At 35.9% G+C, this 144,179-nt stretch overlaps 1 pseudogene across 1 annotated transcript; it reads left to right on the top strand.

Moving 5' to 3' along the window:
• The first annotated feature begins 18,507 nt into the window (after nt 1-18,507).
• On the top strand, nt 18,508-19,050 carry LOC309852427 (succinate dehydrogenase cytochrome b560 subunit, mitochondrial pseudogene; annotated as a pseudogene). Its single transcript has one exon. The product of its transcript is annotated as a succinate dehydrogenase cytochrome b560 subunit, mitochondrial pseudogene (transcript).
• The last annotated feature ends 125,129 nt before the right edge of the window (nt 19,051-144,179 follow it).

Genomic DNA, 144,179 nt, shown 5'->3' with positions numbered 1-144,179 from the left:
AGGTAGAGTTGTTTGTTTCTCATCATGTCAGGTTAGATTTCTTGGTCAACATGAAAGAGTCTAAATGTGACTTGAGGCAATAAACCAATTGAAACTTCTAACCTATGATTGAACTCCACAAGGTAAAGAGAAAAGATACAGCAGATAATGTGGTGGCAGAAGGAGAACACAGGGCAAATCAATTAGAGAGATTCAGAATTCATTTGTAATGCACAGCACACAGGAAAATTTTAAACACATTTTAAAGGCCAAGTAGCATTACTGTTCAGCACACTCCAACTGTTTATGCTAAGAAAACAAATATATTATTTACTAGGCCCAAGTCCTTTCATCTCCCAACATAATTATAACCATTTTTGCGTGGATAAAAGAAATTGGAAGGAGGCATAGCCACATGTCTAGTCCTCAGTAAATCTCTTAAATCCCCTTTACACCTTGTGTAATACAATGTTTCTCAAAGCCCTAATCTGGGCCGAGAAAAGGTAATCCTTACAAAACCTTGTAATGGGAGTGCATTAGTTTTCTATTGCTGCTGTAACATATTACCATAAATCTTGTATTTTATAAATTTATCACTTAGAGTTCTGGAGAACACAAGTATGAAATGGGTCTTACTGGCTAATTAAGATGTTGGCAGGTCTGCATTCCTTCTAGTGACTCTAGGGGAGAATCAGTTTCTTCCCTTTATTTCAGCTTTTAGAGGCCACCCACATTTTTTGGCACATGGTCTTTTCCAATTTTTAAACCATGAAAAGAAGGACCAAATCACTTTGACTTATGCTTCTGTTGTCACTTCTTCTTTGCCTCTGCCTCTCCTGCCTCCCTCTTTCTAAAGACTCTTGTGATTACATTGTGCCCAACAGATAATCCAGGATAATCTCTTCATTTCAAAATTTTTAACAATCATGTCCCTTTTGCCATGTAAGGTAACATAATCCTATATTCTCAAGGTTAGGACATGAACATCTGTTGGGGGGGGTCTATTATTTTGCTTTCACAAGGTGGTCTTTATTCTATGTATGAGAAACTGAGCCTCAGAGAATTGAAGTAACTTATCACTCAGTCTTTCATTCTTGAAGCCAGAAGTCTGTGTGACTAAGTCACCCATGTTCTTTCCATTATTTAATACTTGTTGTACTAGGTGCTCTGGTCCAATCCTCTGTAAATTCTCTGTCTCTAGATTTTCCACATCATCCTTGGGCAAACATTAGAAGCTGTAGTGTCCCTGAAAGTTCATAATATAAGGAATAGCCAGGAAATGTAGAGTCCAGGCATAAGGCTACCTATGACCGGCCATATTTTCTGTTAATTTTGCTGACCACGGCTATATTAAAGAGTATTCAGAATATTTGATAGAATTATGGTAACTCTCAAATATACTGGCCCTTTTCCTATGGAATTCTCACAGGCAAGAGGGAGATGATATCAACATAAACATAATGTGTGGTAAATTGAGATTTGGCTTTAATCTGTTGAAACAGGTAATGATTCACTTTTATCCCTATACATAAATAATGAAAATTTAGCGTGAAAGACATTAGATTACATAAACACAAAACAATAATTATATTTCTCATTTCTTGGTTTCCTATATGAGGATAACATTAATATTGAATTTCTAATAAAGAAGCTGATTTGGTCAAATTATGGAATCATAAAATTCCTCTGTTTATGTCAAGAACATAAAATACAATTATGGTACCATTTAATACTTATCTTGAACTATATGAATTACCAACAGTACAATACGATCAAGAAAAGAAAAGATGTATTTCTCCTAGCTAAACTGTGGGTTTCCATGATACATAGTAAATTTTCAAAAATATCACTATGAATCCTAAACTTGACCTATTGATAATATTAAAATAAAGCACAATTGCAAAATGTAAGGGCACTTACTTTTCAGGGAAGTACTTTCTTTATATGTGTCTTTTGCTCAAGCTATTACCAGGGGTGAATGAATCTGAAGAAATAAAAAAAAAAAATTGGGGGAAAATATTTTGCTTTAACTGAAATATGTGTATTTTTGTAATTTATAAAGCCTGAAAATGGTGTTTTAAAGAATGAATTATAGGGGTATCTTTTTTTTTCTTTTTTTTTTAATTTATTTTTAAATATAATTTTTTATTTTTTATAAACATATATTTTTATCCCCAGGGGTACAGGTCTGTGAATCACCAGGTTTACATACTTCACAGCACTCACCAAAGCACGTACCCTCCCCAATGTCCATAATCCCACCCCCTTCTCCCAAACCCCCTCCCCCCAGCAACCCTCAGTTAGTTTTGTGAGATTAAGAGTCACTTATGGTTTGTATCCCTCCCAATCCCATCTTGTTTCATTTATTCTTCTCCTACCCACTTAAGCCTCCATGTTGCATCACCACTTCCTCATATCAGGGAGATCATATGATAGTTGTCTTTCTCTGCTTGACTTATTTCGCTAAGCATGATACACTCTAGTTCCATCCATGTTGTCGCAAATGGCAAGATTTCATTTCTTTTGATGGCTGCATAGTATTCCATAGTGTATATATACCACCTCTTCTTGATCCATTCATCTGTTGATGGACATATAGGTTCTTTCCATAGTTTGGCTATTGTGGACATTGCTGCTATAAACATTCGGGTGCACGTGCCCCTTTGGATCACTCCGTTTGTATCTTTAGGGTAAATACCAAATAGTGCAATTGCTGGGTCATAGGGCAGTTCTATTTTCAACATTTTGAGGAACCTCCATGCTGTTTTCCAGAGTGGCTGCACCAGCTTGCATTCCCACCAACAGTGTAGGAGGGTTCCCCTTTCTCCACATCCTCGCCAGCATCTGTCATTTCCTGACTTGTTGATTTTAGCCATTCTGACTGGTGTGAGGTGATATCTCATTGTGGTTTTGATTTGTATTTCCCTGATGCTTAGTGATATGGAGCACTTTTTCATGTGTCTGTTGGCCATCTGGATGTCTTCTTTGCAGAAATGTCTGTTCATGTCCTCTGCCCATTTCTTGATTGGATTATTTGTTCTTTGGGTGTTGAGTTTGCTAAGTTCTTTATAGATTCTGGACACTAGTCCTTTATCTGATATGTCGTTTGCAAATATCTTCTCCCATTCTGTCAGTTGTCTTTTGATTTTGTTAACTGTTTCCTTTGCTGTGCAAAAGCTTTTGATCTTGATGAAATCCCAATAGTTCATTTTTGCCCTTGTTTCCCTTGCCTTTGGCGTTGTTCCTAGGAAGATGTTGTTGCGGCTGAGGTCGAAGAGGTTGCTGCCTGTGGTCTCCTCAAGGATTTTGATGGATTCCTTTCTTATATTGAGGTCCTTCATCCATTTTGAGTCTATTTTTGTGTGTGGTGTAAGGAAATGGTCCAATTTCATTTTTCTGCATGTGGCTGTCCAATTTTCCCAGCACCATTTATTGAAGAGGCTGTCTTTTTTCCATTGGACATTCTTTCCTGCTTTGTCAAAGATTAGTTGACCATAGAGTTGAGGGTCTATTTCTGGGCTCTCTATTCTGTTCCATGGATCTATGTGTCTGTTTTTGTGCCAGTATCATGCTGTCTTGATGATGACAGCTTTGTAATAGAGCTTGAAGTCCGGAATTGTGATGCCACCAACGTTGGCTTTCTTTTTCAATATCCCTTTGGCTATTCGAGGTCTTTTCTGGTTCCATATAAATTTTAGCATTATTTGTTCCATTTCTTTGAAAAAGATGGATGGTACTTTGATAGGAATTGCATTAAATGTGTAGATTGCTTTAGGTAGCATAGACATTTTCACAATATTTATTCTTCCAATCCAGGAGCATGGAACATTTTTCCATTTCTTTGTGTCTTCCTCAATTTCTTTCATGAGTACTTTATAGTTTTCTGAGTATAGATACTGTGTCTCTTTGGTTAGGTTTATTCCTAGGTATCTTATGGTTTTGGGTGCAATTGGAAATGGGATTGACTCCTTAATTTCCGTTTCTTATGTCTTGCTGTTGGTGTAGAGAAATGCAACTGATTTCTGTGCATTGATTTTATATCCTGACACTTTACTGAATTCCTGTATAAGTTCTAGCAGTTTTGGAGTGGAGTCTTTTGGGTTTTCCACATATAGTATCATATCATCTGCGAAGAGTGATAATTTGACTTCTTCTTTGCCAATTTGGATGCCTTTAATTTCCTTTTGTTGTCTGATTGCTGAGGCTAGGACCTCTAGTACTATGTTGAATAGCAGTGGTGATAATGGACATCCCTGCCATGTTCCTGACCTTAGCGGAAAAGCTTTCAGTTTTTCTCCATTGAGAATGATATTTGCGGTGGGTTTTTCATAGATGGCTTTGATGATATTGAGGTATGTGCCCTCTATCCCTACACTTTGAAGAGTTTTGATCAGGAAGGGATGCTGTACTTTGTCAAATGCTTTTTCAGCATCTATTGAGAGTATCATATGGTTCTTGTTCTTTCTTTTATTGATGTGTTGTATCACATTGACTGATTTGCGGATGTTGAACCAACCTTGCAGCCCTGGAATAAATCCCACTTGGTCGTGCTGAATAATCTTTTTAATGTACTGTTGAATCCTATTGGCTAGTATTTTGTTGAGTATTTTCGCATCTGTGTTCATCAAGGATATTGGTCTATAGCTCTCTTTTTTGGTGGGATCCTTGTCTGGTTATGGGATCAAGGTGATGCTGGCCTCATAAAATGAGTTTGGAAGTTTTCCTTCCATTTCTATTTTTTGGAACAGTTTCAGGAGAATAGGAATTAGTTCTTCTTTAAATGTTTGGTAGAATTCCCCCGGGAAGCCGTCTGGCCCTGGGCTTTTGTTTGTTTGGAGATTTTTAATGACTGTTTCAATCTCCTTACTGGTTATGGGTCTGTTCAGGCTTTCTATTTCTTCCTGGTTCAGTTGTGGTAGTTTATATGTTTCTAGGAATGCATCCATTTCTTCCAGATTGTCAAATTTATTGCCGTAGAGTTGCTCATAGTATGTTCTTATAATAGTTTGTATTTCTTTGGTGTTAGTTGTGATCTCTCCTCTTTCATTCATGATTTTATTTATTTGGGTCCTTTCCCTTTTCTTTTTGATAAGTCGGGCCAGGGGTTTATCAATTTTATTAATTCTTTCAAAGAACCAGCTCCCAGTTTCGTTGATTTGTTCTATTGTTTTTTTGGTTTCTATTTCATTGATTTCTGCTCTGATCTTTATGATTTCTCTTCTCCTGCTGGGCTTAGGGTTTCTTTCTTGTTCTTTCTCCAGCTCCTTTAGGTGTAGGGTTAGGTTGTGTACCTGAGACCTTTCTTGTTTCTTGAGAAAGGCTTGTACCGCTATATATTTTCCTCTCAGAACTGCCTTTGTTGTGTCCCACAGATTTTGAACCGTTGTATTTTCATTATCATTTGTTTCCATGATTTTTTTCAATTCTTCTTTAATTTCCCGGTTGACCCATTCATTCTTTAGAAGGATGCTGTTTAGTCTCCATGTATTTGGGTTCTTTCCAAACTTCCTTTTGTGGTTGAGTTCTAGCTTTAGAGCATTGTGGTCTGAAAATATGCAGGGAATGATCCCAATCTTTTGATACCGGTTGAGTCCTGATTTAGGACCGAGGATATGATCTATTCTGGAGAATGTTCCATGTGCACTAGAGAAGAATGTGTATTCTGTTGCTTTGGGATGAAATGTTCTGAATATATCTGTGATGTCCATCTGGTCCAGTGTGTCATTTAAGGCCTTTATTTCCTTTCTAATCTTTTGCTTGGATGATCTGTCCATTTCAGTGAGGGGAGTGTTAAAGTCCCCTACTATTATTGTATTATTGTTGATTTGTTTCTTTGATTTTTTTATTAATTGGTTTATATAGTTGACTGCTCCCTCGTTGGGGGCATAGATATTTAAAATTGTTAAATCTTCTTGTTGGACAGACCCTTTGAGTATGATATAGTGTCCTTCCTCATCTCTTATTATAGTCTTTGGCTTAAAATCTAATTGATCTGATATAAGGATTGCCCCTCCTGCTTTCTTCTGATGTCCATTAGCATGGTAAATTCTTTTCCACCCCCTCACTTTAAATCTGGAGGTGTCTTCAGGCTTAAAATGAGTTTCTTGGAGGCAACATATAGATGGGTTTTGTTTTTTTATCCATTCTGATACCCTGTGTCTTTTGACAGGGGCATTTAGCCCATTAACATTCAGGGTAACTATTGAGAGATATGAATTTAGTGCCATTGTATTGCCTGTAAGGTGACTGTTACTGTATATGGTCTCTGTTCCTTTCTGATCTACCACTTGTAGGCTCTCTCTTTGCTTAGACGACCCCTTTCAAGATTTCCTGTAGAGCTGGTTTGGTGTTTGCAAATTCTTTCAGTTGTTGTTTGTCCTGGAAGCTTTTAATCTCTCCTTCTATTTTCAATGATAGCCTAGCTGGATATAGTATTCTGGGCTGCATGTTTTTCTCATTTAGTGCTCTGAAAATATCATGCCAGCTCTTTCTGGCCTGCCAGGTCTCTGTGGATAAGTCAGCTGCCAATCTAATATTTTTACCATTGTATGTTATAGACTTCTTTTCCCGGGCTGCTTTCAGGATTTTCTCTTTGTCACTGAGACTTGTAAATTTTACTATTAGGTGACGGGGTGTGGGCCTATTCTTATTGATTTTGAGGGGCATTCTCTGAACCTCCTGAATTTTGATGCTCGTTCCCTGTGCCATATTGGGGAAATTCTTCCCAATAATTCTCTCTAGTATACCTTCTGCTCCTCTGTCTCTTTCTTCTTCTTCTGGAATCCCAATTATTCTAATGTTGTTTCGTCTATGGTGTCACTTATCTCTCGAATTCTCCCCTCGTGGTCCAGTAGCTGTTTGTCCCTCTTTTGCTCAGCTTCTTTATTCTCTGTCATTTGGTCATCTATATCACTAATTCTTTCTTCTGCCTCATTTATCCTAGCAGTGAGAGCCTCCATTTTTTATTGCACCTCATTAATAGCTTTTTTGATTTCAACTTGGTTAGATTTTAGTTCTTTTATTTCTCCAGAAAGGGCTTTTATATCTCTTGAGAGGGTTTCTCTAATATATTGCATGCCTTTTTCGAGCCCGGCTAGAACCTTGAGAATTTTCATTCTGAACTCTAGATCTGACATATTACCGATGTCTGTATTGATTGGGTCCCTAGCCTTCAGTACTGCCTCTTGTTCTTTTTTTTGTGTTGAATTTTTCCGTCTTTTCATTTTGTCCAGATAAGAGTATATGAAGGGGCAAGTAAAATACTAAAAGGGTGGCAACAACCCCAGGAAAATATGCTTTAACCAAATTAGAAGAGATCCAAAATCGTGAAGGGGGGAGAAAGGGGATAAAAAGCGGTTCAAAAAGGAAGAAAGAAAAAAAAAGAAAAAAAGAAAATAAAAGAATTTATAAAAAGAAAACAAATAAGAAAAATATAAAAAATAAAAAATATATATATTAGATAAACTAGTAAAAAATCGTTTAAAAAGAAAAGGTAACAGTTAATAAAAAAAAAAAAATTACCCAAAGGCGAAAAAGAAAAAAAAAAAATGAAAAAGAAAAAAATTAAATTAACTGCAAGACTAAAAAAAAAAAAAAAAAAAAAAAAAAAATCACAGGGAAAAAGCCATGAGTTCCGTGCTTGGCTTTCTCCTCCTCTGGAATTCTGCTCCTCTCCTTGGTATTGAAACCGCACTCCTTGGTAGGTGAACTTGGTCTCGGCTGGATTTCTTGTTGATCTTCTGGGGGAGGGGCCTGTTGTAGTGATTCTCAAGTGTCTTTGCCCCAGGCGGAATTGCACCGCCCTTATCAGGGGCCCGGGTGAGTAATCCGCTCGGGTTTGCTTTCAGGAGCTTTTGTTCCCTGAGCGCTTTCCGTAGAGTTCCGGAGGACAGGGAATACAAATGGCGGCCTCCTGGTCTCAGGCCCGGAGGAGCCGAGAGCCCAGGGCCCCACTCCTCAGTGCGCCCTCAGAGAACAGCGCCCAGTTACTCCCGTCTGCCTGACCTCCGGCCGCGCTCCGAGCTCACCGAGCCTGCGACCGGTTCAAGGTCACCCCGAGCTGCGAGCTTACTGTCGGCTCTGTCTCTGTAGCCGGCTTTCCCGTTCCAATACCCGCAAGCTCTGTGACACTCAGACACCCCCGATCCTTCTGTGATTCTGCGGGACATGAGGCCACGCTGACCCCGCGTGGGCTTCGCCCTGGTTTAGCCTCTGGAGCAATGTCCCTCAGCGGAACAGACTTTTAAAAGTCCTGATTTTGTGCGCGGTTGCTCCGCCGCTTGCCGGGAGCCGGCCCCTCCCCCCGGGGTCTATCTTCCCGTCGCTTTGGATTCACTTCTCCGCCGGTCCTACCTTTCAGAAAGTGGTTGTTTTTCTGTTTCCAGAATTGCTGTTCGTCTTCTGTTCGATCTGCCGATGGATTTTCAGGTGTTTGCAATCTTTAGATAAGCTATCTAGCTGATCTCTGGCTGGCTGAAGTAGTCTCAGCCTGCTACTTCTCCGCCATCTTGACTCCTCCTCGAATTATAGGGGTATCTTGGTGGCTCAGTCGGTTAAGTGTCTATCTTTCGCTCAGGTCATGATCTCAGGGTCCTGGCATCAAGCTCTGCATCAAGCTTCCCGTTGAACGGGGAGCCTGCTTCTTCTTCTCCCTCTGCCTGCTGCTCTGCCTAGTTGTGCTTTCTATCTCTCTGTCAAATAAATAAATAAAATCTTTAAAAATTGTTTTAGAAGAATGAGTTATAGCTTTTATATATCATTTTGTACATCATCTTTATTGTAGTGGGATAGAAGGAACATTTTCAAATTCAGGAGGAATATGACACCAGTAATTGTGAAATGCATAATATGGCCATGTTAAGTAATATGATAGCCAGAGTTTCAATTTTTTTTTGTTGTTATGTTTTTTGGAATGGCTAGCGTTTTAAAAGGTGGTGATGTTTTAGAATATATTCAGAGAATCTAATTAAGGTCTACCTGTACCTAATCAGTATGAACTGCTTTGGTTTCATTCAATCTTAGTTTTATCTTATGCTGATGAATCATTTCAGGGGAAAAAAAATGGCATGGTACAAGAATCCTCATCTCATAATAGGATGTACATTAGCTAGAGGATTAACAAGTACATATTTTCCTCCTGTCAACTGATTCGAAGCACTGAACTCCTACCTTCCCCTGGAGGTAGTCTTGAGAATGAGCTATTCAAGGAAGTAAGTAGTTCACACAAAAGATTTAGAAATTGATTACCAATAGTAAATAAAAGGAAAAAAATAAGGCATGATTTGACCATTTATTTCTGTTACTTAACTCTGAAATTTCTCCTTTCCCAATACCACTGTCCAACTTTCAATAAATATGTTGATTATGTTTACCTGGAAATAATATTTATAATAACAATAAAATAGGACCTTTTTCTCATGATAGGACCATCAAACACAAAGTCCAAATTATTACTGTTTCTCTTCTTTGATCATTCTAAGGAATGTCTATTGCATACATTTAAAAAAATCTTTTTTATACCAAAATATCATACATACACTAGACTCTATCACCTGTTTCAGCTCAGCTCATGCCCTACCATTTGTCACCTGCCTCATTATCTAGTCATATCAGCTTGCTTTCTCAAACTCAGTAATAGCAACTCCCAGTACACTCAGTGCCTTTACTTTTCTCATTGCTTTGTCTGAAATGCTTTGCTCACAAGATACCTTCTCCTTGTTGAGGCCTGAATTCAAATACCAGTCCTTCACAGAGTTTTCCCCCAATTTTACTATCTTGCATGGCCCTATTTTGCCCCAGAATATCACTCCTTGCTACTCTGGTTTTCTTCATAACACCAAGTCTGGTTACATAAGTTGCATAGTCCAGTGAAAAATAAAAACCCCTTGTTCAAAAACTACTAAAAATTTTAAGACAGTGCAGCAGAGCATTAAATGAAGTACATTGCCCTTCTAAGGGCAGGTTCCTGCATGACGGCACGGGTTGCAAAGCCATGATGCTAGCCCTCTATAACAGTTACTACCATGTAAAAGTAACCTCTTAAATGTTGTGTTTGTTTAATCTGGCACCCCCTGAGAATATTTACTCTGTAGAGCTCAGATCAGAACTGTCATGTTGATTGTTATGTTTCACATGTTTAGAACTGCCCCTGAGACATAGAAAACAAAAATTAATATTTCTTGAACAAGCAAATGAAAAGAGTCAGGCAGAGCAAGAAACTTCTAACTCACTCACCTTTTAGTCTATTCAGGCCTTCATCAGATTGGTTGAGGCTCACACATATTTGGGAAGGCAATCAGCTTTACTCAGGCTACTGATTCAAATGTTAATCTTATCCAGAAACCCCCTCACAGACTAATCCAGAATCATGTTTAACCAAGGATCTAGGCCCCCTGTGATCCAGTTAAGTTGACACATAAAATTAACGATCATAAATCCACCCCTTGTCAGTCTGGCCCCCATACACATCTCCTTAAACTACACTTAATCTTCAAATAAAGGTAACAAGGTCAGAGCAGTGGCTGTAGACAGGCGAGCCATGGTGAGTAGAAGTCAATATTGTTAAATCCATGCATAACTTCTATCCCTGCCACTACAGCCACTTTGTTCATGAGCCCACTGAATAATAACAGAAGTGACTGGGGGGAAAATGTTGATCTATACCCACAGAACTGGTCATACTATCTCCACTGGAGTGGAATTTTGCCTCAAGATGAATCACACCTCAATCTTACTCACATTTTCTTTAGATGATGTTTAGATGAGATTTGGGACTTCAGACTTTAGAGCTGATACTGATATGATTTAGAGTTTTGAGATGTTGGGATAGAATAAATGTGTTTTACCTGTAAGAAAGAGATGAGTTCTGGAGGACCATGGGCAGAATTTTATGGACTGAATTGTGTCCCCTCCAAAATTTATATGGTCAAGTCCAAACCCCAAATGTGTTAGTATTTGGAGATGGGAAATAATGGAGATGGAGATTGGGAAATAATTAAGTTTAGATGAAGTAATGAAGGTGGGGCCCTTATAGGGATTAATGCCTTTATAAAAAGAAGAGAAACCAGAGCTTTCTCTCTGTCAGGTGAGGACACAGGTAGAAGTTAGTTATCTGCAAGCCAGGAAAAGAGCTCTTACCAGTATCTTACTGTGCTGGCAACCTGATCTGTATCAGTCTCCAGAACTAGAGAAAACACATTTTTGCTGTTTAAGCCACAAAGCCAACTATGATAGTCATCGGTATGCTACTATGTGACTATGGCAAACTTCGAACTATAAGCTTTTTCTTATCAGATCAAATAGATTATTATTTGAACCAATCAGAGTGTTCATTTGTAGAATGTTTAAGAACCCTATACTTTTTATTTAATTTAATCTTAAGATAGTGAGATGGGAAAATAAAACATCATTTTATATATTAAATAAATCATAGACCTAATTACAGGAGAGATCCTTAAAAGGCAGAGAAACAAGTTTCAGGAACCCCTGGAAATTCACTTCTGACTAATTTACCCTCCCCACTCATATCAAGGCATAGTTATCATACAGCTTTCATCTCAATGGGCATCTGGTTTAATCCTAAACTTCAATTACCCCTCTTTCACAAAAAGATTTCAATCAAGTTTTTGCAACTGAATAAATATTGTTAGAATTGGGGAAATCAAAATTTCTTAGAGAAGTCCTTATTTTCAGAAACTACAAACTACTAAAAAGTTTTTTTATTTCTTCCTTTTTTCTCAAACTATAGCCCTCCAGTGTAATAGCTGTGCTCTATTCCTCTCCTTATGACAAAGGAAGCATTCTATGTGAAATACTTTGAAAGTAACCAGATAATAAAAATACATATTCTTAAAATATCTTATCTAGATGTTAACCTCAATTATATAAATAACCAGTTCAAATTTACTAACAATAATGTTGATAAAGTGCATCGCAATTTAGAGTTGAAAACATAGTGACTTGAAGGAAACCAGAGCTAAGGGTTAAACATTATAAGAGGAAAGTTAATCTGAATGTCCTGAATTAGTGTTACCTGCTTATTTGCTTCAGCGGGTGCCAAGTTAAGAATGATTAAAAAAAAGGGGGGGTCATGAAATTTGATTTATTAGACGTATGGTAAATCCATGCTTTGAAAATTTAGTGTTTGAAACCAAAACCTCTAAAAAAAAGTATCAGAAATCTAACACCCTCTTCCAATGTACAAATGTGCTTATTCACTCATTTGAGATTTTTAGAAATCTCTGTTCATTTCTAATATCTGCATCAGCTTTTTATTCAGTCTCTTGGACCAAATCTACTTCTTTTTCTTGTTTTTCTCTCCGTTACACATCTGCCACACCAATCTGCTGAAACGTAACCAGCATCACGGCACTAACCTCGAAAACTTTCAGTAACACCCTATTGCTTCCTGAGGCAGGTATAAATGTTTCTTGAATTTCGATATATTCTGAAAACTACCCTTTCTTTACCTATCCAAACTCTACCTCCTCTTTTTAGGCCAATTTTACCTCTAAACCTATTATACATATTCTACTCATCACTTACCCTGTGTTACTCTGTCACACAGAATGACTTCCGGTTTTTATTCTTAAACTCATTTTCATTTTCTTTCAAAATCTGACCTTCATCTTTAAGTCTGCTTTAGGATTTTCCTTTTATAAGCTTCTATTTTACTTGTTACTTATGACATATTATTTAGAACTTGTTGTTTTCTAATTTTAAATTTTTAAATTCAAATATTTTTAATTTTAAATATATTTCTCTTTTAAGTAATTTACAAGCTATTTGAAAGCAGTTGTAGATCTTTAACAAATAATCCCCTTTCATCCTATAGAGGTCTTCATGCACAAAACTTGACAAACTTTTGCTTCATAGAAAATATTTCATCTTCGTTTAGGAGCTAGATAGGATAGAAAGACAAATAACAAAGGAAGTTTCTTCACTGGGCTGATAACTTAGGTAGAAGAAAGAATATGTATATAATAAGTTGTGTGAATGTACTTGTGACAATTCTTAGACCAAATCCTTAGGCAAGATTAGTTGCAGATAACAAAGACAAATATGCATAATGAAAAAAAATTAAAAGAGCCGTTCATGTTTTCTCTTTTTTTGTATAGTCACTGGATTAATAATAATAATAATAATAACAATAATAATAATGAGATAATATTAATAAAAATAATCATCCTAGTTTCCAGCAGAAAATATAGCTCCATTCTCTTTGAAATAAAAGTTACATAAAATACACAATCCTTGGGCAACTAATTATTAGTAGGAATATTAAACAAAGAAAATTCTAATTTTTTATATTAAATTTTACCTATTGCATTTTTTGTAGTATTTAAAGATTAAGCTTATTTTAGTATGTTTACTGGGAACAAACCTGGCATTTTTTGAAACTACATAAACTTTTCTAAACCTGCTGGTCATTATTGCTGTGTGACCCCAAACACATTGGTAAAAGAGATGAGAGTGTTTAACATGAAAAGGAAAAAAAGAAGATGATACTCATTTACAGGAATGTTTTATAAAAAATGAATTAGAGTTGTTAAATTTAGTTCCAAAATATATAAAGTTGAAATTAAAATAAAAACTCAATTTTTTAACTACAAAAAATGAATTTCTAATCACTGGAAGTATCTAAAAAATAGAATAGTCTGCTATCTAATATGATTAGTGACTGAAAACATTTAAACAATGGTACTTTGACTTATAAATTAAAGCCTCAGACAACCTATAGTTTTGTGTTCAATGATTGGTGCAGATAATAAATGGTCACTTTCACTGAGGAGGTCAGAACTGAGGAAACAATTTACAAGACTTGGTGTTTTTAGAAACAGATGATAAATCTGCCACATTTGTTGACACTCACAATAATCTTTAGAAATAAAAGAAAGTAAAGGTGAAAGAGAAACAAAAAGAGAAAGACAGAAAGACAAGAGAGACAGAAAGAGAAATTTTGCAGCTTTCCCAAAGGTACATAATTAAAAAGATGGAACTGAGATTTGGATACTGGTGGTCCAATACCTGAGGCCCAATCCTTAACCTCTACTCTACATATAAGGATATATGTATAAGATATGATAGGTAGAATGGAGACAAAACCAAAGATGATGAAGAGAAAGGTAATGAAGAATTCAGTATAAAAGAAGACCTCTCCTATTGGAAAGAATTGAGAAAAAAAAATAATTGTAAATTATACTGGAGCCAGTATACCTGTGTAGAGCAAAATGTCCTAGCACTGCAAATGTCAAAGTTGCTTATTATGATTAGGAGTTAAGTTGCTGTATTTTGCACAGTGTGAAACATATAGAAATTTTTCAGGAAAAGTGTCATGTATTAGTTATTCAACCGGGAGTTAACAAAGACCAACATTCTACTGGGAAAACTGTACCTTAAATAAAAAAAGACTGCATACCAGTGAGCTTTAAATGAAAGAAGGCACAAGTCCTGCCAATTCCTCAGGTATGAGAATAATAAGAAACCAGTATGAACCAAAAGTAAAAGCAAAATAAAAATGCTGACTTCCTGAATACTAACTGCCCTTGTCCATTGACACTTTGCTACTTTTACTTTTGTCAGAATTGATTTTCAACTGGTTTCTCTTTCAAGAAGTAACAATGCCCTTGGATAGTCCTTGGGTTCTACATTAAAAGAGATTGTAAAATTAGACTGTAGATTTAAGTTCTAGTTCTAAGACTTGCTAACTATGTGACTTTGGACAGGTTGAGGAACGAACCTCTCTTGACCAACTTCTTATGTTAAGTTCTTATCTCCTAGATGAGAAGTTTACATAAATTATTTATATGAAGTGCTCAGCACACACTGAACATAATAACAATAATTATTATTTTCTTTTGACTTTTCTTAGTAAATGAATATTAATAAATGAAATTAATTAATTAATTAATAATTAATTAAATAAAATGAAAACTGATCCATGGATAAATTTGATATTAAGGGAAAGATATTGACAAAAAAATTCTAAAACTAGGATTTCAGCCTCAAAATTTAAATATACAGGCTACAATACTAGTTTTCTCCAGGTAGTAGGGTCTACTTTAATCATACTCTTTAAAGACCAATAAATTTGCCCGAAACTGTCTTTCTCTAAACCCTTAGCATAAATAATTTCACTTTGCAACCTCTCTGTGAAGTAGATATGAAATAGAAGATATTACATTTATTTTACAATTTATCATGTTTAAAGATTTATATCCAAGCTTCTAGAAAAATGAATGAAAGGAAAGAATTAGAATTCAATCTCATATTTTTAGTCCAGTATCTTTCTACCTGCCTGAAACCTTGTGAGTTTTGTCATGTCCAGTATGGACAAGACCAGTGGAAAATCCAGATAAACTCTGGAATTTTTACACAATTGGAAAAATTCCAGCAAAAATAGATCCATAATTTTCTCCTCAAAAGATAATTTAGGAATATATGTAATAATTATTATATTTATATTATTTTAAAATGTACTACCTCAGAAATATCAGCCCAAAATGGGGAGATGGCACTGCTTCAGATTTAATACTACAGACTCAGGAAACAGACTGTCTATATTTAAATACTAAACTCTGTTGCTTTAGGCAAGTTACTTAATCTATCTAAATCTTAGTGGCCATGTTCAAAACATGGGACTATCTAATTTATAGAAGTGTTTTGAGGATATAAGTAAATGGTGACTATAAAGACCTTGACATTGAATAAGTTTTTAATACATATTAACCATTAATGATTAAATATTAACATAGTTATTATTGAACACACTTCTTCCAAAAAAAAAACAACTAAAGTATTATTTTAAGACTTTTATTAGTCTTTGCAATAAAGTTTGAAAAATGAAATTTGCAGGTCACCTGGATAGTGCAGTTGGTTGAGAACCAACTCTTGGTTTGAACTTAGGTCATGATCTCAGAACCACAATGAGCTCCATGCTCAGATCAGTTTGCTTGAGATTCTCTTTCCCTCTACCCTACCTTTGTGCTCTCTCCCTCTCTCTCTCAAATAAATAAATCTTTCAAAAATTGAAAATAAAAATGAAATTTGCTTTTCAAAAAATGATATCTCACACCAGGATTCATGTTTCTCTTATTGTATATTTCTTTCAGTGGATAAACTTTTAAGACAAAGAATTAACACTGTCACACAATTTAGAAAACACATTCAAAAGGGGTTTTTGGTCTTTATAGAGACATTGATGTATGTCAAAGGATGGTCAGTGTTCTGCTGATAATATCTTTTGTTTAGAAACTTGGTATATTTCTCTAAGTACTTAAAATAAAAAATCAACACAAGCAATAGAAAGATGTTCCGAGGCTTTATAGGTATGATACTCAAAAGGAAAATCTCCCAGAAAGAATGATTTGTTCAATATGGAAGGAGGGGGAAAGTATAAACTTCTCATGGAATTAAGGAAAGCTATTAAGATATAATAGCAATGAAATCCTTCAACAATCGCTTCAGTAGCAATTTTACTTCATTTACTTATTAAGTTAAAAAAAATACAATTCAACCAATGGAGAGAATTATATTTCTGATCTCTTAAGCAAAACTGCCTTTACCACATACAGTCAAAAGCAAATACTATGCAAATGACTTTATGGCTGCTTCATAGAGGAGAAATAATTGAAGTTCAGTTTGTCTCATGAAGAGGTTCAATAAGAAGCCAATAATCTTTTAAGAGATGTATCATTCAGGGGTCTTATAAGAGACTAACTAAACTAAAATGATCCCCAAGGAATTGGAGATAATGTAATAATATTTTAACAATTCTCTAGGTGATTCCTAAGTGAAAGAAACATGGTAGTGTTTCCTTAATCTCCTTATTATAGGAACTTTTTGAATGTGAATAGCCATGGACTAATGAAGAAGTGTTAGTCCTTGATGTCAAGCGATACCTAGAAAAATGACTGGGGAGAGGTAAACCAGAAAGTTACTAATGGCTGTACCACCCTGATAAAAATTTTGTGTAATCCATGCACATAATTTAGTAAACTTGCATTCTAAATGGAATCAGCACATTCATATGCTTGTTCATAATAATGTGTCAATTGGGGGGATAGCATTTTTTTCTTAGAAATCTGACAACTGCTTTATTTAAATAATTTAATTAGATCTCATTTATAACCTAACATTCAGAGTTTGTAAATCACTGACATCAGCAAAAGTAAACAGGAGCCAGGAGACTACATTAAGTAAGCTTGTCTGCCAAGCTTCAAATTTAGCTCTTTCAGAATCAAGGCACAGACTATTCCAATCTCATTATGTCTTCCCCCACCCCAAATGTCCTTAAAGTTGGAAAGTAAAATGAGACTGTTACTGACCTAAAAACTCAAATATGAGTTTGGTTTTTCAATAATATCAAAACATCTGTTAAAAGTTACATAACTCTGTTTTCCATATTTTCAGTCTCAGTAAGTGGCACATGGTAAAGCATAAATCCCACGTCCTGAATGGTAAAAACAAGACAAAACAAAACAAAACTTTAAAGGGGCCATAGTAAAGGTAAAGAAGCACTGAGGAAGTTCTACATATATCTCTCAATAATTTGGGAACCTTGCACACGAAGAGGGAAAACAACACAGAAAAAAGTAAAAGCTTCAGGCAGACTTGAAAATTAACCGATCACAGGAACACTCTCCAATCCACAAAAATCATCTGTCAGAAAAGAAGCCTTACAATCTCAGATATTTGAGGGGAAAAAATACTAAGCTCTCTGACAACTAATCAATTTAGACACTAGGGTAACTTCTAACTAACCAGTGTAAAAATAATAATAACAAAAAATGGGGGCGCCTCGGTGGCTCAGTGGGTTAAGCCTCTGCCTTTCGCCCAGGTCATGATCTCAGGGTGCTGGGATTGAGCCCCACATCAGGCTCTCTGCTCAGTGGGGAGCCTGCTTTCCCCTCTCTCTCTCTGCCTGCCTCTGCCTACTTCTGATCTCTCTCTCTGTCAAATAAATAAATAAATAAAATCTTTAAAAAAAAGGTTTAAAAAAACAAAAAATTTTCAGTGACATTAATACCTGTATACCAAGGGGGGAAAGATTCAATAAACTTGTTACAAAAATAAAATAAAAAATAAAGCTTTGGGTAAGTAAAAAAAAAAAAAAAGAATCTGAAGTTACATTATATTGTTCAACATGTCCAATTTTCAGTAGCGACAATAAAAAATTACAAGGCATAAAAGACACAGAAAAGTTGACCCACACTCAAGAAAAAAGCAGTCAGTAGAAAATGTCTTTAAATGGATCTGTATGTTAGAGTCAGCAGACTTCATAGATGCTTTTATAAATATGTTAAAGGAATTAAAGAAAACTATCTCAGGAGTTAAAGAAAAATATGATTGTAGTGGTTTGTCAAAAGCACTTCTAGTAGAGAAACATAAACTGTATATAATAAAAGAAAATTTTAGAATTTAAATATGTAATAACCAAAATAATGGAAAAACATTGGCTAGATGGATTTAAAAGCAGAACAGAAATGTAAAGCACAAATCATTTAATTTAAAAGTAGATCAGTAGAGAAGATGGCTGTGCTCTTGTTGAGACATGTTGGCTCTCATTGCCTTTGTGCCCATCTAAGTCCTAGGCTCTGTATCAGAAATGCTGTTCCTTTGGGAACTATAACCAGAGAAAAGATGGAGAAGTTCTGGAAAAAGAACACTACTTTAAACTGTATTCTGTCTCTGCATATCACTATCTACAGTGGATCTCTTCCCATGGCGATATCCCTTTGGCACTCTGGTACTGGTATGACCTTGAGTACAGAGGTCTTTCTCTTTGGCTTGTTGGCCCTCTTGGCTCTTGGCAACTTTCAATCTTATTTGAAATTTGTAAAGACCATGTGTCTGGGGACATCACTGATCTACACAGCTGAATTTGCACTTGTCTTCCCTCTCATGTATCATACCTAGAATGGGATCTAACACTTCATGTGGAAACTAAAGAAAGGCCTGAAGATTCCCCAGCTATACCAATCTGGAGTGGTTGTCTTGGTTCTTACTGGATTGTCCTCTGCAGGGCTGACAGCCATGTTAAGAGCTGAAGATCCCATCAATGTCTTTCTATAAATGATTAATTGACCTAACTTCTTCTGCTACTCCCTTCTCCACCCAGGGCAAAGTTCTCCTGATTTATTCAGTCCCTTTTGTGCTTGCCCATCACCTGGGAACTCAGTAGCAGTAGAGTAGCTGATAGAGCCATAGCAGTGGAAAAGAAATCAGTTTCCCCTTGTTTCTAAAAATGGAATGACTCAAAAATTCTCTTTTCCTGCCCCAGCTTGCAATTTACTCTGGTGTTAGGAGCTCTCATTTTTCTCCATATTTAGCCTTGATTTGTTCTTATAGTCAGCTTTTGGCTCCTTGTCATGAGACCATGAAAACAATGTCAGCTTTGTGACCTCTCCATGGGGACTGGGCGTGGGGCTTTGGGTGCCACTGCCTGTGGGTTGCTAGCTTATTCATTGTCAGACGCCAGGGTCTTCAGCACCCACTCAGTATGGCAAAAGAGAGGGGTGAAGGGGAATTAGCTTGTTCTAGCTAGAGGGAGATAAACAAGGTCAGGTGATTCTTGAAGTAGATGCTTTGGGGAAAAGATACAGCTTTCAAGGCAAAGACAAGATCCAGGAAATTATCATTGAACCCAATAAGAGTTATTTTTTTCCCCTGCATTTTTGGAAAAACAAAACTTTTTTCTAATCCACATTCATGTGTCATCTTTTTATAAAACTAAATTAAAATACTCATTTTGACATTAAAAACAAAACAAAATACAAACAAAAAACAGATCAATAGAAATGATCCAATATAAAGAACACATTGCAAAAAAAATTTAAATAAAAATTTAAGAGATATGTGGGACAATATCAAGCATACCAAAGAATGTGTAATGAATTTCCCAAGGAGAAAGAAGAAAAAAAATACAAAAAAAAACTAGGAAGAATTCATGGTTAAACATTTTTCAAATTTGATTCTATTTAAGTTTGTGTAAGAGAAACAAAAATATATCAATAGCCAGACCAACAATAACAAACTGCTGGAAGACAAAGAGATTATTAAAACTGTAAGGGAAAGATGATTCAGCCACCTATAGAATAATAGCAATTATATGACTTACCATTGACTTCCCATCAAAAAGAAGAAAGGACAGATAGCAATAGAATGACAAAATGCTGAAAGGAAAAGTCAATCAAAAATTCTCTATCCAGTAAAACTGTCCTTCAAAATGAAGACAATATATATGTTCTGATAAACAAAAAAGGAGAGCATTTCTTAGTAATTCTGATCCATAAGATAAAACTATAGAGATTTTGAGTATATGAGCAAAGCTGTGCTTTTTATATCTGCCTTAACACAAATAGTACAAAAAAGTGTACAGTTTAGTGTACAATTTGATGAAAGGGTTTGTGACAGAAATAAAATCATCTATATTATTAAGCTCACAATGATGTTTTATTTTGTTTTGTTTTGTTTTTCATCATGGCACAGTAATAATTAGCCTATGTTCTGGCAGCTGATCTACTGACCCCACATTGAGTAGCACTGCATACAATTCCATTCATGAAACAAATGTAGTTCTTTAAACGTTAGAATTTCTTATTAGAAAAACAGTAATATAATAAAATAGATAAAATCTGAATTTCACTTCTTTAAAATGTTTAAAATTTTTGTTATACTAGTCTCTGAATTGCATCACAAGATAATAGTGAAATATTTGTTAGTCTATTTTTTACTCAGAAAAATATATTTTCTTTCCAGTTATTTACATTCTAATTGATTTCCCAAATTATATAAGTTATCATAAAAATACTCTCCTCTCATATCTTTTCCTTAAGTTATTTTCTTTGTAACTCAATCAGATCTTGTGAGATCTCTGGTTAGTGCATTTCCTTTTGAAAACCAGATGGTGAAGCACTTAACCTCAGGTTAGTATATATTTTGCATGTCTGAAATTAAGATGATTCTACCCAAGTAAGTAAAATTTAAGGTTGAATATTCAGTTAGAAGTTTGCTTTTCATCCATCATCAATTTATTTTTATGAGTGAGCCCTTAATAAATCATAGGTGCTTTTGCTTCTACTCTTTCACACGTTTTATTGACAAAGTTATGGAAGTAAATACTCTGAAACAATTTTGGGACGTGTATTTGTAGTACCTTCCTATAATTTGATCACAAATTTTTATTGAACCACAGCTATAGTTTCAGCCTAAACTCCCTCTGGAATTTTGAAGAATAGTGTTTGACCTCTGGTCACAGGAGCCTAGCACCAGGCTCTAATTCCAGAATTTTATAATGTGACTATGGTTTTTGAGAAATAAGTATGAGAAACATTACAACTTCAAGAATTCTACAATTGTGTAGGTGTGACCAGGTACACACATGAATATATGGTAAGTAGTAAATATATGTGACACAATTAGAATATTGAATGGCATATTAAAATGCTAATTATGTATCACAAACATACTAAAACATTTGGTAGATTCACTAGAGAAACTTCCAGAAAGAGATATAAAACAAAGAAAGAATTGCATGAAAACAGAATTAAATGTTGAATATTGGGTCAACTGTGAGAAAAGAAATATGTCTGACAGCAATGAATAAGAGCTTGTTTATAAAAGTAAATGAAAAAGTGTTTTTACTTTCTACTAACAAAGTTTAACTTTCATAAATCTATCCCATTAATCTGCTCATATCTTACCAAACTTCAGTACTTTATTATATTGTTATTATTTCCTCATTGTTGACTTCCACTTAAAAATATGCATGGTCTAAAAGAGCAATGTGAAAACTATTATCTTGGTTCTCCAAACTGGACCAGTGAGAGTCTATTTTCTAGGAGTTCTTAATTTAGGTAAAGAGAAACTAATTAACCAAGAAAGCTTGCAGTTGATGAAGAATCAAGTGCAAAGGCTACCATTTGATGTGGGGAGTGGGCAGGAGGTACAAATTAAACCATGAGCAAGAAGAACCAACAGAGTTTATCTGTAGAAGAAAAAAAAATGAGACAGATGCACAGAGGACTGAAGAGGAGAAATCAGCAGACATTAGAGATCTTGAAACCATAAAGAGAAAGAAACCAAGTTTTCAATTCTTCAAGGTCTCCTTGTACATTTTGACTCTATTTCAATTGATCTGTCTCTTCTCCAAACTGAAATATAACTTATTAAAATTAATTTTTTATATTAAACCATCTACTGCCTTATCCTCTTATTTGTGAATTTTATTTGAAATTTAAAGTTCTTGTAGTTATTTATATAACTTGCATTTTTAGACATTTTTATGTGTCTCGAAATGAAAAAAATGTGTTGTATTTCTTTTAATTTTCTATTGTTTTTACATTTTTGGAAATCTAAAGTCATTACTCGGTTTATTTTAATGCTGTGAAAACTTCATAGAAATTATGGACCTGTTTGCTATACAGTGTCAATTTTTACTCCTGTGGATAATAAATTGAGGATTTACTGTTGCACTGACCTAAAATACAGTAGAAGTAGACCAAAAAATCACATTATTTACATTTATAAGATATAATGAGCAACATAAAATATGCATAAATGTAATTTTTAATTTTCAGAGTTCAGAATCTCCTTAAAACATAAAAGTCATCTCCTTAAAACATAAAAGCCATAAAAGCATGGGTGGGATCTTTCAAAAATTCAATTTGAGATTAGTATGTTGAGACTATATGTTCTCAGGACCCTGAGATCATGACCTGAGCTGAGGGCAGATGCTTAAATGACTGAGCCAGCCGAGAGTTCCAAGATTATATGTTTATAAAATACTACAAATTCTACCCCTTGAACAACTTGCTGTTTTGAGAATCAGTTTTCAAAGATCAACTCCTGTTCTAGGCAAAATACAGGGCTTATGAGAAGGAACACTTAGAACAAATTTTCTTCAGGGGCACCTGGGTGGCTCAGTGGGTTAAAGCCTCTGCCTTTGGCTCAGGTCGTGATTCCAGGGTCCTGGGATCCAGCCCCGCATCGGGCTCTCTGCTCGGCGGGGAGCCTGCTTCCTCCTCTCTCTCTCTCTGCCTGCCTCTCTACTTGTGATCTCTCTGTCTAATAAATAAAATTAAAAAAAAAAAAAAGAACAAATTTTCTTCAGTCTATAAATACAAAGTTATTTTGAACAGGTGCATTTATATCATAAGAAACTAAGAAAATCAATCTTAAATGGAAAACTCCCATTTTCATCTCTGGGGAACATAGGGCTAGAATATAAAACAGGAATTTTGGCAGGAAGAGGTCTTGTTAAAGTATCTTATGACCTCCTGTGGACATTATCTCCCTATGATACTCCAGTCCCCTTATTTTGTTATTGTTTTAAGGCACATTATAAAGACAACAAAATAGGCATTTCCAGGGCTACAGAGTCTCTTGTGTGGCAGAAAAGTACATAATCAAGCAGCCACAGGTATACACCACATGAAGTGGTAAAGTGTGATTTGTGGAGATTTAATGACAAATATGTCTCCATAAGGCTCCATTCCAGGTTGTGCCCTCCATTTGTTCCACAGGCTTCATCTGGTTGCATCTAAAGGAATTAAAATATCTTTATCTTTAGATCTAAAGAGTAATCTAAAATATAATCAGTTTGATAATGGGAAAAGAGGGATTTGTCACATTTATTGTAGTTAATATATTAATAAAGTTTACTTGTCACATTGATTTAAAAATGCTTCCTACTTACTGTTTCATAATATATAGCCTGACTACCATTCCAAATCAAAAAGCAGCTTCATTGGTTAAATCAATATTATTAATGTCCTCTCCACTTGAAATATCAATGTATTTTTGCTTAATTCTTTATCTTACCCCTTGGATGGAAACAACAATGAAAGTAAAATTCATTTTCTCATATTTAGGAGGTTCTTTCCTAAAATATAGCATACATTTCTGCTTTGATCATTCCATTGTGAAATATTGGCATTTTTAGATAGAATAAACATTTTGGGGGCACCTGGGTGGCTTAGTCATTAAACATATGACTTTGGCTTAGGTCATGATCCGAAGTTCCTGGGATGGAGCCCTACAGCCGACTCCTTATTCATCAGGAAGCCTGCTTCTCCCTCTCCCACTCCCTCTGCTTGTATTCCCTCTCGCTGTGTCTCTGTCAAATAAATAAATAAAATCTTTAAAAAAAGGAAAAATTCTTAATAACAACAAAAACAAAGAATAAACATTTTGGCTGATTGCAGTAATACTGAGAAAAGAAGTATGAACAAAACTGAATTTTATATCTAGAAAATGAACATGAAGAAACTAGTTATTACAAAATGACAGTTTTGTCCTTCTGGCTTTAGATTCTGACTACACTTATGGATTAGGGTAGTTATTTGGATCCCTTCTATGGGCTGAACATGATGTCAATAATAAGATTCACATTACCAGGTAATGTCCTCCTCCTTTGCCTCCTATTCTAAATTGTATTTATAGCTTAGTATTTATTTTTTCCTCAGCTTTTACCCATAAACAATTTATCACACTTAGCTAACTTTATTTTATAATGACATATGAATAGTTTCATACTCCAGTGGTCGTTGATTTATATGTCTTATCTGTATGGGAGATACCTGATAAAACTCATCTAGAGTTAGAGAGATAGTGGTTAGATATGAATGGCATGTTAGTACTTTGAATTTGGACTTTGATACCAGATCAAGATCTTAATAGTCTAAGGTTTCCTTAGCATAAGACAATGGATATAGCTAACATTTTTTAAAATGCCATTTTTCCTAAGAGAAAAAAAATGCCACAGTTTCTCTTGCCTTAAAAGTTAAAGAATGCAATCCTCAATAAATATTATTACTGTTCACGTTTTAAATTTCAGCTTAAGGATAATAATTGGAATGGGATAATAGAAATGGAATGAAGAAAAGCAACAAAAGTGTCAGGAGAAATAGAAAATAGAGATACAACAAGAACTATGATTGTATTAGTCTGGGTCACATCAGAAGACAGAAACTATATCAATAATTTGAATGTGGGGTATTTAACACTGAGAACTGTTAATTAGTAAAAGGTGATTACCAAATAGGATGTGCAGAAATAGAAGATGCAGGAGTACAGTAATAAAAAATGTATAAAGTTCTTCCTCGCTCTAGGGCTGAGGAAAAGGAAATAAGACCTTTCTTAGAAACTTATAATGGGGGCAGACTATAGTCTGGGATTAAGACCTCTTTAGAGAAAGTAGAGGAAAGGAACACTCAGACTGTGATAAGTAAACTAAAGCCTGTGGATCAGCTCCTCAGGTGATGGAGAAACTTGCAAGGTGTATGAGCTGTGGTTGGTCTACCATAGCAGCCCACTGAATGACAGAGAAACCCACTAAAGTGTTTGAACTTCACCTGGTTCACGGTGGCTTCTGAGGTTAACATGACATTTCGCATTCCACATTCCAATGTACCACTTTTTAAGACAAAAGAGCTCAACCCCTTCAGGCTGACCTAGTTTTGCAATCTTTTTCTAGACAAAGGTTAATATCAACATCACCTGGCTAAAGACTAGTATTTAGGTCTAATGTAACACACAAGGAAAGAAAAGGTTGATCTGCAGCTAATAGTACATTGATTACTGATTACGTTCTAAATTGACAGCTGTTCACATTCACATAATTGAGACCTATTCACCTTTGTACATGTGCTTTAATTTCCATAAAACAATAAAAATGATTTCATGTTTTCACTTAACAAGATGTAATTTTTCTTTGCACATAGGATGAGGTTCTCATCTTCCCCCAAAATGAGGGGACACAAAGTCCAATTGTCATTGTATCCCATCATGAGCTGTACTGGTTACTACTCAAATCCAGTGACCATTTCATTGAATATTTGTTACCTAAAGAAAAAAATGTAAGGCTAGCCTCCAGTAACTTGTTTATAAAGTAATAAGAGGGGAGGAAGAGATGAAAATAGATGTATAGAAATAAATATATACCTATAATAAGAAAAAAATATACATACACAAAACTACCACAGCCCTCACTTCTGTAATTACTCATGATGCTACATTTGGTATCTGCAAATTTGTTCTTCTCCTACCGCTTCTGTACTTTATGTGTTTTCAGCCAGAATATATTTGGTGTTCTTTAATCAGGTGTGATGATTCAAGCTCTTCATTTCTGGAGGATTTGAGTTCTCAATAGTTTTCCTTTCTTTGGCTTCTCTAGTTTTCCTTAATTATCTTTACTACTGCACAGAGAAGTATTAAGTCTATTCTCTTAAATGTATTGATTCCTCTGTGTTCCTACTGTGCAGAAATAAAATAGTTACCTATTGACAATCAGTGTCAATCACGTCAGCCATTAGCATAAACTTTCTGCCTGTTCATTCAGTGGATATGGAGCCCAAAATTGCCAGTTGGCAAGACTGTTTTCCAATTCAACAGTACTAATGTTGTCCACCCATAGAGGAAGCATACACTTCTCGAGGACTAAGCCTCTTTCAAAAGTGGAGCTCAAAGTTGCCAGATAAAAAGAAAAAGTTCTTTTGAGTAATTTACTAAGGATAATAGTGAGAGAAGCCGCTCCCATGACCACTCCTTGATTTCCTGGTTCCCGTATTCTGACTATGAAAGTATATAATGGTTTCTAATTTGAACAATAAACCTATCCTAAGGAAGATCTCTGTTCTTTCAATATATTATCTCCCACCTAATGTCAAACTTGAATCTTTAATAAGCCATTGCGCTAGGCCAGCCAATTCTTCATCATGAGGTACTTGGTAAGTCCATTAATTACATGAGCATGTGCTGAAATTCTCTTGATAAAATTGGTTTAGGATCCAATAACCTAAGCCTTTGTCTCTCCTGAGCTATATACCTCTATACCTCCTTGAAATTCCAGTTTTCTCTATAACTCTTCTTGAGGACCAATGCGTTAACAAGAACCAGATAAAATCAGTCTGAATATGTTTTTACTTTTAAAAAAAATTGCAAATTTATCATAACCTTCAAAAACCTATATTCTTCTCATTTTTACTCTATATTATAAAATGTCCACAGTTTTTTCCTTTAGAATAACTAATGTATATTTTATGCTGTCTCTACCCTTCATTTTATAAGCTCCACTTCTTGGTGCTGAGGTTTTTTGGGGCTTGTTTTTCTTTTTCTTTTTTACTATTAACAAGAGTTTATTTAACAAAAAAGTTCAATATGAAAATGCGCATGAGTAGATTTTACCTTTACAGGTGCTATGAAGAGAGGACATGTGAAAGCTGTTTATTTCTTCCAGTGAACACATCCATTGTTTATACCTGTTCCAAGGCTTCTAACATAATGACACTATTTCTTGTATTAGCACCATTCCAGTATTGGTATGTTGCCCATGACTGTCATCTCCCACATTCATCTATCACAAGATTTATAAAGGGATCAAACCTTGCAATATTTCTTGGACATATCTGCCACCATTAATTTCAGTGATAATTTCTTGTCTGTAAATTTTTTCAAATTGGTAGGGTGAACTTTGCTCACAGTGTCTACTAGGTGAGCTCAAAGATATCTCCAAACAGAATTCATGTCATCCTTCATGCCCCTGCAGTAGGCCCCCTGGTTTAAAGTCTTGAGGAAAAAAAAAGAAAAAAGAAAAAAAAAAAGAAATTTGTATGTGATGGCTTTCATGCTAAGTCATCTCTCGTTGCCACAGGAAGTATGACTCAGCTTGTATAATCAACACACTCCTAGTCCCTTGGAAGATACTAGGCAAATAAACTTTTTCAATTATTTCTAAACACCGGGTATTCCAACTCAATAAATGGAATCTGCTCTCCAGCATTTATAATGTAAATCCTCCAAGCATGATAAATTTAGTTCTTTCACATCCTTTAGGTAGATGGCAAACATTTGGCAGGGATGATGTATTGGTATACATACACACACACACAATTTTATCATATTACACACATGTTTTATACTCACTCTCTATTTTATTCCTGCTAAAAATGAATTTTTTCCATCAATTGATGAATGGATAAAGATGTGGCATATACAATGTAATATTATTCAGCCATAAAAAAGAATTAAACCTTGCCATTTGCAATGACATGGATGGAACTAGAGAGTATAATGCTAAGTGAAATAAGTCAGTCAGAGAAAGACATGATTTCACTCATATGTGGAATTTGCAAAACAAAACCAATTAACAAAGGGGAAAAAAAAAAAACAGAGGAGAGACAAACCAAGAAACAGATTCTTAAGAGAACAAACTGGTGGTTACTGGAGGGAAGGTGATTGGGGGGATGGATGAGATAAGTGATGGCACTTTTGATGAGCCCTGGGTGATATATGGAAGTGTTGAATACCTATATTGTACACCCGAATCTAATATAACACAATCTGTTAACTAAAATTAAAATAAAAACTTTAAAAAACAAAATTTTTGTAGGGATTCCTGCCTAGTTACTTAAAAGTGATGTTCTCAAAAGTGATACTAACTTTTTAAATTTTAAGATTTTTAATTTTTTTATACTTTCAAAAATAGAAATGCTATTAAAACTTGATGATTTTAAGTCTATCCCTTTAGCAACTTGTCTAAATCTAGTCATTCTAACCTATAGCACTGACAGTTGTACACAGTAGAATAGCAAATAATCTTTCTTCTTTTGCAGCATGATTAAATTTTCTGGATTGGGGAAACCAGTTTTACACTGATTTTATATTCATTCTTGCTTTTGGTATCTTGCCTCACTACGTGTTCAAAAAGCATATGCAATATTATCTTGATTTCTGCTATATTACTGACTTAAGAGGTATTGTTTCCTTTTGTCTTTATGATACAGACTCTATCCTGGTCAGGTTACTGCTGGGTTCCCAGATACAACTGCTATACTGGTGCGAGAATACAGATTGGATTCTTTGTGAGGTATTTAAAGTTTGAATACACATCGAACTAGTAACTCCAGTCAATAGTCTCATAAATGTTTGCCACAGCACAGTAAAGTCCAGGAGAAACTTTATGGGAATGTCAGTGTGAATTCAATTTTGTGTCACTCTGAAGGTGACTCCGTAAAATCCTTACTTTTAAGAGGATAAAACATGAGTAGGCAAAGTAAGGGCAATGTTGACAAGTTATAAATGTGTTGAGAGCAACAGAATTTAGGAGAATTTTTCCAGATAGAGTATGTCTAGAAAAAGGAAAGTTACTAAAGTGTTTTGAGTGGACTTTAAGTGAAGGTAATACTTAAAGGTTTGGATTTATGATTTTGAGCTATCACCAATTATTTATACCTTCATCAAAGAAAAATGAAAAAAAAAAAAAATCTCAATGACTAGACCAAAAAGAAAGCTAGGTAACTCTAAAACATACACAGTAAACTTTCCCAAAACATTGCTCTTGTGAATTACCTCCATAAACTGAACCCAATATTCATGTGCCCTTTTAGTTTACTGTTTGTGGAATGCATACTGTGATTTCCTCATACTATAGCAAATTAATGAGGAGCACTTAGTAACTTACTTAGTAACTTATTAGCTTAGTAACTTATTAGTAACTTAGTAACTTATTAGTAACTTAGCACTTAGTAACTTACTTAGTAACTTATTTAATTTCAGTTACCCAATTCAGAAAAGAGACAGAAGAAACACATGGGAATATCCATTAAAAAAAATTATGTATTAATTAGCTATTGCCAAAACAAAAACACACGTCTTCATATCAACTATCTTAAAAACAAGAGGTTTGTTGATGCTGACACTTGGTGGCTAACCAAGGCCCAGCTCAGCTTGGCAGCTTAACTAAATCTGATTATGCCCCCTTATGAACCTAAGAGTCAGCTGGGGGTTATCTACTCCAGGATGGATTCATATGGGCAGAAATGTAGATCTGCAGGTTCTCATCTGTTCCACATGTATCTCATCCTCCTTGAATCAGCAGATGAGCCAGAGAATGCCCTCCTCATAGTAATGGCAAAAGCACAATACACCACACAGAACCATGTGGGGTTTCTTAGATTCAGAAATGGCACACTGTCAGTGATCATGACATGCCATTAGTGCAAGCAAGACACTTATGGCCAAAGCTCCTAGATCAAGAGGCCAACAAGGATACCAGACTTATGCTAAGACCATGCTGAAGCTAAAGCCATAATTTGATTTACCTCAATAGCCAATGTTAGAAAGGGAAAATTAGTGACAGATACAGTAATATCTGCCTCCAAAAAATGAGTCAAGATTGTATCTACTACAAGGATCTGTGGTAATATTGTGGAAAATGGGAAAAAATGTGAGTATTTGATTTGTATTAGTGGATAATAATAATAAGCAGTTGCATGTGGTTTTGATTATTAAGTTTATGATCCCTTCAAGAAACACACACAGTATGAGGAAATTGGAGAAAAAACAATAAATCAATAACAAAATAAAATTTGAGTCTATAACCTGGTTTTCACTTCTACTGTTCACATTATTTTTTTGCTATTTTTATCACCACCTGGAATTAAAAACTACATGGTTAGTTGATACTTCATAGCTCTTGTTTACATTGAACATTTCAGTTAGTTTGGTAGAACTATTTATTTTCAATAACATTTTGATCCTGGAATCCATGGTGTGGGCCTTTGTGTGCAATGCTGAAGTAATCTGAATAAACATCATTCACAGGTCACAAAGTGAATGGATGGACAAAGACGTATCTTATTTGCTTATGTTCATGATAGTACTTGCAACATTCAGTTTTCAATTTCAAGTACACACCTGGTTGAGTCTCTAATGCATTTAAACTTTTTATTCATTTGCTGTGATAATTTATCACTTAACTTCTTCTCTATTTTTATAGGCCCTTTAAGGAGGCATATGGTTGATTTTGTTAAGCTTTTTTTTTTTTTTTTTTTTTTTTGAGTGTACTCAGTGCCTCACAAATTAACAAGCATCACAGTCTCTTGTCTGGCTCATGTTTCAAATTTTTGTGTTTTTAATCATCTATGTCCCTTTCTTCCTAATTTGTGCTATGTCCATATTAAACTTACATATCACCTAGGTTGCCTGTGTTGCCTCAAATTTCGTAGAGGATGATATGGTTGAATTCAGTCATTTAATCCATTTATATCCATGTTTATTTTACCAAAGGTTCTGAGCTTACATAATAAAATATTTCAATAAGCTCATTAAATATACACATATTTGGTATTTTTGATGAACATTTAATTATAATACTAATCCAAATTGCATTAACTACAATAACAGTTTAAAATTAAAAATTATAATTATACCTCATTACTAATATGTAAATAGTGCAAGTATATGTATTTTTTAAATTAAAAAATAGTTATCAACAATTATGATTGTCAACCTCACTGTTAAATGATAAGCTTAAGAAACAGCAACACGAAGAAGAAAGGGCATTATTTGTAAAAATGTAAATGTGATTTACTGTGACTCAGTAGCAGAAGTTTCATAACCATATTTCTTTAAAACTACTAAAAGAAACAGAAGTTCTTCATGAGCTGACCTATCCCTCTATAGACAAACTAATTGAAAAAATGTGTTTCATGCTCACTTGACCCATCATCCTTTTGTTGGACTTTATGCTAAGGCTAAAATATTATACATTATTTGGTTCTAAGAAGATAGTTTTCAATTATATACCACTGATTGCTTATGTATAAGGAGATTTGCCTTAATTCCAAATCTCCATCTTCATCTCTATCAATAGTGAACTGATTAATATTTCTAAGCAAGCAAATGAACTAATTAAAGAATAATACAGAATATGAAGATCATTATACAAACATTTGACTAAGAAACTATTATAATTTATAGTTTAAGTTTTTGACAATTGATAAAATAACTGTAAAGTTCAAAATAAGTGGCAAGAAGTATTTTCTAAAAATGCAAAGGAATAATGTAAAAAGTTTTATTGATAGCGATAAAAATTTCAGGTCATTTCAACAAATTTTTGGAGGTCACTGGGGAAGGTAACTACCATAACATCTTAGAGATATTGATTAGTTTGATCTAAAGTGGGAGAACTTATATGACTTTCATCATAATATATTTATGATTTTTATATTATGATATTGTATATAGATACTATATTTTATATATGATACAAATTTAACAAAATATTACAATTTTTAAGGTAACCATTTGAACAATAAAAGTAGACTATTTAGTGTTCATATTACTGAAGGAAAAAAATATATGTCATAGATTAAGAAAAGACTATGCCTTTCCCTAAATGAAACACCACGCCTGAAATTAAGTTAACAAAAATATCACATCTTAAAATAAGTGGAATGAAAAATATTTGTGTCTAATAAGATAAATTTTCTCAGTGCATGTTAAAAATATCAAGCTATGGGGCGCCTGGGTGGCTCAGTGGGTTAAAGCCTCTGCCTTCGACTCAGGTCATCATCCCGGGATCCGGGGTTGGGTCCCGCATCAGGCTTTCTGCTCAACAGGGAGCCTGCTTCCCCCCTCTCTCTCTCTGCCTGCCTCTCTGTCTACTTATGATCTCTGTCTGTCAAATAAGTAATAAATAAAATCTTAAAAAAAAAAAAAGATGCTTACCCTTAAAAAAAAAATCAAGCTAGAAATTTAAAAGGAAGCATCAGTAATAGCACAATGTGGTTGCAAATACTGACATTACAAGGATGTTGTAGAATCAAAGTCTGGCAACATCAGTGAAATTTGGACAAATATGGACTTAAAGTAAAATTTTAAAATGAGACAGGTAGAGATGTTTTGTAGTCATAAAAGTTATAATCTACCAAAAATATAATACAACCTTTATGTACTGGGAAAATTCAGCAAAATTGAGAGAATTTGACAAACTGTAAATTTTTAGGATTCTTAAATATCTCTTAAAGTGCTCATCATATCATTTACATAAAAATTAAGTGAGGGTACTAGATATTTGCAGGGTATAATTAAAAGTTATTATTGCACTAAAAAACAGAAGCATCTGATATACAAACATATCTCAAATATTTACTTAAAAAGACTATGAATTTGTTGCCAGGATGGAACATACTAAAAATTTCCAAAAATTAGAAATTGTGTATAGGTAGTATTTTGCAATTAAATTAGAACTTAAAAATTAGGAAACAAGCAATATTTTATTCTTGCTTTTTTTTTAACTTGAAATTTTTTTACCACATATGTGAAAAAAGTTTGATTAAGAAAAAATGTTAAATGATATTCATAAGTAGTTTTTTATAACCATAATTATAATTTAAAAAATAATTTATCAACATTTTACAAGAAAATACAAAATAAATGTAAGAATAAAGTAGTAATGATCATAAACTAAAGAATTAATAGAACTGTACAAAAAAAACCCTTAACAAAAAAATGTTTATAGGATGATTAATATAGACATGATTTTACAAGACTGGATGTAGAGAAAAAGAAAATTTTTAAAAAATGAGTATTAGCATGAAAATTCCAGATTGAAGGAGACAGAAAAATAATAAGAACATTTTGGTAGAAAAGCACAGGAATTTTGAAAATGGATTACTAGGAAACACATATTATGAAAATTATAAAAAAAATTAAAAAGCTAAAAAAATTGGACACAGTTTTAGTCTTTACCATTTTATACTTCACAGTTTTTTTATACCTACTTACATTACAAGTTGAAGAAAATTTCTTAGTGATATTTTATATAGCGGCTTAGAACACCTCAACTCAAGTAACAGAATAACTTTAAAGTTGGATTATATTTTTTGTATTGCATTGTTTTCCTACCTTCTGCTCTCAGAGAGTTACTGTTTCATTCTTTTAATAAACAGGCATGCACACTATAAAATGCCAAGATGTAATACAATAGTAGAGTTGTTTGTGCTTTCTTTCAATTTTCATTCAAGTGTCATGGTTTACATTTTAAATCATCCCAGTGAACTTCACAAAGTAGAGAGAATATCAAAGATTTATTAAGGGTCTAAACCTCAAATCCATTTTTAAAATGTGATCAAAATAAAGTAAAGTGCAGGAATAAAATCAAGTGGGATATGCATCTATTTGTATTGTGTTATAGTTCACATAATGCATTGTGTGATTATGTCTACAAGCGACCAATGGTATTTATCCAGCATCTCCCTTATTTTAATGGATATTTTGAGCCTTTGTTTATTTTCAAGTATTAAGGAAATATTCATGTATGTCTGAAAATGTAGTGTCAGAAAACAGATAATTCCATTATAGCAATTTTAAGTTTATTTTTGAATGAATAAAAAGGTTTTGTGGGAGAACATGTAAAATTAATGGAGATCAATATAATACCAAAAAAAAAAAAAAATCTTTCATCATACCACTTCTCTGAATTTTGTAATTTCACCTGGTACTATGAGAAAGGCAAGTAAAAAAGAAGGAAATTACAGATGACTCCGTTGACGGCTCTGCATGTCACATGGTGCCTTTTATTTGCATAAGAAGAGTCAATAGATAGCATTTATGCCTTAACTTATGAGGAGAAACAATAGATTTAATGGGGAAAAATATATAGGTCTGCGTGTAAAAGGATTCAGATCATAAGCCTGGCTCTGCAGCTAACTAGTTTTGTACTCTAAATTATTTATTTAATTCCTCTAGACCTGAGTTCCCCATGCAGAAATTAGAGGATTAGGACAAAATTATTTCTAGGATCTCTGTTAAGCTCCAGGTCTTCAAAGTTGATGCTTTGGTGAGTGATAATATCAATTTTTCCCATTTTTCATTTAGTCATTGTTTCACATATTCATTTTCAGTGGTTTTACTTACCTGATATTTTTGTAACTTTTCATTCTTATATATTAGAAAACTTGAGAAAAAAGCGAGAATAATACAAGAAACTCCTGTATATCATTTACCCAGATCCACCTATTATTTATATCTAATCATTCTTTCTGTCCCCCCTTTATTTCTCTCTCTGTTTCCCTCTCCCTCTCATGTGTATGTTTGCCTGTATGTGTATATACATATATTTTTTTTTCTGAAACATTTGAGAATTTTCTGGGGACTATTCTTTTAAAAAAACAAGAATATCCTGTTACATAGCTACAATATAGTTAAAATGAGGGAAATTAGCTGTGGTGCCACACTATTATCTCATCCACAATCTATATCCATTGTTCATCAACTATCAAAATGGTGTATTTTATAGCTATTTGTTTTCCTCAGTCAGGTCCAGGATTAAATCCAGGTTCAGACATTATATTTAGTTGCCATGTTTTTAGCTTCCTTTCATCTGAAGATTTCTTGAGCCTTTGTTTCTTAACATTGAAATTTTTAAGACTACAGGCTGGTTATTTTGAAGAATGTCCCTATTGCTATTTGTATACTGTTTGCTAAAATGGTGTCTGATATTTATACAGCCTCTCCTGCTTTCTTTGGCTTAGAGTTAGCATAATATATTTTCTTCACCCATTTACTTTTAATGTGTATGTATCTTTATATTTGAACTAGTTTTCTCATAGACAATGTATAATTAGGTCTTGTATTTCTAACCTCTTTAAATCTCTTTCTTTTAAATGGTGCATTTTGAGCACTGACATTCAAAGTGACTACTGATATTGTTGAATTAATATCTACCATATTTATTACTGTTTTCTTTTTGTTGCCCTTGTTTTTTGTTTTTATATGTTTCATTCTTTTGCTGCTTTTGTGGTTTTAATTAAGCATTTTATGATTTCATTTTTTCTTCTTTCTAACAAATAATTTATACTTCTATTTTTTACATTCTTAGTAATTACCCACTGATTGTAGATCCTGACTCGGGGCTTAATCCCACAGCCCTGAGATTCGCACACTCAACTGACTAAGTCAACCAAGTGCCCTTAGTTACACTTGTTTTAAATTTTTAGCCTGCTAATTCTGACAACCCTGCCATGTCTGGTTCTGATGTTTGTTCTGTCTATTCAAATTGTGGCTTTGATTTTGGTTTTGATTTGTGCTCTCTGGTATGCTTTGGCACTTTTTTTCTTGATAGCCAGTCATGAGGTATTGGATATAACAAATTGTTATAAATAGGTCATTAGTAATGTGGTGGTAGGGCATATGGGAAATGAAGTGTTTTATAGCGCTTTGAGTGAGCCTATGCCTCTGGACCGTGAATTTTACAAGTATTTCTCAGTTTTTCCTCCTCTCTTTGATGGGAAATAGAATGACAAGAATGGGCTAGAGCTCGTTATTTCCCCTCCCCAAGGACAGTTAGGCTCTGATGGTACCTCACCAAAATTATCAACTGTCAGAGTTGTCCTCACTGGACTCCAGGAATTGGTCAGTCACAGTTTTTCTTCTTCTGGTGATAGTTCCTACAGAAGTTTCCACTCATTCGACTCTGCTCCAGTAAGCTGACTCCCAGTATTCCAGTAAGCTTTGACTCCCAGTATTCACCATATGTCTTCCTAATCTTGGTGCCAGCATTCTGCCCCGCATCTTCCCATCTTTGGATATAAAAAGAGATGGTGATTTTTTTAGTTTAAGCTTTTTACTTGCTAGAAGGGAGGGGTGACATGCAAGCTCCTTACATGTGGAACTGGAAAACTTTTTTCCCTAATTTTTAATGGTATGCTGACTATTGTGGATATTTGAGTCTCCTTAAGAAGTATTGCATTTTGCTCATAAACAGTTCTTTCACTCGTGTATCAGATTAATCTTCATAAAAATATTTGGTTTTAAAGCTATTTTTAAAAAAGACTTTATTTATTTATTTGACAGACAGAGATCACAAGTAGGCAGAGAGGCAGGCAGAGAGATGAGGAAGCAGTCTCCACGCTGAGCAGAGAGCCCGACTTGGGGCTCGATCCCAGGATTCTGGGATCATGACCTGAGCTAAAGGCAGAGGCTTTAACCCACTGAGCCACCCAGGAACCCCTTTTAAAGCTATTTTAAGACATATATAAATTATATAAAGGGCTGAACTAGCCTTTTTCATAAAGGATGGCTTTCTAGAGTATAGGCTTTTGTCCTGGATTTGAAATAAGCGTTGTTTTGTTTTGTTTTACTCTAACTGCTTAGAACTCCTGTATCTCTCAGACCGCTATGGCTTTTGGAGTCTCCATTCAACACAGAGCACTGCATCCTTCCAGGACTGTAGAGTCTTGAATAGTAGAGGCACAGCTTAGTTTTTGTCAAAAGACAAAGTGACAGTATTGCATTTCTCTAATTCCTCTTCTGGGTAGCTTCCTTCTCCTTGACACTTTTTTTTTTTTTTTAAGATTTTGTTTATTTGTAAGAGACGGAGAGAGAGAGAGAGGGGACATAAAGTGGGCTAGGGGCAGAGGAAGAGAGAGAGGCAGACTCCCCACTGAGCAGGAAGCCTAATGCAGGTCTAGATCCCAAGACCCCAGGATCATGACCTGAGCTGAAGGCAGATGCCTAACCAACTAAACCACCCAGGTGTCTCCACACTCTATCCTTTTAATTCTTTTTGCTATAGCAGAACCAGACTCAATTTCTGTTTCTCTTATTCCTGAGATTCCTATGTTCTACTTGGATTCAACCTCTTTACACTTCACTCTAATTGGGCCCCCAGACAAAGCCAGAAAATTCTAAATTTCACTTTGCATGCGTTCCCTTTGAAAGAGATCATAGTCTTTGCTGACAGTTGCACAAAATCTGAAAACATGCCTCATATATTTTACTTGGTTTTCTGATTTACTGTAGAGTGAGAGTTCCATACTGATTAACATACTGTGGCTAGAAGAATAATTAAGCTACCTCATTGATCCAATACCTATTTCTCACCTTATTATTAGAAATTGCCTAATATAAAATATGATTGAAAACACAATACAATATAGCTAAAATCCTACTTTGTGATGAAGCATCTACAACTACATCAAAATCACAGCAAATTTTTTTAATGTAGACCAAAATATTATTTCTAAAAGAACAAGTACACAACAAAACAAGTCAATCTGAAAGCTCTTTCTAGTAATACTCGTCTCCAGCCTTTACTGATAATAGTTCTCAAGAGATCAATCTCTTTCAAGAGAGTTCATTCTTCATTGATTGATTTTTTTTGAAACCCCTCTATCTCATGGAGGCAGAGGGGAGATTTTCTGAGAAAATTTTTGAAGTTTATATTAAATGTAGCCACCTCCCAGATCATACAGTATCTTTATTTTACCAGAGAAATCCCTTGTTAAGATAACATTATCAGTGCCATGACCAATTTAAAAAGCTATTTCTGAAATGAATGGATTGATATGTAAGTACCTTCTGGGTTAGATTGTTCCAACATTTTAAATCACATAGGTAAGAGCATAGCAAGTCTACTGATAGAAAGAGCAATTCACATTTGAAACAGAATTAATATTTATTCTTCAATTTTTTAAAAAAGATTTTATTTATTTATTTGACACAGAGAGAGAGATCACAAGTAGGCAGAGCAGCAGGCAGAGAGAAAAGAGGAAGCAAGTTCTCTCCTGAGCAGAGAGCCTGATGAGATATGGGCGTTATTCTAGGACCCTGAGATCATGACCTGAGCAGAAGGCAAAGGCTTAACCCACTGAGCCATCCAGGTGCCCCATATAATATATATATATATATATATTTTTTTTTTTTTTTTAAATCTTGGTGAGTCTATGCTAACTCCCATACCAAATGAAGAATACATAGGCATGCATGTTCATTTTAAAATCATTACACAAGCAGGGATATACTTAAAAAAAAAAAGATTTCCAATATTGGTAATGTGAAACATTATATTAACGCTAAAATAAGGATATACAAATTGAACCCACAAGAAGTATAACCCTACAGTTTTAGAATTATTGGAAATAATTTGCCATCTCTTAGAAAATTACAACTTAAAACATTGGTAAAATATGTAGAGGAGGAAAAATAATTTTACTTCTCACCTTCTAAGTTTTTGACTGAGACCCTCTATAATAAAAGACAAATTAAGAAGGAAAAAAAAACATAGAAGTTAATTAACACATATACCCTATCTATATATCATCTATCTATCATCTTTCTATCTATGGGAGATGCCCAGGGAAAATGAGTACCTTTCCTGGGTGGCATAAACCACAAAGGTATGTGTGTCAGGTGACAGAGGTGTGCAATTAGGGGAGGTCACCAGATAAATGAAGGTAAATAAGAGTAAGATTTGTTATATAGATTTAAATCTGTGCTTTCTCCATTATGATAAGAGGTTCTGCTGAGTTAGTTGTTTTTTCCTTCTTAGTATGAAGGTACTTAGTAGTACCATTACAAATGGAGATTTGATGTAAATGTGTTTTACAAAAGGGTAACTTTTACTCTGTTTTACTCTATTTTAATCTGCTGTTTTTCAAAATAATCAGCTCAAAATAACCCTTGTGCTGAAGAGGCTTATCTGGGGTAACATATTCTACAACCTTCAAATACAATGAAAAACAGAATGATTCATTCATAAATGCATTCTCTCTACATTAATGTTATTAATTAAGAAAAAGAGGCAAATTGATTGAGAATATTTTCAGTCATATAGTACTAAGTATTTTAATGATGATCCCTTTGTCTTCCCACCTATGCTTATTTTAGATAAAGGGAAGATAGCCCATATCTCAAAAGATCTGTTTTCTCCTTATTATCTCTTTTTCTTCTTCAGCCAGGAATTATTTTTCTGCTTTGTTTTCTTTATTCAGAGGAATTGGAAGGCACACACAGCAGCACAGACACAGACAAATGAAAGCACAGTAAAGGCTCCTGGAAAAGGTTTCCTTAAAGCTTCACTAGCTTTCTTAAAAGATAAACTGAGGTGGGCACCTGGGTGGCTCAGTGGGTTAAGCCACTGCCTTCAGCTCAGGTCATGATCTCAGGGTCCTGGGATCGAGTCCTACATTGGGCTTTCTGTTCAGCAGGGAGCCTGCCTCCCTCTCTCTCTCTGCCTGCCTCTCTGCCTACTTGCAATCTCTCTCTGTCAAATAAATAAATAAAATCTTAAAAAAATAAAAGATAAACTGAGGCACATTGAAAATTTTGAGTTTGAACAAAACCTGATTTGAATTGGGCAGCACCAATCTAGCAGATAAGAAAAAGCTCCAAGGAGGTGAGCAAAATGAAAAACTTTTATAGGCAAAAAACAACAGGAACAAGAAAGTTATACTGGTGAAAAAGGAGGTTGGTTATTGCAAAGTTACGTTCTTTTAGGTGACGGCAGGGGTCAATCAGTGATGATTACCTAACTAGTGATTCCTGATTGAGTGGTTTAAGATCCCATTTCTGGGAGAACCAAAGCTTAAGTCTTGCCTTGGTGATATGGGGTTTAGGATAAGTAACTTCATATCAGGCCTGTTGTCTTATTTTTAACGAGTTACAGATAATCAATGACTCCACTTGGTAAAGTATTCATATGGTCCATTTTTAAGTAGTTTTCTTACCTGGACTTCATGTAGAAGTATCCTGGATCAAATTCTAGGGCAATGCAAAGCAAGGAAGCAGTGGATAATTTGTATGCAACCTTGTTATAATAAACTTGTAATGACAAGTAGTGCCATGTGGCCCCAGATTGAGGATAATGTAATGGGACATCACTCTAGTACAGCTCTGAATTTTGATTTTATGAATGTCCAGAAGATTCCTTTGCAAGTAAGGTAGTCTCCCCTTATTCACTGGGGATATGTTCCAATCCCCTACTGGATGCCTGAAACCATGGATAGTACTGAATCCTATATATACTGATTTTTTCCTATACATGCATACCTATGATAATATTTAATTTATAATTTGGGTACAGTAAGAGATTAACAACATCAACTAATAATAAAATAGAACAATACATGTAATAAAAGTTATGTGAAAGTTGTCTCTCCCTCTTTCTAAAAATATCTTATTATACTGTATTCACTCTGTATTCTTGTGATGAAATGTGGTGACAAAGTGCCCATGTGACTAGACAAAATAAGGTGAATGACAGAGACATTGCAACTCAGTGAATGGTTCTTATTCACCTTCTCATGGCAGAAGATCATCTGCTTCTGGACCTACCACTGACCGCAGGTTACTGAAACCACAGGTTAGAGGGGACTACCGTGCGCGTCTGTCTGTCCTTTCAGGATGATTCACCTTGTTCCTAACATGTGTAACATTCAATTCAGGGCTTTGAGTTAAAGGATGATGATTAACACGTCTCATTTTCTCATCAATTTTACATAATTCCTCTTTTAAATTTCTCCCCATTTTAATTTTTTCCAGACCCAGAAATGTTCTTGATCATTAGCATATACATAGTACATTTGAAATAGGCAAAAGGAATGCAGGGTAGAATTGCCTACTAGTTTTTCTTATTCATAATCATGACTGAAGACTAGTGATAATAGGGAAGGGAGGTGAGGTCTTCCTAAACCATGTGAAAAACTTTCCTTCCAATGCTAAAAGGGGTATTTTCAAAATTGGGTTCCAAAAGGAGAAATATAAATGGAGAAAGGATTCCAAAAGAACACAGAGAAAAGACAAATAATGAACAAAGAAAACGAAAGGAAGTTTTCTGCCACTTCCTACATGAAGCATTCCCCACGTTACAATAAGCAGTTCTCTCTGAATTACCAGAGCACACTGTTTTTTCTTTCACATGCGTCCCCAATTCCTGTCTGGAACATCATTCATGTTCCTCTCCCCATTAGAATATAAGTGCTGTATCTATACTATTAATCTCCCTTCCCATCGCGTGTGACAGAATTCCATATATTTTGCTGATGTGAAATACGGGCAGAGTCACAGGTATACAATAAGGCAACATTAGTAACCCTTGTATTTATTTTATACAGATAATTTCAAAATACATTATAAAAGAACTCCATTGTTAGCAATAAAACAATTACATGTTTAAAACCAAAAAGTGCAAGGATAATGTCTCCACTAGATCTTTTAACATCTTTCATATTTTGGTATACTTTCTTCTACATCAGTTGCTAAAAAAAAAAAAAATAAAATAAAGAAATAGAGGGAGAAAAAGGAAGACAGAGAAGGAGGGAGGGAGGAAAGAAGGGAGGGAGGGAGGAAGGAAAAGATATTTTACACACACGTATACCTTTTAGGACTTGGACAGCCTAGAAACAACAAAAGAACAAATTTTATATTTAACAACCTTGATATTAGAGCCATGTGATAAATATTACTAGACACTTATGTTGCTCCTCTAAAAATTATCTTGTTTAGACTTCTTTTTTATAACAACAGCCACCAATATTTTTCTTTTTTCTCACATGCATCAATTTCATATTGAATTTCCTAAGTACCCATTATTATTCTTTTTTTTTTAACCCTTTCCTTTCTTATTTTGAAGTTAGAGTTACCAGTGAATTATTGCAAACATGTATTAGATACATTGTATCACAGAAACAAAACATTTTGTTCTGTTTTATTTATTCTGCATATTTCAATCAGTATAGGTTCCTTAAAAATATTTCATAAATATCCGATAATAACCTTATGCAGTAAAACTTATAATTTACCTTTGGTAGTTAAGAGATTCAGGAAAATTTCCAGGATCTTGCTATTTTCATCTAGGTTTTCTCAATATAGTCTACAAATCCTAAAATTCAACTCTGAACAGCTTGTATTTCAATTCTTAGAGAGTTCTCAATATATCCATTTTCAATACCCATATCCCATGCTGATCCTTTTCACTTTCAAATGTCTCAAAGGCCATTAATCTATTATGAATTTCCTAAATAATTTACTCCTAATTCAGCATATGATATCACTACCCATTACTTCCTAGCATGTAATTTTTATCAAAACCTATGCCCTTGCTACTCTTCATTATTAAATTCTCAAGAAGTGCTCTTAATTCCTTCATTTCCTTTCTACAATGTAGCCATGTTATAGTAATTAATTTTCAATAAGCAAGTTAGCTCTCTCCCTTGTTATATCAATATACATAGTCACTTCACCATTCAACTTCATAATCATTTTAGAGTCATTTCCCCTTGTATTTACCACCATACTCTAAGCAAAAAGTATACTTATTTACTCTTCTTATCTCCCACTTTTCCTCCAGCTTATACTAATGCTGTGTTCATCAGTAATCACTAAATCAACTCAACAAAGTTTTAGCAGTTATTTTTTTACATGCAAAATACTGTTGTCTCATTTGCGCTCTCTCTTTCTCTCTCTCTCTTTTTTTTTTTTTAACATTTTATTTATTTATTTGACTGAGAGTGATCACAAGTAGGCAGAGAGGCAGGCAGAGAGCCAGATGGGGACCCTGAGATCATGACCTGAGCCAAAGGCAAAAGCTTAACCTATTGAGCCACCCAGGTGCCCTTGTTGTCTCTTTTAACTTCTTCCATTACCAAAATTGTGTGTCTGATACCAGAGTTGACTAGTGTCTCCTTGGTACATTCTGTTGCCTTATGTGAGTGACACTGATTTGGTTCTATTTCCCTTTCCTATCAATCCGGTCTTCATCTGATTTCCTGTTTTACTCCTTTTCTCTACCTATGGCTGAAATATATGATTCCCTTAAGCTATTTCTATGTCTCTTTGCTCTCCTTAAAGAATACATTCCTCCTGAAATCTAATTTACCTCTATTTCTTTAATTATAGTTGCTTTGATAATGACATTCAAATGTATCCTTTTGCCCAACCACTCGCAGTGCTTCAAGCATGAATTCCATTTGTTTGCCTGACTTTACGTACTACTCTCTTGCTTGTTCCTCAAACACAGCAATCCAAAATGAATTCCTTATTTCCAAAAAGTTCTGTACTACTCCAGATACTGCTTATTCTTGGTTTCTACTTAGTTGATGGTCCACTATTCATAGTTTTAAGTCAACGTCACTCACATATTTATTCCCTCAGCAAATGTTTTGTACTAATCAATGGGTCACAAGTGCACATGAGGGAAAAGATACCTACTGTTTATCAAGATAAAAACTGCAGTACTTAATTGTAATATACTCCATGATCTAGAGTAGAAGCATGAACAAAGAACTACTGCAGTAAAACAAAGCCATTCTGAATACGCTTGTGTGAAGTAGATACACCTGCTTCTGTGAAGTAGATACACCCTTTTATTCACTTGTGCTAGAATATCTCACCAGCCACACAGTCTTATCTTGCATTTAAACATATCCAACTTATTAACATGATTGTTGATAATTGATACAGTCTATTTAGTGTTCAGTAAATGATAAAACCCTGATAATTGCTTTATAAATAATTTCATTTAATATTCAAAACCACCTGTGGAATATGTGTCATCATTTCTTGTTTACAAATGAGGATTTGGGAATTAGAAATATTGAGTAACATGTTTTGAGATCTCTCAGGTTTTTATTAGTAAACTTAAAGAAAAAAGTCTAAATTTATCTGACCTCAAACCTATGATCTAGTATACTAAGTTGCCTTCCTGAGTATATTGTTTCACAGATTGTTTTTAAAGACCAAATTACAGATATTAAGTCAAAGCAAAATTCTTTATTCCTTAACTTATAATAAATGAAACAGATTAACATCCATAGATGTTAAATAAAAATAAAGAATATTCAAATTGCTTGTATAAAAATATATTAAAATGCCATCTGAATTCTGTTCAAAATATTTAAATAAATAAATGTCTGGAAATGCACTGTTAAATATTTATGATTTCAAAATGTTTCATATTGAGACAAGAAGCAACTATCAGCGATTGCTGAGTATTGAAAAATTATTTCTACCACACAAGCTGTATGATATATTGAAGTTAATACAAGGGTTTTTCCACTTCATGCTTTTAATATTTAACAAGGTATGTCGGGAAATACACAAGTAAATATGCAAGAAAGGATTTGGAAATTATAGACTCTATTGATATAGAGACTTTTCAAACCTATAAGAGGATAAAATTAGAGACCATACTGATATAGAAACTTTTCAAACATATAAGAGGATAAAACAGAATGACAATTTCTATTTTCACTTAGCATAAAGAAAACTTCATTGACCATGATCATAGAAATAGTGAAAGGAATACTGCTTAATGAAAGATACCAATGATCTATATGTTTAGTATATACTTGTTAAATATAAAACATACTATTTATTTAGCATAGAATTTTTGGATAGTTTAAAGATGGATTGTCAAAGTTTAACCTAATCAAATGGATAAAGACTGTATTATATGTACAAATTCAGGATTATATATTAAAAAAACAATCAACTGCTCCAATTAGTTTGGTAAAGGAAATATAGTCCTAAGTTATAAAATTCTAGGCAACCAAACTAATTGTGGTATATAAATTTAAGTAGAAAATACAAAACTGAAGATGGCGGAGAAGTAGCAGGCTGAGTCTACATCAGGTAGCAGATCAGCTAGATAGCTTATCAGACCATTGCAAACACCTACAAGTCCAGTGGGAGATGAAAGAGAGGAAGAACAGCAATTCTAGAAACAGAAAATCGACTACTTTCTGAAAGGTAGGACCGGCGGAGAAGTGAATCCAAAGCAACAGGAAGATAGACTATGGGGGGAGGGGCCGGCTCCGAGCAAATGGCAGAACAATGGAGCACAAGATCAGGACTTTTAAAAGTCTGGTCCAGTGAGGGACATAGCTCCAGAGGCTAAACGAGGGTGATGCCCATGCAGGGCCAGCATGGCCCTGCAAGGTCACAGAAGGATCGGGGGTGTCTCAGTGTCATAGAGCTTGCAGGTATTAGACTGGGGAAGCTGAGCAGTGAGCTCTCAGCTTGGGGTTACCTTGAACTGGTCACAGGCTGGGTGAGCTCAGAGTACGGCCAGAGGCCAGGGAGACAGGAGTGATTGGGTTCTTTTCTCTGAGGGTGCACTGAGGAGTGGAGCCCCAAGCTCTTGGCTCCTCCGGGCCAGAGATTGGGAGGCCACCATTTATATTCCCATCCTCCAGAACTCTCTGGAAAGCGTTCAGGGGACAAAAGCTCCTGAAAGTGAACCCGAGCAGATTCCTTAGCACTGCCCCTGGTAAGGGCAGTGCAATTCCATCTTGGGCAAAGACACTTGAGAATTACTACAACAGGCCCCTCCCCCAGAAGATCTACAAGAAATACCGCCAAGACAAAATTCACCTACCAAGGAGAGCAGCAGAATTCCAGTGGAGGAGAAAGCAAGGCGCAGAACTCATGGCTTACTCCCCATGATTCTTTAGTCTTGTGGTGAATTTAATTTTTTTTAATTTTATATATTTTTTCTTCTGCTAATTATTTTTAACTTTTACCCTTTCTTTTATAACGTTTTTTAACTAGTATATATATATATCTTTATCTGTTTTCTTTTTTTAATTTTTTTTTTTGAACTTCTTTTTATCCCCTTTCTCCCTCCCATGATTCAGGGTCTCTTCTGATTTGGTTAAAGTGCATTTTCCTGGGGTCTTTGCCACGATTTTAGTATTTTACTTGCTCCTTCATATACTCTTATCTGGACAAAATGACAAGGTGGAAAAATTCACCACAAAAAAAGAACAAGAGGTAGTACCAAAGGCTAGGGACCTACTCAATATAGACATTGGTAATATGTCAGATCTAGAATTCAGAATGACGATTCTCAAGGTTCTAGCTGGGCTCAAAAAAGGCATGGAAGATATTGGAGAAACCCTCTCTGGAGAAATAAAAGCCCTTTCTGGAGAAATAAAAGAACAAAAATCTAACCAAGTTGAAATTTTAAAAAAGCCATTAATGAGTTGCAATAAAAAATGGAGGCTCTTACTGCTAGGATAAATGAAGCAGAAGAAAGAATTAGTAATATAAAAGACCAAATGACAGAGAATATAGAAGCTGAGCAAAAGAGGGACAAACAGCTACTAGACCACAAGGGGAGATTTTGAGAGATAAGTGACACCATAAGATGAAACAACATTAGAATAATTGGGATTCCAGAAGAAGAAGAAAGAAAGAGGGGAGCAGAAGGTATATTGGAGAGAATTATTGTAGAGAACTTCCCTAATATGGTAAAGGTGACAAGCATCAAAATCCAGGAGGCGCAGAGAACGCCCCTCAAAATCAACAAGAATAGGTCCACTTCCCATCACCTAATAGTAAAATTTACAAGTCTTAGTGACAAAGAGAAAATCTTGAAAGCAGCTTGTGAAAAGAATTATGTAACATACAATGGTAAGAATATTACAAGGGCAGCAGACTTATCCATAGACCTGGCAGGCCAGAAAGAACTGGCATGATATAGTCAGAGCACTAAACGAGAAAAACATGCAGCCAAGAATACTATATCCAGCGAGGCTATCATGGAAAATAGAAGGAGAGATTAAAAAGCTTCCAGGACAAACAAAAACTGAAAGAATTTGCGAACACCAAACCAGCTCTACAGGAAATATTGAAAGCGGTCCTCTAAGCAAAGAGAGAGCCTAAAAGTAGTAGATCAGAAAGGAACAGAGACAATATACAGTAACAGTCACATTACAGGCAATACAATGGCACTAAATTCATATCTCTCAATAGTTACACTGAATGTTAATGGGTTAAATGCCCCAATCAAAAGACACAGGTTATCAGAATGGATAAAAAAACAAAACCCATCAATATGTTGCCTACAAGAAACTCATTTTAGACCGGAAGACACCTCCAGATTTAACGTGAGGGGGTGGAAAACAATTTACCATGCTAATGGATATCAGAAGAAAGCTGGGGTGGCAATCCTTATATCAGATCAATTAGATTTTAAGCATATAATAATAGAATAGAAGGGCACTATATCATACTCAAAGGTTCTGTCTAACAAGAAGTTCTAACAATTTTAAATATCTATGCCCCTAATGTGGGAGCAGCCAACTATATATACCAATTAATAACAAAATCAAAGAAACACATCGACAGTAATACAATAATAGCAGGGGACTTTAACACCCCTCTCATTGAAATGGACAGATCATCCAAGCAAAAGATCAACAAGGAAATAAAGGCCTTAAATGACACACTGGATCAGATGAACATCACAGATATATTCAGAACATTCCATCCCAAAGCAACAGAAAACACATTCTTCTCTAATGCACATGGAACATTCTCCAGAATAGATCACATCCTGGGTCATAAATCAGGTCTCAATCAGTATCAAAAGATTGGGATCATTCCCTGCCTATTTTCAGACCACAATGCTCTGAAGCTAGAACTCAATCACAAGAAGAAATTTGGATAGAACCCAAATACATGGAGACTAAACAGCATCTTCCTAAGAATGAATGGGTCAACCAGGAAATTAAAGAAGAATTGAAAAAATTCATGGAAACAAATGAAAATGAAAACACAACTGTTCAAAATCTGTGGGACAGAGCAAAGGCAGGCCTGAGAGGAAAATATATAGCGGTACAAGCCTTTCTCAAGAAACAAGTAAGGTCTCAAATACACAACCTAACCCTACACCTAAAGGAGCTGGAGAAAGAACAAGAAAGAAACCCCAAACCCAGCAGGAGAAGAGAAGAGATCATAAAGATCAGAGCAGAAATCAATGAAATAGAAACCAAAAAAAAAAAAAAAAAAAAAAAACAATAACACAAATCAACAAAACTAGGAGCTGTTTCTTGGAAAGAAATAATAAGATTGATAAACCCCTGGCCAGACTTATAAAAAGAAAGTAGAAAGAAACCAAATAAATAAAATCATGAATGAAAGAGGAGAGATCACAACTAACACCAAAGAAATACAATTATAAGAACATACTATGAGCAACTCTACCCCCAACAAATTGACAATCTGGAAGAAATGGAGGCATTCCTAGAGACATACAAACTACCACAACTGAACCAGGGAGAAATAGAAAACCTGAACAAACCCATAACAAGTAAGGAGAGTGAAACAGTCATCAAAAATCTCCCAACAAAGAAAAGCCCAGGGCCAGATGGCTTCCTGGGGGAATTCTACCAAACATTTAAAGAAGAACTAATTCCTATTCTCCTGAAACTGTTCCAAAAAATAGAAATGGAAGGAAAACTTCCAAACTCATTTTATGAGGCCAGCATCACCTTGATCCCCAAACCAGACAAGGATCCCATCAAAAAAGAGAACTATAGACCAATATCCTTGATGAACACAGATGCGAAAATTCTCACCAAAATACTAGCCAATAGGATTCAACAGTACATTAAAAGGATTATTCACCACAAGCAAGTGGGATTTATTCCAGGGCTCAAGGTTGGTTCAACACCAGCAAATCAATCAATGTGATACAACACATTAATAAAAGAAAGAACAAGAACCATATGATACTCTTAATAGATGCTAAAAACGCATTTGACAAAGTACAGCATCCCTTCCTGATCAAAACTCTTCAAAGTGTAGGGATAGAAGGCATATATCTCAATATTATCAAAGCTACCTATGAAAAACCCACCACAAATATCATTCTCAATGGAAAAACCTGAAAGCTTTTCCACTAAGTTCAGGAACATGGCAGGAATGTTCCTTATCACCACTGCTATTGAGCATAGTACTAGAATTCCTAGCTTCAGCAATCAGACAACAAAAAGAAATTAAAGGTATCCAAATCGGCAAAGAAGAAGTCAAACTATCACTCTTCACAGATGATATGATACTATATGTGGAAAACCCAAAAGACTCCACTCCAACACTGCTAAAACTTGTACAGGAATTTAGTAAAGTGTCAGCATATAAAATCAATGCACAGAAATCAATTGCATTTCTCGACACCAACAACAAGACAGAAGAGAAATTAAGGAGTCAATCCCATTTACAACTGCACCCAAAACTATAAGACACCGAGGAATTATCCTAACCACAGAGGCTAAGAATCTATACTCAGAAAACTATAAAGTACTCATGAAAGAAATTGAGGAAGACACAAAGAAATGGAAAAATGTTCCATGCTCCTGGATTGGAAGACAAATATTGTGAAAATGTCTATGCTACCTAAAGCAATCTACACATTTAATGCAATTCCTATCAAAATCTGACCCATTTTTTCAATGAAATGGAATAAATAATCCTAAAATTTTTATGGTACCACAAAAGACCTTGAATAGCCAAAGGAATATTGAAAAAGAAAGCCAAAGTTGGTGGCATCACAATTCTAGACTTCAAGCTCTATTACAAAGCTGTCATCATCATGACAGCATGGTCCTGGCACAAAAGCAGACACATAGATGAATGGAACAGAATTGAGAGCCTAGAAATAGACCCTCAACTCTATAGTCAAGTAATCTCTGACAAAGCAGGAAAAAATGTCCAATGGGAAAAAGACAGCCTCTTCAATAAATGGTGCTGGGAAAATTGGACGGCCACATGTAGAAAAATGAAATTGGACCATTTCCTTACACGAAAATAGACTCCAAATCAATGAAGGACCTCAATGTGAGAAAGGAATCCATCAAAATCCTTGAGGAGAACAGAGGCAGCAATCTCTTCGATCTCAGCCATAGCAACGTCTTCCTAGGAACATTGCCAAAGGCAAGGGAAGCAAGGGCAAAAATGAACTATTCTGACTTCATCAAGATCAAAACTTTTGCACAGCAAAGGAAACAGTTAACAAAACCAAAAGACAACTGACAGAATGGGAGAAGATATTTGCAAACGACACCTCAGATCAAGGGCTAGTGTCCAAAATCTATAAAGAGCTTAGCAAACTCAACACCCAAACAATAAATAATCCAGTCAAGAAATGGGCAGAAGACATGAACATACATTTCTGCAAAGAAGACATCCAAATGGCCAACAGACACATGAAAAAGTGCTCCACATCACTCGGCATCAGGGAAATACAAATCAAAACCACAAAATGATATCACCTCACACCAGTCAGAATGGCTAAAATGAACAAGTCAGGAAATGACAGACGTTGGCGAGGATGTGGAGAAAGGGGAACCCTCCTATACTGTTGGTGGCAATGCAAGCTGGTGCAACCACTCTGGAAAACAGCATGGAGGTTCCTCAAAAAGTTGAAAATAGAATTACCCTATAACCCACAATTGCACTACTCGGTATTTTCCCTAAAGATACAAATGTATTGATCCAAAGGGGCACATGCACCCAAATTTTTATATCAGCAATAGCCAAACTATGGAAAGAACCTAGATGTCCATCAACAGATGAATGAATAAAGAAGAGGTGGTATATGTATATACCATGGAATACTATGCAGCCATCAAAAGAAATGAAATCTTGCCATTTGCGATGACCTGGATGGAACTAGAGGGTATCATGCTTAGTGAAATAAGTCAATCAAATAAAGACAACTATCATATTATCTCTCTGATATGAGGAAGTGGAGATGCAGTGTGGGGGGTTTGGGGGGTAGGAGAAGAATAAATGAAACAAGATGGGCTTGGGAGGGAGACAAACCATAAGTGACTCTTAATCTCACAAAACAAACTGAGGGTTGCTGGGGGGAGGAGGGTCGGGAGAGGGACATGGGGTTATGGACATTGGGGAAGGTATGTGCTATGGTGATTGCTGTGAAGCCTGTAAACTTTGCAATTCACAGACCTGTACCCCTGGGGATAAAAATACATTATTTGTTTATAAAAAAATAAAAAATAAAAAAATAAAGATGAAAAAAAAAAAGTCATCCCCCCCACAAAAAAAGTTAAATGTAGAACCATCCTACTATCCAGCAATTGAACTACTAGGTATTTACCCAAAAAATACAAAAACACCAATTCAAAGAAATGTATACACCCCTATGCTTATAGCAACTGTATTTACAATAGTCAAGATATGAATGCAGCCCAAGTATCCACTGAAAAATGAATAAGAAGTGATATGTAATAGAATATTACTCATCCACAAAAAGGAATGAAATCTTGCTGTTTGCAACAACATGGATGGAGTCAGAGAGTATTATGCTAAGTAAGTCAGAGGAAGACAACTATCATGATTTCACTCCCATGTAGAATTTAAGAAACAAAGGAGTAAAAGAGAAAAAGAGCAACAGAGACATGAACCAAAAACTAGACTCTTAATTATAAAGAAAAAATTGATGGTTATCAGAGGGGAGGGGGTGGGGGATGGGTTAAATAGGTGATGGGAAATAAAGGGTACACTTGTGATGAGCCCTAGGTGATGTATGGAATTATTGAATCATTATACTGTACTCCTGAAACTAGTATAGCACTGTAAAGAAAATAAAAGTTACACTTACACCAAAGGGGGGGAAAAATGGTACATCAATTCCTTAATATTCAACATGTAATCTAGTTCTTTAGAAAGAATTTACCAAAAATGTCTTTGTTTTGCAAATCTCAGCAAAACCAGAATTGTAACTCTGAAAACAAATCTAAGCCTATGTACCTTCACTAATCTCAAAACCTCTCGTTTTCTTCTCAAAATGCTTATAGATATTACCAAAAAATCAGAATATTAGAACAAAATTATCTTGTGCTTAAAGGGAACATTTTTAATAGCAATTATATCAAATCTCTTAAAAAATAACTTGGATTTTTTTCTATTGCGTTCAGCTATACATTCTTTCATGTTTTTGAAATATAAAGAGTCTACAATCACCCATGACTGAAGGAGAAAAGGGGACAAAGGAAGATACCTTTTTAAAATACAAACTGCTAGACTTGTTCTTATTCCCAGGCTCTAGCACCTCTGATTAGAAGGCATTATGTCCCAAAATGTTCCTCTGGGGGAAAAAGCTCATAAATGGTCATTATGCCTTTATAATGCAAATTTTCTACCCCTACCTTCTCTGGAACCTAAGAGCCATTCTTTGAAATATGGACTTTTTTTTTTTAAGATTTTATTTATTTATTTGACAGAGATCACAAATAGGCAGAAAGAAAGGGAGAAGCAGACTCCTCACTGAGCAGGGAGTCCGATGCGAGGCTCGACCCCAGGACCCCGGGATCATAACCCAAGCCAAAGGCAGCTGCCCAACAACTGAGCCACCCAGGTGCCCCTGGACTTTTTTTTAATCAGAAAAAAGAGCAGAAGGTATTTGGAAATCAGATCTATAATTCCCTCTCCACAAATAGTAAAAACAATGGGCATAAGATTTTGGTTTGTGTTTGTTCTGTGTGTTCAAATGTATGCCCATACATAAGTTATAAATGTAGTACTTTTCTACCTCTGGATGGTATTAAAATTTATATAAGTGTTGTTTATAATTGACTTAAAGGCAAGCACTAATAAGTATCAGCATTCTAAAACTCTCAGAAAGAAACTAACCCAAATGTTTTTCAAGTTCACGTGCTCTGAAAAATTATTCAATATTCAAAATATTTTAATGTCGTTTGTTTAATTAAAATAGACATATCTTCAAAGTTAAAAAAAAAGAAAATACAAAACTGGATAAATTTGATGTAGATTTAAAAGCAAATAAATAAGTAAAACCCAGGAAATTATAACACTTAAAAAAAAGAGTAACTTTGAACCATGTAAAGCAGTTAAATATAAAAATATTATATTTTAGCACTTCAGAGAAATTGCTTTTATTGTCCTCTTCCCCAAAGAGCAATATTTCCAACATATTTATTTACCAAAAAATAGCACATGTATTTTTTCCCATCCTTGATTAATGAATAACCTAAAATCGTATGATCAGAAATCATATTACATGATAAAATTCCAGTTTTAAGTAATAAGACTTGATATGTTCTTAGAAGACTTTAAAATATGAAAAGTAACTCAAGATTCTTATTAGTACAATGTCAATTTCTAAAAGATCAAGCTTCGCAGATAAGCAGGCTATTTAAACCAAAGCTCTCAAGTTATTAAAAAAAAAAAAAAAAGACTCCAAAATTTTAAATAAACTTTGAAGGTCGTGTGGTGAAATTGTTATACTATTTGTATCAGAGCTTAAACTTTCTTTTTTTTTTAAGATTTTATTTATTTATTTGACAGAGAGAGATTACAAGTAGGCAGAGAGGCAGGCAGAGAGAGGAGGAAGCAGGCTCCCCGCTGAGCGGAGAGCCCGATGCAGAACTCGATCCCAGGACCCTGAGATCATGACCTGAGCTGAAGGCAGCGACTTAACCCACTGAGCCACCCAGGCGCCCTCAGAGCTTAAACTTTCAAACCTTTAGTAGATTGATCGTTTGATCATTTCATTATACAACAGTACTCTTTCTTCTAATGCCTGAGAATTTGAGGGTTGAAGAAGGCATATTTACACATATTCATGACAAACTCAGGAGGCTTTGCTCTCATAAAAGGCATTTATCATTTGAATGGTGAGAACATTAATTTAAATAGAGTAACATATGAACTTGAATACTAACTCTATCCAAATACAATGAAATATTTCTGTACTTGATCTCTCCAGTACCCTCTTTGTTGAACATACATTGTTTCATCCCATACACTTGAATTTTAATAGGTCTTTCTCTTCTATTTAAAATAAGTATACTAATGTGAGGCTTGCTGATAATTATTTCAGAATATATAAGAATTAAAAAAATAAATTACATTGAATATTTAATAAAAAGAATAGTCCAACTTTTAATTATTATTTTAAGAAATATTATTATGCTTAATTTAATGAAAAATATATATGGTGTGATGGGGAGGATTTTTTTTTTTTTTTTTGCATAGTAGTTTTTACATCAGATTATGGGTAGCTACCAAGCCCTCTTCTAAATCCTTTTATTGTGTCCTCGTCATTGAGAGCGAAACTGGCGGATTTGTAGATACTGGCATAACTTGCAAAAACAAAATCTATCACAAGGAATTTCCCCTTTGACCTTCAACTTCTTCTCTCACCCCTGCTGTGATATGCAGGTCTTGCTTTAAAAAGTTCAAAATTGCATTTTAGCATCAATTTGAGAAATAGATTCATCAAATATATAACAGTTGATAAAGCAGCCATCTCACTGAAAAGACAAGTATATTTCCTAATGCAGATGGTTAAAGAGAAGTCATTTTTCTCATGTCCGAAGTGTCATGCTACTTACAAATCTTTGGCTAAATTTCTTCTTAATGTTATAATGTTTATTTTCTTTTGTTCTATTTTATTTATATTATATTCTTCTTCCTCCCTCTTCTTTTGCTTCTCTTTGGTTGGCTGGAATTTTGTTTCTCATAAGTTCTAAATATTAATCACCATGGTAACAAAATTTTGTAAGTTTCTTGCTCTTTTTATTTTTAACAATTAGAAGCAAAGGAAAAATGAAAGATAACTAAGTAGGTTTTAAAAATATGAACAAAAAGAAAATCTTGGTCATCTATACTAAATATATTTTAATATCCCTCTGGCTAAACATGCCTATTTATCTTTTCAGGACATACATACACCAATCTGATCTTAGAATTGAAACTTCACTATGTCAACTACATGAAAACTTCATGAAATTCAGAAGAAATCAAAGAATAAATTAAGGTGATGGCACCACTAAATGATTTTGCTAGAATTGTTCTGGAAAGGTAAATGGTTTATTTTCAAGATGTGAAAAAAAATAATTTCCATCAAAAGTAATACCAAAATGAAATCACTGGTCAAAATATGGTGATTTCTGCAGATAAGAAACATTAATAGGGACTGCACAGATAATGAATATACAAAGGGTATTTTTTATTAAAAAGCATCTTGAATAAATATACACATTATATATTAGATATCAGGAAAGTTGAGTTAAATTTATCCATAGATTCAACCTTTTAAAATTTAGTCTTAGCTTTATTTTATCTTTATTTTGCATTTTAATATTTAATACATTTATGTCTTTGTATGGTAGGGATGGAAGAGAGATTGCTGATTCAACTTCTTAATTCTAACTGGAATCTAAAGGAAAAATAATTAAAAATGGATTGTTTTCCTATATTGTCTAAAACTCTTTCAGCTATTCTTTTACAACAAAAAACCTGAAAGTGCTTAGGGACTTTGCCCTATACTGTCAATTTTCCAGTAGATAGAATTAAACATAATAAATGTGTACACTGAATAATGAAATGTCTGAAATTTTGATTGATGATGGAAGCCATAGCAAATCAGAATGCAAATGAAAATATATATACATGTATGTTTGTACACATGTTTAAATATGTTTATGATTGTTTTATATATCTGCCTATATAGATAGATGTATATAAATATATTTTTGTTTACTTATAAAACATCTGCACTAAAGTTGGATTTTGGAAGCACAATTCATTGTCCTCAAACAGAAATATTTAGTTTATAGGCAACTTATCTTTTCTCCCTGGCAAAATCCTATGACTCTTTTAATACTACCTAAATGTCATTATTCAGTGATAGCATTCTGATGATTTTCTCCTATCTTTTTTTTTTTTAAAGATTTTTTATTTATTTGAGAGACAGAGAGACAGAGTGAGAGAGCATGAGAAAGGAGGTCAGAGGGAGAAGCAGACTCCCCATGGAGCTGGGAGCCCAATGTGGGACTCAATCCCAGGACTCCAGGATCATGACCTGAGCCGAAGGCAGTTGCTTAACCCACTGAGTCACCCAGGTGCCCCTGTCCTATCTTTACTCTCATAATTTATGTCTTTCCTTTACCTGCACCTTTTTCTATTAAAATATAAAGGCACATTGTAATTATTTATTTGTTAGTCCATCCCCTCCAAGACACTATGGATTGGCATTCCAGAAAATATAAGTAAGTATGCTTTTCAGGTAGAGTGGAAAAAGAAATATTAGTTAATTAATAATTAAGAAAATAAAAAGATGACTATATTACAAATGAATGTGCTGGTGAGGAGGTTGTGCTCAGCCTCCACAATCCCTAACTCCCACTTCAGTGAGCTTTTCCTCTGCATTCAGATGATTGAAATGACTGGGTAATAAAGATTCACTGGTATGAAGAAAAGTGAACTATTTGGGCCATGAAAAATTATCTGGCTTTTAAAAAATCACTATTTCACACTTACAAAATTTTGTAAATAAAAAATTTCAACTATATTTATATAGTGAGAACTTAATTTCCACACTTTTTGCTGATATTTTAATTTATATTAAAATATCTATTACATATTTTAATATGTCCTAGTTTCTCACTTTTAATCTTATCAATTTTTCATTATCCTGACATTCTCATTTCTGTAATTAGCACTTTCAAATTCATTTTACATATCATGAACTTTTAAAAAACAGAAAATATTTAGGTGGGCAAAATAATATATAATATGTATATGATAAATGACAGAACAAGTATAACATTACAATTTTCCCCATAAATTGACTTCTGGAATACAACATTACATTTCTGATAAATGTCTAGAAAGCTTTCTCAGATTACATTTCTCTCATGCACTCACAAAATAATCATGAGTCTAGGATCTGAGGGAAATTTTTTGCCTAAGATTTACACTTATATGTAAGCAAATTTGCTTTAGCAGAGTCTTAAATTCTGTAGATTTAAAACATACATGTCTGGGGCGCCTGAGTGGCTCAGTCGTTAAGCGTCTGCCTTCAACTAGGGTCATGATCCCAGGGTCCTGGGATCCAGCCCCACATGGGGCTCCCTGCTCAGCGGGAAGTCTGCTTCTCCCTCTCCCTCTACCACTCCCCGTGCTTGTGTTCCCTCTCTCACTGTGTCTCTCTCTCTGTCAAATAAATAAATAAAATCTTAAAAAACAAAAAACATACATGTCTAAGTAACTTTAACCAAATTTATTTATAATTTGTTTCAATCATCTCTGTGCTTTCTGATTTCTCTTCTAATTCCCCATTTGTAAACTTTCATACTTACTGACAGACCCTTTGAAATTAAATTTATCCAGATATTATTTTTTATTAGTTCACTGAGACATTTTACTAAAAAATTGCAACTTGATGTCAATTAACAGTATTTTTCTCTCCCTTTTATCAATCATGATCTCACATTACTCTGTTTCACTTAATTTCCTAAGCAATTCTATATACTATTATATATTTTTCTCATATTATCATCAAAATCATTTATTCATTTCTGTGAAAGTTTTACTACTAGAACTTTTTCTGAGATTATCTCTATTTTCTATATTTCTCCATATTTCCATAATATTTAAACATAAAAGAAATTGATTTAACAGAATGAAAAATCCAGATGTTAACAAAGAATTTCACATGTGTAAAATATGGATTATATATCACATATGTTCATTCTCATATATCCTACTAGGAAAGTCACTGCCTAGGGAATTCACAAGTATAGATAAAAAAAAAATGTTGTGAGGATTCAGAAACTTTTGAAACCTCTAAAATTTTACCAGAGAGCTGTGACAACTCTTATCAGCACCTAGGGATACCCCAACTGTGAGCAAATAGAAAATTTAGGATTTGAGTTTCAATAACAGTCCTCTTAACATCACAAGTACAAAATACACAACATCTCTAAAGAAAACCAACCCATATGGTCTTCATTTAATCCGTGCATCAGAACATCCAAGGTCAACATATTAACACCAGCAGTCACTGAATTTCATTAAAAGGTGTACTTTCAGAAGCAATAGAAATTTTTAAAAAGGAATGCTTTGGCTCTACCCAATAAGAGATAAAACAAAACTTGATTTAATGTTCCCATTTAATTAAACACCCTCCATTTGATTTCCTAGGATCAAATGAGAAGAATAATTTGGCTTAACCTAGAAGATACCTGAAATTAATTGCTTAACCCACTGATATTTTATCCCCTTATATTTAGGGGATAAAATCAAAGTTCAAATCCAATGCCTCATTCTGGCTTTCAATGTTCCTAGTAATATAGCTTAATATAATGACTTCATCTTTTCTTTCCAACCTTCTCTACCATTATTGTCCAGTATTAAACTCCCAATCCCATCAGGCAGAATTCCACAGTCATTCTAAATTTGGGATTGGCACACTATGGTCTATTGGCCAAATCTGACTATTCATAAATAGTTGACTATTTATAAACACTATTATAAACTATTATAAACACTGACTATAAACTATTATAAACACTATTTATAAAGAGTTCCACAGCAAAAAATGTGACTTCTTTCCCTTTCTTTCTTTCTTTCTTTCTTTCTTTCTTTCTTTCTTTCTTCTTTCTCCTTCCTTTCTTCCTTTTTCCTTCCTTTCTTCCTTCCTTTTTCCTTCCTTTTTTATATTTTTGTATGATTAAGGGTTAGAAGGAAAACATATGACAAAGGCTATATGTGGCAGCCTACAAACTTAAAATATTTATTTCTGGAACCTTATCTAACATGTATATTTCTTTACCTTCTTCATTATTCTTTCTAGGAAAATCATGGTTCTTTCCCACATCTCCCAAGCTCTAATCACAGTCATCCTTTAAGACCAATCTCCATTCTTATCTTTAATGATGAATAAAGGCAAAACTGTATACATTTGACTCCTATTGCACTAGTTGCTAGTATTACAAAATAGCCCTTTAGTATATGTCCATCCTTTCACATATATTAGCCTTGATTTTCCAAATAAATCATATGGTCCTCATGAGTTAAGACTGTGCCTGCCCCCAAGCAAGCAGCAATAATTTCTTGAATACTTACTGATGGGTACTCACTGACTTTTAAATTTTTTTTATTTATTTATTTGACAGACAGAGATTACAAGTAGGCAGAGAGGGAGTCAGAGAGAGGAGGAAGCAGGCTCCCTGCTGAGCAGAGAGCCCGATGCGGGGCTCGATCGCAGGACCCTGGGATCATGACCTGAGCCAAAGGCAGAGGCTTTAACCCACTGAGCCACCCAGGCGCCCCCTCACTGACTTTTAAAACCATGACTTTGCAATCATCGTATAAGCTTATTTCATATATGTCTAACGCCTATCTTGTCTACTTAAAAACTAAAAACATCCTCTCTAGCACAGGGGCCCAAAACAGGTCACCCCAAAACGTGCTACAATAGCATACTAATAACTCTGAATTGAAGTTACTTGTGAAACAGCTGGAACAGGGATATTCAGATTCTCCTCTGCCCCTCTGAAAGCAAGAAATACCTCTCCCATACGGAAAGGACTCTCTCTGTCCTAAGAAGTACAGATACCCTGGGGCACCTGGGTGGCTCAGTTGGTTAAATCTCTGCCTTATGGCTCAGGTCATGATCCCAGAGTCCTGGGATCGAGACCTGAAGGCTCCCTGCTGAGCATGCAGCCTGGACCCTCTCTCTCTCTGCCTACTTTTGTTCCCTGTCAAATAAATATAAAATCTTAAAAAAAGAAATACAGATATCCTTATTACCAGAGATAAGGACTTTAAAGCTGAGAAAGCTGTAGAAACAAACCTTCTTACTTTTTAACTAATCTACTACCCCAGCCCAAATTCTGCTTAGAATTCCTTACTAATTAAAGCTCGCAAAGATCTGTTTTCTTTATCGTATCAATTCCTCACAAATTTATTATCCCTTTGTTTAAAATGTGTAAAAACTGCTTACTTTCAGAGGTGGTGGGGGAATGGATTAAATAGGTGATGAAGATTAAGGAGAGCATTCGTTGTGATGAGCACAGGGGAATGTATGCAAGTGTTAAATTACTATATCCTACACCTGAAATTAATATAACACTGTATGTTAACAAACGAATTAAATTAAAAACTTAAAAAAAAGGACAAAAACCCAACATATCTCTGTGAGAAAAAAAAATTTATTCTAGTGCTATGTAGTTCTTCTGTAATTATGAAACTATGCTTAAATATCTTATGTTTAAATAATTAAAGCTATTATGTAAATGAAAAAAAAACTGCTTTTCTTGATCATTTCTTGGTCTTGATTTCATTATTAGGTCTGTGTGCACTGGTAATAAAATTTTGGTTTGTTATCCTGTTAACCTGTCTCAGGTTAATTTAATTCCTAAACTAGATGGAAGAACCTTGCGGGGGAAAAGGAATTTTTCCCATCTCCTGCACTAGGCTAAAGACACCCAAAAATGCTAACTATATCTCAAGAAAATGTTGAATCTGTTAAGTAGAAACTACACATGAGCACTGGAAGAAATGCCTCCACACAGAGTTCCAAGTTCTTTAAGGGAAATGATAGAGACATGAGCTGGAGGCAAGGAAAGTGATTTTAAAAAGTTACATATGATAAGCCCAAGTGTTCCACATCTTGACCTTACAGCTTCCAAGACTTGGGACTGACAGATCAAGAGACACAGGTGCAGAACATATGCTGTCCTCCACCACCCCTAGACTAATTATAACATATTTGCATTTTAATACAGCTGGGCTAATGGAGAAAGGCTGCCTTGACCTTCTGGTACAAAACACTGTAGGGCCAAAAATTCCTTCTCCCAAACTGTGGAAAGATTGGAAACAGCCACCATTAGAGACCACCCCAATGTACTTCACAGCCCCTCCCAGCCCAGAGAGACCCAATAATATCCAATTTCAAATGGATGACCAAGGGGTCATTCCATCTTGACTAACCGGCCCTCTCTCCCACCTTGGAAGTATACTTTTGCTTCGATAAACTAATTTGTGCTTGCTGGTTACCTTCTGGCTATCTTTATTTGAGCTCAGATCTCCACCTAAATCTTGTGGGGAATCCAAAAGACCTCCATTCACTCAATGCAGACTCACACCTATAACAAATCCATCAATTCTCCTTTCCTCAAGAAAGGTATTAAGTATAATGTAATAGTTACACAGAAAATAACAGTTCATAGTTTCAACTGAGTTGTTGAATAGTTGTTGAATTGTTGAATAGTTGTTTCCTGTGTGTATTAATAGAAACAAGAGATGGCATTGATGATAGAAACAAATAATCCTAATTTAATCCTCAATAGTTTTTACCGCATTGGTATTATTATTATTATTTTAATTTCAAGTCATATTTTCTTTAGGATCCTGTATGGATCCCCAACAAGGATTCGAGTAAAAGAAATCAGGAGTTATCAACTAGCAGAATTTCTTGTACACAGGTAGGTTGGGGGAGGTCAGTATTTGAGAGATTACAGAGGGCTTTACTCTAAAAATGAAGCAGTTTAAGATATTTTTCTCCTTGGGGGTGCATGGGTGGTTCAGTAGGTCGACTCTCTGACTCTTGATGCTCAGGTCTCATCAGCTCAGGTCTTGATCTGAGGATCATAAGTTCAAGAACCATGTTGGGCTCCATACTGGACATGGAGCCTACTTAAACAAACAAAACAAAGTGTTTTCCTGCTTGGAAGGACTGTTAGTTTTTCTCTATACCCTTTGAGAACTGCTTCCCATTTTTGCTCTGCTTCCCATTTATGACCCAGCCAGATAAGTACTTACTTTCCATAGTATAAGGCACATAACTAGAGGTGCCTCCACAGGGTGCGGCCCAGAATAAAGATGGCGCCGGCTTGCTGTCTCTTCCGGCCAACAAGGCACCAATTTCACAGTTTCGGTTCCTGAAACCTATGGCACTTCCTCCTCTCGCCCGATCTTATTGGCTCTTCCCCCTCTGTCCTCATTTCCCTTCTGCTGCTCTATATAAGGTGTGCCCCCGCACAATAAAGTGAGATCCTGCTTCGACAGATCCCCCGAGCCTGGTGTCGTCCGTTGGTGCGTCCGGGTTCGCGACACTCGCCATCCCGCTCAGCCCCGGGAAGGGGCCTCCGGCTGGTCCGGTCGCCTCCACCCCTCCGAGGGAACCCCAACAACTGGTGCCCCGTGTGAGGAACCTCGCTTTTCTCGCTGACGGGCCAATCGGTCAACGGGTGAGTATACCCCCATAAGTTATGGGGCAGTCCTCTTCTAAAAACGACCCCCCTGTTGAACCAAAGAGGTTCTACCCCTCGCTAGATCCCTTTGACACGGCTCCTTGGCCCCCGGACCTCCAACCCAGATCTCTGGCTGAGGGCCCCCCTGCACGCCCCCCTTCCACTAACCCCTTTATTCAACCATCAGCGCCCACTCCTCCGCCTCCTTATTGCCCCCCCTCCAGAGCATACCTCCCCTGAGCCCTCCAGTTGTTCTCTCTTACCTGTTAATATTAACCCAGGAGGCAACCGTCCAGCTCCATGGTACCCATGGGAGCCTGGGGACCTTAAGGCAGTGTTGGAGGATGGGCCCAACGCCCCCTGGACAGAAACCATCCTCCGATGTCTGGCCTATTCCCCATGTATGGCGGCTGACTGGCGGTCACTAGCTAGGGCCATTCTTCCGGGGGCCCTATATATAAAGTGGACAGCCTTATATAAAGAGGAATGTCAGCAGATTGCAGCAAGAAATGCCCGAGCCAATCCAGCCATCCCTATAACTATGGGAATGCTTGCTGGGACTGATGGCCAGTATGCCTCCGGAACCCAACAGGCAGCCATCCCCCCCCCCTTACCAGGACCAAATCCGAGCCGCTGGGCTCGCGGCTTGGAGCAAACTTGAGGAGGGGCCTTCTGAGTCACCAATAGCAGGGTTACACCAAAAGACTAACGAAGATTTGCCCTCTTTCATTGATCGGGTGGAGAAATCCGTTAAGAAAAAGATGCCCCCTGGGGATCTCAGAGACCATTTCGTCAGAATGGCAGTATGGGAAGAAATGACCCGAGATTATAAGATGGCCTGTGCTGGCCTAAAAGAAAGATCTATGGACCACTGGGTTATTGCTACAAAAGACATTGGGTCCACATCGCATCAGGTGCGAGCTATGGCGGCAGCCTTAAGAGAGCATCAACAGGACAGCCTTGAGACGCTAGTGTGTGTAATGCAGCAGGCATCATTGCAGCCCCACCAGGCCAACCTTCCCCGCCTGTGCTTTGGCTGTGGGCAAGAGGGGCATTTTAAGAGAAACCGCCCCCTAGGGCGCAAACCAAGCTCCCCACAACCTGTTGATACGCCCCGAACACCATGTCCTAAATGTAGGAAGGGGTTCCATTGGGCCAAGGATTGTAGATCTAAGTTTGATATCCAAGGCAAACCTTTAAACTCCAATGGGGGCAATCCCCAGCCCCGTTAAACAAGGGGAAAACACCTGTCAAGGCTCATTGGACAGTTCCTTTGGTCCCAGGCCTCCGCCCCAAAATGCGTCTTACCATCGGAGACAAGTCCTTTAAATGCCTCATTGATACAGGTGCTGAACGCACTGTCCTCAGGCAAGAGGAAGTCCCCCCTTCTTGGAAACTTGTCCCCGGCCCTCCCCTACTGGGGGTAGGAGGCCAGTCCAGCTCTTATGAGACTGCTAACCCATTATGTTGGGTAGATCCAGATGGCAACAGAGGACAGATTCGCCCCCTAGTGGCCCCTGGCCTCACCGCTAACCTACTTGGTCAAGATATTCTAGGGGCAACAGAGGCCTTCATTACTACTGACCATAAGGCCTTCTTTGATGATGTACTAGATGAGGAATAATACCAACAGCAGTTCCAGGAAGGAAGGGACTCCCATCCTAATTACCGAGAGGACCCCTATCTTGAGAGCATTAGGCAAAGGTATCAGTCCCCCCAATCCTAAAGGCCACTGCCCTGCCCCAGGTCCCTAAGATTACCTGGAAAGAGGGACCTCCCATTTGGGTGGAGCAGTGGCCTCTCCCTTCCCACAAACTACAACAACTCCATATCTTAGTGCAGCAACAGCTCGACCTAGGACATATACGCCAGTCCCTTAGCCCTTGGAACTCACCCATTTTCGTTATCAAAAAACCCAATGGTACATGGAGATTACTACAGGACCTGCGACAGGTCAACAATAAAATGGTCCCCTTTGGAACCCCCCAAAGGGGACTTCCATGGATTCCAGCCATTCCATCCAACCATTTTATTACCACCATTGATATAAAGGATTGTTTCTTCTCCATTCCCCTCCACCCTGATGATATGGAAAAGTTCGCCTTTTCCCTGCCCGCTCTTAATTTCTCCAGGCCCGATCAGAGGTTTGAATGGACGGTCCTCCCCCAGAGTATGGCTAATAGCCCATCAATCTGCCAGAACATATTAGCCCAGATTTTTACATCATTTTTCAGAAACCCAGACATTCTATTTTACATCTATATGGATGATATTATCCTAGGAGCGCCTGACCACTCTCAGCTTGACCTCCTCACTACCGAGTGCCTCTCTATTTTGGCCCACCATAATTTCAAGGTGGCCCCTGAAAAGATCCAAAGGATCCCCCCCTTTTAAAATCCTTGGATCCTTACTCTCCTTGGATACAGTGTCCCCGATCAGACCCCAATTAAAGATTCAACCCTCGTACACCCTACCTCAGTTACAAAAACTACTTGGTGAAATAAATTGGATGAGGCCATGGATCTCTATTTCTACTGAGAAACTCACCCCTCTATTTGACCTACTCAAGGGCTCAAATCTTTCGTCTGATATCATTCTAAACACAGAACATATCCAAACACTCAATGAGGTCCAATGGGCCATTGATAAATCTACCTTAAAGCGATTCACTCCCTCCGTGCCCTTAATTCTATATGTTTTCCCTGGGGAATCCCTAATGACAGCGCTATTAGCCCAACAAGGAGAACCCATTCAATGGATCCACCTTTCAGTGGGGTGCACCCCGCGAGTATACGCGGCGACTGACCAACTCGCTGACTGCATCACGAAAGGGAGAAACAATTCGCTCCGTTTATTTGGACAGGATCCAAGTAGCATTGTTATTCCCTACCGAACTCAGGACTTCACATGGCTCCAACGCAATAATGCTAGGGTGGCCATAGCCTCAGAAGGATTCTACGGAAATATAGATTGCCATTATGGGCCTTATAAATGGATGAATTCCTTCGGTAAGCTGCAGTGGAAGATCCCCATGCTATTCATCACCCAAGCAGATCCATCCTTTCATACAGCCTTTACAGATGGAGGAAAAGTAGGAGCTTCAGTAGGGATATTCCCCCCTCACTCTGATACTGATAGAACCCCTACCCCTCAGAAATCTCTCATCCACCTGGTCCAGGGGTCCACACAATTTAAAGAGCTTTATGCTGTGGTCCTAGCCCTTTCCACCATTAAGGGTCCCCTCAATTTATTTTCTGACAGCCTCTATGTGGTAAACCTCCTACCCAACCTAATCGACGCTCACATCAAACTAGATTCTAACCCCATCACCCCACTTATGATCCAAACCTGAACCCTCCTAAAACAAAGAACCAGCCAAATATACGTTCAACATCTCAGGGGACACCAAGGACTTCCGGGTTTCCTATCCCAAGGTAACTCCTTGGCCGACCAACTTGCATCTACTCCCCAATGTTACTCTGTAGAAGAGGCTGCTCACTTCCATAAACTTACACACACCAATTGGAGGGGACTCCATCAACGCTTCCCCCAGGTACCCATTAAAAATCTCAAAAAAATCATTTGAACCTGCAAATCCTGCCAACCTTTCCTACAAGTTCCCCCACTCCAGGGGCCGGGGTGCAATCCTAGGGGGCTACACCCCAATCACCTCTGGCAAACATATGTAACCCATTACCCCTCCTTTGGTAAACTTAAATTTGTTTTCCTGTCCGTTGACACATGTTCACATGCTTTCTGGGCAACTGCCCATGCCGGCGAAAAGACTAAACATGCTGTCAGCCATTTCTTACAATGTTTTGCCACTCTAGGACTCCCCAAACAAATTAAAACTGATAATGGTCCTTGCTTTACTAGCACAACCTTTAAAACCTTCCTCTCAGAATGGAACATCTCCCACTCCACCGGCATTCCTTATAACCCTCGAGGACAAGCCATTGTGGAAAGACAAAACCGTACCCTCAAAGACCAATTACAAAAACAAAAGGGGGAATCCCTTCCCCCACATGATCAACTCAAAAGGGCACTGTTCACCCTTAATATTTTAAATTTTTCAAAATACGATCATTTGACAGCGTTCCAAAGACACTGGTCCGCCATAACCCCTTATACCTCAATATCGGTCAGATGGAAAGACCCCCTGACTGGGTATTGGAGGGGACCTGACCCCCTCCTCACTACAGGTAGAGGGTTTGGATGCATATTCCCCCCGGAAGAAAAGAAGCCTATTTGGGTGCCCGCACGAGACATCAAATACCTCCCAGCCCCAGAAAACAACAATAACCCAGACCCAGAGAGCCCACAACTCTCTGGGGAACATTTTCTCCCTATCTGACCCACAGATCTACAGTCGAAAGATGATATTATCAATGCTCCTGACCCTACTGGCTCATGCACAAGTCACTATTGCGGGACTCGGCAACCCAGGTAAAGCCAAGGCCCTGCTCCGAGGAATACAGGGAAATCCTTGTGACTGCAAAGGGGGCACACACACCAGACCCCCTGCCTCACAATGTTACCGATCAAAAATCTCATGCTCAGGTAATGCTCCCAGAACCGTCCTTACATCACAAGGAAAACCTGGGCCTTGCCCATGCTCCACATTCCATCCCTTACTCCACACTGCTTGCTACACAGACACCGCCCAACAATGCTCTTTTGATAACAAAACATACTGGTACACAAAGCGGGGGACAAACTCACCCAGCGATACGGGGGCCGGCAGCAACTCGATGCCATCCCCTTGTTATGGCACCCCAGGGCAGGATGTCTGCTTCAACTCCGTGGCGCCCATAGGAGTATTTGATGGGGGCGGGCTCCAAGATCAAACCCGCAATGCAATTGTATTGCACAGGATTGAAATTATGATCAAGAGCCAAGAACCTCCTGTCTATCACCTCCTAATCTTACCTGAGAACCGGGGAATGCTACAGCTTGACCCCGAAACCGAAAGTATTCTAAACACTGTCTTCGCTCTCATAAACTCCTCCAACCCCTCTCTCGCCCAGAACTGCTGGCTATGCCTTAAGAATGGGCCTCTTCTGGCCCAGGCCATTTTAGTCAACAATATCTCATTATCCCTACTCCCCTCATCATGTCAGCTTCTACCGCCCCGACCCAACATATATATTTCCCCCCTCTCCCCTAATACCTCCTGTCTTTGGGCGCCACCCCTTGCTGATAATTCCTCTAACCTAGATCTCGGACGCATTGACGATGTTTTCTGCAGTAATAACTGCCGAAAAGGGAGGCATCTGCTTGTTTTTGCAGGAGGAATGCTGCTTCTATGCCAACAAATCGGGCATAGTTCAAGATAAAATTAGAAAACTACAAGAAGACCTGGAAAAGAGGCGTCGCGAGATGTGGAACAGTCCGTTCGGGACCGGCTTCGGTGGCCTTCTCCCATACTTCCTCCCTCTTCTGGGTCCCCTCTTTATTCTGCTCCTTGTCGTTTCCTTTGGCCCCTGCTTTATCAATAAGCTAACTCAATTTATACAAAAAAGGATGGAAGCCATTCAGTTAATGAATGTTCAAGTACATTACCAGAGACTGGCCACCCATGATGAAGAAATCTATCATTAATCTTTATTGGCCAATGACGGGTAAGACCCCATATCGGTTGGGGCAACCTAAGACAGGCCTTAAAGGAGATGCCCCCCCCGTAGCAGCATGATATTCAGTGACGGGTAAGACCAATGAGAGACACAGAGCAACCTAAGACAGAGGACATACCTATGCTGTATGACCCTCAATGACGGGTAAGCCTGTTGTCTTGTCACTGGCAACCTAAGACAGAAGTCATGCCTACAAAAACAAAAGGGGGAAATATAAGGCACATAACTAGAGGTGCCTCCACAGGGTGCGGCCCAGAATAAAGATGGCGCCGGCTTGCCGTCTCTTCCGGCCAACAAGGCACCAATTTCACAGTTTCGGTTCCTGAAACCTATGGCACTTCCTCCTCTCGCCCGATCTTATTGGCTCTTCCCCCTCTGTCCTCACTTCCCTTCTGCTGCTCTATATAAGGTGTGCCCCTGCACAATAAAGTGAGATCCTGCTTCGACAGATCCCCCGAGCCTGGTGTTGTCCGTTGGTGCGTCCGGGTTCGCGACACTTGCCATCCCGCTCAGCCCCGGGAAGGGGCCTCTGGCTGGTCCGGTCGCCTCCACCCCTCCGAGGGAACCACAACACCATAGTGAATTGCAATTAGCCTAGAGAATATAAATCACTGCTGATGTTGAATCTCCTTCAAGGCAGAAAGGGAGACTATTGACTAATATGAAGACTTTCTAGGTTTGACCTAGGAGTTGCTACAATTAACAACAATTCTTAGCCTGTACCTTCACATGTTTCTTCAACTCAAATCTGATAAAAATCTTCTTTCTATAGTTCAGGAGTTCTTCAGATTTTATTTTAGTTGGCTTTCGTATCCTCAGGCCTTTTGTGTTTTCATATGTTTGCCTTTGGGTGGATAGAGAAGTAGTTTAAATTTGTGGTTGGCCATTTTGAACTGAAAATACAAATCTGAAATTTAGACCATACTGATAGAAAGTGTATAAATATGATAGAAAAGGGCTAATACCAGAAGCTAATAAATCAAAAGACTATCAATCTAATTAAGAGACAATAAGAACCTGAGGTAAGGCAGAAGTACTATGGATAAATAAAAGAACAGCTACACTTTGGAGACATCTGGGAGAAAATCACAGGGGGTTAAATTATTATTTTCCAAGTTACTTGCAACAGTTGCCTATAGGTGAAATACTCTAGGCATAGAATATAGTCTTCGAATAGAGCATGAATGAGATAATTTGTTAGTGGAGAAATGTATGAGTTAATTTCTGGAATTTCTTAGGCTATGTGTGATTTTAGATATACAGATATTGCTATCCAAAAGTTGAATATGTGATAAACTCTAGCACGGTGAAGGGAAAGATGAGTTTTAGCAAAAAGAAACACACAAGGTTGCTATCTAAACTAAAGAATTTGGCATGGCTTCTCTGACCCTTTTTTAAGCTCATCAATATAAGTATTAGCTATTATTAGCTAGGAGGATTATTAGGATTTTGTCTGTTTGAACTTTATGTAAACGACAACTACATTTTATAATCTATTATGGCTTGTTTCTTTTGCTCAAAATATACTTGTAAAATTCTTCTATGTGATTATAGGTAATTGTAATATATTAATTTCAGTATTATACAGTGTATGAATACAACAATCCATTCTTTTGTTTGTGCACTTTTGGGCAATTCTCAGTTTTCAAATATCATGAACAGTACTGTTGCAAAATTCTTTTACCCCATGTTGTGGGGTAAACATCAGCACACATTTCTTTCTAGGTGTTTATTTGTGGAATTTTTAATCATAGCACACATTCAGCTCTAGTTGATACTTCCTATGACTTTTCCACTGTGGCTGTAATTTACTAACACCAGCAATGTATGAAATATCCATGAGCTTCACATAATTATCAAACCAGAGCACACACTTCCTTAAGGGTGATTATTCCCCATTACAAAGGCAAGACACTTTTGAATAATCTCAATGTCTTGTGAGTTATAAAGCTGTATTAGTAAACAGGCACTATCTCTGGGCTCTTGAAACTTTTCAAACACTGGTCCTACTAATCTTTTGGGGGGGGGGTAGTTTTCCTTACTTTAGAACGTTCCCTCAGATATGTATATGGTATGCTGTTGAATACTCCAATAGGGTCCTCTGCACATCCCCAGATTTCTTTGTGTATGCAGTTCTCTCTTCTCTGGCACTCTGTTTTGTGAAGTCTTGCCATCAAGGAGTCTTGCTATCCTTGGACCCTCAGCTCTTTTACTTCTATTTAAGGAGTTGGCCAAGCTCAGCCTAGATTCGTCCTTTTTCCTCAGAGCGTGAAAATCTCTTCAAGCAGTGAGCTGGGGGAGTCTTAGAACATATCAGATTTGCTTTCTGTCTCTCAGAGATCATTCTGCTTCCTTGCCTGAATTGTTGTGTGGTCTCAGCTTATTGACAGCTCCGCTATTGGCTAGGAGTGCCAGAAAGCACTCACCTGGACCAGGTTCCTAGGTTCCCAGTTTGGGACCAGTATTGTGGTTGGACTGACCCTTATGGTTCTTATTATAATTGTAAGCCTCCTTAGTTATAACTATCAGGAAACTGAAAGAAACAAGGTTTATAGCTCACAAGTCCTGTAGCATACATGGCATGCATAGGACCCCAAAATGAGGCTGCTGGTTGTTGGGGAAGAGAGAGCAAGTGAGTTAGCCTGGGATTCTGGAGTTGGGATTGGAAGGCCTAGAGTTCATGGTTTCAACTCTTTATTGGTGAAATTAAAACTTAAGAGTGGAAACTGAAACACAGGAAGAAAAGGGAAGAAAAACAGTATCTAAATGGTCAGTTATCTAAATCAACCAAAAATTGTTAAACAAAGGAGTATCAAGATAACTCTTTATCTGTTATGTGAATGGCAGTGTGTTTGAGATAACTGTCTTTAAAGTGGATACCTTGGCAACTGAAGCCTAAGTAAGACACTTGAAATACAAAAAAGAAAAATCAGGGCTTACACTACACCTGACGTTCAGCATCTTCAAAACTATTAACAAAGAAAAAAAAAAAAGAAAGAAAGAAACAGACTCTTAACAACAGAGAATAAACTGATGGTTACCAGAGGGGAAATGGGTGGGGAGATAGGTGAAATAGGTGAAGGATATTAAGAGTACACTTACCATCATGAGCACCGAGTAAAGTACAAAACTGTTAAATCACTATCTCGTATATCTGAAGCTAATATAACACTGTACGTTAACTATACTAGAATTAAAACAAAAACCTTAAAAAAAAAAAAAACCTATTGTTTCACATAGGTTGCCCAGTTTCTTAGTTGTTTCCCGCAGGAGGATAAATATAGACCCTGTTGCTCCATTTGGCCAGAAGCAAAAATTGGATATATTATATAGTTATTATCAAACATTCCAACATATGTTATAATCTCTGCTATGAGTTTTTTTAAATCTATGATTACTTCAAAATAATCACTTTCAATGTGGCATTTTCTAGTATTTTTGAATGTTATTTGTTATTTCCATTTTTTATGTGTTGTTCAGAATGTTTATATCTTTATACTTTTTAAATTTATTCTTTTGATCAACTTTTGAGAGAGGGATATTGATGTCTCTAAAATAGTTGTCAATTAGCCTATTTTTCTAAGTTTTGCTTTATATATATATATATATATATATATATATATATATATATAATGCTTTTTATATATTTGAAGCTATATTTTGGGATGAATACTGACCTAGAATCCTACTGATGGATTAAGTTCACTATCATTGTAAAATAGCCCTTATATAAGGCAGGATTCTCTAATATATTACAAACATAAACATGTATGTGTGTGGGGGGGGAATATATATATATATATATATATATATATTTATATATTTATTTCAGGAATTAACTTACATGACTATGGTGGCCAAGAAGTCCTATGATCTGCTGTCTACAAGACTGGGATCCAAGAAAACCAGTGGTATCATTCAGTCTGAGTCTAAAAACCTGAGAACCAGGGGAGCTGATGTAAATCCTAGTTGGAGGACCTAAGACAATGAGATGAGATGTCTCAATTCAAACATGCAGGCAGGAAACAAAAACTTCCCCCATCAATTTGTCCTATGCAGGCCCCTAATAGATTTGATGGTACCTACTTATGTTGGGGAGAACAAACTGCTTTATTGAATCCACCAATTCAGATGCTAATTCCATCTAGAAATACCTTCACAGAAACATCCAGAAATAATGTTTAGTTTGATACCTGGACACCCTATGATGCAGCCAAGTTGACACATTAAATTAATGATGACATCCCTTTTTTAATGTTCCTTGCCTTATATTTCACTTTGCCCAATGTCCTACAGGATTAATTTTCTACTTTATCTAGCTTTATTATAGCTACTACGGTTGATTCATCGAGTTACCATTTTTTTCATCTCCTTTCTTGGTCTTTCTTTTTTGAAGGATGTATTTTGCTGGTTATATAATTCTAGACTGGTGCTTTTCCTAGATAATTTTTTTCTCAGTTTATTCAGATTTTCTAGTGTTTCCAGATGGAAGTCTGCGCCAAACTACCTTCCCTTACTTGTAAGTGGAAAATGGACTGCATGATTTTATTTTCAATTTATATGTACAATGAAGAGAAAAGGAAGTCTCTTCTTTTTGTTTTGTTTTGTTTTAAATATTTTTAAAGGAGAGGAGGAAGCAGTCTCCCTGCTGAGCAGAGACCGCCCCCCCCCATGCGGGGCTCAATCCCAGGGCCCTGAGATCATGACCTGAGCCGAAGGCAGAGGCCAAACCCACTGAGCCAACCCAGGCACCCCAGAAGTCTCTTCTTTTTGTACTCTAATCCATTATCACCTTCCTCATAATTCTTTCCCTCTGAAAGCAAAATTATCCCTCTTGTTTAATGAATATACTATTTTGTTGTTCCTGCTAAAATGGATGTTTTTCAATTATAATTTCTATCTGGTTATTTTCTATATATGAATGATAGTGATTTTATAGTTTGTATTTGTATTTGGTCAGCTTTTTAAAACTATTAATTTTGTGAATTTCTCTTTTTATTCCTCTTAATTTTGTAATTATATATATATATATAAGTCTGTGAAGTAATTATATCTTTACAATTACGACTCATCTTATATCTTTGTTTATTCAAGTGTTCTTTAGATCAAACAATGTTCTTGCTAAAATTATTTTTAAGTATGTCACAATTTTTTTCCCAAGGCTCTTATGGAATATTTTAATAAGTTTTCTATGTTGGTATTATTGAAAAATAAAAAAGTTGCTTAAATTTGGGGTACTTATAAATTCATTCATATTTTTGCTGTTTTTCATTTTATAGGTATATAATTATGACATTAATAAATATAATTTATATTTATTTTGATATAACATGATTAAATATACAATTATTCATATATTTTATATAGTTGTCAGTGATACAAAATTTCATTTCAGAGATTCAAATATACAAAAATGAGAACTGTTTTTCTTTTAAGTTTTTGGAAACTCAATTTGTTTTATGAGTCACCATTCCTCTCAGATATCAAAACTTAATCCAAATCAATATTGGGCTCCATGAATATCGATCTTTTCCACCGTTTTCCAAGAGGACTAATAGAATGTCAAATCTTTATTAAGATGGTGTGTGAGAAACACTGGACTTTTCCTTTTTGCTAGGCAGTTTTCTACATTGCTATTACTTAGAAGGTCACTGTCATTATATCATAATAGCATACCAGCATATTGCAGCTGAGTTACCTTGGTTCATAACAGCAGTTTCTAGAAGTTCAAAAAGTATGCTGGTTCTTCAGTACCATACTTGGGCATACTGAAATCACTGGTTTTAACTCAATTGGTTTTAACCGGGGGTCAGAAAATTCTGTGGATTTAAGGGTCCTTTACATTGGAAAACTGTTTCTCCCACAAAATGTTGATAAAACAACCAATCCACCCCAGGAGTGACAGAGATGCTCCTTACTCTTAGATTCCAGAAAACTGTGACAGTTCTGCCACCATTCTCAATAATGTGTTCTATTTCTCAGGGACCTCAGATTTTCTACGCCCCAGAGTGAGAAACCTCTATATATTCTTGAGACAGAGAAGTTCTGGTTCATTAGAATTTTTTACAATTCAATGTCTATGCTCTAGAAAACTTCGTGTTCCATTGAGGCTTTATGCTTTTAAAAGGCAGATTGAATCACTGGCTTTTCTACCTACCTCTGTTTTGCATCATACAATTCTTTCTCTAAAGCATCAATTGATATTTTAAAAGATGCCCCTTCACTCATTACACATTTATGCCTGCCTTATTTTTATTTTCTTTTCATTTTCTTTTCCATATCTATGTGCATGTGTATGTATATAGTAGGTGTGCTTTTAAAAATGTTATAGGAAAACTATAATGATCAACATTGTCATCATTATTATATTTACTGAGCACTTAATTTGTTGTAGAATTTTGAGTACTATACAATTGTAAAATCTGAAAATTATTAATAATGATAAAAGTTCACTTATATTCATGTATGTTAACAATTAACATTCCTAATACCTTTATGAATATATTAATATTAATATATAATATATAAAATATAAAAATTATGTATAAATATATAATATATAATATATTACTATTAATATATAATATAATAATATTAATATTAATGTTCCTAATACCTTTATGTTTACCACTTTTATATTAATACATTTTTGCTTTTGTTTTATTTTCTATTTTTTATACATTATCATTGGTTTGTTTTCTTTACTATTTGACAGGCCTAAGAGGTAAACCATGTGCTTTTGATCCATTTTTTCTGTATTAAAAAACCCTGTCTTTACCTATTTTTTTTTAAGATTTTATTTATTTATTTGACAGACAGAGATCACAAGTAGACAAAGAGGCAGGCAGAGAGAGAGAGGAGAAAGCAGGCTCCCTACTGAGCAGAGAGCCTGATGAGGGGCTCAATCCCAGGACCCTGGGATCATGACCTGAGCTGAAGGCAGAGGCTTTTGGGAACCCACTGAGCCACCCAGGCACCCCTACCTATATTTTTTAATTTGAGTGTTCTAATCCTTTCGACATAGGAAGGAATTTAAAAGAATTTGACTTCAGTTATTTCAAACACTGGACCATTGGAATAGTTTGGTTAATATAAGACCTTGGCTAACCATTACATAGGGTGTTTTACTATATGTTCATTTTTTGGTAATTAAATTAAACCTCAATGTAAATAATTCTTTAGATTATTGTTTAATCATGTCACTTCCTTATTTAGTAAAGGTATCATTTTTTTCGCCATACTATTTCATTCCTGGATTTGTGATTTAGTATAAGAGTCAAGTCAAATACTACTTGAAAAAATATCTTGTTTTCTAAAAACAAGTTTTCATAATGTTATCCATAATTATTTAAAAATATTGAGTTATAAACTGAAAATATTGCTGATAATGAGTATTTACCAGTACAGGTGGGATATCTTTTGTATTTATTACCTCTTTCATAATTTTGATTACTTCATTTTTTTCCCTCTCCAATAGGGGCAAAATGTTTATTCTTACATTCTATGTTAGTTAGGATTTTCTTATCTTTAGCATGGACATATTACTCATGAAATTGGAGTTTTCTTATAGTCCTTTTTTTTTTAATATTTTTTTTTACGATTTTATTTATTTATTTGACAGACAGAGATCACAAGTAGGCAGAGAGAGAGAGGGAAGCAGGCTCCCTGCTGAGCAGAGAGCCCGATGCGTGGCTCCATCCCAGGACCCTGAGATCATGACCTGAGCCGAAGGCAGAGGCCTTAACCCACTGAGCCACCCAGGCGCCCCCCTTATAGTCCTTTCTTATTTCCCTGACTTTTCTTTATATCTTCTTTATAATCTCTGAAGGGAATTATCTCTTAATTATTTTTTCTCTGAGAGTCAGGTAGACTTCTCATTCCAGTATTTCTCCTTATAGTGTCAGCTCTAATTTTCAAGGAAGTCATCCTGTCTTTTTGCTCATTTATATTATCTATAAGGGCATCCAGCTAACTTGCCAAGACTTGAATTAGTTCACTGCTGTCACAGAGACCATCTCCCTGCTGGTGGGGTTCTCGCTTAGAGAACCAAGAAGGACACCGGCAAGCTATTTAAAGAGGAATGGCTGATGGACAAGACCAAGAACACACCTGAAGGGGCTGCCCGAGTCCTAGAGCCTGTCCCTAATAACCTGGCAGTGGCTACTGGTACCTGTACAACGACAGAGACCTGTGCACCTGAGCCAGGTCCAGTATACAGCCTGCTGACTTGGGGCCCAGGGCTCCACGTCTACAGGGCCAAGAACAAGGACTCTAACTGACCAAGGAGGCGCTGGGTGAGGGACACTGAGCAAGTTCACCTGCAGCCCGCACCTAGCCGGTGTCGGCCAGAACTGCTGCCAGAGCTCCTTCTGCTCTCACTTCCCGCTCCTGTGTGCATTCATAAAGAGCTACTTTGGAGGTTCGGTTTTGTGTGTTCTGAATGAAGCCTTGCGAGCTGCTATATGGTGACAAGTGGCAAAGATGACCTTGAAGAAGGGCCCCGTGGTGATCTGCACCATAGCCACTGGTCCTGAGTCAAAACTGTGGCCTTGGTACTTTCCTCCTTCTGGACCTAGTGGGTAGTGACGGCCAGAGGTGATGAGAAGGGAGTGCACAGGAGGAGGAAGAGCTTGGAGCTATCTACCAAGGCTCAGCTGCTCTCTGCTCCGCCCAAAAGGGCTCCTCCATTTACCCTGCCAGCTCCAGCCTGCCAGGAGGCACTGGCAGGTGAGAGCTCACGGAGAATGCGCTTTCTGCTGAGGCGTAGCCGCATGCGCAGTTCTGGGGGCCACGCTGCCAGCACACTGCGCATGCCCGCGGGTGCCTCCCGCCCTGGCTCCCAGCATGCTCTCTGTTCTGTCCACGCAGTCCTTGAATGCAGCGGGCTGCTGAGGAGGACACTCTTTTCAGTTTTTCTGGGCAACACCAGCCTGAGCAGTGGTGGAGGCATGCTCCAGGGGACATGCCAGGAGGCCTGGTGCTCCTTAGCCCGCTGACCCCAGCCTAGGCGTGGGCACAGCGCTGTGTATCCATGAGGTGCCACTGCTGGAGGCCCTGGAATTCACCGAGATAGTCTTTTCCTGGAGGACTGCATTGTCACTGCCTGTCCCGAGGGCCTCATCTGCATTTGGACCAGGCTAGGGCCTTCACAGTGAGGAAAGGGAGGCCAGAAAGAAGGAAGGACGCTGATCCAGGTCACCCAGCAAGTCGGAGGTAGAGGGAGTCTCCTCCCAATCAGGTAACTCGCCAGGCAGCATAGTGGTGTGAGGCCATGAATGTCGGGGTCCCCCACCTCATGCTTCAGCTCTCTATCCCTGATCCTACCCGCTGACCTCAGTGATCCATGTATTAACACTGACCACGCCCATGAACTGCTAGACTACCCTCCATCCTTGTGCACAAATTTAGGGAGTGGACAGAGGATCCTCAGACGGGTCCAGACAGACACTGGACATATGCAGTGGCATTGTGGCCTCAGCATATCCTCATTCATTGCCAAGAAAAATGACCCTTTTCCCCCATGCATCAGCGTTACCTAGTTCCCTGTCCCCAGCATGTCGGTCTGATGGGAAAAGAGCCCCAAGAGCCCAGCTCTGTGTGTGTGCATCTTTCTGTCTGTCCATAGGTAGAGCAGGGAGTGGTCTATTCTTTGCTACTACTGTCTGTGCTTCCAAAAACTATCAGATTATGGAAACCCCTGTGAACGCTCCCCTTTCCCCGCCCTCCACCTCTTATTTATAGTAAGTTCTCTGTGTTTGAAATTGTACTTTGATATGAATTTCCTCTGGCTTTTCAGGATAATGTGTCCTTTCCTTATGCTTCAGTCTCTCCCACATGCTTGCAATTGCAGTCACTTTCTAAGAGATTAAGGGATTGATATAGCTTTAGAAGAGCTCCTAGAAGATTTTGGCTGTTGGTAATGTCCACTTTGCAGCTATAGAGAAGTTTGATGTGAAGTGGTCATGTGCATATTTGTAATATTTAGGAGGATTCACATAAACTAGCTCCTTAGGACAGATATCCTAAAACCTTCCTTCCATTCTCTAAACCAATGGATATAGGAGAAGAAAAGGGAGGGGTGGGGTGGGGTGGGGAAAAATTATGGTATTCTAAGACTCTTCTTATAACTTCTTTCTCTCTTTTAACAAGTATTGCTTATGGAATACAGGTAAATATGTCCATTCTGAACCTTACTTAACTTATCCATAATCCTGACATAGGATGGTTTGCCAATCTATCATAATATCCCTGCACCTCTCACTGCACTGCATACATAAATTTGGTCACTGGTGTCTGCTTATGTTCTTTTCCAGTTTGTTCTCTACATCAAGGTCAATATATATTCACCTAAAATATAAATCCATAATATTTATATAAATCTATAATATCCATATCCATATATGTCATTTATTTGTTGAATATCCTTTATTGGCCCACCTGGTAACCCAGTAAACTAATAAAAATAGCGCAGGAAATGAAAAATAACTATCAATCCAGACTCCTCTTTTCTTTCTAAGTAACTGATGTGTACCTATTTACACATAAGATTTGCTTATCTCTTAGGTATGTACACTATTTACACTACAGTGGTAGTGCCAAGAAGTAGATGGACTTGGAGTATTAAGTTCTGTAATCTCCATTAAACCATCCATTACAATACCCCCGAATATACAATCTATGTAAATACAGAGTAATTGCTTTGCTCAACCAGCTTCAAAACAAATCTTACAATCCTTTCTTTCAAACCAGATTGCCAAACTCAGATAACTGGCAACCTGGAATAGTTAAATGTCACAAAAATTGGAACTCTTAGCTAATAACAAAGTTTGCTAATATCTCCAAGTTTCTAAACTTACAGTAAATTTGAAACATGGGTGAATAATCATGGTGAAGTACAGGACTTCCCACACATTCCCCCGATTGTTTCTTGCTGTATTAGGATGTTTTCTAGTTTGGTTTTAACATTTGTGATCCCTAAATGATGTATGTAGGTCATCATTAACACAAAAGGAAACTGTTTTGTTCATGAAACATCTAAAAGTTATATCCTGCTAATTATATAGTTTATATTACATTTCTTAAGTTGTTTCATAATAGATCCTTAAATAACAAGTTTATTCTCCACAAGCAGTCTTGAACAGGTGAAGCATACCGTGGAAAAGCATTTCAAATCTAAGGATTCTCCTATTACCTAGTACCACGCATGTGTGATTATCAGAAGGGCTGTAATTTCCCCGTTTACAAAGGGATTGGACCAGGTCATTTTTCATTTTTTCTTTTTTGCAGCATCCCTTCAGGTAAAGAGACAATGTACTCTTGTTTCCAACATTTTGTTTTCCATACACTATGTCCTAGTATGTAGAAATTTCATAGCATCCATGGTTGATTGTATGATTGTTTACCTGTCCATCACACTGCCATTAATTATGATATACATGAAATTCTACGGCATATAGTTTTGTATAAGTGCTTTTTAAATGTATAATTGAATGATCATTAGGATCACAAAATTTAACTAGCTGGAGTAGCAGAGGATGAATGTAGACCCTGGCATTTCTGATTTTTATAGCACTATCTGCTCTTATTTCAAGACTACTTTGGGATTTAACACAAAATGATAATAGAAATTACTAAGTGCATGGATCATTTATTTGTCAGTTATATTCAAACATTTTAAAAGAGGAACTCCTATTTTTAGAGACAGCAGCTGACTTTAAACTGGTGTATTTATAGGGATGCCTGGGTGGCTCAGTTCGTTAAGCATTTGACTCTTGATTTCAACCCCTGTCATGATCTCAGGGTCAGGAGATTGAGTGCCATGTCAGGCTCCACACTGGACATGGAGCCTGCTTAAGATTCTCTCTCTCCCTCTCCCTCTGTCCCCCATCCCCCACATGTATTTTCTCTCATTCTCTCTCCAAAAAAATAAATAGAATAAAAAAACAACCAAAGTGGGGAAAAATGCTATAAAATGCTGTATTTCTAGGGAAATCTTCTACATGTTAATGTGAAAAATATATATATGTATATATACATGTATATATATATACATATATATATTTGTTTTTTAATTTTTATCTGTCCTGTGTTCTAGGGCTGTTTTTCTGATTTATCTTGTGAATTGGGCAGGAATAACTTCTTTGTACTAACACCAATATCTATTTAGATCTTTTCCTTTTCCATCTTTTTTGTCATTGATCAAAACAAAACTCATGATATTTGAATCCAAGTATTTTGACTGAGATTACTTATTGTTTCAAAAAAACCCCATGCTCCAGGAAAACATTGCTATGAGAAAGGAAAATTCCATTGATTTGACAATTTCCTTGTTAATATAAAATAATTTGAAAAATTCAAATAACTACTTTGATTTGCTATCACTTTTTGAATAGTACATATGCAAAGAAGATGTGATACTTATAAAAATAAAAATATTCTGTGTTGTTTATTAATTATTCTATCCCATTTTACATAATTACTCTGTAAACTTCTATTTTTCTTATTACATCTTGGTTCACAACTTTTCATTAAATTAATTTGTATAGACACCTATATATGCATGTATGTATATATGTGTATATGTAATATATTAATGTATATGTTGAATATTGAAATATGGATTTTACACTGTGAAATTTATTTCTAATATGAACTTATAAACAAAAACAATTTTATTGAGCAGGAAACCACCACTGGATCTTAATAGTCAATCAATAATTCTGTCAAATTGTGTAGAACATTTTTTTAAAAGTGTTCATAAAAAAAACATTGTTTTCAGGTAGAGATGTTATTTTTGTTTCTGTGGTAGTTCAGAATATATAGTTTTACTTTTGGTTCACATTGATGCTTTGTAAATTTTTCCTAATTCTCATTTTTTTGAAAATTTTATTTATTTATTTATTTGAGAGAGAGAGAGAGAGAGAGAGAGCATACATGCACAGGAGCAGGGGGTGGGGTAGAGGGAGAGTGAGAGTGAGAAGCAGATTCCCTGCTGAGCAAGGAGCTGGTAATAGAGCTTGATCCCAGCATCCTGGGACTATGACCTGAGCTGAAGGCAGAAATTTAACCAACTGAGCCACCCAGGTGCTCGTTTATTCTCATTTTTAAAATGAGGGACTTTGGTTAGCTTGCAGTGAAACTTGTGTTTATTTTGATTCTCAGTTTTTGTTTTTGTTTTTGTTTTTCTAGTCAGTTTGATAATGTTTAGTCTGTGTGCCTCTTTATAAAGGCACAAAGAACAGTCCCTGGAAAATAACCCAGAAGATTTGTTTTGAAGGGAACCTGGGTGGCTCAGTTGGTTAAGGATCTGACTCTTGATTTTGACTCAGGTCATGATCTCAGGGTTGTGAGATGAAGCCCCAGTCAGGTTCCATGCTCAGCACAAATCCTGCTTAAGACTCATTCTCTCCTTCTCCCTCTAACCCTCCCCCACTTGCCTGCAGGCTATTGCTCTCTCTCTCATTCTCTCTCAAATAAATAAATTAATCAATAAAATATTTTAAAAATTTGTTTTGAAGCCTTACACATAAGTACAATGGCTTATCAAATGTTGAGATACCAGTCTCCTTAATACTATAAATGAATAAGTCAACTAATTAAATAACTAATTATGAGCTCTTTTGTTAGATGTTATTAATAGTCAAGAGGGTGGGAAAAGAGGACAAAAAACAGAGGAAGGGTGAGAGAGGGAAAGAGGAGAGGAGACATGGGAAAAGAGGAGAAGAGAGGGAAGATAAGGAGGAAATAAGACAAATGACCATACATGAGCAAGAATAGGAGAAAAATGAAAACTTCCTGCATAACTAGTAAATAAAACCAAACTAAACCAAGACTAAAATCTCAGAAGAAAGCAAAATTCAAGGCACAGTAACAAGCAAATTTCCTCTCATCATGGTTAATTGTCCTTGCTAAGCTGATGCAAAGAACTATATTTCCATGCAGAACGCATAAAGTAAAAAAGGAGGCAGTGTATCTAGGTGTTACATCTAAGATTTTCAACATGGAGTATTTATCTTCTGAAAAGCAGTAATATATCCCTGATGGCTTCACATGGATGATGGATGAAATCCCTTGAATAAACAAAACAGATGCACTCATCCTTTTCAAAACTTAATGCAACTTAAAAAAATGCAAGAAAATCTAACTCCTGGTAACTTAGCAACTTAGCACACCTTTGAGATAAGACAAAATGAATGAGAAGGAAAAGGAAATTTTACAAAAATGTTTTTTCACTTAAAGATAATTTATTATATAAGTATAGTTAACGTATAATTTTATCTTAGTTTCAGGTGCACAATAGTGATTCCATAATTCTATACATTAGAAAACGCTCACCACATTAAGTTGTTACCATCCATTACTATACAGTGTTATTACGGTATTATTGACCATATTCCTTATGCTGTACTCTTCATCTCCATGACTTATTTATTTTAAAACTGAAGTGTGTACCTTTTAATCATCTTCACCTATTTTTCCCATCCCCCTATCTCCCCCCACAACCTCTAGCTACCATTAGTTTTCTGTATTTATGTATCTGTTTCTGCTTTTTGTTTGTTAATTTGTTTTTTTTTGTTGTTGTTGTTAATTTGTTTTTTCTTTAGATTCCACATGTAAGTGAAATCATATGGTATTTGTCTTTTTCTGTCTTATTTCACTTAGCATAATACATATGATAATACATTTTAGAGGGGCTGGGTTCTTTGTTGCTTTTGTTTTCAACCACCTAGTCCTGCATTTTAGCAAAACATCAATTTTATTAAGATATCTACAATAAGTGTCTTTCTTCTAAAAGAATCAGGTGGTACTTTGCAGATGACAGGATATTTGCCTTAACCACCTCTCAAGTGAAGTTATCCTTAGGTTGTACAATGTAAATTTCTTTGTCAGTTATATTTCAGCACCTACTAGTTTGAAATCACAGCAGGACTTTTACTGGATAAAATGTTATCATATATCTTAAGTACAGCCAGAACACTGAAACTAAAATTATTTTATATACTGAAAACAGTATTGATTTTTCTGGCTAATGGAGTGTAATTAAATATCCACTATTTCATTACTTATAACCAAACTAGCATATTCCAAGTAGAAGAGATAAATAGGTGTATTACCCACTATTATAGGAGGTGCACCTGCATCTCTTGGTTTTCGATTGTAAACATCTTTTTTTCTCCTTAATTTTTTTTTTAATTTTTTTTAAGGATTTTATTCATTTATTTGACAGACAGAGATCACAAGTAGGCAGAGAGGCAGGCAGAGAGAGAGGGGGAAGCAGGCTCCCTGTTGAGCAGAGAGCCAAATGCGGGACCCTGGGATCATGACCTAAGGGGAAGACAGAGGCTTTAACCCACTGAGCCACCCAGGTGCCCCTCTCCTTAAATATTCTTCAAACACATTTTTGTGATTATAACCTATAGGTATCTTTTTTTATGGCAAGTATATAAAACTATTTGTTAATTTTTTTCTGTACCAGTAACAAGTTGTTAGATGTATATATTCAAATTTTGTAGCATAAAGACCATGGCAAATAATTGAGTTTGTTTAGTTTTTTTTTTTTTTTTTTTAATTAACTTATTTATTTGACACAGAGAAAGAGAGAGAGAACTTAAGCAGGGTGAGAGGGAGAGGGAGAAGCAGACTCCACTGAACAGGGAGCCTGATGCAGAGCTCGATCCCAGGACCCCGGGATCATGACCCCAGCTAAAGGCAGATGCTTACCTGACTGAGCCACCCAGGTGTCCCTGTTTAGTCTTTTTCAGCTTGTGCCAACAGATGAAAATTTGGTCATCTAACGTTCAGAGTTATTTCTGCCTTATAGTTTACCTTATAAATTAAGTAGATAATAATATAAGAATGGTGTTTTTCATCATCATGGTCTCCTGTCTCTCCAAGTGACTTTTAATTGAAGTCTAAATGAGTCCCATTTTCTTTACATTTGTAGATCACTAGAGCCTTGATATATAATGAGTATGCAACATGGAAAGGCATATCTGAGAAACAGAGGATTAGCTAAATCAATATATGTTGAATCCAACTTCTTTTTATCTGCATTTATTAAATACCACATTTTCTTTCACTTATATTAAGCCTATTAACATTTCAGTACCAGTAATCCACTGACACATCTTTCACATTAAATTATCTATAACATCTTAACATTACCTCCCTCCCTATCTAAGCAATTAAAATGAACATTTTTCTAGTGATGAGATTTATTACCCTTAATATGTAGGAATACAGTTTGATATTTATTATCCATGAGACAAGAGTAAGTCTTAGACTAGATAAAACATGTTCATCTCTTCTTGTTTACAAAAATTTAAAGTTTTTTTTTTACAGTTTTCCACTTCTTGTGTTCATATTGCAGAATATATACCAAACCACATTCTGTTCAGTTATGTTATGATTACTAGATTCTTATACATTTCCATTAAGTTTATTTCCTCTTTAATATATAATGTGATCACAACATGTCTTCAGGTGTTTTCAGATTCTATAACTATTGTTTAATGAAATATTCTGATTCCCCAAATTTGACAGAATGCTTCCAACAGTATCACACTCACATCAAAATAGTAGAAAGCCACATGTATGCTGTGCCCATAGAAGCAGTGTCATTTATACAAGTTCTTACAGAGACATCAGACATTCCTGTCCATAATGAGCTAGGAACAGTAGTTGATGATTGCTCATTGACATGAATGAGACAGCCCTCCCGGAAGCCATTTTGGTTTCCTTGCTTCCTTTTGTGTGGACAGAAAAATCTAATTTAAGACCTAGAAGTAAATGAGTCCTTGTCATTTTATTTCCTGATTCATCATCTTATATTAGATAGACTTGGAGTTATATTCAAAATGATATTATGTAACTCAATGAAGCACAGCATAACCTGTCATATCCTAATATAATAAGATATGATGTATTGGAAATCATTTAAAGCAATCACTTCATTTCAGGTTCGGTACCTACTATTGATTCATGTGGATTCTTATCCTGAATTAATTTTGATAAGACTGAAACAATGCTATTAGGATAAAAACTCATCTCAAGTCTTTGTAAGTTGACTGAATGTTTTCATGTATTTGCTACAGCTTTATTATTCCCTTGAGTGGATGTAAACACCCACTTTAATAATAGATGTAACTTGTATATATCCTTCCTTGTCACCTTTTCTTCTTGTTTGCTATACATCTTTCTTTGTTTTTTCTAGAGACATTTGAATGAACATGGCAAAAATTCAGTAAAGAGAACAATGAGGGCATGCCATATATAAATATTACTTAAGGATTCTTTTTTAAAGTACTGCAGTCTTATTGGACTTCTGATGATATGAGGAAGCATATTAATCTGCTGTAATGCCTAAATTGTAAATAGTAAATCCTTTTTTAAAAAATAGAGCTAGCCCAATGCAATTCTCCTGGCTTAATTTATGTAAATACATTATAAACAATTAAGTATTGCCTTGCATTTCCCATGTGGAACAAAAGTGCAGAAGAGTGCTTAAAGGATAATAATATTTCTCAAAGATTATTTTTTTGTTTGATTTTTGTTTAGTTTATTTTTCTTTTTTCTTCATGAAGGGAAAAAACAGGAGACTCTTCTGCATATGATATATTTCTGTATGAAGATAGATATTTCCAGAAATTCTATAACTAACCACAAAAAATGTAGGTCCTCAATTATAGTCTTGTAGTCTTGTTGCTACTTTTCAGTTGTTTTCTTCTGAAGTATTTGAAGATAAACTTGTATGCTGAAAAAGCATGACTCCTAAAGTAGCACTGTGTATATTTGGGAATATATACTTAGAATATAAGCTCTTTCAAGTTTCTTCAAATATAGAAGAGATATTATAAGGTTTTTTTGTTTGGTTTTTTTGGACAGATAAACATATTCTGTGGTCTTAGATACCTGGCCTGAGGTAAATTTAACTCTTCCTAAGTGACCTCATTAACATAAACTATCTAGGGACTCACTATAGGCTAGCTTTTTAGCATAAACTATCAAGTATGGTCCTTGGGAACCCACTGTGAATAACAAAGATAACTCGGGAAATTTCTGGAAATTTCATTCCATATCCTTCTGGAAATTTCAAGGGTTTAGAAGCTTTGTCTCAGAAACAAGGGACAAAGACCAGTCAGTATTTCTTTTAATTGTACAATAAATATTTACTACATTCTATACATTGGGAAAAATTTAACTTTTGTTCCTCAGTTTCATTACTTTCAATATGGTGATAATATTAGTACTTCTACCAAGGAGCTATTGTACTTCTGTAAAGGAGCTATTACAATTTAGTTAAGTTAATACATATAAAATGTAGTTAATATATGTAAAACATTTAGAATGGTGACTAGTATATATAAACCCTATTAAAATATATCAATAATTATACTAATCATTGTATTTATTTAATAATATTGAATATTATTGTCATTTTCTAGAATAAAGTGATTTTTCTCCATAGTCAAATGCCATGCAAATAACATGAAAACTTCAAGCAAAAGGCAAGGGAAGCAAGGGAAAAAATGAACTATTGGGATTTCATCAAGATCAAAAGCTTTTGCACAGCAAAGGAAACAGTTAACAAAATCAAAAGACAACTGACAAAATGGGAGAAGATATTTGCAAACAACATATCAGAAAAAGGACTAGTGTCCAGAATCTATAAAGAACTTAGCAAACTCAACACCCAAAGAACAAATAATCCAATCAAGAAATGGACAGAGGACATGAACAGACATTTCTGCAAAGAAGACATCCAGATGGCCAACAGACACATGAAAAAGTGCTCCATATCACTCGGCATCAGGGAAATACAAATCAAAACCACAATGAGATATCACCTCACACCAGTCAGAATGGCTAAAATCAACAAGTCAGGAAATGACAGATGCTGGCGAGGATGCGGAGAAAGGGGAACCCTCCTACACTGTTGGTGGGAATGCAAGCTGGTGCAGCCACTCTGGAAAACAGCATGGAGGCTCCTCAAAATGTTGAAAATAGAACTGCCCTATGACCCAGCAATTGCACTATTGGGTATTTACCCTAAAGATACAAACGTAGTGATCCAAAGGGGCACATGCACCCGAATGTTTATAGCAGCAATGTCCACAATAGCCAAACTATGGAAAGAACCTAGATGTCCATCAACAGATGAATGGATCAAGAAGATGTGGTATATATATACAATGGAATACTATGCAGCCATCAAAAGAAATGAAATCTTGCCATTTGCAACAACATGGATGGAACTAGAGCGTATCATGCTTAGCGAAATAAGTCAAGCAGAGAAAGACAACTATCATATGATCTCCCTGATATGAGGAAGTGGTGATGCAACATGGAGGCTTAAGTGGGTAGGAGAAGAATAAATGAAACAAGATGGGATTGGGAGGGAGACAAACCATAAGTGACTCTTAATCTCACAAAACAAACTGAGGGTTGGTGGGGGGAGGGTGTTTGGGAGAAGGGGGTGGGATTATGGATATTGGGGAAGGTATGTGCTTTGGTGAGTGCTGTGAAGTGTGTAAACCTGGTGATTTACAGACCTGTACCCCTGGGGATAAAAATATATGTTTATAAAAAAAAAAAAAAAAAGACTTCTCTTTTAAAGTAAGTGAATTTGGATATATGAGATATCCTGTTGGGGCTCAGTTGGTTAAGCATGGGACTCTTGATTTCTGCCCAGGTCACGATCTTGGGGTCCTGGGATAGAGCCCTGCCTCAGGTTCTTGCTCAGTGGGGAGTCTGCTTGCAATTCTCTCTCTCCCACTCTGTCTCCTCACCCCATACTTTATAAATAAATAAATAAATAAATAAAATCTTAAAAAAAAAAAAAAAGAAACCCTTAAAAAAAAAAGAAATATCCTGCAAAGAACTTATAATTTGTATTCATTAGAAAAAGTAATCACCATAAGCCCTTTAAATAGTGAGTTAATACATATATTCGTATTAACATATACATTAATATTATCCATCTTTATGGACGCATATATTAACATGCACATCCATGCTGTCTATCTCTGTGAGTATAAAAATCCCATCCCAGACGCACAATATTCTTATAAATTGTACCATAGAGAAAAGGTCTTACATCTAGATCAGATGACTGGTTTTGAAGACTGTTTAAAGCTATCATTTTATGCTATTCCTTTGTGGCTTTGTTTAGAGGTAAATGGCAAGGATATTGTCAATGATGCATTTTTAACTGAAGTAAGTATTTAATTGTTGTCAAATTAACAGTCAGTTACAGTTCATTCGAAAGGTACTATTTTTATGATCTTTATTTTATAAAGTAACATTTTATTTTTCTCTCATTTTAAACATTTCCTTTTTTTGTTTGAGCATTTTTAAAAGGATATGGAAGCTTCCTATATTTGTTATAATAACTGATTTCTGATATCCATACCATCTTGTTATAATACTCATGAAAACACATAGTTTTGAGAAATTTAAGTGCCCAGAAATATAGGTATATCAGTCAATTTTATGTTAGAACCCATGAGAAAAACTTTATTCAGGGAATAGGAAGCTGTGGGCTCTGGCAGAAAAGTGATGGGATCCAAGCAATATTCTGTAGAAAATTTTAAGTCTTCCCACTTTCATTTATCATCATTATATCAAAGAGATGGCACTTTTCCAACTGAAGGAAGGTGTGGATTTTCACTAATGTTCATAGTTAGATTTCCAGATAATTAGGGCTTTTTCACCCTGCACTATAATCCATTATTACCTCTCTTCTACAACAAATATGTAAGTGTAAATTTTGGACATGTTATCTAAGCAATTATGGAAGTGAATAATGAGTGAAGTTGCACATGGGGAGAATTTAGCAAAAGTAAAGTACTCACCTTTAAAGAGCCATTAGATTATCAGAGGGGCGTATTTTGCCCTACATTCATTCTCTAACATATTGAAATGCTGGGCACAAGCTACTTCAAATTATAGGCCTTATAATAGCATGCAAATGGCAAGTAAGTATCTGCTTAAGTCATCACATTTCTGGGACCTAAGTGATTTAAAACAAAACAAAACAAAACCCAAGAAACTTGGCTTAGGGAATGTGCATAAAATTGAGCATTCTCATGGAAGATGTGAGAGCATGATTCTAATGATAAAAAAGTAAACAAGAAAGAAAGACTAAAGAAAATCCACTTTGTTCTTTAGCAATAAATTGCAGACCTGATTAAGTATACTCTCATTCCAGGACCAGTAACATTCATGCAATATTCCTAACTTAAAAAGTAGAACACAATACCACTTCCAACCAGAGATAGCTTACTTTTCACAAATGTATCATCCAGAAATTAGCAGCAATGTGGATAATTTGTAGGCTAAGTAACAGAAAAGCATATTGCAGCACATATTTTAGCTAAAAACCTTTGTAATGGATGTTATAGAGCACTACCAGATTGTCCCTTCAGGAGGAAGGTACTCATTACCCCCACCTTCCAGGAATGTTGTCTACTGATAGCCCGCAGCTATGTCTCTCCCTAGGACATAGCTCAAAGAATCTGCTTCTCCCTAAGATGTACCACCTGCAGGGAGGCAGCCCACATTTAGTGACTGATCCATGTAAGAGTACAGAGATTCCTCCTGTTTGCCTTGGTTGCAACAATCCTGAAGGGACCTCTTAGCTTCAGAAATCTCTGTAGGATCAAATGAGGTCTTTATGCAATTCCTCCCTTGCCTTTTCTGCTTCTCTGACTTCATTACAGATGTTGTTTCTGAATTCCTTCATCATTAAACTTCATGGACATAAATCTCCTTCTCACAGTCTGGCTCCCGGGGAACCAGACCTGTGATAGCTGGTGCCAGCAGTGGTCTGAAGAAGCACACTGTAAAATGGGGTTTTGAAGCTGAATTACGTACTGGTTGCTTGGCAAAATAGCAATGCAGTTGTTAGAAGTTTTAAAGGTGTTAGGTTGAGAGGGGATACTAGTAAAAGTGAATGTGCCTTGGAGGTGAAATGTATCAGACTCCAGAATTATGGGGGAAAGATACTATAGGGATTGAAGAATTAGGTGATTATTGTTCAGGGCAAAAGATGCTTTAGCAAAAGAAAATAAAAGTCTGAGGGTGATTATCAACCAGCTAAGGGCTCAGTGTGAAGTTGCTTTAGCAAGACCCAGTAAATGCAACGAAAAGAGACAGAAATTCCCTCTGATACACAGGAAAAATATTTTTGAAAATCTATTTTTGAGGGTTTTGTGAATAAGTAAATTGAACATATTTGTAGACTAACAGTGTCATTTACAATATGCTTTATTTATATTCATGAATAATTTGCATATTTTAACTGAAGATATGACATCTTTGAACATAACTGCATTTAGAAAAATTTTCCTAAAATACTAAATATGAATTTATTGAAAAATGGTTAAGTATTTAATAATTTTGCTTGAATTTGCAGTTATTTTAATTATCCTAATAACTATGTTCTAAATTCTTCAAATGCTGGCTTATAGGGAAAAGGTGATTAATTCATCTGTTTACTGTTTTTGCTGAGGCAAATTCTTCTGCCACATTCTATTCACCACAATTATCTGAGATGTGAGAGGGTGTTGCTCCTACTGCATATAGTTGTAAGAATTACTGTAATGAACCTATGTAGTATAATGTTGTGGCAATTTTTGTTTCAAATACCCTGATAAAAATGTCACACTTGCTTTGTTGCCTCCTATTCTTTGCAATTGTTTTGAGAACATACATGGCAATATCAAACTAAAGTATGCTATTAAATAATGTGGAAATAATGTCTGCTCATCATCCCTGAATATTATTGAATTTGGTAAGTGGTAGAACCTCTTTTTCATAAAACATTGATAGTTTTGCAAATGATTCTGGCCATAAAAATAAGTACAATTATGTGCAAATCCAAATAGAGCAGTGAATTTTAGGACTTGAAAAAAGTAGTCCAGTCATTATCCAAGTTTTTTCTTTTGAAAATGTCTTTGCTCAAATGCCAAATAAATAACTTATTTTAAATGGGGAAAAGCTAAAGCAGTCTATTCAAAAAAAAATCTGGGAAGAAGACTAACTAGATGTATGATATATCAAACAAATTGATCACCAGGACTGATGGGGATGAATGTAACTTTAGGAGAGATACAAATCATATGAAAACATTATTATTGTGGAGGGTATTTGAATGAAGCAGAAGCTGAGGATGTTAATCCAAACATATGAAGAAATCTGAAAAATAAAGGATTTAGTCAATGACATTAAATCTCTCTCCTGAATGATAATAATGAATAATGAATAATATCTCTACTTGAATGATATAAAGCACATACACTGAAAATCAGAGCTACAGGGATATACTGACAATAAAAGACAGCCCAAAGAGAGATATGGGCTTTTGGATATATATTTCTGGGTTTATATACAACATTTTGGAAATAACATGTATAATAGCGTAGTGGAAAGGGATCATTTCACTATTATAATCTTTTGTTTCCCAGAGCATTGTTTGTAGTTTTTAAAGAAACAAGATTATTTTTCCAAGTTAAATCAGTGATTATATGCTGGTAACGAAATGTTTTCCCTAGGAAAGTAATATAAGTCTTATTTGATGGGACAGCATAATGTGTCAAAAGTCATGGGGCTCTTTAAGGTATTAATTAGTTTACTGCTTCTATAAATATATTTTTGTTGGCAGGTGTTCTGTGAGCCATATGTTATGTTGACTGCTCCAATGCAATTGCAAAGCCACCTACAAAGGAAGTGTAATTATTTATTTTATTGAGAAAAAAAGATAATCTTCACTGTTCCCATTTTAAATTGACCTGTCAAGAATGTAGTTTGACGTTTTAATTAGTTGAAGTTTATTTACTCCAACAAATAAATTACTTAAAGTAATATATTAAATTTACTCTTAGAATAAATATAAGAAGCTATTCTCACTTAAAGTTGGTAGTGCTATAATTTCTTAATCTACATTATATAAATCTAAAGTTAAATTTAGATGTTTATTCAGAGTTTTGATTTACATAAATATGAGCACAGCTTTTATTTATCTTTTTAAGTTTTTATTTAAATTCCATTTTGTTGGGCGCCTGGGTGGCTCAGTGGGTTAAGCCGCTGCCTTCGGCTCAGGTCATGATCCCAGGGTCCTGGGATCGAGTCCCGCATCGGGCTCTCTGCTCAGCAGGGAGCCTGCTTCCCTCTCTCTCTCTCTCTCTGCCTGCCTCTCCGACTACTTGTGATTTCTCTCTGTCAAATAAATAAATAAATAAATCTTTAAAAAAAATAATAAATTCCATTTTGTTAACATACAGTGTAATATTAGTTTCAGGTGTATAATATAGTGAACATAGCTTTTAAATATCTAAAACATTAAGATATATGTTTTTTTTTTAAAGATTTTTATTTATTTATTTGAGAGAGAGACAGTGAGAGAGAGTATGAGAGGCAAGAAGGTCAGAGGGAGAAGCAGACTCCCCATGGAGCTGGGAGCTCAATGCAGGACTCGATCCCAGGACTCTGGGACCGTGACCTGAGCTGAAGGCAGTTGCTTAACCAACTGAGCCACCCAGGAGCCCCAATATGGTTTTTAAGATATGGTATATACATCAAATTTGGGGTCCTTAAATACATGTTACATTGGATATGTCTTATGCTTAAATTTTTTTTTTAAGATTTTATTTATTTATTTGACAGACAGAGATCACAAGTAGGCAGAGAGGCAGGCAGAGAGAGAGGAGGAAGCAGGCTACCCCCTGAGCAGAGAGCCCGATGTGGGACTTGATCCCAGGACTCTGAGTTCATGACCTGAGCCGAAGGCAGAGGCTTTAACCCACTAAGCCACCCAGGCACCCCTCTACTTACATTTAAATGAATCAAATTTAACAATATTTTTTTGCTGCCAAAATACATAAGAAGATGGAAAGATAGGAGGGAAGACTTAAAAAATACTTTCAAGTCTATTTTAGTGAGTTTATGCCTAGAGTAAAAGATTAACCCAGGTTAGAATAATCAGTACAGGAAGCTAAAACTTGATTGACTTGATTAAAGCTTTGTGACGTATTAACTAAGAAGAGAAATGCATTGTTCACATTGCCAAGCAAATATGAAGTGATAGCACCCTTGACTTTGGTGAGGAAAAAATAAATGTTGATTGAAAGCCAGTGAAAAACAGTAACAAGGAATTGACAGGTTGATAAAAATATGTCCATAGACTTGAATGCAAAATTCACCCAGATCTAAAATGTGTTTGTTCCACAAGTAATAAACTAATGTCCTATTTATAACTTTAAACCAGCTAGGCGTTGCCTGGTGTCTAAGGTATGGTACTATAAAAAGTATTCATTCTTTTTTGCTGCTGCTCTCAAGATGGAACAGAAGTATAACTTAAATCCTTGCCACCATTGTTACATAAAGAAAATTCAGCAGAGTAAATTTTAAAGACCTGATTGGTTTTATTAAAGATTCATGAATTGAGCAGCATCCCATCTAACAAATTGAAAGGAGCTCCATTGAGGTGCAGAAAAGGAAATGTTTTTACAGCAGAGATGGAGTGGGAGAAAAGGAAACTCTTAGTAGTGAATGCATTGTTTTAGGCATCAGCCTCCTAAAGGAAACGGAAAGGGTCTTTCAGAAAGCACATACTTTCAAGTGCCAACTGGGAAATTCCAGTTTGACTGGTTAGAGGTAACATATATGAAAGAAGCCGAAGTTGCAGTTGGTTACTTATTTAGTCTTGGTGAGGTTTAGCCTAAGGGACTCCATTTTGGGCTTGCTGTTTCCTTTTAAACACTGAGAACAGTTTATCTGTTTGCTCCGTGTGGATGAAACAGGCTTATTGTGAAAGAGGATGATTAATGTTTCAAGTATACCACATTATCTGCTGGATTGGTTTTCAGTTATACGCAGATAGAAGGAAGAATAACATACTGCCATGAACCCAAGTCTCTAATGATCAATATTTTGACAGTCATATTTCATCTAGGCCTTTGAACAAAAATATTATGTGTATACACATATATATGGTTTTGCTTAGAACTTTTTAAAAAAGTATTTATTTATTTGTCAGAGAGAGGTCACAAGCAGGGGGAGCAGCAGACAGAGGGAGAGGGAGAAGCAGACTCCCTGCCAAGCAAGGAGTCCAATGTGGAACTCAGTCCCAGGACCCTGGGATCATGACCTGAGCCAAAGGCAGATGCTTGACTGTCTGAGCCACCCAGGCATCCCTAGAACTATTTGAGGCAAAACAGAACAAGTTGGTGTAATATTTGAAAATCAGTCTATATAATTCAGCACATTAACAGAATAAAAGAAAAAAAGTAATGAGATCATTTCAATGGCTACAGAAAAATGTGTTTCCAAAATTTGATGCCCTATTGGATCCAGGCAAAGAACATAACCATGGAACCCCAAAGAACAAATGAGATGAAATGATAACAAAAGATGTGGAATCAATGAGTAGATAAAGGAAGAAAAAAAAAAAAGCTGGTATAATTAGTTGCTGAAAAAATAAGATAAAATAGTCTGAAAAGACTAATCAGAAATAAAACAGAGGGAAAAACACAATAAACAAAACATAGAAAAGAGAAAAAAATTATCATTAATGTATCAACATTTTTTAACAAATACAATCATATTATATTTAAAAATCCAAATTCTGATAAAGTAGAAAAATATATTACAAAATTGGTCCAAGACGAAATGAAAATCATAAATAGAAAAAAAAAACCCATAAATAACTGACATGGCAATTTTTTAAACTACCCATGAGAAGCCCATGTCCAGGCAGTTTAGTCAAATTGTACCGAACATTTAAGAATAGATAATCTATTCCACACTTCCTGGAAATAAAAACATAAAGAAAAGTGCTGACAAAATTATATAAAGTAAGTATAATCTTGATAATAAAACCTGAGAAGTAGAATACAAGAAAATGAATTTACAATTTCAAATATAGACATAAATGTAAAAAAGTCTAAATAAAATAATTGAGGTCTCTTGCATGTAAAAAATGACAATATATCGTATGAAATAGTGTTTGTCACAGTATAACATGAGAAAAATCTTTCATTTCAATTTATTACAACTTTGGTCTAATGAAGTGTGATGCCTGAACATTTATAAACTCCCAACTCTGACACCCATTTAAAACAAAATCTCCAAAAATTGCTTTAAAGAAAAACAGAGCATCTTCATGAACCCAGACAGGCAAAGATATATTAAATAGGGCAGAAAAGTTAATAATAAAAGGGAAGAAATTACACATTGGGTTAAGAGTACGAACTAAATAAATATCATAAGACTTTACTAAAAGAGTGAAAAGCAAGAGAAGCACAAAGCAAGAGAGTTAATTGCAAATAAGCATCCAAAAAAGAACATTATATGTAGAGACTTACAAATCAACAATAGAAAACAAAACAAACAAAAAAACAAACCAACAAAAAAACAGACAATAAAACAAAATGGTCAAACAACCTAAAATGATAGCTTTAAAGAGGATATCTATATGGCTGGAAAATGTATGAAAAGGATTTCAACGATTTAGGAAATACGAATCAAAACCACAACGTGAAATTACTGTTCTATTAGCAAAAGAGCTTAAGTGAAAAATATATAAAACTATTAGAACTATACCTAATTTGACAAATACAAGACAAACTTGAAAAAAATCAGCATCTATTATTAGAAAAATAAATACTAGAAAATATAAGAAATGGTATTCTCAAGAGCAATAAAAATTATATAACAGGGATGCCTGGGTGTCTCAGTAGGTTGAGCAGCTGACTCTTGGTGCCAACCGAGGTCATGATCTCACAGTTGCGAAATCAAGCCCTTCCCTCGCTGGGTCCACACTCAGCAGGGAGTCTACTTGAAATTCTCTCCCTGCTCCTCCTCCAGCTTGCATGTTCGTAATAAATAAATAAATAATTTTTTTTAAAGAATTATATAACAAATATAATCTATAAGACCATTATTGAAAAGCAAGATAAAGTTTTTTAAGACATGGACAGAGAGATACATTTTTAGTATCAATACATTCTAATTTTAAAAATTCAGCAAAAGTTCACCTAACAATTCTAAAATACAGGTGAGCATATGTAGTCTATGGGTACATAAGACATTTTTATAAAAGAATAACAAGACGTATTACTTAGACATATTAATTAAAATACTGGATTATCAGCAGACCTGGCACTTGTTAAAATAGTTATACACATACCTTAATTCTGTAATAATTGTCAGTATGTCATTTCCAGGGCAGCAGTATCTCTGGAGAATTTGTTGTGTAAGTAAAGACTTGTGATCTCACTCTGATTTGGCTAATCAGAAAGTTTGATATTGCGCTCCAACAATCTCCATGAAACAAGCTGTGGTGTCTTTGTAAGGTGTGAACTTCACTCAGTTGAAGAAATTTCCCAGAATACTCTTTTCTATATGTATGTGATTAGGGAGCACCGAAACAGATTTTTGTATGAGATATGTAGGGTGGAACTGGAGCAGCAGCCATTTTGCAGCTCATACCTCTCATGAGGTAAGAGCATACCTCTTACCTGCTGGCTCACCTCACTGGCCTGAAGCAGTATGTGTGTCTGCAGCAGCTCTCCCTCTCCCTTCCCTGGATTGACCTTCCACTTCAACTCCAGCCAAGGTGTGTGTGTAATTTTAGTACCCACTCCATCACGGTGAAAGGCAACAGGACTTGTTATGGTTTCACTTCCTCCCTGTGATCTCCAGTTTGTGCTTGGGAGATCTAGTTCATTCTCAGTCTCTTTTACTTTACATAGAACTTTATTTTTGATCACCTGCTCTGTGGACTTCAAGCTCCAACATCAGACACAGAGACACTACGCTTCCAAGCTGCTTAACCAGCTTCTACAACTATGTAAGGTCAAGTTCCTGTGACAAATCCCCGCTTTTCTGACTGAACCCTAGCTGGTGATTCTGATGCATGCTAAGATTGAGAACCACTACTATAGTAATATTACAAAGTATGAGAGATTATTTAATAAAATGTGTTCAAGTAAATTGGCTTATGTTTAGGGTGAAAAGAGACTGCAATGTCACACCATAAGCAAAACACTTTGGGTAGTTTAAAGTCTTAATGTAAAAAGTGAAACTAATACCAGTGTGCATAATATAAAACCATTTCCTTGTAACAATGGACTGATAAATAGTTTTTTTGAAGAAGAATCTAAATGCACAAATTTCAAAGGAATAAATGGTATATTTGACTTCATAAAACTTAAAAATTCTGTTCAGTGATGGGCACAATAGACAATATTAGCAGATAGGTGAAAGGCTATTTTTAGTATTTCTAGTTGCTGAAAAATATAAAAAAATAAAGACATAAGAAAGTCTTACAAATGTGTATAATAAAGGAGGAAACCCCAATTCGTGACATTTATGAACTAGTCATTTATGGAGGTGAAACATGAATGTGTAATTATTTGAATATATTTACAACTTCAGAAATAGAATACAAATTAAAAGTAATAACTGGGTGGCTCAGTTGGTTAAGCGACTGCCTTCAGCTCAGGTCATGATCCTGGAGTCTTGGGACTACCTGCTCAGGTAGGGAGTCTGCTTCTCCCACTGACCTCTCTCCTCTCATGTTCTCTCTCTCATTATCTCTCTTTCTCTCTTAAATAAATAAATAAAAACTTTTAAAAAAATAATAATGGGATATCACTTGGATTGACATTTTGTTGCTCTCATAATAAAATACCACAACCGTCATAGCTTAAAGCAATATATACCATCTCACAGTTATGTCAGTCAAAACTTGGGGTTGGCTCAACTGGCTTTTTTGCTCTGGGTTTCACAGGCCAAAAAATCAACATGTTGGCAGGTTGGGATTTTATGGGGACGCGGTGGTAGACATATGCCTTCAAGCTCATTCAGATTATGGCTGAAGTCAGTTATTCGTGAATGAGCAACTAAAGTTCCTCTTTCCTTGCTGGCTGTCAACCAGGGGGCTGCTTTCAGCTTCAAAAGGCCACATGGATTCCTTGGCTCCTGATTTCCTTCTTCTATCTTCAAAGCCAGCAATAACAGGTTGGAGGCCTGCTTATACTCTGAATCTCTTATGACTTCACCTCTGTGTCCTCTTTCCTCTACCTCCTACCTCAGTCTCAAACTTTTGCCTTCTGCTGCTATTGAGAGTTCATATGATTACATTAGCCTTGTATAGAAAATCCAGGATAAGTTTTCCTTCTTTAAAGCCAACTATAAGCAACCTTAATTTTAATCTGAAAAGTCACATCACAGCAGTACCTAGATTAGTGTTTGAATGCCATGGGGACCTTGGGGGAGGGGACATCTTTATAACATGAGAATTGACATGAAAAAGTGTTTCTGCTGGGAATGTGAATTGTTATATTTATATTATTTTTTTAAAAAGAGAGGAAGAGAGAGAATCTTAAATAGGTTCCGCACCCCTTGTGGAGTTTATGGTAGGCTCAATCTCATGACCCTTGGATGATAATCTAAACTGAAATCAAGAGGCAGATGCTTAACTGACTAAGCCACCCAGGTGCCCAAAATTTTGCATCTCTTTTAAAAAACATTTCAATATCTTGTGTTTTTCTTGTATGCATATATGAATGTATAAATCTAATAATATCTATATAAAGACATAAAGCTATACACACTTGTGTTTGTATTGAAAATAAATTTGGAAGACATACATTAAATATATAATGTGTATAGTGGATGAAGGAAGAAGAAAATAAATAAAATATAATAAATGATATAAATAAAACAAAACAGGAAGGACATGACATGATTACAAAAGTGTGCCTTAGGGGCGCATGGGTGGCTCAGTGGGTTAAAGTCTCTACCTTCGGCTTAGGTCATGATCCCAGGGTCCTTGGATCGAGCCAGTATTGGACTCTCTGCTTGGCAGGGAGCCTGCTTCCTCCTCTCTCTCTGCCTGCCTCTCTGCCTGCTTACGATCTCTCTCTCTCTGTCAAATAAATAAATAAATAAATAATCTTAAAAAATAAATTTAGGGAAAAAAGTGTGCCTTAAACTGAGAACTATAGTCAAAATGATCCTGTGCACATAAAAGAAACAAAGAATCACATAAAGAAACATTAATAAACTTTTCTGAGAACACAAGACAGCTAGGAAAAAATGTGGCAAAATACTAAAAAATCATTCTTTAAATAATTTTTACCTCTATTACTTGTTCTTCCTTTTTCTTTTCCCCAATTCAAACATATATTTAATGCTGTGCTCACAGTATGGAACAGATGGAAATCAGAAATTTATAGCAAACATTCTGTCTTTTGTCTTTTAAATGCCAAAACATTTTTTTTTTAGAGGAAATGAATGAAAGTGGGGCCAGGTACCAAAGGGAGTCAGAGTTGGGGATCTATGGGCATAGACTGAATTTCTTGAAAAAATAGGAGGAGCTATTTTCCATTAATCTTCAAATTTCCCCCCCCCCCATAGGTTTGCAAGAGTTAAAAAGGGAAAGGAAAATAGAAATAATTGGAGAAGAGAGTTCCCAAGATCTTTCATAGCAGTATCAAAGGATCCCTGGTACATACTGTAACCAGGCATGTGAGAGTTTCAATAGCCTTACAACTAAGATAGAAAAATCAGAGAGACACTAGACTTGAGAGAGCCCTGTGAACATGGACTAAGTCCATCCAAAAACAACCCATGTGGGTTGTTATTAAGGAATAGTTGGGACGTCAAATCCCCCAAATGCCTTGTGATTACATGAGAGCACACATTCAGAATTCTAAAGTATAAAAACCCTCATAAAGGATAGCAGTGGTTACATTGTTCACTGGTATGCTGAAATGAGGTCCAGAAATCAACTAAAGATGCCATTAATAGAAAACAAGGTTACATAATTATGCATATAGATTTTTGAATTGGTATTCATCATCACCACAGACGTTTTAAGAACAACAGTGTGACCAAAAGTGTCAAACTCAATATTCATTGAATTTTACAATGTGGCCATTGGTTATTTTGGTGACAGCTAAAATAGAATACACTGTTAAGTAAGAAGGAGGTGAGAAAATGAAATTCAGGATAACTATCTCTCTAAACAATATTGTGTCCAAAGCACAGAAGAGAAATTAGACAATGGCTGGAAAATGACTAAGGACTGAAGTATCAGATCTCATCTACAACTAATGTATGTCAATGTTAAATCCTAAATCTCTTTCACATCTGTTTGCTTTTCTCACTTGCTTTCATATAAAGAAAGCCTTATAATATCTACAGTATTCTATCATCTAGAGTATAAGCAGTATCTTTGTCTAAAAGTTCCTTAAAAATATAAAACAAGAAAAGATAAAGATGGGAGACTCAGACTCTGAATGCAATTTATAACATAGGAAGTATTGCACAGAATTCTACTCTTCCCAAAACATTACCCACACTTAAATACCTAATAGAACCACATTATGTCCTATTATACAAATATGAAGAACATATATATATAGGGCTCTCAAGAACTTCCAGCTTTGCAATGACTGTGAAACAAATGTCTAATGCTAGGTGAATTATCAGGGAAAAGAAGGGGGAATTTGAAGTAAAGGAATTCTTTAATAAAGGGGAAGCAAGAAGTCTAGAAAATGAGTGCAGCATTCAGAAAGCAACAATATACTGGACAAGGGTAAAACAAATACAAGAGAATATAATAAGGGTAGTTAGACATGAGGTTTCATCATAAATTTTGGAGAAACTTGCAATAGGTAGAGAAACATGTACTTAATTTAGTTAGAAATAAAGGGATTTCAAAGATTATTATAGGGAAAAGCAATAAAAGAATTACACATTGGCAAGATTATTCTGGCATTACTCTGTATGATTATTCTGCTGGATGATAACTGGAAGGTTATAGCCAAAGCCCAGCTATACCTTAATTACATATAAATTAGGTGGAAGGACTTAAAGGAAGAATAGGATTCAAGAAAACAAAAAATTTGAAAAATAAGTGACGCAATCCAGAGAAAAAGGATTCAAACAGTTAAGTAAAATAGTAAGTAGTATGCAAAGTTACAACTCTGTTAACAAATTTTATTTGACCAGGAACTGTAATGAATAATATATAAATAAAACATATATTTCATATATACATACATATACATATATATCAATTATGTTTACCTTATTAATGTTATCATTTATGTCTTACAAGATGTTAGGGTCTTATTTGTTTTACCATTGGATTAGCTGAGAAGGATAAATTTGTCTCATAGTATGTTTTCCACAATTCTCCTTAGGTCTCATTCAATTTCTGATTTATGATTGTTGCTGCTAGGATAATTTGTGTATGAAAATTCACAACTGTTATATCTTCATTTTTTTTTAATTTTAAATTTTTTATTTTTTATAAACATATATTTTTAGTCCCCAGGGGTACAGGTGTGAATCACCAGGTTTACACACTTCACAGCACTCACCAAAGCACATACCCTCCCCAATGTCCATAATCCCACCCCCTTCTCCCAAACCCCCTCCCCCCAGCAACCCTCAGTTTGTTTTGTGAAATTAAGAGTCACTTATGGTTTGTCTCCCTCCCATTCCCATCTTGTTTCATTTATTCTACTCCTACCCACTTAAGCCCCCATGTTGCATCACCACTTCCTCATATCAGGGAGATCATATGATAGTTGTCTTTCTCTGCTTGACTTATTTCGCTAAGCATGATACGCTCTAGTTCCATCCATGTTGTTGCAAATGGCAAGATTTCATTTCTTTTGATGGCTGCATAGTATTCCATTGTGTATATATACCACATCTTCTTGATCAATTCATCTGTTGATGGACATCTAGGTTCTTTCCATAGTTTGGCTATTGTGGACATTGCTGCTATAAACATTCGGGTGCACGTGCCCCTTTGGATCACTACGTTTGTATCTTTAGGGTAAATACCCAATAGTGCAATTGCTGGGTCATAGGGCAGTTCTATTTTCAACATTTTGAGGAGCCTCCATGCTGATTTCCAGAGTGGCTGCACCAGCTTGCATTCCCACCAACAGTGTAGGAGGGTTCCCCTTTCTCCGCATCCTTGCCAGCATCTGTCATTTCGTGACTTGTTAATTTTAGCCATTCTGACTGGTGTGAGGTGATATCTCATTGTGGTTTTGATTTGTATTTCCCTGATGCCGAGTGATATGGAGCACTTTTTCATGTGTCTGTTGGCCATCTGGATGTCTTCTTTGCAGAAATGTCTGTTCATGTCCTCTGCCCATTTCTTGATTGGATTATTTGTTCTTTGGGTGTTGAGTTTGCTAAGTTCTTTATAGATTCTGGACACTAGTCCTTTTTCTGATATGTTGTTTGCAAATATCTTCTCCCATTTTGTCAGTTGTCTTTTGATTTTGTTAACTGTTTCCTTTGCTGTGCAAAAGCTTTTGATCTTGATGAAATCCCAATAGTTCATTTTTTCCCTTGCTTCCCTTGCCTTTGGCGTTATTCCTAGGAAGATGTTGCTGAGGCTGAGGTCGAAGAGGTTGCTGCCTGTGTTCTCCTCAAGGATTTTGATGGATTCCATTCGCACATTGAGGTCCTTCATCCATTTTGAGTCTATTTTTGTGTGTGGTGTAAGGAAATGGTCCAATTTCAATTTTCTGCATGTGGCTGTCCAGTTTTCCCAGCACCATTTATTGAAGAGGCTATCTTTTTTCCATTCCTGCTTTGTCAAAGATTAGTTGACCATAGAGTTGAGGGTCTATTTCTGGGCTCTCTATTCTGTTCCATTGATCTATGTGTCTGTTTTTGTGCCAGTACCATGATGTCTTGATGATGACAGCTTTGTAATAGAGCTTGAAGTCCAGAATTGTGATGCCACCAACGTTGGCTTTCTTTTTCAATATCCCTTTGGCTATTCGAGTTCTTTTCTGATTCCATATAAATTTTAGAATTATTTGTTCCATTTCTTTGAAAAAGATGGATGGTACTTTGATAGGAATTGCATTAAATGTGTAGATTGCTTTAGGTAGCATAGACATTTTCACAATATTTATTCTTCCAATCCAGGAGCATGGAACATTTTTCCATTTCTTTGTGTCTTCCTCAATTTCTGTCATGAGTACTTTATAGTTTTCTGAGTATAGATTCTGTGCCTCTTTGGTTAGGTTTATTCCTAGGTATCTTATGGTTTGGGGTGCAATTGTAAATGGGATTGACTCCTTAATTTCTCTTTCTTCTGTCTTGCTGTTGGTGTAGAGAAATGCAACTGATTTCTGTGCATTGATTTTATATCCTGACACTTTACAGAATTCCTGTACAAGTTCTAGCAGTTTGGGAGTGGAGTCTTTTGGGCTTTCCACATATAGTATCATATCATCTGCGAAGAGTGATAATTTGACTTCTTATTTGCCGATTTGGATGCCTTTAATTTCCTTTTGTTGTCTGATTGCTGAGGCTAGGACCTCTAGTACTATGTTGAATAGCAGTGGTGATAATGGACATCCCTGCCGTGTTCCTGACCTTAGCGGAAAAGCTTTCAGTTTTTCTCCATTGAGAATGATATTTGCGGTGGGTTTTATCATAGATGGCTTTGATGATATTGCGGTATGTGCCCTCTATCCCTACACTTTGAAGAGTTTTGATCAGGAAGGGATGCTGTACTTTGTCAAATGCTTTTTCAGCATCTATTGAGAGTATCATATGGTTCTTGTTCTTTCTTCTATTAATGTGTTGTATCACATTGACTGATTTGTGGATGTTGAACCAACCTTGCAGCCCTGGAATAAATCCCACTTGGTCGTGCTGAATAATCCTTTTAATGTACTGTTGAATCCTATTGGCTAGTATTTTGTTGAGTATTATTGCATCTGTCTTCATCAAGGATATTGTTCTATAGCTCTCTTTTTTGATGGGATCCTTGTCTGGTTTTGGGACCAAGGTGATGCTGGCCTCATAAAATGAGTTTGGAAGTTTTCCTTCCATTTCTATTTTTTGGAACAGCTTCAGGAGAATAAGAATTAGTTCTTCTTTAAATGTTTGGTAGAATTCCCCCAGGAAGCCGTCTGGCCCTGGGCTTTTGTTTGTTTGGAGATTTTTAATGACTGTTTCAATCTCCTTACTGGTTATGGGTCTGTTCAGGCTTTCTATTTCTTCCTGGTTCAGTTGTGGTAGTTTATATGTTTCTAGGAATGCATCCATTTCTTCCAGATTGTCAAATTTATTGGCGTAGAGTTGCTCATAGTATGTTCTTATAATAGTTTGTATTTCTTTGGTGTTAGTTGTGATCTCTCCTCTTTCATTTATGATTTTATTTATTTGGGTCCTTTCTCTTTTCTTTTTGATAAATCGGTCCAGGGGTTTATCAATTTTATTAATTTTTTCAAAGAACCAGCTCCTAGTTTCGTTGATTTGTTCTATTGTTTTTTTGGTTTCTATTTCATTGATTTCTGCTCTGATCTTTATGATTTTTCTTCTGCTGGTGGGCTTAGGGTTTCTTTCTTTTTCTTTCTCCAGCTCCTTTAGGTGTAGGGTTAGGTTGTGTACCTGAGACCTTTCTTGTTTCTTGAGAAAGGTTTGTACCGCTATTTATTTTCCTCTCAGGACTGCCTTTGTTGTGTCCCACAGATTTTGAAGCATTGTATTTTCATTATCATTTGTTTCCTTGATTTTTTTCAATTCTTCTTTAATTTCCCGGTTGACCCATTCATTCTTTAGAAGGATGCTGTTTAGTCTCCATGTATTTGGGTTCTTTCCAAACTTCCTTTTGTGGTTGAGTTCTAGCTTTAGAGCATTGTGGTCTTAAAATATGCAGGGAATGATCCCAATCTTTTGATACTGGTTGAGTCCTGATTTAGGACCGAGGATGTGATCTATTCTGGAGAATGTTCCATGTGCACTAGAGAAGAATGTGTATTCTTTTGCTTTGGGATGTAATGTTCTGAATATATCTGTGATGTCCATCTGGTCCAGTGTGTCATTTAAGGCCTTTATATCCTTGATCTTTTGCTTGGATGATCTGTCCATTTCAGTGAGGGGAGTGTTAAAGTCCCCTACTATTATTATATTATTGTTGATGTGTTTCTTTGATTTTGTTATTAATTGGTTTATATAGTTGGCTGCTCCCACGTTGGGGGCATAGATATTTAAAATTGTTAAATCTTCCTGTTGGACAGACCTTTTGAGTATGATATAGTGTCCTTCCTCTTCTCTTATTATAGTCTTTGGCTTAAAATCTAATTGATCTGATATAAGGATTGCCCCTCCTGCTTTCTTCTGATGTCCATTAGCTTGGTAAATTCTTTTCCACCCCCTCACTTTAAATCTAGAGGTGTCTTTGGGCTTAAAATGAGTTTCTTGGAGGCAACATATGGATGGGTTTTTTTTTTTATCCATTCTGATACCCTGTGTCTTTTGACAGGGGCATTTAGCCCATTAACATTCAGGGTAACTATTGAGAGATATGAATTTAGGGTCGTTGTATTGCCTGTAAGTGACTGTTACTGTATATGGTCTCTATTCCTTTCTGATCTACCACTTGTGGGCTCTCTCTTTGCTTTGAGGACCCCTTTCAATATTTCCTGTAGAGCTGGTTTGGTATTTGCAAATTCTTTCAGTTGTTGTTTGTCCTGGAAGCTTTTAATCTCTCCTTCTATTTTCAATGATAGCCTAGCTGGATATAGTATTCTTGGCTGCATGTTTTTCTCGTTTAGTGCTCTGAAAATACCATGCCAGCTCTTTCTGGCCTGCCAGGTCTCTGTGGATAAGTCAGCTGCCAATCTAATATTTTTACCATTGTATGTTACAGACTTCTTTTCCCGGGCTTCTTTCAGGATTTTCTCTTTGTCACTGAGACTTGTAAATTTTACTATTAGGTGACGGGGTGTGGGCCTATTCTTATTGATTTTGAGGGGCCTTCTCTGAACCTCCTGAATTTTGATGCTCATTCCCTTTGCCATATTGGGGAAATTCTCCCCAATATTTCTCTTCAGTATATCTTCTGCTCCCCTCTCTCTTTCTTCTTCTTCTGGAATCCCAATTTTTCTAATGTTGTTTCATCTTATGGTGTCACTTATCTCTCGAATTCTACCCTCATGGTCCACTAGCTGTTTGTCCCTCTTTTGCTCAGCTTCTTTATTCTCTGTCATTTGGTCTTCTATATCACTAATTCTTTCTTCTGTCTCATTTATCCTAGCAGTGAGAGCCTCCATTTTTGATTGCACCTCATTAATAGTTTTTTTTATTTCAACTTGGTTATATTTTAGTTCTTTTATTTCTCCAGAAAGGGATTTTATATCTCTCGAGAGGGTTTCTCTAATATCTTCCATGCCTTTTTCGAGCCCAGCTAGAACCTTGAGAATTGTCATTCTGAACTCTAGATCTGACATATTACCCATGTCTGTATTGATTAGGTCCCTAGCCTTCGGTACTGCCTCTTGTTCTTTTTTTTGTGTTGAATTTTTCCGTCTTGTCATTTTGTCCAGATAAGAGTATATGAAGGGGCAAGTAAAATACTAAAAGGGTGGCAACAACCCCAGGAAAATATGCTTTAACCAAATAAGAAGAGATCCCAAATCATGAGGGGGAAGAAAGGGGATAAAAAGAGGTTAAAAAAGGAAGAAAGAATAAAAAAGAAAAAAGAAAAGAAAAAGAAAAGAAATGAATTTAAAAAAAGACAACAAATAAAGAAAAATATAAAAAAGAAAAAATATATATATTAAACTAGTTAAAAAACGTTAAAGAAGAAAAAGGTAAATGTTAAAAAAAAAAATTTACCAGAAGGCGAGGAACAAAACAAAAAATGAAAAAGAAAAAAATTAAATTAACTGCAAGACAAAAAAAAATCACAGGGAAAAAGCCATGATTTCCGTGCTTTGCTTTCTCCTCCTCTGGAATTCTGCTGCTCTCCTTGGTTTTGAAACCTCACTCCTTGGTAGGTGAATTGGTCTCAGCTGGATTTCTTGTTGATCTTCTGGGGGAGGGGCTGGTGTAGTGATTCTCAAGTGTCTTTGCCACAGGCGGAATTGCACCGCCCTTACCAGGGGCCATGGTGAGTAATCCGCTGGGGTTTGCTTTCAAGAGCTTTTGTTCCCTGAGCGCTTTCCGTAGAGTTCCGGAGGACAGGAATACAAATGGCGGCCTCCTGGTCTCCGGCCTGAAGGAGCCGAGAGCCCAGGGCCCCACTCCTCAGTGCGCCCAGTTACTCCCGTCTGCCTGACCTCCTGCCACGCTCCGAGCTCACCGAGCCTGCGACCGGTTCAAGGTAACACGGAGCTGTGAGCTTACTGTCGGCTCTGTCTCTGTAGCTGGCTTTCCCGTTCCAATACCCGCAAGCTCTGCGACACTCAGACAGCCCCGATCCTTCTGTGCCCTGCGGGTCCTGAGGTCACGCTGACCCCGCATGGGGTTCGCCCTGGTTTAGCCTCTGGAGCGATGTCCCTCAGCGGAACATACTTTTAAAAGTCCTGATTTTGTGCACTGTTGCTCCGCCACTTGCCGGGAGCTGGCCCCTCCCCCCGGGGTCTATCTTCCCGTCGCTTTGGATTCACTTCTCCGCTGGTCCTATTTTTCAGAAAGTGGTTGTTTTCTGTTTCCAGAATTGCTGTTCTTCTTCTGTTCGATCTGCCGATGGATTTTCAGGTGTTTGCAATCTTTAGATAAGCTATCTAGCTGATCTCCGGCTAACTGAAGTAGTCTCAGCCTGTGACTTCTCTGCCATCTTCATTATATCTTCATTTTATGAGTTAAACCCTTTAACATTCTGTGGCCTTCTTTGTTTTATTCAATGCTTTTTGTTTGATTTTGGTTTCTACTTTGCTGATATAATTTTGTTGTACAAATTTTACTTTTGTCTTTAATTTCACACTTCTATATACTTTTGAATTAGATTTACTTCCTGAAAGCAAAAATACAGTTAGGTCTTGCTTTGTGGTTTAATGTAAGAGGAATCATTTTCTGTTAATAAGAGGTTTAGCTATTTATGTTTTAAATGACATATACTTGGTTTAGTTTTCTTACAGTGTATTTAGTCTCTTCATTGTACTTTAAATGTCTGGTTTCTTTGCTATTTGCAAAAATTATCTCAATATTTGGAGGAGCATCCATTTTTGTTGTACTAATTGCTCTTATAAGGGTCTTTAATACTATATTTTCTTAATGTGCTGTGAGAGTCAGTGGCAAGATTAGCACATTTTTTCTCCCCTAACCCCACCTTCTTTTTGTAATATATAACATTAACCAATAACGTGATCATTTTTGATCAACTTTGTGCTGCTAAATATGCTTATTCTTCTTGGGACGCCTGGGTGGCTCAGTTGGTTAAGCAGCTGCCTTCGGCTCAGGTCATGATCCCAGCGTCCTGGGATCGAGTCCCACATCGGGCTACTTGCTCCGCAGGGAGCCTGCTTCTCCCTCTGACTCTGCCTTCCACTCTGTCTGCCTGTGCTCGCTCTCGCTCGCTCTCTGACTAATAAATAAATAAAATTTAAAAAAATATATATATATGCTTATTCTTCCACTACTTTCATACTCATTTAAAGTAAGTATTACAATGCAATCAGAAAATTTACTCTACCAGTACCATCTTTTTGCTTTCCTTCACAATTTTTATTAATTGAACCAATACCATGCTCTTATCCTATTACAAAATTCCCTCATTTTTTAAGAATCCATACTTTCATTTATCACTTAGTGTTCACTGCCAACATTTTGCCCTGTTTCCTTAGGAAAATTCTGTTTACTTGGGGTTCATTCCTTCATAGTTTCAATCATTTTTCCCCCCATGGCTCTTGGCATAACATTTTGTTACAGAAATTCAGTATATAAATAAACATTTGATATATAAATTGTTCACAAAAATAATATCCATTTGAATCGTATCTTTAATATTAAATTAGATTCATTGTCAAATAATAGTTTCAAGTAAGTTTTTATTTTCTAGGGACTACTATTTGTGGGTAGTGAATGCCCTTTGCCTGCTTTCTCTATAATTTTCTCAATATTTTATTTTCAGTTCCTACTTCATTTAATTTACTCTTCTGATGTCTTTAATGGATTTATCTCTAATTGACTTTTCCATGTTTGTTATTTGTCTTTATTTCTGTGTTTTTGGAATGTTTCTTCTTGCTCAAATTTGGATGACTCAAGTTTTACCTCTTCCTTTTTTTGTCTAGCTATCTTAGTTCTTACATTTCTTATTTATGCCTTACTCTATAAAGCTACATATGCCATATTTTTGGTTTTTAATTCATGATAATATATTCAGTCTTTGACTCTCTAAAGGCAGCATTTTTTGACTTTTTAAAAATTTAATTTCTATTAACATATAATGTATTATTGGTTTCAGAGGTAGAAGTCAGTGATTCATCAGTGTTGTGTAAGACTGAGAGTCAGTGCTCATTATATCACATACCCTCCTTAATGTCCATCACCCAGTTACCCCATCCCTCCATTCTTCTCCCCTCCAGCAGAATTTTTTTAATGGTTATCTTTCACTGTAAGCAAGTTGGGCTGAGTTCCCATGTTGCTTTTCCTTATAGCACCTTTACATCAATATTGTATGTGTTTTTGTTGTTGTTGTTAGCCATTTAATAATTTGCATTTCTTCTGGCCTGAAGACTGTGGGAGTGGGAGTGCAAAGGTTTTGGAGAAAGTCACACCAGTGAAAGAAGAGCGGAAGAAGCAGGATTGGGCAGGGAACATTCAAATCCAAATGCAGACTTAATTCTGCCTGCCCATCAGGGTGCTCCAGAGCAAAGACCATCTTTTAGAGGAGTTCTGTGTTTTTATGTGTGTGTGTGGCAGGGTAAAGGGTAGTAGATGGGATAGCTAGACCTTTATACCACTCCTTTGCAGAAGCATTGATTAAAGGCTGTTAATACTTAGTGTAGTTGAATAATGAGCTCTTTATTGCAGGGGCCCTGGCAATATCTGTCTTGTTGAACCAGAACCAGATGTTTATTTGTAAAAACTCTCTGGCATCCATGCAATGTACTCTTCCTAACTCAGAAATTAAAATACTTTCTTCTTGATGTTCCAGAGACAATGATGCTCAATATATCAATATAGTCCCTGTCTGCCCAATGCTGGGTTCTAGCAAATATTGTTGCAAAATGATAAGTTTTGTACTTCAAAATTAACCATTCCTTTTTTTTTTTTTCCTTCCTGGTGTTTTCTAAAAATTCTCACCATGATCCCTTTTTGCATTTGTCTACTTCATTACTTTGTCCAGTGCGGGTTCTTAAGACTTCAGTCATTTTGGGTAACCTTCATATGTACCGCAGTCTAACGATCATGTTTATCTTCCAAAAGTGATTTTTTAAAAAGGAGTTTAATTATTTTTTCTTCCTGCTATATTTTTTCTTATGGCACAAGAGGAGAAGAGACCAATACAAAACATTAAAAAAAATGCCAGCTGACATATCTGTATTTTAAAATAATTTCTTGAATATTGTTTTGGAGTTTTTTCTATTATTTTTCATTACAGTCCTTCTTTTAAATAAAAGAAAAACAAAGCATGGAGATTTTGGAAACAAGAATATAGATAACTTGTTACTACCAGTTAAATGTAGAAAAAGAAAGGAGTTAAGAATGAGATTGCTAAAGAAAGAAACCATGAGAGGGCATCATTTTGATACTGAGAAAGTTTTCTCATCAAACGGGATAAATCCAACAGTGGCATTGATCAGATCTCACATAAATCAATATATAATCAAAAGAGTAGGAGTCGCACAATGTAACTAATCAGATATTTAACACAAGCATCTTTGGTAAATGGCAGTTACATAAACAAGTTTGTCATTGTCAAGATACTTGACTAAGATTTCCTAAGCAGAAAAGTAGGAATTGTGGTTAGAAGTGCTTAGGTACTTGAATTATGTTTATAAGTTAACCATTGTTATTAGAGTATTGTGTCTCTTTGAATGGGTAGCAGCAATTGTGGTGCCCACCACTGATAAAAGTACAAATGAAAGTTTAGTTAAGTAGTGCATTACCCAAAGATGCACTACCAAAAGGAGTGATATTTAAAGTTTCATAAGCCACCTTTAGCAGTATATTTTTACATTTCTAAGAAGTTGAGCCAAATTATTAGTTCTTGGTGTTCTCAAATACCAGATAGAAAAAAATAAAAAATAAAGCCAACTTATTTTAAATTGAATCTGAGTATTGTTCATGTAAATTTGAACACTCATACTTTCTGTGCCCTATTCAACTTAATCATTACTAACAATTATTCATGATTTTGGAAACTTTTTCATATTAACCTTGAGACTCTATTCTACTTTTTAAGAATTATGTGTTCTATTGTTTTCTATCTAGAATAATGGCTTTTTTCCTAAAATACATAGATACTTTATTGAGCAGCCATTATCCTGCAACATTAGAGTTAATTTATAATTTTTTTAAAATATCAAATTTTATAATGTAATTTTAGTAAAGGTTGCTATGTCTATACAACTGTCACTTTTTCCTCTTCCTGGTAAAATTTTTCATTATTCCTTATTGCTCTCATTGTAATTTGTTAAATTGTTAATTCTGTTTTTTCATATTAATGCATTGCTTTGATGAGAGGAAGATACATATGATATCATATATGTTATGTATGTTGTATGATATCATATGTGTGTATCACTGTGTGTATGTGTATATGTATAAAAATACATAAACATAAAAGTAAATGCTGTGGTAGTTGTTTTGTATGACTGTGGCTCCAGCCCTATAAGTTGTGTCTTAGGCTGCTTTAAGCCAACCCTATAGGGGACAGAATAAAGGTTAAGAGTTTTGTCCATTGTAATCTCATAAATACAAAAGAGAAGAGAATTGAGATATTAAGTTGAATTAATAGGAGTTGTTAATTTTTTTCATCTTTCCTCCAATTACTTTGAATTCCATTTTCTCTTTGTAGTTATATTCTTACCTTCTTTCAATGGCTTATTAAGAAAAGTCTGAACATACATTTCTAACTGACACAGGTTAGGAATCCTCTTTTTGTTCTGACAATTAACAGATTTGCTGAGGTTTCATACCTAATTAGATTTTTGTCACCATCTCCAATGGCCTTCTTCAAAAATGTGACATCTTTCATCAAGGTATTATTTTTGCCTCTTCACCTAATGTGTGGAAGCACATGTAGTATAGAACTGTAGTTATTTTAAGTGCTCCCTAGTTTATGAATCATACATATGATCCTCACTATTACTCCCTATCCATCAAGCAATGAAGTAAAGAAAGTGGGTGTGTCTTCCAGTGACATTATTGAGATTTATATGGCTAAGTAGTTCTCTAGTTAATAAGATGGGCACAGCAGAGCTGCCAGATGAAATCAAGTTGAAATAATACAGTGTACCTCACCTATTTTCCAATCGCTGGCTGGGCCTGGCAATGGAATTAAATCATGTTAAAAGAATCTGTATCCTACAAGTTGAGACCAGAACTCAGACAGTCTGACTTTGGCTCTAGTTATCTGTTGACCCATTGATTTCTTTCTTTTACCTTGACCCAGGTGAAAATCAAGAATGACCACAAAAAAACCAAAACAAAAAGCGAAACCAAAAAAAATAGTTTTGAATGACAAAGAGACAAAGGCTTTTAAATAAATGTTTGTTTAAATTCACTCACTTTAAATTTACACATTTGCAACTAAAATACTTATTTCTATTCAATTATAGCTGTTATCATCTTACATTATACTGGTGAGAAGGGAGAGTTATATTTTCTCTTTTTTACAGGAGGACACAGAAAACATTCTAAGTTCCATTCTGCTTCTATTTTTCCCTTTACAATGGAGAAAACTATGTTACTCTGTAGGAAAATGTCAAATAAAAAAGAAGGCACAAAATTGGTTTTTGAAGGCTTAGCACCAATACCTTTAGTCATTCTCTAAAACATTTCAATGTTATTAGGAGAGAAGTCTTGAACCTTGTCAATCTAACTTAAAATTTTTAAATAGCAAGTTATAAATATTTAATTATTTGAGAAGTAATGCCCATGTCTTTTCTAAACTTGCTGACAAGATCCATGTAGACATTTTAGGTCACATGAAACAGTATTGTTTATGCATTTAAAGATAAACAGCATAGAATAGGAGACAGAGAAGTCTAGTAGTTTAAATTACCTCAGATCTCCAAAACATTTTATCTCCTCTTCACTCCTACGTGATGTCTTTGCTTCTGGTTTTATTGAGAAAATAGAAGCAACTGGAAAAGAAGTTCTACTTGTCCCTTCAAGTACATCTACCTTTCACTATTTATTCCCATATATTCTACCTTCTAGCTTCATATATTTTCTTGGAATTTTTTAATTCTTTTTTTAAATTAACATACAATGTATTATTTGCCCCAGGGGTACAGGTCTGTGAATCATCAGGTTACACATTTCACAGCACTCACCATCGCACACATACCCTCCCCAATGTCCATAACCCAGCCATCCTATCCCTCCCCCCTAACCCCAGCAATCCTGTTTGTTTCATGAGATTAAGTGTCTCCTATGGTTTGTGTCCCTCCTAATCCCATCTTGTTTCATTTTTTCCTCCCTACCCCCCTCACCCCTACACCCTGCCTCTCAAATTCCTCATATCAGAAAGAGCATTTGACAATTGTCTTTCTCTGATCCACTTATTTCATTCAGCATAATACCCTCTAGTTCCATCCATGTCATTGCAAATGGCAAGATTTTGTGTGGGTTTTGTTGTTGTTGTTTGTTTGTTTGTTTGTTTTTGGTGGTCTTTTTTTGTTTTGTTTTGTCTTTTTTGTTTTGTTTTTGATGGCTGGATTATATTCCATTGTATATGTAGACCACATCTTCTCTATCCAGTCATCTGTTGATGTACATCTAGGTTCTTCCCATAGTTTGGCTATTGTAAACATTGCTGCTATAAACAATCAGGTGGCCGTGCCCCTTCAGATCAACATTTGTATCTTTAGGGTAAATCCCAGTAGTGCAATTGCTGGGTCGTAGGGTAGCTCTATTTTCAACTTTTTGAGGAACGTCCATGCTGTTTTCCAGAGTGGCTGCACCAGCTTGTATTCCCACCAACAGTATAGGAGGGTTCCCCTTTCTCCGCATCCTCACCAGCATCTGTCATTTCCTGACTTGTTAATTTTAGCCATTCTGACTAGTGTGAGGTGATATCTTATTGTGGTTTAGATTTGTATTTCCTTGATGCCGAGTGACACTGAGCACTTTTTCATGTGTCTGTTGGCCATCTGGATGTCTTCTTTACAGAAATGTCTGTTCATGTCCTCTGCCCATTTATTGATTGGGTGGGTTATTTATTCTTTGAGTATTGAGTTTGATAAGTTCTTTATAGATTTTGAATACTAGCGCTTCATCTACTAGACATTTGCAAAAATCTTCTCCCATTCTGTCAGTTGTCTTTGGTTTTGTTAACTGTTTTCTTTGCTTTGCAAAACTTTTGATCTTGATGAAGTCCCAATAGTTCATTTTTGCCTTTGCTTCCCTTGCCTTTGGAGATGTTTCTAGGAAGAAGTTGCTGCAGCTGAGGTCAAAAAGGTTGCTGCCTGTGTTCTCCTCAAGGTTTTTGATGGATTCCTGTCTCACATTGAGGTCCTTCATCCATTTTGAGTCTTTTTTTGTGTGTGTAAGGAAATGGACCAGTTTCATTCTTCTGCATGTGGCTGTCCAAATTTCTCAAAACCTTTTGTTGAATAGAATGTTGTGGGTTTTTTTTGTTTGTTTGTTTTTCTGTTTGTTTTTTCCATTGGGCATTCTTTCCTGCTTTGTTGAAGATTAGTTGACCAGAGAGTTGAGGGCCCATTTCTGGGGTCTCTGTTCTGTTCCATTGATCTATGTGTTTGTTTTTGTGCCAGTACCATACTGTCTTGATGATGACAGACTTGTAATAGAGCTTGAAGTCTGGAATTGTGATGCCACCAACTTTGGCTTTCTTCTCAACATTAATCTGACTATTTGGGGTCTTTTCTGGTTCCATAAAAATTTTCGGATTATTTCTTCCATTTATTTGAAAAAATTGAATGGTATTTTGATAGGGATTGCATTAAATATGTAGATTGTTTAGGTAGCATAGACATTTTCGCAATATTTATTCTTTTTTAAAAAAAGATATTTTATTTATTCGACAGAGATCACCAGTAGACAGAAAGGCAGGCAGAGAGAGAGGAAGGGAAGCAGGCTCCCTTCCCTCAATGTGGGGCTCAATCCCAGGACCCTGAGATCATGACCTGAGCTGAAGGCAGAGGCTTAACCCACTGAACTACCCAGGTGCCCCACAATATTTGTTCTTCCAATCCGTGAGCATGGAACATTTTTCTGTTTCTTTGCATCTTCCTCAATTTCTTTCATGATACTTTATAGTTTTCTGTGTACAGATTCTTTGCCTTTTTGGTTAGGTTTATTCTAGGTATCTTATGGTTTTGGGTGTAATTGTAAATGGGATTGACTCCTTAGTTTCTCTTCTGTCTTGTTGTTGTATAGAAATGCAACTTATTTCTGTGCATTGATTTATATCCTGATACTTTACTGAATTCCTCTATGAGTTCTAGCAGTTTTGGAGTGGAGTCTTTTGGGTTTTCCACATACATATATATTTTTTGAAATTTTATGACTGACCTCCTTAATTTTGTGCTGCAACTCATTCACTATTTTTTCCCCTATATTTTCATCTCCAGCATCATCAAAATTTTCCTCTACTTTTCATCAGCATAAACATAATGTCTCACATTTTTTAGAGCACTTTCAATGTAATAACTCCTTTCACCTAGCAAACAATTTCACTGCTTTATTCTGCAGCATAACTCCCAAAGTAGTTGCCTTCACTTCCTCTCCTACCCCTTTCTTTTAAAACTGTTCATCATGACCATTGTTTTGAAAACACCCTCAATTACCAGTAGTCTCCTTATTGTTTAACACAATGGAGAATTTTCAGTCCACATATTAGACTACCAACAGTATTTTACACACTTGATTAGACATTTCATTTAGATCAAAATATTTAAAATTTTTTGTGATTTCTTTTTTGACTCATGTGTTATTTAGAAGAATTTGTTTAATCTCCAAGTACTGGGGATTTTCTAGTTATCTTTCTGTTATCAGTTTCTAGCTTAATTCTGTTGTAGACTGACACCAGACTTTCCGTGACTTTTATTCATTCAAATTTTTTAATGTGTGTTTTGTGGCTCAGAATTTGGTACATTTTAATGGACATTCCATGTGAGCTTGAGAAAAATGTGCATTCTGCTGTTGTTGATTAAAGTAGTTTATAGGTGTCCATTATATTTAGCTGATTGATGGTGGAGTTCATTTTAACCCTATGCATACTGGTATTCTGCCTTCTGCATTTGTTCATTTCTGATGGAAAGGTATAGAAGTCTCCAACTATGATAGTGGATTTCCCCTTGAAGTTCTTTCAGTTTGTGTATCACATATTTTGACATTCTGTGTTTAGGACATAAAGATTAAGGATTGTTATGTCATCTTGGAGTATTGAACCATTTATCATTATACAATGCCCTCTCTCTTTATCCTTCAGAACTTAAATTCTGAAATTGACTCTATCTGAACTTAATATAGCAACTTTTGCTATATTAGATAGACTATATCTTTCCATCCAATTACTTTTTTATTTTTTAAAGATTTTATCTATTTATTTGACAGAGATCACAAGCAGCCAGAGAGGCAGTCAGAGAGAGAGAGAGAGAAGCAGAATCCCTGCTGAGCAGAGAGCCTGATGTGGGACTCAATCCCAGGGCTCTGGAATCATGTCCTGAACCAAAGGCAGAGGCTTTAACCCACTGAACCACCCAGGCACCCTCATCCAATTACTTTTTAAATACATTTTCTTTTTTTAAAGTGAGTTTCTTCTAGACAGTATCCAGTTGGATCTCATTCTTTCATCCACTCTGACACTCTCTGTCTTTTAATTTATATATTTAGACCACTGATATTTAAAGTGAAATCAATATAGTTGGATCAATACTTACCAAATTGGTAACCTTTTTTTCATTCATTGCCTTTTTTCTTATACACTATTTTGTCTTTCACTCTTTTTCTGCCTTTTTTATTTCAAAATTAAGCATTTTATATGATCTGTTTTTCTTTATTAGCATATTGATTATACAGTTATACTTTTTATGTTTCATACTGGTTTCCTAGAGTTTGCTATATACACTTACAACTAATTCAATTCTGCTTTCAAATAACACTTTACTACTTCATAGGTAGTGTAATACCTTATAATAAAAAGATATTCCTTATTCTTCTCTCCTGTTTCTTGTAACATTGCTGTAATTCATTTCACTATATATAAGTATATGTAAGCATGTGTGTACATATGTGTGTGTGGCATATAAAATAGAAGACATTGTTGCTATTATTTTGAATAAAGTTCTCTTTTGGATCAATTAAGAATAAGAAAAAATAAAAATTTTAATGTTGCCTCATTTAATTTTTTTCTCCAGTGTGTTTGTGTTCTTTATGTTGATCTGGCTTTCTAAATCTGTATTTTTTTACTTCTCTTTGAAGAACAACTTTCAACATTTCTTTCCAGGAAATCTACTGGTAACAAATTTCCTCAATTTTTTTTTGAGAATGTCTTTATTTTTCCTTTGCTTTTGAAAGATAATTTCTTAGGTGCAGAATTCCAGGTTGATGTTTTGTTCTGTTTCTCTCTACACTTTGTGTGTTTTAGTACATTTTCACCATGGTTCTGAAGTGGAACATATTTCTTATGTTAGTCCTCTGTAGGTGAATTGTTGTTTTCCCTTGATTTCTTTCCAGATTTTTTTCTGTACCTTTGAGTTTTTGCAGTTTGACTCTCATATGCTTAGGCATACTTTCTCGCTATTCTCTGAGTTTCCTGGATCTCTGATTTGGTGTCTGAGATTAATTTGGAAAAATTCTTATTCATGATTACTTCAAATATTTCTTCTATCCCTTTTTGTTTCTTACCCCTTCTGATATTCCCATTATGGATATATTATAATGTTTATAGTTGTCCCACAGTTTTGGATATTATATTCTTTATTTTTTAGTCTCTTTCTTTATGTGTCTTAGTTTTAATAGTGTCTATTGGCATATTCTTATATTCAGAGAATCTTCCCTTAATTATATCAGTATACTAATGAATCCATCAAAGACCTTCATTTTTGTTACAGTGTTTTGACATCTAGAATTTTTTCCCTTAGAATTTCCAACTTTCTGTTTACTTTACACGTCTGTTCCTGTATATTGTCCCTTTTTTTTTTTTTTTTTCAATTAGAAGCTATAGCAGATTATTCCCAGTTTTAAAAATTTCCCTGTCTGGTAATTCCAACATTCTTGCCACATCTGAGTCTGATTGTAGTGTTTGCTCAATTATTTCAAACTGTAACTCTTTTAACTTTTGCTTTGTTTTTTTATTTTGCTTTGTTTTGCCTTTTAATATGCTTTGTAATTTTTACTCAATAGCTAAACATAATCTGCCTGGCAAAAGAAGGATGATAAATAGGTCCCATTACTAATGTTTTGATAAGGTGTTGGGGGAGGGGAAGTGTTATATAGTTCTTTTTTTTCTTACTTGAAATTTTATTTTATTTTGTATAGTATTTTTTAAAATTTATTTAGTTTTTTCAGCGTAACAGTATTCATTGTTTTTGCACCACACCCAGTGCTCCATGCAATCCGTGCCCTCTCTAATACCCACCACCTGGTTCCCCCAACATGCCACCCCCCGCCCCTCCAAAACCCTCAGATGGTTTTTCAGAGTCCATAATCTCTCATGGTTCACCTCCCCTTCCAATTTTCTCCTTCCAATTACTCCCTTCTCCTCTCTAACTCCCCATGTCCTCCATGCTATTTGTTATGCTCCACAAATAAGTGAAACCATATGATAATTGACTCTCTCCGCTTGACTTATTTCACTCAGCATAATCTCTTCCAGTCCTTTCCATGTTGCTACAAAAGTTGGGTATTCATCTTTTCTGATGGAGGCATAATACCCTATAGTGTATATGGACCACATCTTCCTTATCCATTCGTCCATTGAAGGGCATCTTGGTTCTTTCCATAGTTTGGTGACCGTGGCCATTGTTGCTATAAACATTGGGGTACAGATGGCCTTCTTTTCACGACATCTGTATCTTTGGGGTAAATACCCAGGAGTGCAATTGCAGGGTCATAGGGAAGCTCCATTTTTAATTTCTTGAGGAATCTCCACACTGTTTTCCAAAGTGGCTGCACCAACTTGCATTCCCACGAACAGTGTAAGAGGGTTCCCCTTTCTCCACATCTCTTCCAACACATGTTGTTTCCTGTCTTGTTAATTTTGGCCATTCTAACTTGTGTAAGGTGGTATCTCAATGTGGTTTTAATTTGAATATCCCCGATGGCTAGTGATGATGAACATTTTTTCATGTGTCTGATAGCCATTTGTATATCTTCATTGGAGAAATGTCTGTTCATATCTTCTGCCCATTTTTTGATATGATTGTCTGTTTTGTGTGTGTTGAGTTTGAGGAGTTCTTCATAGAAGAACTTTGTCTGTACTGTCATTTGCAAATATCTTCTCCCATCCCATGGGTTGCCTCTTTGTTTTGTTGACTGTTTCCTTTGCTGTGCAGAAGCTTTTGATCTTGATGAAGTCCCAAAAGTTCATCTTCCCTTTTGTTTCCTTTGCCTTTGGAGACATATCTTGAAAGAAGTTGCTGTGGTTGATATCGAAGAGATTACTGCCTATATTCTCCTCAAGGGTACTGATGAATTCCTGTCTCACATTGAGGTCTTTTATCCATTTTGAGTTTATCTTTGTGTACAGTGTAAGAGAATGGTTGAGTTTCATTCTTCTACATATAGCTCTCCAGTTTTCCCAGCACCATTTATTGAAGAGACTGTCTTTTTTCCATTGTATATTTTTCCTGTTTTGTCAAAGATTATTTGACCATAGAGTTGAGGGTCCATATCTGGGCTCTCTACTCTGTTCCAGTGGTCTGTGTGTCTGTTTTTATGCCAGTACCATGCTGTCTTGGTGATCACAGCTTTGTAGTAAAGCTTGAAATCAGGTAACATGATGCCCCCAGTTTTATTTTTGTTTTTCAACATTTCTTTAGCAATTCGGGGTCTCTTCTGATTCCACACAAATTTTAGGATTATTTGGTCCAGCTCTTTGAAAAATACTGGTGGAATTTTGATTGGAATGGCATTAAAAGTATAGATTGCTCTAGGCAGTATAGACATTTTAACAATATATAGCTCTTTGAATAGGTCTCAGTCTTTTAGTAGTACCTGGCCCCTAGACTGTTAACTGCACAAGTGAATGTCAATTTCCCCTCTCCCCCAACTTTAGGCAGAACAGGATGTCTGCAGCATGGATGGGGAGGTAGATAGTGTGTTTCTTCCTTTACATCGAAAGTTAGAGGAAGCTGGAGTTGAGTATTTTCTTTTCCCCCATGTCATTAAGGCTCTTATAAAACCTCATAAGGTTCATCTCTGATAAAAGAATTTCTCTTGAGGGTAGGCCTTATAAAGAACAAAATACTCTAGTGTATTTCAGAATGTTTTCTTTTCCTCTCCTCCTTCTGTAAGACAAAGGGGATGAAATTTTTCTCTGATCTTCAATATGGGGACTTGATTGAGTTTCTGGGAATAAAACTTAAAAAAGTGTGTGGGTCTCCTATAATTAAGCTCTGCTAGAGTTTCTGAATCTTAGATTTGTCCACACTGAACCTCCAGGAATTCATCAGTTACAGTTCAGGTTTCCCTACCCCTGTACTGGTTCCCATGGAGGGTTCTGCTTCAGTTAAGTTGTGTTTCTCTAAATCTGCCTGGCTGTCTCTTCAGTTCTGAAGAACAGTGGTTTGCCCTGTGACCTCACTGCTCTGACAAATTAAGCAACCTTTTTGATTTTTTAGTTTTTTTACTTATTGTGGATAGAGTAATAATTTCCAAGCTCTTTATATGACAGACTGGAAACTGGAAGTTCTACCTTAATTTTTTACAGTGTATTTTGACATTTGAAAGTAATTGTTCTTTGACTAATATGAAGAACATGTCTGTCTGCTTTTCACTATCTAGTAGCTTACAATATGCATGACATGAATACTTAAAAAACAATCTTGTATTTAGGAACAATGTATTTAAAGGGTTCTTCATAAAATAACTGTATACATCTTCTTTTAAAAGATTACTTTTCACAGTAGAATATATAGGCAACTTCAGGAAGACTACCACTAGAAGCTAGTTAACTGGGCAAGAGATTGCTGCCAAACTACAAATTAAATTTAAACCTTGGGAGATAAAATACTTTTTTTTTTTTTAAATATGTTTTCTCTCATACCAGCTCAGCACCTTCCTCGCCATGTTACCAGTAGGGGCCTCTATTACTGAACATTGAGTAATGACTTGGTGACACTTATTATATAAATTAACTGCTGTCCTTCTGTAATCTCTTATAAAACAGTTAAAAACACACACACACATGCATGTGCACGCACACACACACACTCAACTGATGGTCAGTTTCAAAGTTTACCTTTCAGAATCCAGTTGTGACTAATAGCTTCATTGGGTTATGTTCACTTTCTCAGGAGCCATCAGTTTCTTTCAGAGTTGATATTAGAGATTAAGAATGTACATTTAGGGGGCACTTGGGTGGCTTAGTCAATTAAGCATCTGACTTGATTTTGGCTCAGGTCGTGATCTCAGGTTTTTGAGATGGAGTCCTGAATTGGGACTCCATGCTCGGCATGGGGCCTGCTTACGATTCCCTCTCTGTTCCTTCCTTTTCCTCCTTCCTTCTTCTCTCTCTCTCTCCCCCCTCAAACAAAGGAATAAAAAAGAATTTGCATTTAGGATTTCATGTATTTTCTAAGTTCTTCATTCCTTTCAAGGAAAACTCATTTCTCTATATAGTTATTAAAAGTAACTTGTCCCCTCTAGTGGACATTAGTTGATTTGTTCTTTAAAAAGAATACGTACCAGGACCCATGGGTGCCTCAGTCATTACGCATCTGCCTTCAGCTCAGGTCATAATCCCAGGGTCCTGCGATTAAGCCCAGGTTGGGCGCCCTGCTCTTTGGAGAGCCTGCTTCTCCCTTTCCCACTTCCTCTGCTGTGTTTCCTCTCTCGCTGTGTCTCTCTCTGTCAAATAAATAAAATCTTAAAAATTAAAAAATGTACCTTAAGCAAAAAAAAAAAAAAAAAAAAAGATTTCTTTTCACAAAGTGAACTCAAATATCCCTGATACTTATGTAATATTTTTGTCCTCTACAAGAAGAAAAGAGTGAACCCAAAGGGGAGCTTTTCAATAAAGGCAAGAAAGCATATACTAAATCAGAAGCATGTATCTTGATTTACAGTGTTAAGATGGCTATATTACTGATATTCATTTTCAGATTTGTTCATTTATGGGAAAGGTCACTTAAAATATATGCCATCTAGGTGGTTGTGGAAAATAAAATATATTTAGTATTTTTTTTTGCCAGAATTATCAGCTAATTCTAGTATATACCAGTTATAAACAAACCACATTTGAATATAGTAACAAAGCTCTCTCTTAGACTTACCATTTCAAGGTGTCTTAACTTAATAAAATCTAGTGACTCCCACAAAAGCTTAAGTTTGAAGAAATCTAATTTCATTCTTTCCATTCTTAATATTGATTTGTTTTAGTCTATGCTAGAATTTTCACTGTCAATAATATGTGATCATTCTCTATGATTCTTTGAGAGAGACAAAAATCTGATTGCTTCTTGATTAAAGCCAAACCAAAACAAAACAGATTTTGGCACCAAATTGTACAGAATTTATGTGAATGCCAGAAATGATGTTTTGTTGGGTTTGGGGAAGTTGCAATGTCAAAATTCAGTCTAGTTCTTCTCTTCCTTATATTCCAATACCATTAGGAGTAGCTCTCAAGTGCAATCTAAGTGCAACTAAACCTTACCAAAGGATTTCAGAATAATGTTTTGACTTCTTGCCATGCTGGTCTTCAAATGTGGTTAGGACAAAAGTGATATTTTGACTATGCATAAATAATCTGAAATTGTTCATAGAATTGTGAATAGTCAGATACATGAAGAAATTACGAAAAATATTGTAAGAAACATGTTTCTCATAACCAACTATTTCCAGAAATTTCCTAATAGGAATATCATCCTGCCAACCTACAGAAAAACAAAACAAAACAACCCCCCCCCAAAAAAAAACAGCCTCTTATGTTGTTTATTGAATAGATTGGAATCATTGAAAGAATGGCAGTTTAAAGGGGTATATAATGAAAGAAAACATTTCTGTATTTGTTTGTTTGTTTGTTTCATTGCTATAAAAGCTCATAGATATAGAACTCCTTTGCTCATAGAGTAAAGAGTTGAGTGTGGATCCAAGCTCAAATTGAACACTAATACCAAGAGTTTACCACATTGTAAACTCTGTGATATTGAAAGCTATACTTAAAAAAATTCTGTATACAGACTCATGGTGTGGATTTCCCATGGTAATCTGGACCAAATACAAGACTTCAAAGTATATTAACACTACCATTTACAAAGAGAATTGTTCAACACTGTGCAGCAAACAGATGGGAGCAAATTTTGGGAGATAATGATTGGTGCTTAGAGGATTAATTTAAAACTGACAGATCTTAGCATTGGCAATTTTCCTTCAAATTTATTTTCTTTTTAAGATTTTTTTAAATTTTTTTATAAACATATAATGTATTTTTATTCCCAGAGTTACAGGTCTGTGAATCTCCAGGTTTACACACTTCACAACACTTGACCATAGCACATACCGTCTCCAATGTCCATAACTCCATGTCCCTCTCCCAATCTCCCTCCCCCAGAAACTCTCAATTTGTTTTGTGAGATTAAGAGTCACTTAAAACCACATTGCGATATCACCTTACACCAGTTAGAATGGCCAAAATTAACAAAACAGGAAACAACATGTGTTGGAGAGGATGTGGAGAAAGGGGAACCCTTTTACACTGTTGGTGGGAATGCAAGTTGGTGCAGCCTCTTTGGAGAACAGTGTGGAGATTCCTCATGAAATTAAAAATAGAACTTCCCTGTGACCCTGCAATTGCACTTCTGGGTATTTATCCCAAAGATACAGATGTTGTGAAAAGAAGGGCCATCTGTACCCCAATGTTTATAGCAGCAATGGCCACGGTCGCCAAACTATGGAAAGAACCAAGATGCCCTTCAACGGATGAATGGATAAGAAAGATGTGGTCCATATACACTATGGAGTATTATGCCTCCATCAGAAAGGATGAATACCCAACTCTTGTAGCAACATGGACGGGACTGGAAGAGATTATGCTGAGTGAAATAAGTCAAGCAGAGAGAGTCAATTATCATATGGTTTCACTTATTTGTGGAGCATAACAAATATCATGGAGGACAAGGGGTGTTAGAGAAGAGAAGGGAGTTGGAGTAAATTGGAAGGGGAGGTGAATCATGAGAGACTATGGAATCTAAACAATCTAACAGTCTGAGGGTTTTGAAGGGGCGGGGGTGTGGGAGGTTGGGGTACCAGGTGGTAGGTATTATAGAGGGCGCGGATTGCATGGAGCACTGTTTTTCTGTAAATAAATAAATTGAAAAAATTTAAAAAATAAATAAATAAATAAGCTGAAATGGTAAAAAAAAAAAAAAAAAGTCACTTATGGTTTGTCTCCCTCCTGATCCCATCTTTTCTTTTCCTATCCCTCAAATACCCCATGTTGTATCTCCATTTCCTCATATCAGGGAGATCATATGATAGTTGTCTTTCTCTGATTGACTTATTTCACTAAGCATAATACCCTCAAGTTCCATCCATGTCATTGCAGATGGCAAGATTTCATTTCTTTTGATGGCTGCATAGTATTCCATTGTATATATATACCACCTCTTATTTATCCAGTCATCTGTTGATGGACATCTAGGTTCTTTTCATAGTTTGGCTATTGTAAACATTGCTGCTATAAATATTTGCATGCACATGCCCCTTCAGATCACTACATTTGTATCTTTAGGGTAAATACCCAGTAGTGCAATTGCTGGGTCCTATGGTAGCTCTATTTTCACCTTTTTGAGGAACCTCCATGCTGTTTTCCAGAGTGGTTGCACCAGCTTGCATTCCCACCAACAGTATAGGAGGGTTCCCCTTTCTCCGCATCCTCGCCAGCATCTGTCATTTCTTGACTTCTTAATCTTAGCCATTCTAACTGGTGTGAGGTGATATCTCATTGTGGTTTTGATTTGTATTTCCCTGATGCTGAGTGATGTTGAGCAATTCATCATGTGTCTGTTGGCCATCTGGTTGTCTTCTCTACAGAAAGTCTGTTCATGTCCTCTGCCCATTTCTTGACTGGATTATTTATTCTTTGGGGGTTGAGTTTGATAAGTTCTTTATAGATTTTGGATACTAGCCCTTTATCTGATATGTCATTTGCAAATATCGTCTCCCATTCTGTCAGTTCTCTTTTGGTTTAGTTAATTGTTTCCTTTGCTGTACTAAAGCTTTTGATCTTGGTGAAGTCCCAATAATTCATTTTTGCCCTTGCTTCCCTTGCCTTTGGTGATGTTTCTATGAAGACGTTGCTGTGGCTGAGGTCAAAGAGGTTGTTGCCTATGTTCTCCTCAAGGATTTTGATGGATTTCTTTCTCACATTGAGGTCCTCCATCCATTTTGAGTCTATTTTCATGTGTGGTGTAAGGAAATGGTCCAATTTCATTTTTCTGCATATGGCTGTCCAATTTCCTCAACACCATTTATTGAAGAGGCTGTCCTTTTTCCATTGGACATTCTTTCCTACTTTGTGGAAGATTAGTTGGCCATAGAGTTGAGGGTCTATTACTGGGCTCTCTTTTCTGTTCCATTGATCTATGTGTCTGTTTCTGTGCCAGTACCATGCTGTCTTGATGATGACAGCTTTGTAATAGAGCTTGAAGTCTGGAATAGTGATGCCACCAACTTTGGCTTTCTTTTTCAATATTCCTTTGGCTATTTTAGGTCTTTTCTGGTGCCACAAAAATTTTAGGATTATTTGTTACATTTCTTTGAAAAAAAATGGGTGGGATTTTGATAGGGATTGCATTAAATGTGTAGATTGCTTTAGGTAGCATAGACATTATTGCAATATTTATCTTCCAATCCAGGAGCATGCAACATTTTTCCATTTCCTCAATTTCTTTCATCAGTACTTTATAGTTTTCTGAGTATAGATTCTTTGCCTCTTTGGTTAGGTTTATTCCTAGGTATCTTATGTTTTGGGGCGCAATTGTAAATGGATTGACTCCTTAATTTGTCTTTCTTCTGTCTTGTTGTTGGTGTCAAGAAATGCAACTGATTTCTGTGAATTGACGTTATATCCTGACACTTTACTGAATTCCTGTACAAGTTCTAGTGGTTTTGGTGTGGAGTCTTTTGGGTTTTCCACATATAGTATCATATCATCTGCAAAGAGTGATAGTTTGACTTCTTCTTTGCCGATTTGGATGCCTTTAATTTCTTTTTGTTGCTGTTGTCTGATTGGTGAGGCTAGGACTTCTAGTACTATGTTGAACAGCAGTGGTGATAATGGACATCCCTGCCATGTTCCTGACCCTAGTGTAAATGCTTTCAGTTTTTCTCCATTGAGAATGATGTTTGCATTGGGTCTTTCATAGATGGCTTTGATAATATTGAGGTATGTGCCCTCTATCCCTACACCTTAAACAGTTTTGTCCAGGAAGGGATGCTGTACTTTGTCAAATGCTTTTTTAGCATCTATTGAGAGTATCATTGGTTCTTGTTCTTTCTTTTATTAATGTATTGTATCACATTGATAGATTTGCTGATATTAAACCAACCTTGAGCCCTGGAATAAATCTCACTTGGTCGTAGTGAATAATCCTTTTAGTGTAATGTTGAATCCTATTGGCTTGTATTTTCGTGAGAATTTTTGCATCTGTGTTCATCAACGATATTGGTTTGTAGTTCTCTTTTTTGATGGAATCCTTGTCTGGTTTGGGGATCAAGGTGATGCTGGCCTCATAAAATGAGTTTGGAAGTTTTCAATCCATTTCTATTTTTTGGAACAATTTCAGGAGAATAGGAATTAATTATTCTTTAAATGTTTGGTAGAATTCCCCCAGGAAGCCGTCTGGCCCTGGGCTTTTGTTTGTTTGGAGATTTTTGATGACTGTTTCAATCTCCTTACTGGTTATGGGTCTGTTCAGGTTTTCTATTTCTTCCTGGTTCAGTTGTGGTAGTTTATATGTCTCTAGCAATGCCTCCATTTCATCCAGATTGTCAAATTTGTTGGCGTAGAGTTGCTCATAGTATGTTCTTATATTTGTCTGTATTTCTTTGGTGTTGGTTGTGATATCTCCTCTTTCATTCATGATTTTATTTAATTGGATCCTTTCTCTTTTTGATAAGTCTGGCCACAGGTTTATCAATCTTATTAATTCTTTCAAAGAACCAGCTCCTACTTTCATTGATTTGTTCTATTGTTTTTTGTTTGTTTGTTTGTTTGTTTGTTTGTATTTCATTGATTTCTGCTCTGATCTTTATGATTTCTCTTCTCCTGCTGGGTTTAGGCTTCCTTTGTTATTCTTTCTCCAGCTCCTTTAGGTGTAGGGTTAGGCTGTGTATTTGAGACATTTCTTGTTTCTTGAGAAAGGCTTGTACCGCTATATATTTTCCTCTCAGGCCTGCCTTTGCTCTGTCTCACAGAGTTTGAACAGGTGTGTTTTCATTATCATTTGTTTCCTTGATTTATTCAGTTTTTCTTTAATTTCCTGGTTGACCCATTCATTCTTTAGAAGGATGCTGTTTTGTCTCCATGTATTTGGGTTCTTTCCAAATTTTTTCTTGCGATTGAGTTCTAGCTTCAGAGCATTGTGATCTGAAAATATGCAGGGAATGATCCCAATTTTTTGATACCAGTTGAGATCTGATTTATGACCCAGGATGTGATCTATTCTGGAGAATGTTCCATGTGCACTAGAGAAGAATGTGTATTCTGTTGCTTTGGGATTTAATGTTCTGAATATATGTGTGATGTCCATTTTATCCAGTGTGTCATTTAAGGCCTTTATTTCTTTTTTGATCTTTTTCTTGGATGATCTGTCCATTTCAGTGAGGGGAGTGCTAAAGTCCCCTACTATTATTGTATTATTGTCGATGTGTTTCTTTGATTTTGTTATTAATTGGTTTATATAGTTGGCTGCTCCCATGTTAGGGGCATACATATTTAAAATTGTTAGATCTTCTTGTTGGACCGACCCTTTGAGTATGATATAATGTCCTTCCACATCTCTTATTTTAGTCTTTGGCTTAAAATCTAATTGATCTGATATAAGGATGGCCACCCCAGATTTCTTCTGATTTCCATTAGCACAGTAAATTGTTTTCCACCCCCTCACTTTAAATCTGGAGGTGTCTTTGGGTTTAAAATGGGTTTTTTGTAGGCAACATACAGATGGGTTTTGTTTTTTTATCCATTCTGATACTCTGTGTCTTTTAATTGGGGCATTTAAGCCATTAACATTCAGGGAAACTATTGAGAGATATGAATTTAGTGCCATTGTATTGCCTGTAAGGTGACTGTACTGTATATTGTCTCTGTTCCTTTCTGATCTACTACATTTACGTTGTGTCTTTGCTTAGAGGACCCCTTTCAATTTTTCCTGTAGAGCTGGTTTGATGTTTGCAATTTCTTTTAGTTTTTGTTTGTCCTGGAAGCTTTTTATCTCACCTTCTATTTTCAATGATAGCCTAGTTGGATATAGTATTCTTGGCTACATGTTTTTCTCATTTAGTGCTCTGAATATATCATGCCAGTTCTTTCTGGTCTGCCAGGTCTCTGTGGATAAGTTTGCTGCCAATCTAATATTTTTACCATTGTATGTTACAGACCTCTTTTCCCTGGCTGCTTTCAGGATTTTCTCTTTGTCACTAAGACTTGTAAATTTTACTATTATGTGATGGGGTGTGGACCTATTATTGTTGATATTGAAGGGCGTTCTCTGCACCTCCTGGATTTTGATGCTTTGTTCCCTTTGCCATATTAGGGAAGTACTCTACAATAATTCTCTCCAGTATATATTCTGCTCCACTCTTTCTTTCTTCTTCTGGAATCCCAGTTATTCTAATGTTGTGTCTTATAGTTTCACTTATCTCTCAAATTCTCCCCTCATGGTCCAGTAGCTGTTTGTCCCTCTTTTTCTCAGCTTCTTTATTCTCTGTCCTTTGGTCTTCTATATCACTAATTCTTTCTTCTGCCTCATTTATCCCAGCAGTAAGAGCCTCATTTTTTATTGCACCTCATTAATAGCTTTTTTATTTCAATTGGTTAGATTTTAGTTCTTTTATTTCTCCAGAAAAGGCTTTTATCTCTCCAGAGAGGGTTTCTCCAATATCTTCCATGCCTTTTTCAAGCCCAGCTAGAACCTTGACAATCATCATTCTGAATTCTATATCTGACATCTTACCACTGTCTGTATTGATTACATCCCTAGCTTTTGGTACTGCCTCTTGTTCTTTTTTTTGTGGTGAGTTTTTCCGCCTTGTCATTTTGTCCAGATAAGAATATATGAAGGAACATATAAAATGCTAAATGGGTGGCAAAGACCCCAGGAAAATATACTTTATCCAAATAAGAATAGACCCCAAATCATTGGGGTAGAAAGGGGATAAAAAGAAGTTCAGGGAAAAAAATTTAAAAAAGAAAACAAAGAAAAAATATAAAACAGAAAAAAAATATATATATATATATACATACATATTAGACTGGTGACTATAACAGAGCCACCCACTTAATTTGGGGAGTATTTTGGTCTCTTAGATGGAATATGACTACAAAAATGAAAAAAAAATTAATTTCTAAAAATGGAGTTGATAAAAGTAAGTTGGTTGGGTGAATAAAGAAAAAAAAAAGTCGAGAGAATTTGCTCTGGCTGGAGACTAGAACAAACCTGGAGATAGATTTAGGGAATTAGGGTATATTTTGATCTATTTGAAGAAATTGTACCCCAATTTTTTTAGAAGAAAAAACCCTACATGTATAAAAAATAATGTTAGATACAATTAAAAATAAAATATGACTATAATAAAGAAGATTCAGAAAAGATTATTATATACATATACTTAATGAATGGTATTGTTACGATAGACTAGTTAAAAAAACTTTAAAAAAGAAAAGGGTAAATGTTAAAAAAAATTAGCAAAAGGTAAGAAAATAAAATTAAAAAAAATTAAATTAACTGCAAGACTAAGAATCAAGGGGAGAAAACCATGAATTCCATGCTTTGCTTTCTTCTCCTCTGGAATTCCGCTGTTTTCCTTGGTAAGTGAACTTAGTCTTGGCTGGATTTCTTGTTGATCTTCTGGGGGAGGGGCCTGTTGTAGTGATTCTCAAGTGTCTTTGCCCAAGCTGGAATTCACCGCCTTTACCAGGGACCAGGATAAGCTATCCACTCGGGTTCACTTTCAGGAGCTTTTGTTTCCTGAACACTTTTGCTAGAGTTCCGGAGGACGGGAATGAAAATGGTTTAGCCTCTTTAGCTATGTCCCTCATTGGAGCAGACTTTCAAAAGTCCTGATTTAGTGCTCCTTTGTTCCACCGCTTGCCAGCAGCTGGCCCCTCCCCCTGCAGTCTATCTTCCCCTCGCTTTGGATTCACTTCTCCGCCAGTCCTACTTTTAAGAAAGTGGTGGATTTTCTGTTTCTAGAATTGCTGTTCTTCTTTTCTTTGATCTCCTGTTGGATTTATAGGTGTTTCCAATGGTTTGATAAGCTATCTAGCTGATCCCCTGCTACCTGATGTAGTCTCGGCCTGCTACTTCTCCGCCATCTTGACTCCTCTCCCCTCCTTCAATTTTTTTTTAAATTTTTTATTTTTTATAAACATATATTTTTATCCCCAGGGGTACAGGTCTGTGAATTACCAGGTTTACACACTTCACAGCACTCACCAAAGCACATACCCTCCCCAATGTCCATAATCCCACCCCCTTCTCCCAAACCCCCTCCCCCCAGCAACCCTCAGTTTGTTTTGTGAGTTTAAGAGTCACTTATGGTTTGTCTCCCTCCCATTCCCATCTTGTTTCATTTATTCTTCTCCTACCCACTTAAGCCTCCATGTTGCATCACCACTTCCTCATATCAGGGAGATCATATGATAGTTGTCTTTCTCTGCTTGACTTATTTCGCTAAGCATGATACACTCTAGTTCCATCCATGTTGTCGCAAATGGCAAGATTTCATTTCTTTTGATGGCTGCATAGTATTCCAATGTGTATATATACCACATCTTCTTGATCCATTCATCTGTTGATGGACATCTAGGTTCTTTCTATAGTTTGGCTATTGTGGACATTGCTGCTATAAACATTCGGGTGCACATGCCCCTTTGGATCACTACGTTTGTATCTTTAGGGTAAATACCCAATAGTGCAATTGCTGGGTCATAGGGCAGTTCTATTTTCAACATTTTGAGGAACCTCCTTGCTGTTTTCCAGAGTGGCTGCATCAGCTTGCATTCCCACCAACAGTGTAGACCTCCTTCAAATTTTTTAGTATTTTTGAAACAAAGATATTTGAAGAGGACATTAAGTCTGTCAAAACTTCATAAAAGTATCTAGATATTAGATGTATATTTACAGATTACACACAGCACATATATATGCAAATTTCTGTTTCATGTGATACTTGATCACATGCTTGTAAAATAAGTTTTCGTTATATGATCAGCTAAAATGAGAATTAATGTTTGGATTGACTGATTATCCCAATTTCCAGTTTGTTGGGAAGGACTTGGCACATGTTTCCTCTCTAATAAAAACATAACTGAGGGAGGGAGGATAAAACTCCAAAATAGGGAAGCAAAGTTTCAACTAAAATTATAGTATTAATTAGGATGCTTCAGATTGCAATCAAAAGAAACTCTAACCAACGTGGCAGAAAAATAAAGGTATTAGCTAAGAGAGGTAAAGGAAGGACCAAGCTTCTAAGACTGGTTCCTTCACCACAGGTGCCATCAGAGCATCTAGAAGCCATATACTTTACTTATCTCTTCTTGGCCTTCCTAGATGAGAAGCTTGGTTTCCATGTGCAGTGAACAGAATTAATACTACATGTCTCTGTTATCATATTCAATAGAAAGACAGAGTCTGACTTCATAATGTCCCTTTGAAAAGCAAAATGATAACTTTTTCAGAAGCTGTAGCAACTGTTTTCTCATATCTTATTGGTCATCTGAATCATGTGGTTATTTTTTAACTGATACCTAGCTAGTTGCGTGAGACTACCTTTAGTCCAATACATCCTACTCCATAAACTAAAGTTGGTTCTTCAGGTTGCATTGGAGCTATTCAATAGGTGAAAAATTGAATGAATAATAGGAAATCAATGCTGTTGTTACCTGCAAGTTCATTGCTTGACCATTACTATTTGCAGAAGCTTTCCTTCTAATTAGAATATCATTGCAGCCATCCCACAAGAAGAATCCTCTCATATTACTTATTTGTCAGAGTAATTGCAGAGAGAATCACAGTCTGAAGGGATGTAACAGACCCACTTTCTCAAAGTCACCCCATTACTTGTATAATATCCATGAAAATATTGAATTTAGGAAGAAAAAGTAGCTTCATGACAGATTTCTAACCTTTATCCAAACAAATACTTTCCCATATGTATCTTCAATTTAGAAATATTGTAGCTATCCTTATTTGAAAATTGTCACTTTGGTTAGAGTCTTATAGTTCTGGAAGCCCCTATTGCAAAAGACCTCAATTCTGGTTTTCTGCTTCAAGTCTTACACCCTTATACCTTAATTCTTACTTATCTCAGTCTGCATTGTTTTTCTAAAAAAAGAGAAAAAAAGGTCTTAAAGAGTCAAGCTTCTCCCTTTCTTGAAGTTCATTGAGGCCCTCCATTTGTTTTCAAGCAATGTTGAAGACCATCCCCCACCATGGTATGTGATACAGTAGTATCATGTCAAGTGGACACTGAGATACCTGAATCTTAATACTTGATAGGGAAAGAGAAAGAACACTGATATTGTCAATGCTGTTCTTCAATACAATGAGGTGAAATGGAGCTTCAAAATATAAGTTGTTAGGTTTAAATAATTAATGTTTATCAGCAAATTCTTTACCTATGTGTTTATGGACATTGATGAAGAAAATTTCATGTTCAGGTGATCAAACAAGTATATGATGATGACTTCTTTAACAGTCTTGAGAGAAATAACTGAAGAATTAACCTACAAGCTTTGAAAACGTGGAAGTGTAGATTTGTCTACATAAGACAATATAAGTACAAAAGAGGAAAAAACAGCCATTTAGAATCTTCAGTAGTTTGTTGAAATATTCCAAGGGAAAAGCACTTGAAGTAATTAAATTCAATGTACCCTTCCATGAAATTGTATCATCTAAATTACTGGATTCATTATACAGGGATACTCACATGTTCCTAAGTTGGACTACCTAAAACAATGACTATGTATTTTACAGTTCATTGGAGAGATTTTTAGAAGGATGTTTGGATTATCTTTTATTTTCTCTTTATCTGTTAGCTTTAAGAACAATTTACCCGTAAAAGAAGAAAACTCAATATTCAGTCTTTTCAGAACCAGTCTTTCCTTCCCTCTCCTTTCTTAAATACTGGGTCTGCTGGCTTTATTTTGCATATTTTTTAAAAGACTCAAACTCCCAATGCCTAAAAAAAATTAAGTGTAATTTTTCCTTGAAAATGTTGTGGGACTTCTAGGACTAGGACTAGACTAAGTAAACATATTTGAAACCTATTTCTCTCCAATTCTTACTGAATGAGCAGTGCACCTGTTTAAAAAAAAAAAAAAAAAGAATGACTCCATAACAATGTGGAGAACCTAGGAAAAAGAATAACAAAGCAATAATGCTAATAAAACTTGTTAGAATAGTGATATATTGGCATTTTTCATTGGAAAAAAAAAACTTTAAGCTCAGAGTAGAGTGTGAATCTGAATCAGTATAGAAGTTGCTTTCTAGAAATTTATTGTTAAATACTATTTTTTTTAATTTGTGCTTTCTGAAAAAACTATATATGAGTAAAATAAAAGTGTTTTTAAAAATGATGTTAAAACTATATAATCTGATACTTTTTCTAAATCTAATTAATCATTTACTGATAACCACAGGATTATGAGACTTATTTTGTAGATCATAAGATTACAGAAAATAGTGAAAAATAGTTAATTCAAGAACTATACTTTGGTGTTCAGTTTATTTCTCTGCTTGCTATCTGCAAAGCTGGGGTTGCCAGTTGGTGTGATCTCGTCATGCTTACAGAACTTCAATTCCAAGAGAAGGGCTTTTTGGAAAGAGAGCTACACAATAACATAGGAATCCCAGGCCTGTATTTACAAACCTAGTTAAAATCCCATTTACACATGTAGTTGGATTGGTAAGTACACTGAACATTTGAGGAAAAATCAACAGAAAGTGCTAGATGAAAACATATAATAGATGTCAGAATAATGAAATAGAAATCAAAGAAGAGAAGATAATCTTTTAAAATTACATCACTGGAGGGGCACCTGGGTGGTTCAGTCAGTTAAGCGTCTATCTTTGGCTCAGATCATGATCCCAGGGTCCTGAAATTGAACCCTGCATTAGGCTCTCTGCTCAGCAACAAGTCTGCTTTTCCCTCTGTCTTTCACCCCACTCATTCTCATTCTCTGACTCTCCGTAAAATAAGGAAATAGAATCTTTAAGAATTTTTTTTTAAATTAGATCACTAGAATTTGAAGAAAAAAACAACACAAAACAAAACAGCTAAGTCATTCACACTTGATCTTAGCCAAAAGACCGAGAAGTGATTTAGCTAAGTCATTCAAAATGCAAGAAAAGTTTGATATAAATATGAGACACTGTATAATAGAAGAGTTGTTAGCAATAAAAATATAATTGTTGTAATGAAAAAATAAAAAACTAAAAAATGAAGTTGAACTAAAAAAAAGACTAAAAAATGAAGTAAGATGTGATTCTTATGATGATATGCTGAAAGCATACACTTGTCACTCAAAGAGAAGAAAAAAATTAGAAATCAGTAAAGGATGAAATATAAAGAAAATTAAGTAAATTCTAATTTAGAACAAATGAATTTTTCATGAGAAATCCATTTACTTCAATACTTGGAACATTTTCCTTAACAAAATAGTTTAAGGATTTCTCTTATTCTTATACACATTACTTGTTTTTGGTCTTAAAAAAATTAATCACATTGTTTCTGGTTTTACAATTATAGTTAAAACACGGTGATTTGTTTAAACAAACTGATTATGTATGTGCTTGTGAATGTCTCGGCTATGAGAATGTTCTAATAAAATTGACAGCAAATGGATTCAGAACCAGAGAAAACTGGGTAAGAGTAGCATGATTGACATGTTTGTTCTACTACGGATAATCAAGATTTAGAGTAATATATTTGTAATTAAAGGATAAAATGGAGATTGACTATATAAAGACAAAAGATCTGAAAAGTAGGTATAATATTAAAATATTGGCAGGAGACTTAAGAAATAGACGTGAGGTGTAAGATTAATTAAGTAAATTCTCAACCTTAAGATAGGAGAGCTCATAAATAATATGTAAAATTAGTAAATCAATAAAGGGAAGTATCTACTTGAAAACCCCAAACCAAAAAAGATTGAAAGTGTTTCATTTGTGGATTAGGACTGAGAATCCGAGATGACATGGTTGGTAGTAGAATTGGCTACTTTTATGCTTTTTTTTTTCACTCTTTTAAAACACTGAATTTTTTGAAATCTGCATTCTTGTATTAACTTTAGAATAATTTTTAAATTAAAATTTGTGTGACTCCTGACTTAAGAACATTGTGGAGGGGCATGAGAGTGGAAGAAAGGATAGTTTTCCATTCTATATTGTTTGTACTGTTTTAACTAAGGGGAAAAGGGGGGATATCATAAAGTAATTTTTTTAGCATTTAAAATACAAGATTCCATATCAATATATTTAAGATTGTCCCCCCCCCCCGCAATTTCACAATTTCTCTGTTTATACTCTCATTTTCAATGTCAAAATGCTCCTATATGCCTTCAAATACCAGCATACTTGGCATTTGATTTCCAGGACAAATAGTTACCCAATAGCTTTTTAAAGAAGACAGTGCACAAGAGAAAGACAATAATGTTACAGGAGTGAGACAAACAGGAAATGCTCGATGTTTAAATCCTACTGTGTGGGATTTCCTAGGAGATGGTTAGTAACAATTTCAGAAATAGTGCTGCCCTCTTCCTTGCCTATTTATTTATTTATTTATTTATTTATTTTCTTTCGGAATAAATGCTACACTCAAGATATGCCCTTTTGGGAAACTGTACAGAAAGTTTGATCAAAAGTCATTATCAGGAAAACCACTTTCCATTTTATTAGCTGAGCCAGTGTCACTCAGGTAAATAGCTCTCACTTTTACAGAGAATTGCTTTTGCTGCCCCCATTATACTCCCATAGATGCTGCTCATGTTTGAAACCAAAGCTATTATTAATTAAACATTTGAAAAAATAGTAATACTTTTAGCCTAAAATGATTGATATAAACACAGAGAAGAGGAAAACCAAAAGCTTGGGAGTTAAATTAGGATGATAGTTTGATAGGAAGAAAGAAAAGAAAGCTCAAGAATTCTTTTTAACCTTTTTTAATAGAAGTTACTTGAAACTTGGAGTATGACTTATATAACATACACAAATTTGGGATTGCAAGCCATGGGACCATATTCAAATCCCATGTATGTCATCATCATGTAAACAACCTTACAGTCTTCACTTCTTTATTTCCCTTTTTTTACTTTTCTGGAAAAAAAAAAAAGAAAGAAACTAAAGATTTTAGAAAAGAATTATATAAAATGCTATGACTTATTAGAGAAAGGGGAACCCTCCTACAGTGTTGGTGGGAATGCAAGCTGGTGCAGCCACTCTGGAAAACAGCATGGAGGTTCCTCAAAATGTTGAAAATAGAACTGCCCTATGACCCAGCAATTGCACTATTGGGTATTTACCCTAAAGATACAAACGTAGTGATCCAAAGGGGCACGTGCACCCGAATGTTTATAGCAGCAATGTCCACAATAGCCAAACTATGGAAAGAACCTAGATGTCCATCAACAGATGAATGGATCAAGAAGATGTGGTATATATACACATTGGAATACTATGCAGCCATCAAAAGAAATGAAATCTTGCCATTTGCGACAACATGGATGGAACTAGAGTGTATCATGCTTAGCGAAATAAGTCAAGCAGAGAAAGACAACTATCATATGATCTCCCTGATATGAGGAAGTGGTGATGCAACATGGAGGCTTAAGTGGGTAGGAGAAGAATAAATGAAACAAGATGGGATTGGGAGGGAGACAAACCATAAGTGACTCTTAATCTCACAAAACAAACTGAGGGTTGCTGGGGGGAGGGGGTTTGGGAGAAGGGGGTGGGATTATGGACATTGGGGAGGGTATGTGCTTTGGTGAGTGCTGTGAAGTGTGTAAACCTGGTAATTCACAGACCTGTACCCCTGGGGATAAAAATATATGTTTATAAAAAATAAAAAATTAAAAAAAATGCTATGATTGATTTTAGAAAAAGAATTATATAAAATGCTATGACTTCTTTTCTGTGCAAATAATTTCCGGGGCCATTCTAACTTCCCTTAAACTATTTTAAGGTGAAATAATACATTTATATTTCTATTAATAGATACATCAACTATAAAGATGCTGATAGTCCAGACAAAAAGCACAGAAAAGGGTGTGTGTACATTACCTCCTGGTTTTTTCCCATATACCCAACTCTTGATTTTATTATATATTTTAGTTCTCTTAAGGTTCATTTCATTATTACAATTCACTTTTCCTTCCTCTTTATAACTTTTGATTTTCCTTAGTTATATTTTCACACTGTCATGGTTTATAATAGTGTATTACCTTTTAATATTATGGGTAATGCGGCCTTCTTTTTAATTGTGTAACATGGTGTTGCAGTTTTTCCCAGCCCTGTGCAAATCCCTTCTGTTCATCTGGAAGTTCACCTGTTGCTGCAGTGAAAATTTTCTATGTATACTGAAGGAGTGTGCATCTCTCTCCTCTTCTTCCTGAGAGCTTTCTCCTGAGCCATGAAGCCTTCGTCAGCCCATAGAAAAGATAGCACTGAAGTGCTGGGATTTAACATCCCCAGGAACAACCCCCTGTCAATAAAATTGGGAGTTGGTAGATAAATTATTCAAGGAACTTATCCTTAAGGAAACCAGTCTGAAACGTGTTTTACACCATTCCTCTGAGGGTTTCTAGAGGGGTTATACTTCCAAGTGGTCAGAGTAGTGACCTTTCCAATAAGCCTCCTTGAGTATCTTTCTCCTTTCACTGTCTCACTTTTCCAACTCTTTAATTTACTCTCCTTGGGATCATGTCCTGCATAAACTACCTTCAACCAGTTTTGTGCCAGGATCTATTTTCCAAGATAGTTAAACAAGAAAGAATGTTTTTAATAAAAGTTTTGCCTCTAAATTAACTCCAAATATTGAAAACAAAATGCATATTCAACCAGAAATTAACAGTTAGTAAGGGCCAAATATTACTTATTATTTATTATTAAAGTTTTAACATAAAATAAAATCTATTGATTAAAATAAATTTGATAAATTTTAATACCTAAAGTGCCATGAATCCCTTTGAACTATCTCTTATTTCCTTCAAGTTGCAACATTCTATTAATCTTTTATATGATATATTTGAAATAGGAAGAATCCAACCTATTAAATACTTTGCCTAAGGTCATCTAAAAGATAACTAATGAAACCAAGAAGTAGATTACACCAAGTCTCTGACTGCTTGTCCAGAGTTTGTTTATGTTTTCTTTTCCTTTTTTTAATTCCTTTCTTTCCTCTTTTTTTTTAATTTTTGTTTTTGGTTTTCATTTAACTTATTTTGAGACACAAAGTTATAGTAACTTCTAATTCTGGATTTTAACTAATTTATGGTTCTGTGGAAGGGTATATATAGTCAGTTTTAAATTCTTTAAATTAATTCTTTCTTTTTTTCTATTAACATATAATGTATCATTTGTTTCAGGGACATGGGTCTGTGATTCAACAGTCTTCCATAATTCACAGCAGTCATCATAGCCTATACCTTCCCCAATGTCCATCACCCAGTCACCCCATCCCTCCCATCTGCCTTCACTCCAGCAACCCTCAGTCCGGTTCCTATGATTGAAGGTCTCTTGTGGTTTGTCTCTGTTTTTTGTCAACCTCTCTGGTTTTTGCCTTCTTTCATTTTTCTTTCTCTTCCCCTATGAACCTCTGTCTTTTTTTTTCAAAGAAAAAGAAGTGAGACCATATAATAGTTGTCTTTCTCTGACTGACTTACTTCACTTAGCATGATACCCTATATTTCCTTCCATGTCATTGCATATGTCAGGATTTAATTTTTTTAAATGGCTGGATAATATTCCATTGTATTTATGTACCACATCTTCTTTATTCATTCATCTGTTGATAGAAATCTAGGCTCTTTCCATAGTTTGACAATTACAGACTCTGCTGCTATAAACATTGGGATGCATATATCCCACCTGATCACTACATTTGTATCTTTGGGGCAAATGCCCAGTAGAGCAGTTGCTGGATTATAGGGTAGCTCTATTTTCATCTTTTTGAGGAACTTCCTCACTATTTTCCAGAGTAGCTGCACCAGCTTGCATTCCCGCCTCAGTGTTGGAGGGTTCTCCTTTCTCCCCATCCTTGCCAACATCTGTCATTTCATGACTTGTTAATTTTAGCAATCCTGACTCATGTGAGGTGGTATCTCATTGAGGTTTAGATTTGAATTTCCCTGGTGCTGATCTATGTTGAGCATTTTTTCATCTGTCTGCTGGCCATTGGATATCTTCTTTGCAGAAATGTCTGTTCATGTCTTCTGCCCATTTCTTGATCAGATTATTTGTTCTTTGGGTGTTGGGTTTGGTAAGTTCTATATAGATTTTGGATACTAGCCCTTGATCTGATATGTCATTTGCAAATATCTTGTCCCATTTTGATGGTTGTCTTTGGTTTTGTTGACTGTTTCTTTTGCTGTGCAAAAGCTTTTGATCTTGATGAAGTCCCAATAGTTCATTTTTGCCCTTGCTTCTCTTGCTTTTGGTCCTGTTTCTAAGAAGAAATTGCTGTGGCTGAGGACAAAGATATTGCTGCCTGTGTTCTCCTCAAAGATTTTGATGGATTCCTGTCTCACACTGAGTCTTTATCCATTATTTTATCCATTTTGAGTGTTTTTTGTGTGTGTGGTGTAAGGAAATGGTCCAGTTTCTTTTTTTTGCATGTGGCTGTCCAATTTTCCCAACACAATTTGTTGAAGAGACTGTCTTTTTTCCATTGGACATTCTTTTCTGCTTTGTCAAAGTTGACCCTAGAGTTTAGGGTCTATTTCTGGGCTCTCTAGTCTGTCCCATTGATCCATGTGTCTTTTTTGTGTGTGTCAGTATCATACTGTATTAATAATTGTACCAGCTTTGGCTTTCTTTTTCAACATTCCTCTGGCTATTTGGGATCTTTTCTGGTTCCATGAAGATTTTAAGATTATTTGTTCCATTGCTTTGAAAAATGTTGATGATATTTTCATAGGGATTGCATTAAATGTGTAGATTGCTTTAGGTAGCATAGAGATTTTCACAATATTTGTTATTCCAATCCATGAGCATGGAACCTTTTTCCATTTCTTTGTGTATTCCTCAATTTCTTTCATGAGTGCACTATAGTTTTCCGAGTACAGATTCTTTGCCTGTTTGGTTAGGTTTATTCCTAGGTATCTTATGGTTTGGGGTTCAATTATAAGTGGAATCAATTCCTTAATTTCTCTTTCTTCTCTCTTTGTGTTGGTGTATAGAAATGCAACTGATTTCAGTGCATTGATTTCATATCCTGACAATTTACTAAATTCCTCTATGAGTTCTAGCAGTTTTGGAGTGGAGTTTTTTGGGTTTTCCACATAAATTATTATATCATCCGTGAAGAGTGAGAGTTTGACTTCTTCTTTGCCAATTTGGATACCTTTTAATTGTTTTTTGTTGTCTGATTGCTGAGGTTAGGACTTCAAGTACTATGTTGAGTAGCAGTGGTGATAGTGGACATCCCTGCTGTGTTCCTGACCTTAGGGGAAAAGCTCTCAGTTTTTCCCCATTGAGAATGATATTCACTGGGTTTTTCATAGATGGGTTTTATGATATTAAAGTATGTACCTTGTATCCCTACACTGTGAAGAGTTTTGGTCAAGAAAGGATGCTGTGCTTTGTCAAATGCTTTTTCTGCATCTCTTGAGAAGTTCATATGGTTCTTGTTCTTTCTTTTACTAATGTATTACGTTGATTGATTTGCAGATGTTGAACCAATATTGCAGCTAGGAATAAAACCCACTTGGTTGTGGTGAATTATCCTTTTAATGTACTGTTGGATCTTACTGGCTATTATTTTTGTGATAATTTTTGCATCCATGTTCATCAGGGATATTTATATGTAATTCTCCTTTTTTTTTTTTAAGATTTTATTTATTTATTTGACAGAGAGAAATCACAAGTAGATGGAGAGGCAGGCAGAGAGAGAGAGAGAGAGAGGGAAGCAGGCTCCCTGCCGAGCAGAGAGCCCAATGTGGGACTCGATCCCAGGACCCTGAGATCATCACCTGAGCCGAAGGCAGTGGCTTAACCCACTGAGCCACCCAGACGCCTCTGTAATTCTCCTTTTTGATGGTGTCTTTGGTTTTGGGGATTAAGGGAATGCTGGTCTCATAAAAAGACTTTGGAAGTTTTCTTTCCATTTCTATTTTTTCAGAGCAGTTTCAGAAGAATAGGTATTAATTCTTCTTTAATTTTTGATAGAATTCCTCTGAGAACCCGTCTGACCCTGGGTTCTTGTTTTTTGGGAGACTTTTGATTATTGCTTCATTTTCCTTACTGGTTATGAGTCTGTTCAGGTTTTTACTTCTTTTTGGTTAAGTTTTGGTAGTTTATATGTCTGTAGGAATGCATCCATTTCTTCCAGATTGTCTAATTTGCTCGTTTAGTTGCTCATAATATGTTCTTATAATTGTTTGTATTTCTTTGGTGTTGGTTGTGATCTCTTCTTTTTCATTCATGATTTTTTAATTTGGGTCCTTTCTCTTTTCTTTTTGATATGTCTGGCCAGGTATTTACCAATATTATTAATTCTTTCAAATAATCAGCTCCTGGGTTCATTGATCTGTTTTACTGTTCTTTTGGTTTCTATTTCATTGATTTCTGTTTGATCTTATTATTTCTCTTTTCCTGCTGGATTTGGGTATTATTTGCTGTTTTCTCTCCAGCTCCTTTAGGTGTAGAGTTAGGTTGTACATTTGAGATCTTTCTTGTCTCCCGAGAAAGGCTTGTATTGCTATATACTTTCCTCTTAGGACCACTTTTGCTGCATCCCAATGATTTTGAATAGTTGTGTTGTTTTCATGAATTTTTTTAAGTTGTTCTTTAATTTCCTGGTTGACCCATTCATTCTTCAGTAGGATGCTTTTTAGCCTCCATGTATCTGAGTTCTTTCCAACTTTCCCCTTTTAAGATTGAGTTCTAGTTTCAAAGCATTGCAGTCTGAAAATATACAGAGAATGATTCCAATCTTTTGGTACTACTTGAGACCTAATTTGTGACCCAGGGTGTGATCTCTTCTGGAGAATGTTCCATGTACACTAGAGAAGAATGGGTATTTAGGTGCTTTGAGATGGACTGTTCTGAATATATCTGTGAAGTCTGTCTGGTCCAGACTGTCATTTAAAGCCTTTATTTCCTTGTTGATCTTCTGCTTAGATGATCTGTCCATTTCAGTGAGGGGGTGTTAAAATCCCTACTAATACCGTATTATTATCAATGTGTTTCTTTGGTTTTGTTATTAATTGGCTTATATAATTGACTGCTCCCATGTTAGGGCCTTAGACATTTAAAATTGTTAGATCTTCATATTGGACAGAACTTTTAAGTATGATATAGTGTCCTTCCTCATTTTTTGTATAGTCTTTGTTCTAAAATCTAATTTGTCGGATATAAAGATTGCCATTCTAGATTTCTTTTGATATCCATTAGAATGGTAAATGGTTTTCCACCCCCACACTTTAAATATGGAGGTGTCTTTAGATCTAAAATGAGTCTCTTGCAGATAGCATATTAATGGGTCTTGTTTTTATTTTTTGTTTGTTTGTTTGTTTGTTTTAATCAGTATGATACCTGTGTCTTTTGATTGGGGCATTTAGCCCATTTACATTCAAGGTAACTATTGAAAGATATGAATTTATTGCCATTGTATTGCCTATAAGGTGACTGTTACTGTATATTGTCTTTGTTCCTTTTTTATCTGTTACTTTTAGGCTCTTTCTTTGCTTAGAGGACCCCTTTCAATATTTCCTGTAGGGCTGGTTTGGTGTTTGCAAATTCTTTTAGTTTTTCTTTGTGCTGGAAGTTTTTTATCTCTTCTCCTTTTTTCAATGAAGCCTAGCTGGATATAGTATTCTTGGCTACATATTCTTGTTTAGAGACTATGCCTGTCCTTTTTGGCCTGCTAGGTCTCTGTGGATAGGTCTGCTGCCAATCTAATGTTTTTACTGTTGTAGGTTATAGACCTCTTTTTTCCGAGCTGCTTTCAGGATATTCTCTTTGTCTCTGAGACTTGTAAGTTTTACTATTAGATAGTGGGGTGTTGACATATATCTATTGGTTCTGAGGGAGGTTCTCTGTGTCTCCGTGATTTTGATGCCTGTTTAATTCCCGAAACTTGGGAAGTTCTCTGATATAATTTGCTCCAGTATACCTTCTGCCCCCACCTTCTTCTTCTGGGATCCCAAATATTCTAATATTGTTTTATCTTATGGTATCACTTATCCCTCGAATTCTCCCTCATGATTCCATAGTTGTTTATCCCTCTTTTTCTCAACTTCTTTATTCTCCATCATTTGATCTTCTATAGCACTAATTCTCTCTTCTGCCTCATTTATCCCAGCAGCTAGAACCTCCATTTTTTTTTTAGCGTACCTCATAATAGCCTTTTTGATTATGACTTGGTTAGATTTTAGTTCTTTTATTTCTCTAGAAAGAGATTCTCTAGTATCTTCTATCCTTTTTTCAAACCCAGTTAGTATCTTTATAATCGTCATTCTGAACTCTAGTTCTGACATCTTACTAATGTCTATATTGATTAGGTCCCTGACAGTTGGTACTACCTCTTGTTCTTTTTTTTTTTTTTTTTTGAGACGATTTTTTCTGTTTTGCCATTTTGTCCAGAGAAGAATAGATGAATGAGTGAA

Source organism: Mustela nivalis (genome assembly GCF_964662115.1).
Source record: "Mustela nivalis genome assembly, chromosome: 1".
NCBI lineage: Eukaryota > Metazoa > Chordata > Mammalia > Carnivora > Mustelidae > Mustela > Mustela nivalis.
This window is presented reverse-complemented; position numbering and strand designations above follow the sequence as displayed.